We start from the raw sequence: 144,179 nt of genomic DNA, 5'->3' as shown, positions 1-144,179 counted from the left end.
ACACATTTGGGATGTAAGGTACTTGCTGACAAAAAAAGAAGAAAACTCCAGTAAGAATCATTGCAGGGTTTTAATCTGCAGTCTTGGAGTCTGTCAGTGGGAGCAGAAATCATGTGAGAGGTATACTAATTACAGCAAGCTCTGTAGAGAAAAGTGTCTATAGTAAATCTCATTCCAGCTGCTGGACTGTACTATGAATGCAGCTGGACAGGTGCTCCCAATACAGTTCTTACTTCTGTGCCAGCATAGCCACAAACTTTTCTATATCTACCTTGAACTTTATAGTTTACTTCTCGTAACTGAAATATCTAAAATATTTGGAAACAGGCTCTCTTGGGTATCCATGAGAATCTACGAAGAGAGTACAAAACATCTGTAGATTCGCTTATAGGTAAGAATTACTGCTCTTTTGGAGCCTTTCATCTGAGGATAGTCATGTTTTAGCATGAGTTAGCATCTCTGTTTTATGTTTAACAGTGCACAACATACGTAGGAGTCATTTGTTTTTTTTCTATACAATCATATATATCTGCACTGAGATCTACTGGGTGGGATCTGGGGTTTGTAGCTCATTCCTCCCCATTCCAAGCAGTGCTCAGATAAGGGGCATGACCCTGAATTATGTGGTTCTGTCAGAGATTCCTCTCTTTGGTCTCCATGCACATTCAAGTAGGTGGTGATTCCATTTCTAGGACAGTGTGCTGTGTAATTGGCTGGTGTATGGGGACTTCTCTGCAGATATCCTCACCCCCAAAATGCGTTCCTACAAACTGAGTTGCAGAACACTATAGAAGTATGTGGCAAAGAACCACTCTGCTGCACTGAAGAGAAGGATGTGGTGACAAAATATATTTCCAATCTCTAAACTTCTATAATTTTCTTTCTTAAGAAATCTGATCCCCCACATTAAAAACTATTTTATTGCTATGTCTGAGCATCTATTTCAAATCTACATTCTACTTTGAAATATTGAACAGCTGTCAGTTCTTTGTGCCTTGCTTAGAATAAGCATCAAATACAGATTGTCCTGCATTGGTGAATTATATGGCTCTCATGGACTGATATCACAGCAACAAGAGCAGTGTGCACACGAGCTTCATGATAAGTTTTTAAACCAATCTTCTAGTTATTTTGTTCATTTACAACCCCATGCTTTGCCTCACTTGTATTCCTTTGACTGAAGATGCTATTAAGTTTAACACAGGAGACACTAACAGAAGCATGTAGATGATGAAAACATGAGAGATGAAGTGTGTCAGGCTTACTCATAGAGCCTTTGGAGAGATGACAGCTAAGTGAAGCAGCCAGTATGCTCATTTAGTTCACCAGTCTCTTTAAGCGAAGCTTTTCTCCAGAAGGGACTTTGTCTACGTATGAGTTAAGAGCATTTAATGTTATAATATTTTAATTTAAACAATTCTGTCTGATATTTCTATATAGAAAGAGTAAAATAGAGTGATAAATTTCAAATACTATATGTTAGCAATGCCTGCTTATTTATCTTAATAAAAATGAACACACTCAAATATGCTGTAACTGTGTCCTAATCTTCACCAAGATGTATTCTAACCGTATTGTGCCTGTGTGGAAAACAAAGATTTGCACTTGTAAAAGAGGAATTTTTTAAACCACTATTGAACTAGTACAAAAAGGTGATGTGATATTTTTTTCATCTATTCTTTTCATTTATCCTCTGCCATTCATCAGATCCATACTCTGAATGCATGTGCTACATTTCATTCAAGGATTACAAAGTGTTTCACAAACAATGATTCATGAAGATTCACAACCATGGTGAGTTGGGTAAATATTTATGCAAATGTCACCGAGATTGACAAATCGAGTCACAGAGAAGTGGTGTTTGTAAAAAAAATTCAGTAAGTTAGGATGCATCTTTTTTGGTTTTGCCTATTCAGTTGAAAAACTTACTTCTGTTTTTCAGATATGTCAAATGTGCATATAGATTCAGGGAAGTAAATGAAAACCTGATTACAAGAGCAGGAAGCGGGGTGACCCAAGTATCCAACCATGTTTTTGTGTAGAAAATTTTAACTTATAGTTGCACAGCTATTCTTCTCATGAAGAAGGTAAGCCTATTGCACGAGGAGCAGTGAACAAGACCTCCTGAGATGATGCTTGAAAGAAACTGAAAGGTTGGAGTTCAAGTTAAAGGAATACATTACAATAGAAACTGAAAGGTTGGAGTTCCAGTTAAAGGAATACATTACAATAGAAACTGAAAGGTTGGAGTTCCAGTTAAAGGAATACATTACAATATTCTCTCCAGTCTTACTGGAGGCCCCAAGGATCTCACTTATGATGGAAATGAAATATTTAATTCTCTGTATGTAAACAATACAATGTCTTTAAAAAAAAACTTCACAGATTGTGTCCAGACTGCAAGCATACCTCCCAAAAATGCATTGATTGATGAAACAGACAGAATTGGTGCGTGATATTCCATTATTGTCCTTACAATACATATATGCCCTGTAGTTATAACTGTGAGAAACAATGGTTTCCAAGGATATGAAGGAAAGTAGGCTGCCTGCCTAGTGTAGATATCAGGGAGGATCTCTGTGTAAGGTCGCATTGCTTCCTGAGTGCCTACCAAATCCTGATTGCTTGTGACAGAACTGAATTTTACCAGGTTAGTGTAAGATTTTGACTGTAGGGCCAGAAGAATATAATATAATTCCAACAGTAATTTAAAAAAAAAAAAATGTATCTCCTATTTCTTTATGGAAAACAGGCATAAAGAGTGAGACTGTAATGTACATGCAGGCTTTGAAGAAGGGTTGATAATTTTCAGTCTTCAAGTCAGAGAAAACAGAAATATTTTGTTTGAGTCTTTCTAACAACATTGCTTTCAAGGCTAAACTAAACCATGTGTTCACTGATTTGGATTGTTTCTTTCAGTACTTCATATTACTTTTCTGACACCCTGAAAGGTGTACTAGATTGGCAAAAGGTCTTCCCTAGACTTTGCCTGAACTGCAGAGAAAGAATCACATGGGCAGTGAAAGCAACAGTTCCTGTTCAGCAGAGAATTATGATCTCTTCTTCAAAGCCTGTATGGCTTTGGAAAGATTTAAAGCCCCAAGTCTCCAAGATTTTTTATGCCCAGAGAAAAATTAGAAAATTAAAACGGAGGACAAAACAATTTCCTGCAATATATGGTTTGCTTAGGATTGGGGCATGTGGGACTTTGAAGGCTGAAGACTATTCACCGAGAGCCTTTATCTGAGCAGAAAAAGCTGGCAGGAGCTTCACTGGGAACTTTTATCTGAACTTCATGGATATTATGCTTTCCAGTAGTTGTGCCTAGGGAATTTACATCTCTTAAATCCTTCCTTAATCAAATTAAGAAATTATCTACTTTTTGACATATGTGTCTGTGTGTTGCAAGAGCCTCACAAGAGCTGATGCCTTGCACTGGCAGTATGTATAATGAAATATCTTCAGACTTGCAGCATGCACATCATAATTACAGTAATTTCTGTCCTATGCCTGAAAGTTCAGAGGAATTTTCTGAGGACTTACTAGAAAAGGATCAAAGATTTTCTGTTTATTGAAGCCTACAGATGGTGCTCCCAGTCCTAGTGCAATATTAACGGTCAGCAATATAGGCTCCCAGCAACACAGGCACACCTTTGTTGTGTGTCTGACAACAGAAGTTAAAGCTGTTCCTCCCTGGCTCTGATAGACGGGGTTGCATTTCATTATTGCACAGCAGAAGTAGTCAATTTAGCTAACCTCCATCCAATCCTAAACATTCACTGACCATTTTGGTTCTCCAGATGACAAGATCTGTAGCTGTCCCAGCACAGAACTGGAATCTTCCTACCCAGAATAAGTTGTGTTGTCATACTAAAGATACTTGTCCTACAAGAGCATTGTACCTTCTAAAGGAGGCAGAGAACCTGTCAATAATCACGTATTTATGCCACAAACACCGTGTTGCCAAATATTACCATTTTATCATGAGACTTATGCTATTTAATGAATTACTTAAAGTTCCAGTATGCTGAGTCTTGAGATTGCAGGTAAACTGCAGATTTCATTAAAGGAAAGGGGAAAAAAAATGTGCTCCAAAGTCTGGAAAAAAGTTTGGAGGTAGGCACAGAGTATAGCCTAAATCTAGAAATTAGAAAGCATACTGATATTACTTGACATTTTAAGTCTCTTGAGAATACAAGAGGTTTTTTCATTACTGATTTTACCAGGACCTAGATTTTTCTCATCTCTTTTCGTTCTTATGCAATTGCTAAAAAAATTAAGTGTTTTTTTTTTTTTTTGAAAGAAATATGAAATCTAGCATTGAACAGCACAAATGCAGAATCAAAATGACATTTGGCACAGAGTCAGCCTTGCTATCTTCCTGAAAAATACAAGCCTTTGGCATTGCAGAGGTTTGTTATGGAGAGTTTACTATCACAAGCAGCAGCAGTAGCGCATTTTGAATTTAGGTCAACACATATTTGTCTAAGTGCTTAACTATTGCATGAATACTACCCTAAAACAATTCATCCTGTGTCTCATCATTTACTACAGTACTCCTCTGCAGTACTAGTCATGGATGATTTTGAGCTGGATTTTGTGCTAAGAAGTTTCTTCTTCTGTAATAAACTGCTATCCTGAAATATATCCTATTTGTCATGATTCTTAAACTGTAGTTTCTTAAATTGAGAGATTTGATTCAGAAAATCCTACTATCTTCTTGTGATTCTCTTTTAATTCAGTTTGAAAGTGATGGAAATCCAGTATGATCACATTAGGCTAAAGCATGACTTGGCTTAGTTTGCTATAAAAGGGAGTAAAATTGTTTTTCCACATAGGGACCAGTAACTTCCTGTTTGTTGAAGGAAAAAAAAGTGTGTTTACTTGTTATCATAGAAGTCGATTCCCAGGGACTGAAAAATACCTCGACTATGCCTGAGAACATGGCAAAGATAAAATAGCTTACACCACAGCAAATTTGCTCCTGAGAAAAGTGAGCAGTATTTTATTTTTCACCTATGAATAAATGGGAGCATGATATTCTTCTTCAGAAGATGTTTCCTCATTATCAATAAAAAAAAAAAAAACAGAGCCAAAGATTTTCTGCTATAAACTTCTTTATCTTAAGAGAACTATTAAACTTTAATATCAAACTAGAACATTTAAAACCAAAATAGTATTAATCATAAAAACTGGATTTTTAAAAGGAAATATTGAGATTTCTGCCAAAGCACTTTTAATCAGTTATCATATTAACATCAAAGGTAAATGCATTTGACTCCCCACTTCTGTGAGCTATTTCATGGGTTAGTCAGCGTTAATGTTGTTAATCACATGGAGATGTATTTTTACTTGTGGTCAATAAGCACTGTGATATCTGTTGAAGGAGTCTGTACCCACATTATCTAGCATGGGAGGAAACTGCACAGTGCTTCAGGGCCGAAATTATGAAGGGAGTAACAGTTCTGATTTGACCAAAGTAAGCTTGTATTAAAACCCTTCTAACCAGCATTTAACTGTTTTCTCTTTAAAGGGTGGAATTTTCTTATATGAGAATGTTGCTAACAAAAGCAAAATCTTGACGCATTTACAGTGGAAATGTTGTTGCCATATGCATGATAAATTCTTGACCAGTGCTAATCATACAGACATACTTAAAAAAACCCAGTCCCACAGGGAATTTGTTCTCCCCCAGAGAACACACATGGGCATGCAAGTAGAAGAATGGAGAGCCCACACAATTTGGAATGTGGGCACTTAAGAGAAACAACTTTTGGGCAGGTATTTTCCACTTGTCAGAACAAATTGGTAATTAATTACAAACCAATTTCATTAGGATCATCTTTTCAGTAGTTTTCAGGGTTGGGTGGTTTCCAGGGCTGAGAGACTCAGAGAATATTTTAATAGAGACAGCAGCTGTTGATGCAGCCTGGTTGTTCTTTGCCATTCATCTTGGCTCACAAGAAGACCGGATGATGCTAATGCTTAGCATTCACAAAGGTTAACAAGTTCTATGCGATATTCTTACTAAGTAGGAAGTTAATATTCACACTTTACATATAAGAAAACTTAAGCAGATGTGTGTTATCACAAGACCTTGCTACCCTCTGTGTGAGTCAAGGACAGAGACTGATGTAATGTCCATAGACTGTGGAGGAAGGACAGAAGTGGAACCACTCTTCTGACCAAATGCTACCTTCACAGGCTGGTGGATGTGCCCTGTCAGCCTCACATCCTCAGTGCACTTGTACCTCCTGCACACAGAATAGCTGTGTGCCCAGCGCAGGGAACGGTATATGCACCAAGGGAAGCATATGGTTAGTTTCTTTGTTTGTTTGTTTTCTGGGTAAGCACAGCCATGGGTAGATTCCTCCACAGTGCGGATCTGGGACAAACTTGAGGGGCTGGCTTTTGTCTATGGATTTACAGGCTCATCAATCACCTTACATACCACCACCCTGGGAATCCCACACATAATTGATATTGAGAAAGGTTACATACTCACAGGAGACTGAGGGAGAAAAGATAAAAATCAGCTTGGTACTTAAATAGAGAAAGAAAAAAAAATTAGAAAAAAATTAGGCTTTTGGTAATAAGCTACAGTTAGATGTAGAATATTTGCCAGGTAAAGATAGAAAAAGTAGGTAATCCTGAATTTCAGTATTTTGGATAAAGAAGGGGGAAAGGCTATGTTTAAGGCACAGTATGAAGCTCCATTAGTCTATGATGAAGAAAAATGAAGGAAAGGCTTACACACTGAATCTCTGATTTAAGGGACCTCTTTCTCACAGAGTGTGAGATACTTCTTTTCAGTGAGGCAGGTCACTCAATAGCGTGGGTTTACTCTGCAGCCTTACTGGGGTTGCTAGCCAGCTCAAGGATAGAGAAGTGAAATATTTATGTACAGTCAGAGGCTTGTCTTCACATGGCCTTGTCTGGACGGGCACGGTTTTGTCTTCCTCTGCCCCTAGTGCGGCAGCGTGCTAAAGGTAACATGATCAGTGCTGGTGGCTTGTCCAGGTGATGGTCTCTTTGAGGGAGTGCCTCAGCCTGGGGGGAGCTGTCTTTAATGCATCCCAGCCTGGGGGGTGATGCCTTTAGTTCATCTTGGCCTGGGGAAAGCTGCCTTTAACCTGCAGTATGGATGTGCCTCCCACTGACTGGTTTTGGATCCCTTGTGCTAGATGAGGCTGTGCCCCAACCTGCTCTCCATGAAGGAGTGGAGCCAGGTGTGGGGTTGAGGGATGGTGCACCACTGCGCGTGGGGTTAAAGCATTGCACTTGTTCTGTGCAGACTCAGAGAGAGACTTTATTGAAGGAGAGGAGGATGACAAGGAGTTAGTTCTACCTGGAGAAAAGGTACCACAAAGAGGCCCTGCTGGCAAGTGGAACTGGGCAGCACGGAACGAGCAGGAACAGGAAGTGGCACAGTGACAGTAAGCATGTGTCCATGCAAGGCAGTTGTAGGGGACCACTCATGCCCCTTCCCCTTGCCACTCGAGCTGCTCCTCTCAGTGCTGTGAACCCCGGATACCTGGACATTGATGTCCCTTCCCCAAGCAGTAGCCGCATGTGGGTTCTCCTGGGAGAACACTGCCGTGGTTGTCAGGAAATCTTGGTGCAGAACACTGGCTGCTGTCAAAGAATCACAGATTCAATTAGACTGGAAAAGACCACTGAGATCACTGAGTCCAACCTTTGGCCGAACACTATCGTGGCAACTAGAGCATGGCACTTCGTGCCATGTCCAATCTTTCTTTAAACACTTCCAGGGATGGTGACTCCACCACCTCCCTGGGCAGTTCACTCCAATGTCTAGTCACCCTTTCTGTGAAGAAATTCTTACCTAAACCTCCCCTGCCACAGCTTAAGACTGTGTCCTCTTGTCCTGTCACTTTTTACCCAGGAGAAGAGATCAAACCCACCTGGCTACAACCTCCTTTCAGGTAGTTGCAGACAGTGGTAAAATCCTCCCTGAGCCTCCTTACAAGACTTGTCCTCCAGACCCTTCCCCAGCTCCGCTGCCCTTCTCTGATCATACTTTAGCACCTCAATGTCTTTCTTGCACTGAGAGGCCCAGAGCTGGACACAGCACTCGAGGTGTGGCCTCACCAGTGCCGAGTACAGGGGGACAATCACTTCCCTAGTCCTGCTGGCCACACTACTGCTGATACAAGCCACCGTGACACTGGCCTTCTTGGCCACCTGGGCACACTGCTGGCTCATGTTCAGCCCCTGTCAACCAGCAGCCCCAAGTCGTTTTACTGCGGGCAACTTTCCAGATACTTTTCCCGCAGCCCGCAGCGCTGCGTGTGACCCAAGCGCAGGACTCCGCACTTGGTGTTATTAAACCTCAAAGTTCGACTTCCCTGACCTATAACAAGAGGGACGGAAGTTTACAATCGCTAAGTGCCCCCCGCGGCCCCGCCGCCCCACTGCCGGTGCGGACCCGCCCGCCCGGGGCGGTGCCATGACGGCGCTGGGGGCGGTGCTGGCCGGGCCGCCCGCCCCGACATGGCCGCCTCCAGCCAGGTAACGCGCACGCGAGGTCGGGGCCGCCGCGCCCGGCCCCGGCTGGGGACGGCGAGCAGCGAGCACCCCCTCTGCCGCGGGCTCCCCTGCCCTCCCCGCCGTGCCGCCCTGTGAAGGGAGCCGAGCCCGCGGCAGCCCGGCCCCGTCTGGACCAGGTGGTGCAAGGGGGATAAGGCCAAGTCAGCGCCCGCGTCTGCCTTACAGCTTTTACAGCCCCACCCCGTGTTTACTTAGGGGTGCACGGACACTGCTGTGAGGGTGCTGAGGCACTGGAACAGGTTGCCCGGAGAAGCTGTGAGCGCCCCATCCCTGGAAGTGTTCAAGGCCAGGTTGGATAAGGCCTTGAACAGCCTGGTCTAGTGGGAGGTGCCCCTGCCCATGGCAAGGGGGTGTTGGGACTAGATGATCTCTAAGGCCCCTTCCAAGCCCGTAACATTCTGTGAGTCTGTGACACGTTCCTCTGGTTATTCCGGTTATCGTTGTTGTTCGTACGAGTGCCCAGCGCCCGCGGGTTTGCGGGGTGTCGGTGGGAGGTCTGTGTGCCGGCTGTCCCTGGCACAGGCGGGGTGGGAGAAGCCGCGGGGATGTGCTGGCGCCTTTAGGAGCATTTGGCCAATGCTGGGGCTCTTAAATCTCCCCATCAGGACTGCTGAATTTCGTTGTCTTCCCGTCCGTCCCCGCCCCACTAATTTTGATGTCTGTGTGTATGCAGCATCCGTATACGTTTATGTTGACGTCTCCGCGGCACAAAAACAAGCCAAAACTGAGTAATAGAGCCAATCTTATCCCTGATCCTGGCGCTCCCTCTGCCGACGGCTGCCGCTCAGCTCCTCCCAGTCATCTGCGTTTCCATTTTTCAGAAGCGGCCTCTACAGCAGATAAAGTTCCCGCACTACATTAAAGCTTTACGTTAACCTTTGCAGTAGTTTCAGGCCATCTGTGTGACCTTCTGTAACCTGAGCTCTCATTCCAAGGGGAAACTCTTTCAGTGTATTTTTAGGAGCTACTTTTTAAAAATACTTGTGAAAGGTGATGAGTAATACGTCCAGCAGTGCATTATCCCTTTTTCTTTTGTAGTTATATTGGCCTTTGTAAAACGGGTGTGAGATCCTACCAAATGAAGTTTTCCACTTCCATGCAGTGGAGGGTGATTCCTTTACTCGGAAATCAGGGCAGACTGTTGGTTTCTGTGCCTGCAGAATTGAGCCTCGGGTAATGATGCAACAGACAAGGCAGAGAATTTAGACTCAGTTCAGAGACCAAGCTGAAGCTGTCTGAGAAGCTTCTGCTGTCTCAGCCATGCAGGTAGTACTGTTTGAGATGCCTTCAGGGGCTGGAGGCAATACTGGCAAGCATGACACAGCACGTCAAGAAGGTCTTTGGCTTCTTGAGTAGCAGCTGAAAGGTCAGGCATTGTGGAGCAGGGCATCTCTGCCAGTTTTACATGCTGTTTAGACAGCTGAATCACATCTCATCTGTCCCTTGTTCCATTATTTAGTTCAGAGGTTATGAAAGGACAGGAAGTAGTCTTTCAGCTTCAGTTTTTGTGCTAGTTTGTTAAATACTGACTTCTCTCCTTTTGCGTGGAGAATGTGGGAGTTTGAGGACTTGACTAAAGGCCTGACTAAACTCAGAACTGCTTCCCCCAGAGATCAGATAAAGTTTTCTAGTACACAGAGGTGTAGATGTTATGAGAGAGACCTGAGCCTTTCAGTTTGAAATCCTTTTGTTCTGGCTGAGTCTGTTCTGCAGGAGCTGCGTGACAGCTGGTCTGGGTGATGGCTGATATGCGTGCACAGCTGGTATGCATGACTGACTGGAATGGGTGATGTGGATAGTCTCCTCCATGCTTTTCCATCTGAACCAAATTTACCTGGTTCCAAAGCATTAACCTGTACCGTATTTCTTCTTTCTTTCTCTAGCTCCTCCTCACCAAGTCAAAGATGTGTCTCTCCTCTGCTTTCCTGTAAAGTAGTTTGAGACTGCATGACCCCCTCCCCAGAAAACCCTGCACATGGGCAGTCTATAAAGCTGTTCGCCTCTGTGCACCTGTGTATGGCAAGGAAAGTTGGGCAGGCCAAGCCTTTTGGACCAAATTGTGTAGATGGTGGTGCTTACCTATGTGGTTTAGTGGTGGACTTGGCAGTCCTAGTTTAATGGTTGGGCACGATCTTACAGGTCTTTTCCAGCCTAAATGATTCTATGAAATCTTATAATTGGACAGCTTGGTAGGCTTGCTGAATGACCCTGCAGATCAGATGAATCCCAATAAGGGTAACTCATTACATGCACTTAGAGAAATGAACTTGATGTAAACTTTTTGGGCTTCTTTCCATGAAACTTTTATTTTTCCCCTCTCAGGTACCTTGGCTTTTATGTATGTTAATGTTGTGGGGGTTTGTTTGGTTTGGTTTGGTTTGGGTCTGTTTGTTTGTGGTTTTGTTTGTTTATTTTTGGTTTGTGTGTGTGTCTCCCTGTACCTTTTTTGGTGTGAGGAAGTTTGAGATTTCTTGATCATTATTTAACTAATGAAGGTTAAGAGGACCATTTCTCTCTATATCTTTAACCCTGTTTGTCAATTAAGTGAAGAATCCCTCAGAGAACTGTTGTGAGTTACTTGTCTTTAGAAGCAAGCTTGTGTTTTTCAAAAAATGAGCTGTGGCCTATGTGCAGGTCTGCCATCGAGAAGGGAAAATAATTATTTAAGAAAATACTAAGAGATTTGGGAAGGGAAGGGGAAAAAATCAGTATAAAATGAACGAAAAGCCCTTAGTGAGTATTGTTGCTTTGAAGGGAAATGGGAGACATTTGCTATGAAATCTGTAATAAAAATAATTTTACAGAAATGAAGATTGATTCTATAACCATTGATCTTTTCAGCCTCTACACTTCCTATTTCTGAAGTCACATGAAATAATGATTTTGGTAGCTTCCTCCTTTTCCTGAAATCTGCCCTGTGTGAGTTTTGTCACTTGTGAGATTTTTCTTCTCATACATTTTGCCTCCGTTGCATGTTAACATGGCTGTGCTTGAATTCAGTCTGAGTGAGAGAGCCTAGGAACTGTCAAGTGTCTAACAGTGGTAGGATGGATCTTGGTGCTGAGTAGTTTACTAGTTTATTTTTGTCAGACTCTGATGTAAATGTGATCTTTATGTGGTCAAATATGTGCGAAAACTTTAACAATGCCAGGAGGTCAGGGTTCAAACTTGTTATGGCCATGCATGTGCTGTCTCAAACTTGACAGCAGGCCTCTGAAACCATATCAGGATAGAACTGTTGGAGCCTACCATGCCAGTAGCTTGATAGTACTTTAATTCATTCGAGACCACTGTAATATTGGGTTTGGGAGTGGAAGAAGAAGGGTAGGAGGAGGAATCCACAAATGGAAAGGAGTGGCAAAAGACTGAGTCTTCTTTGGCAGCATTTATTCTGCTCCATTTTGGTGGATTAGAATCTGTTATTTCCACAGAGTGCTTTTGTCATTCTGATTCCCTTAAAGATTTCTCTCTTTCAGTGCAGTTAATAGTTGTGCAGGTTGATGATGGTAATGCTGCAGCAATCACAGGGAATACATACTCATAACTCCAATGCAACACTTTAATGTTTTATAACAATTTTACTAGCATATTAGTGTTTGTTTAAAAGAAAAATTTTGCTAACTCGTTCAATACAAAATTGCACCAAATACTAATATGATTTTTTTTTTTTACCTTTGCCACCATTTTATAGTGGTACATCATCATATTATTATGATTATATCTGCAGTTTAGGTATTGGGAAGCAGCTCTGCAGTCTTGAAATCTAGAAGGCATGCAAGTGGATGAGGGACTGTTGGAGCAGTTGACACAGTTAAATAAGTATATATATACAAGTGATTGACCTAGTTTTGTTTTTTTCCTGTAAAATACCATAACAAAAATATTTTTTGAGATGAAGAGGAGACGAGGTGAAAGGATTGTTTTCAGATCAATGGTAATGAAAGAAGGGAAAAGTACAGACAACTGCAGTTGGCTTGTGCAGCTGTACTGTTAGGAGGATTTTTGGTAAAGCAGAGAAGAAACTGCTAAAACATGGGTAAAGGATTATGCTATAGGAAGAGATAGAGGCAAAGTCAAACTACATCAATGTTTGGGAGCTTTGTTATATTACATGAGGACTCTTCCCTTGGATTTGAAAGAAGTAGGAAGGGAGAAAGAGAAAGAATGCAGGCTCAGAGAGATGTAGGATGTATGATCTCAATATAGCAGTAGACCAAAAGTGGCAAAAGATGCAATAAAATCTGGAGAAGGCCAATGACCCTTAAGTAACTCTCTGCTTGGTAAATACTGTGTTGCTGTGAAATGCAATAGCTAACATATATATGTAGACAGTTTTCTGTTCCTTCTCATGACAGGAATGTATTTTGCATTAAGTTTGGCCTTGGGAGATGCACTAAATGAAGTTTGGAACATCCTGGTTGCTTGTTCTTGGACATCTAAGTATTGAACACATTTTTCTCTCAAAAAAAAAAAAAAAAAAAAAGTTTGGCAAAATGTCATACTTGGTTGCAATTAGGAAACAGGACCCAAATGAACAGTTCATCTCCAACTCAAGCATTTAGTGAGGCCTGAGAATAACTTAGAAGCTGTGATGATACAAATGTCATGGCAGTTTCACACATATCTTTTTTCTCACATTATGCTCTGGAGAGACTGTAGAGAGAAGAAAATTAGCTGAAACTACTGTGTGAGAACAGGAGAGGCAGACAGGTTTAAAACCCACAAATGGGTGTAGTGATACTGTGAATAAAGGAGTGAAGAGGAAGAGGAAAATTGGAAAATGAAATCAAGGATCATGAGAATCTTTAATTTTGGGAGAGATCCTCTTAATAAAATAGAGTTTAATAGCAGAACTTCAGAGATGGGGAAAACTCTGCAATTGACTGAGGAAGAACGTACTTTGCAGATTTGGTTTTATCAGCCCCAAATAATTCATAAAATCTGGAATTATCTAAATTTGTAATACTGTCTTAGAGATGACAATAGAGACTCTAGAGCACACTGAAGTACTTAATTTTTCAAGCAGGACACTTACTATGTCTTGTTACTTCTGCTTTCCAGATCACCAGCGTGGAAGCTAAAAGTAATGGAGATCATTTGAAAGTCCATAAAATGAAGAAGAAGGTATTGAGGAAGCAGATCAGAGCTCAGCATACATTGATGAGACATGAAGGCATTGAGTGCATCTCCCGTGCCACACAGGTGACTGGTAGCTGTGATTTTGGTGGTTGTGCAAAAATGCTGCTTATCTGTGTTCTGTTCTTATGTATGCCTTGTTTAAAATGCTGTTCTCCAAAATGCACTTCCTGAGACTGAGGGTTTTCTCTGCATCTTTGATTTCAAAGCAGAACTGTACTTCAGCAGTTCAGTGTCTGTGGAGAGACTTCGATGGCCTTTGGATAAGGGTTTTTTTAACCTGAAACAGTAGTTCCTTGGGTTGAGGAGGAAGCATGGAAATGCTACTGAAGTAGATAAACTTTTCCTCTCTTTCTCTGTGATTTCTTTTTTTCCCGGGCTTTTAACTTGTATATCTTTCTTGTCTCTGTACTTTTTTTTTTTATCAAGTGTAATTTGTCTCATCTAAACTCCCCATTAAAAATATGTCTATTTTGGAAATATTTTCCACTTTGTCTTCTTCACCTAGGTAAATTAAGGCTGTGATTCTGTGAGATTTGAACTGGTTGACTGACTTGCAGCTGTTGAAATGGGGACATCTTTCTCTTTCCTTGCACAAAAGGGAACAAGATAGGAGGCAATTCTGCTTTCTTGTGATGCTTAATGAACTTTATCATAAGCCACTTTATTCTGTAACCTAACAGAAAACTATTCAGCTTTTTGATTTGTAGTTTTCTCCCACAGTAGTTACAGCAGATCAAGTGACCTCACAGATGTAGCAAAAGGTGACGGAAACTCGCAGACAGAGAGGGAAGAAGTTAGAAAGTTTCTAATTTCCCTCTGTTATTTGTGAAGGGATACTAATATCATTTACTCTATCCTAGCTCATCCTGATCCTGCAAATTCTTCCCATTCAAATGTGGAAACATCAGTTAGATCTTTATACAATTTTGTAACAAAGTGTGATTTAGTCTTTACTCGGATTTCACACCACATGAACAGATGTCAAAATGACTCAGCAATCTTGTATGTATTGTAAACTTTTTGGAAGAAAGACTTTGTTTTTCTAGTGTTGCTTGGAAATGGGTCTGTAATTTGGGACTTATTCCCTTTCAAACTGTTCAAGGTACCAAATTATCCATCTAATCTATCAAGAGAGTAGTTTTGTGGTCCAGCAAGATCCTTACTGGTGACAGAACATTTGAATAAGTGATATCTGAAACAATATCATAGTGCTAGTGGTAAATCTGTGTCAAGAATACAGAAAATGCTTTCAGGCTTTGTGCAAAATTCTGATTATCTCCAAATTGCTCACTCAGAAGAACATCATCAGTTGCTGCATGTGCTGCAGCAGTTGCATAGTAGAGGTCTTTGTAGTTGAAGTGAAAGCACTGGTTTGAGCCTCTGCATGTCCTTCACATACATAAGCCTCTCCATTAATAACATTCTAGAAAAGAGCAATAATTAATAATGAGGTAAACTTTGGAAAAGGTAATCAGTAATGGACAGCCTGATGCAGTGCTTGGAACAGATGTTAAGAGAACCACTGCAGTAGGCAATACAGCAGCACTCACTGTATAACTTTTTTTTTTTGCATAATCCTTCTCTTCAGTGCTAAACCTCATTTTCTGTTTTTTTAGAGAAGTGAAATGCTGTCATTTGAAACAATTGAACACTTTCCCGTCTACCTTCAGAAAAGGTCATAGAACATTTATAGACTTTTAAGGAAAAGATTGTTTGAAATCTTTCTGATAAGGTATTACATGGAGTTTAGTCTGAGCAAATTGTTGCTGGCAGTTTGTAGTCACACTTATCCTTGAAAAGGGTCTTGAACTTCTTTCAACCACTATGATTGGGTTGAGGATCCAGTTATATAGCTATTCAGATGTCAAAAGAACTTGTTATTTGTTTTGAAAAGGCCTATGTATTTTCAAAAGATATTTCTTGAATAATAGTGCTATTTTGTTGTTTCTTCTAATATTTGGCAAGCCAGCAACAGTCCTCACAAACTGCGTGCTCCTTGATAGCTTTGGACATAAATTAATATGAAAGCATAGAATTAAGCAATTAGGCAGTATGCATTAAGTAGCCTATGTTAACTAAGGATAGGACATAAATCCCTTTTGTTTATAAAACAAGAGAGAAAATTTTCAGATAGAAGTGCTGGAGCAGAACTAGATGCTGTGTTTTTAGAGGTTGCTGCTTGTTTTTGGTGAACCTGATGTATGGAAGACTTATGGTGGGACTGGGAATATCGACTTCTATGCTTGGAGACACCTCTTGGCAAAGATGAGAAAACCTGTCTTAAAAAAAGGAATCAGTCTTTAAAGGGTTTTCTGTTTGTTTTTGTTAGCAATAACAGATCTCCGGAAAAATTGTGTTTTAAAAACCTCCAAAGTTATGTGTGCCAGCGTTGCTGTTTGCCTGCGGTACTTTGACGCATATGTGCTGATTCAAAGTATATATTAACTGAGGAGGTATTTCTGATAAAACTTGCAAACCTTTCTGCCAGAATGTGTGCTAGGTGAGCAGAGCTTGCCTGAGCCACATACCAAGCGCATGGAAATGTAAATATCCCATGTGGACTACAAAAAAGAGTGATCATGGGCTTAATTTTTCTTTATAATGCTGCTCTCTTTGTAGAGTGTTAGTTTTAAAGGAACCAAGAGTAATCACTAATTCTTATTTTTTAAAAAATTCCTTTTCAATTAGAACCTGGTTATTGCCAATGCTGGTCTTGGTAATGGGATGAGGAGACACCAACTGCTCAGGATACTAGAAGAATATGGAGAAGTGGAAACGCTCTTAATGCCACCAAATAAACCGTATTCTTTTGTGAAATATGAGACAGCAGAAGAAGCCAAGAAAGCCTTTGATGGCCTTAATGGAAAAGAAGTAACATTGGAAGACTGTGGCCAAAACATTGTTCTATATATTAATTTTGTGGAAAAAGGTATAGTTTTTTTTGCTCTCCTATATATCCAGTTTCCTGTGTATTACTTCCTGTTGCATTTACTTCCTGGGTTGTAAGTTTTTGTAAGTGGACACAGAGAACGAAAGCTAGAGTCTAAGATTTAGGACATAAAATTATCTTTGCTCCTTGTATTTCATGATAGGATACTATAATTTCAACTCTTTTACTTGGAGGCAAAAAAAAAAGGTTATTTAATTAGTTTCCTGACCATTCAATACTGCGTGTGAATGTTTTGTGGTTAAGGAGCCTGGAGATCTCTGGACAGCTCATTGGATTTCTTGCATGATCTTAATCTTGCAATCTTTCTCTCAATTCCAGGAAGAAAAATATGCACAATAAATGCGATGGCTTTTTTTTCCCTTTCCCCAAGTTGTGGGGATTTTTTTTTGCTGATTATAAGCTATTTACTATAAGAACTGTTGCACTTTCTATGAGCTTTTATAATGTCTAGGGAAAAGGGTTCCTGGTGGAACATTCTGGCAGCAAATAGCTTTTTTAGCTATTAGGATAGCAAACTGAATGTCCCTACATCATCAGCGCTTGTGCTCGCCTAGGGATTGCAATGTACTACTCAGTATTTGTGCATATTTGATTACAGAGTATTCTCTGTCTAGAGAAGCAATCTGATGATATGCTACATCACTGAAGTTCTACAGAATTAAAATGAAATTCAGGTAGAACCTTGAAGTGACTGGGAAATTCTGTTTACCATTATTTTGACAGGAAAATCACAAGTGGTTTTGTGTTTGAGTAGTGTGGAGTCTTGTTGGTCTTTTGCAGTAAAATTTTTAGGAAGTGCTTTGCATGATGCAAAACTTGAGCCTTATCCTGTTTTATCATGACAGAAAGGGATCATTCATTTACCAAATAAGACCACAATGAGGGCTATGTTGTATCGTTAAAGTAAATGTTTCTACAGCTGTATTATATTCTCATACAAAATAAATATCCCTGTAGGGAACACATGATTTTATTTTCTCTAAACAATGACAGTATTCTCCTTTTTTTTCCTGCACCCTAGTTTCCTTGCAAAATGCTGTTCCTACAAGCTTACCTCCAGGATTAACAGTAATTGAAAAGATTATTTCTCCAGAGGAGGAAAGGAGGATGTTGGAAAGTATTGAGTGGATAGAAGATGAAGATACTCAAAGTGGTGGGTACAACTATAGAAATCCAGACCTTCTGTACTTTTATGCTGTTTTTTCCTGCGGTTTCAGTTTACAAGAAGTCTGCATCTTGGTAAATGTGTTGTCTGAAATGATTGCGTATTTGTTCTTAGTATTTTAGAAACTGGGACTTTAAGTGATAGACTCCTGGGGGCAAGTGGTCTGAATTGATATTTTAGAATGGATTTACTTGATTAACATACCTGTATCCCAAACCAACTAAAGTCTTTTTTATGTGACTTGTGCCAAGCATAAGACAGTTCTGTGGAGGCTCCCCTTGTAATTTGATGTCCAACTGCGGAGCTGTGTCTTCTTTTAAATAAAAAAATAATTCAGTGAGACACATTCTGAATCCCTTTTTTACTTTTACTTGAGTTCTGTGGAGTTAAATCCCTTAATAAATGAATTCTTGGCATTTGCTTCAAAGTTTCTGGCTAAATTTTCTTCCTTGGAGCAATGCAAGGGGTTATGCTGACCTTAGCTAACATGTAAAGTGGTGATTGATGAATATGAAGGGTCTTGATCTTGTATGAATATCCGTAGGATATTGTTTTAACTGCTAATTGAAGAACATTTACGCTTAACAGGTCAAATGGAATAGGGAAGCATAGCAAATTGCCTGTACTGTTTTCTGTGGCCTAATTTTACTTTAAACTTGCTTGTTTTTACAGCCCAGAAGAACTTAAAGCATAGAAGAGTAAAACATTTTGGATATGAGTTTCGCTATGATAACAACAATGTTGATAAAGACAAACCTTTACCTGAAGGTGAGAACTTCCCTAATAAATCATACTTATTTTGCACTGATATTTGAACCATTATGTAAAACCTTTAAACCTCACTGAGATACGTATGTGAGATTCTGGTTGGAGAACTTTCTCTGTATCTTAAATATGCACCAAACAGTGCTTTTGAATGAGATCCATTCCAAATTATTGCGAGTGCTTTAAGCTTGGAGCCAGAGGTTGCTGCCCTTTGTTGAGGTCCAGTCAAGTAAGGCTTTTAGGATTGTAATTGTCATTCTTTTTTGTTTCATAAAACAATTATGTGTTACAAATTGCATATTAATTTGTTTGGGGGATGTGACGTATGTTGCTGAGTATATGTATCTCGATTAGCTTGAAGCTTGCTGCATGCACACCAAAATAAAATTTCCTTTGGACTGAAAGCTGTTTTGAAAAGGTTTTAATAACTCTTGTTTGGAGTTGAAAGCTGTGAGTCAGAGCAAAGCAAGTGAGTCATCTTATAGTCTTAGATTTAAAAATAGTAAAATAGGGGAGTTAAATTCCTGTAAAATTTGAAGGTGTTTAAGGTGATGCATGTGTATTGGGATGGATGCAGCATCCAGCTGAAGGATTCTGATTATGTTGAGGTTTTAACAGTGAAGCTATACCATCATAAAAGCATTGATATTTGAATTGTTTTCTAGTCTCACAGGTGGACCATTTTATGTGTGAGAAAAGCATACACACTTCTTGCAGGAAAACAACTATAATTAAAAATCATTAGATTCATGGAAGGGCTATTAGTAACATTTGTGGGTGTTACCTGCAACAGAATTTTTCAATTAAGTCCTTGGGTAAAATAGTAAACCAAAGGTTCACTGAAGGACTATAGCTTTCCTTCCTGTTTCAAGACCAGCTTATCTTGAGCAGAAGTTTTTGTTCATATTTAATCTAATTCAGGAAGAAATTTTCAGGGAGTAATTTTTTTAGAGCTCTTTGCACAACTTCTGACTCTCTGCATAATAATTTTCCTTCTTGACTGGAAATTCTTTAACTGGTGAAAACTTTACCTCTGATTTGATGCGCTTTTATTTATGTGTAGAGATACTGCAGTTTGCATTTGTAAGGAGTCTTGGAGAAGTGACCTTTCTAATTTTTAGATCTTATAAATATTTTGGACTTGGACATGAGGCCCCCAATTCTGACGTGTGTGTTAGTAATCATTATTCAAGATGGACTTGCATGTATATAAAGGTGTTCTTGTGTACTTTTCCAGTTGTATTTGTTGTAAAAAGAAAGGATAAAAATGTAAAAAGCTGTCCTGTTTTGCTTACAGTTCTGTTTCTATAACCAGGTCTTCCTGAAATTTGCAACCTGTTCTTGGAGAAGTGCTTAAAGCAGGGATACATCAAACATCAACCTGATCAACTGACTGTAAATCAGTATGAACCTGGACAAGGTAAGTTTATTTGTCTTTCAAAAACTTTGACTTCTTTACCAGGTTTAAACCACAATGGAAGGTAGGTAACTAAGCACCACAAAGCCGCTTGCTCACTCCCCCTCTCTGAGATAGAGGAGAAAATTGGAAAGATGAAAGGGAGAATACTCATGGGTTGAGAGCAAGACAGTTTAGTAGGTTAAAAAAAAAAGGAAATAAAAGAAAAACAAATGATGTAAAAAAAGCCCAAAGAGTTACTCACTACTAGCCAATCAATGCCCAGCCAGCCCCTGAGTAGTGACATCCCTGGTAAACTTCACCATGTTTTATTGTTGATCACCATGTCATATGGTCGTACAGAATATTCCTTTGTTCAGTTTGGGTCAGTTGTCCCAGGTGTGTCCCCTCCCGGCCAACTTGCTGGCAGTGAAGTATGAGAACCGTAAAGGACCTTGATGCTGTGTAAGCACTCCTCAGAACTAGCTAGGCTATCCACGTATTTTCTACACTGTTTTCATTACAAATCCAGAGCATAGCACCATACAGGCAACTGTGGAGGAAATTAACTCCATCCCAGCCAAAGCAGTTCAATTTCACTGAAAAACAGAAAGAGTGTAGCATCTAAATGTGACATGGTGTAGGGACAGGATTTAAGCACCTACTTAGTGTGTTTCCTCTGTGACCAGAAATGCTTTGAATCAAAACTAAAGTCTTAATATTGGTTTCTGAACCTGGAGGCTTGTTTTTAGAAGTGAAGTTTTTGATACTACTGTTAAAGAAAAGGATGATGTTTCAACGTCCAGGCCCATGACATAAAATTAACCATAAAATGCCATGGGAGTAGTCATATTTTTTTTTTTAGTCAAGTGCATTTTTTCACTCCAAACTTGTTTTTCTCCCTGTAATGTGCATACACTCTCCAGGAAGTGGCTCTTGCTGTTATTAAGTATGATACAATGTGAGTATATGTGATATATGGGCTCTTAAGTATGATGCAAGCTGTGTTCCTGTACCTTAGAAATAAGGAATTACTCTATTTCTGTAACCTTTTCCAAACTGGAGACATCTGAAGAGAAATATGCTTCTAATCTCACCTCTAGGGAATAAATCACATGCTGTGCTTTTTGCTAAACTCAGTCGTCAAGGCAAAGTATCTGGCATGCTTTCTAGATTGAATATCTCATTTGTCCTTAGGAAGAAAGGACAATGGCTTTACTCTCAGAATTAATGTCTGCCAGCCATTACAGTGTCTGCCTGACAAGGGTCCAAAAAGCTGATCCTATTTGTTTGTGTATCTGACAGTCTGTTAAATTGAAACAGTCAAATACTTGCGCCTGGGACACCAGAGGAAATTATTTAGAATTGTAGATTTCTGTCAGAGATAGAAGCAGTTTTTTTAAAAACAAACAAATAAAAAACCAAGCCCAAAACAAAATACCCTTTCTTAAGTGCAGTTTGTTAGGATATGAATGAGCACAGAGTGCAGTCAGATTAATACTTTCAGTATTTTTGTTCTGAGACATATTTTCACTGGAAATTTTAGAAAGTGACTCATGGCTTTGGATGTTTAAGCTGTAGGGGCCACACATAAGACACATTAAATAAATTCCTTTATGAGGATACTTTTTCCATGCAGGATCCTAATAACATTTCAAGTTGTAGATTTATACTTGGGTGTTACCATATACTTTTGAATGCTTACAGAATTGTCAGCGTAGAAATCATTCAGTCCAACCTCCCTGCTTTGGCAGGGTCACCTGGAGCAGGTGACAAAGGAGTGTGTCCAAGTCGGTTTTGAACGTTTCCAGAGAGGAAGATTCCATGACTTTCCTAGGCTGTTTGTTCCAGTGCTCTGCCACCCTCAGTGTAAAGAAGTTCTTCCTCATGTTGAAGTGAAACTCCTTGTGTTTTAGTTTATGGCCATTGCTCCTCATGCTGTCACTGGGCACCACCAAAAAGAGTCTGGCACCATCCTGTTGGCACCTACCTTTGAGATATTTATATCCATTGATGAGACCCCCTTTCAGTCTTCTGTTCTCTGGACTGAACAGGCCCAGCTCCTGCAGTCTCTCCTCATAAGACAGATGCTCCAGTCCATTAATCATCCTTGTGGTCCTCCATTGGACCCTCTCCAGTAGCTTCTTGTCTTCCTTGTTCTGAGGAGCCCAGAACTGGACACAAAACTCCAGATGTGGCCTCACTAGGGCCAAGCAGAGGGGGAGGATCACCTCCCTCAGTCTGCTGGCCACACTCTTCCCGATGCACCCCAGGATACTACTGGCCCTCCTTGCCGCAGTGACACACTGCTGGCTTAGGAGACTCATTCTATGTGCTGGATGTATGGAGTTTAACCAGCAGGTACGTAAATTAGTGTGTACTTGCTTGAGCTGTGTGAGTGACAATGCAGAGAGCTGTCCATGTTCTGCTGCACAGTGAGGCACACAGACTGCAGCGTGCATCTGAAGGCAGAGCCTCAGTGCTTTATACTGAGGCAAAGTTATGAGCTGTAACAAATGGGTATCTGTCCTTGGTTTTCAAGTCCCACTGATTTTCTGTTGGATTAAATGCTGACCTCATAAAAAATTTGTATGGCTTTCACTGAAACTAATGGAATTCAGAATATTTACATCTGGAAGTAAAATCTGGCATGTAATAAGGATACTTTATAGAGGTGACTGAAAAAACTGTTTTCAACTCAGGAATTCTTTAGTGTCCTAAATGGACATTGGTAGAGTTTTCAATAAACAAAACTGTTTTGGTTTGCAAACAGGAAATCACTCTATGTGTCTGAGCCTGCTATGGAGTCAGAGGAAGGTGTAGTTGCAGTTCTCCCAAGCTGTCTGCTGGCCTTGCGCCACTGCTGAGTGCTGTTCCCCACCATGTGGTTAGATTTTGCTGTGGCACATACACTGCTGTTTCAGTACTTGATGCTAAAATGTGTAGCACAAGCTGCAGGACTTGGCAGTTTCTTTCCAAATAGAAGATTTGAAATTAAACAACAACAACCCCCCCAAAAAAAATTTACTGTACCTTTGGCACTTCTCATCAGTGTGTGTTTACTCATACACACACCAATAGATTTACTACCCAGGGGTTAGCCTAGCAATGATACGTGCTCTGCCAGGAACTGCAAAGCAAAGGTAGGGCTTTACCCTGACAGTGCCTGCCTTTGTGGTAGTAGGTCCTAATTCCGAATCTGAGATGCTTTACCCAATCATTTGCTTAGCAAATAGAGGGATTTGGGATTACTCCTCTTAGAAGAGACTGGGGTAGAAATACATAGTTGTGGATGATCTAAAACCCAAAGTTGCCAAATGTCCCATAAGTGCTACCGCTAAGGGCTAAACTGCCTACAAGGAAATCAAAATCATTTAGCTACTCCCTGCAGCAGGGAACGTGTTTGGAGTCATCAGAAGGTGAGTGAGGCCTTTGAGTGCCCTGAACTGTCTTCTATATATTTCCACTGATTATACAGGACATTTAGGTTAACTATGTCCATCTAATCTGGGTATGTAAATCAGACAGTTATTCTCAATTCTTTTGGAAGGCAATTCCGTTGTTTTATGGTAACTTTTGTTTGTTCAACCAAACGTCTCAGTTTTCCATATGGACATCCGTAGAAATAGAGCTTCCTAGCAGAGATGGCACTCTATTACTGTTGTTGTTGTTATTACTATACTGTTACTTTTGTTTTTTTCTTGTACAGGAATTCCTCCTCATATTGATACACATTCTGCTTTTGAGGATGAAATAATCTCTCTCAGTTTAGGAGCTGAGGTAAACTTAATGTTTGCATGTGGTTTGATGCTTTACTGAGAAGTTTCATTTTTATATTTTTTAATACTAGTTAATTTGATTTTCCATAGTATCTGTTCACATTCACCCAAGTTTAATATCAAGTATGTAAGGTAATTGTGATATGCTATTTAAATAGGTAACTGCAGTTCAGTGTTGTCAGTGGAAGATTTGCCAGTGATATCAGTGACTTTTAAATCACTATTTTTAAATTTTAGCATCCAGTTCTCCATTGACCTTCCTTCATTTTGTTTTCATCTTAGAAAACATATCACTCCTATTTATGTTCTACTTCCATTTTCCGCTGTGTGATCCCCTGTTCTCTCTGGTCTTTGTAAGCCTCTCATTATTATTGTATTCCATACATTTACAGTAGGCTAATGCAGATGTTTGACCTGTACAAGATCCAGTCAAAGTCTGAGCCCTGCTGAGCTGGTCATGATGAGGGCAGAGGTAGGCTCTAATTCCATGAGCGCCAAATATTCGTAGATAATGTAGACAAAGTGTGGAAAGGAAAATGGAAGAACACTGAACTAGCACCTGTACCTGTCTTACAGGTAGTGTTCTCCTGTTACAAACCAACAACTTTGATTATTGCTTTGTATTACTCTTTAGGCAGAGAGAGAAACATGAATGGATATTCTGAGCACTGACACTTTTTGAATCTTTAGTCTGGTCTTTGGCATTGACTTACTAGTTTCTTGCAAGTTGTGTAGTGGATGTGGAGCTCCTGGGACTAGGGGTGAGTCTAAGGAAGGATAGCTTTCTCAGTACCCTGTGTGTCACTGGCACATCTGTGCTGTTGGTCACTTGAAAATGGGGTGTCAGTGTTGCCAGTTCTCTCAGTTTGGCTGGGGGTGTATTTATCCATCATTCACAAAAGCATCCACTCTAGAGTAGGAACATCATGGATTAGTTGTGAGGGTGGTATGCGCAGTGGCAGTAAAGTTCTCAGTACTTTTGTTTTGGAATCTCTCAGTCTGGGGGAACTTCCTCATGTGGCTTCTGTGCCTACCCTTGTCTCAGAGGTAGTACATTCTCCTCAGTTCAACAGTCATGTTGTCTTTAACAGTGCCAACACCTCTGTGCTAGGTGGCACATGTGAACATCCATTTCTTTCATGGAGTTTCTCTAGGAGAAGGGTTGTAATTAATCTTCTGTGCAGTTTATCCATCCTAAGTTTAATTTTTCTAAAGTATGCTGAGCATCCAGAGCAGCACAGCAACAGTAGATGACCCCAATTTACAGCTGTTCCTATTTTGAACTTGTAAATAAAAGTTACTTTATTTACTTTATAAGAGCTATATTAGTATTCTGCCTCAATCCAGAGCCCCAGTCTTTCTGATCCTTTCCATTTCACTTAGAAGGCTGAAGCTGGCACAGATACTCTGTTACTGCATTGATGTAACATCATAGGCAGTGCATTTCTAGATTATTGCATTACAGCATACCTTTGTGATGCTCTCAGAGATGGCCAAAACCAGAGTGATTTTAATCATGGGAAAATACAAACCCTTCCAGGAAGGGGACTGCCTGGAGCATTATGATGCTGTAAAAGGTTGGAATGTGTACATTTCAACCACCGAGACAGCCAAACTTGGGCCATTTCTACATATTTCAGACATAAGCATTGGATTACAGCCTATTAGGTGTCTCCCAAGTTTCAATGCCTTTTCCTAATGGGCCATAAACGCACTTTTCAGGTGCAGACTATCTAAGCACAGATGTAGTAAAACAAGCTAGTGGCCCATGAAATGCTGCATAATTTAATGACTTTCCTTTCTAGTACTTTTACAACTTTTTATGATTTCTTTATGTGTTTTTCTGCACTTAGCTCTTCATCTGATTTTAAAATGAAAATATCAGTTGCAGTAATGTGTGAGTTAGCTATTTTAGGAGTAAAGTTCCCTTCTCTATTCCCATTGAAGCTTCCCATGTACAAAATTTATGCGCTCTGTTAATAAATAATTGGAGCTGTATATACAGCATCAACCTTTGGTGTCTTTTTGTTCTTCTCTCTGTAGGATGACTGGTTTCTTTTCTACCTGAATAAACCAGGCTGTGTTTTAGTGTAAAGCATACATAAAGTCATGTGTCTTTTTCCTTCTTTGTTGTTCTCAACAGTAAATGCATAGGTTTAAATAAAAAGTGCCATAAGGAAATAACCTTGCAACCCAACTCATTTTACATTCTATTTTGGAAGTAGGCTAACCAGACACTTTGGAGGGAAAAAAATGAAGCAGAATGCCTCACTATACTAAGTCATGGAAAAAGCATTTCCGTCAATTGCTTGTATGCTTGTCCCTCCAGCATCTGAGTTAGGCAGATTGTGGTAATTAGTAACTAAAATAAATGCTCTGGCTTATGAAAGAGAAGTCTGTGGTAAAGCAGGGGACTAAACACAAAGACCTTCCTAGCCTGGTGACTTAGTTATCAGCACACATTCTCAGAATTCTTATATCATCTTCACAGGACCACAGAATTGTTTAGGTTGCAAGCGACCTCTTGAGGTCATCTAGTCCAAGTCCCTGCTCAAACAGGGTCAAGTGAAAGAGGTTGTCCAAGACTGTCCATTTGTGTTTTGAATATCTCTGCAGATGGAGACTCCAGAACTTTTGTGGGCAACCCATTCTGGTGTTTGACCTCTATCACAGTGAAAAAACAGACTCTTTCTTTGTGTTCTGAAGGAATGACATGGGTTTTAAATTGTGCCCATCATTTCTTGTCCTGTTGGTGGACACTTCTAGGAAGAATCTGTCTCCCTCTTCTTCATTCCCTCATATCGGTTATTTACACATATTAATAAGAGCTATCTTATCTGAGCCTGAGCCTTCTCTTCTCCAGGTTAATCTGTCCCAGCTCTCTCAGCATCACCTTATATAAAGATACTCCTTAATCATCTTCGTGACCCTGTCCTGGACTTGCTCCAATAGGCCCATAGCTTTCTTGTAATGGGAATCCCAGTCCAATTCCAGTACTGGTCAGAGTACACTAGATACATCCTCACCAGGGCTGCGTAGAGAGGAAGAATCGCATCCTTTGACCTGCTGACAGTGCTTTTATTAATATAACCCTGGAGGCTGTTGGCCTTGTTTTCTGCAAATGTACATTGGTGGCTCATGTTCAACTTCTTGTCCGCCAGGATGCCAGGCAAAGCTGCTTTCTAGCTGATCAGCTGCCAGCATGTAGCAATACAGGGGGTTATTCCTGACCAGGTGCAGGGCTTCACTCTTCCCTTTGTCAAGCTTTCTGAGGTTCCTATTGGCAACAGTTCTCCAGCCTGTCCAGGTCCCTCTGAATGATGACACAACCATCTAGTGTATCAGCCACTCCTCCTGGTTTTATCTCATCTGCACACTTGCTGAGTGTACACTCTGCCCCATCATCCAGGTCATTAATGAAGATGTTGAACAGTGTTAGTCCCAGCGTCGGTCCCTAGGGCACTCCGCCAGTGACATGTCTACAACTGCGCTTTGTGCCACTGCCATCTTCGGTGATACCTTGCAACCTAACTCACATTATTGAGAATCAGTCTTTTCCTCAGTGGTGAATGAGTTTATCCTGTAACAAAGCAGCGTGTGCTATTTTGCTAGAGGAATTACTGTAAGTTTAATTTGTTTTTGCAAGCCTGATTTATGTTGAAAAAGAATAGTTATTGGCATGCATGTTCATTTTAAATACAAACAAAAAGTCTTGAGAAGAAAATAAGGGCATGATTCTTCACAACACTGTATTTTTCTTGCATCAGATAACCTGTAGTAATCTGAGTTCTTACGTGTGAATGAAATGAGGCAGAAATATAGGTGTGAGATTCTCTTTCCTATCTCAGACCCATGAAACAGCTTTGTCAAGAGGCGCAATTTTGTCCTGGTTGATGCAATACATTGTGTTTTGAGTAGTTTACAAGACAGATTAAACTTGATTTGAAGGAGAAAAATCTCATTATTACTTTGTACTTCTGCCTAGCTTATAAAAACTACTAAATAGTTTGAGGGCAAAGCAGTGAGATGTGATTTGTCTTGTCCCATAATACTTCAGGAAAAGTGGGGGGTCTCACTCTAATCACTTCTATTTGTGACCCATTTCTTTGGCATCTCCTAGGAAACTGCAGAATAAAGTGAGACTTCTAGAATGTGCTGCGGGCTTGTAAAGATATTTTATAAATCACCACATTCACCTTTTCTTTATAGGAGCCAATACACTGAAAATATTAATGAATATCAGTTTCAGTACTGTGTTATTGAATGCAACTTTCTTTTATTCAAAAATTGTCATGGCAGAAAAGAAAAGGCAGTAGTGTAAATTTAGTTGAGCAATCTTTTATTAAAATAATGGCAAACCACATCTTGTATCCGTGAATTTGAACAAAGTACTGCAAAACAGGGATCAGTCCTTTCTGTTCAGAATTTATTTCAGGTAGGTGTTATTTTCAGTGCCTCCATTTGGTGTCTCTAAAGATATGTAATTTTACAGTATTTCATCTTAGAAGCCCGGCCAAGTTTGTAGCTGTCTCAAAAAAATCCTAGTTTTAAAACCTGTGTCAAATTTTCTTTTGCAGGTTTACAGCAGGTGCTTGATCAATATTGAGATTTCTGTTTTTCCACTTTTCCTAATTTGCCATGTTGCATGCTGTCATGTAAGCCTTGATACATTAAAATTTTAGAAATACAGAGGCAGTATTTCTATAATGAGCTAAGTAGTGCTATGAACATGTCCAGCCCATGAAAGAATTTTCCCTTTCTTGCTGCACATCTCAACCCCAACCAACAGCAGTCCCTCATCAGTTCTGCTTGTTCTGTCCAAGACTGCCATGGGACTCCCACTGCACCGTGGCAGAGAGCAAAGCACTGTCACAGTTTGCTTGAAGGGCATGACCCTATGGTCTATATTGTTCTGTCCCATTTTCCTCAGATCCAGTCCTGAGGTGGAAGCCCCAGGACTCCTTTGTTTCTGCTTTTCCTTGAGTGCCTTGCTATTCTTCCTATCCCTGAGCCTTGGGCTGTCAGGAGGCTGGTGTAAACACAGAATTGCTGTGATGCTCTGACTAGGCCCCAACCTAATGTCTGCAAAAGGAAAGCTTTAGGGTTCTGAGCCAGATTTGTTGGGTTGGAGTTATTAAACACGGGATCATCCTTGACCTCTACCTAACTTCTGTTCATCTGAACACATTCATCATCTTTTAGCCTGAATATCTCATGTGCCTTGATCTATAAAGAAAATCTGTGACTCTCCTAAGCCTTGAAAGCAGAACAATGCTACAATGAAAAACCTGAGACCTTTTAATCAACCTTTGAATGTGGTTGTTCTAGAACTGAGAGAATGAGGTGTGCTGCTGTTACTCATCTCTGTCTGATTATTGACCCTTTTTCTGGTGCTTTTGCTTCTTACCAGTTGATCTGTTTCCAGTCTGTCTTGGTTAACAAACAGAAACCTGTAGGTAGCATAGCAGCAGCTGTTTCTGTAATAACTGCTTGAGAGATTTTATGAGAAACTTTTAGAAAGTCTAGGCTGTAACCAGCCTTTGATAGTTAGCACTTGTTTTGTGTCTCCTATGAGCTTTTTAACAAGGTAGGCAGACAGTGGATATTGCTGTGCTAATTTTGTGGTCCAGCTCTTATTTTACTTATCCTGGTTAGTTGCTGATTCACTTTAGTTTGCTGTTTATGTATATATTGCTTTATTTTTCTTTTAAGGGAAGGCAGAAAGCATCCTACCTATTTAAGGAATTACTCTGATAGTGGCTATACCAAAGATTTTTCTCTGTCTATGCTAGCAGGATGATTGTGGTGGGTGAAATTGATGGGTATTTAAAAAAGAGATTATATTGGCAGGAGCAAAATGTCTCCTAACCCAGATAGAAGATGCGAATTTCAATCACTGCAACCCAATACTGAGTTTAAAAGTTTGTTCAAGTGAGTCTAGCAGGATTTCTAAAGCTCAATAGTGTGCTTTTCAGATCTGTAAGACATATTTCTTGAGTTGTACCCTTCTTACAGTCATGGATTTCATCAGTTCTTGAAGAATAGTGAGTTGTCCTTTCTGTATCATTTAGCTTAAAATCCAAAGAGACTAAATTTATAATTGTATACCTAGTTGGTTTTTACATTTTAAGTTGTATTTCATTTTTGAAAACTACTGAAGAGCTTCTCCATGTGAAAGACAGCCTGACCACCACAAGTTAAATACGTCAGGCTTCATAAATCTATTTCTCCTGTTTGCATTTGTTCTGTGTAGAGGCATCCTGTCTGTTTGTTTCTGTTTATGTCATACCATGATGTACTGTCACTGAGCTTGGATGAGATACAAAACCCATCAAAATCAAGGTAGAACTTTTTGTTGATGTAATTGAATGTTGAATTATCCCCTCTGAGATAAGTAACAAAGCCTGCAGCCCTTCATGGGAATATTTATAACAGGTCTTACTGCCCCTTTCGGGAAAGGTGAATATTCAACAAACATACTCTGCTGAGTTTTTATTTCTGTGCTGGATATCTCTTTCCCATTTGCATACAGGATTCTGTTTGCAGATATCTACACATCCTGCCGATATATTGCCACCTGGTGAATTATTTTAACCTTTGGAAGGATCCTGAAAGCCCACCTTTCCTAAACGCTATTCAGAGGGAATCTGTCCTGCAATAAAATATAGCCTCCTTCGTTGTTTATAGGCTAACTCCTCTTTTAGCCAAAGGTAACAAGAGCAAGGCACCCATTGTATGCAAGTAATGCTGATAAGCATTTGTTTCTCAAGTGCTGTAGGAATCTGCTAACCAATCTCGATTTGCATTGAGATGCTACAAGAAGAGCATTTGGTCAGAATTGCCTCCAGAACAATGATAGTGGCATTATTTCTCTAGAAGCTGTGTGGCAGTAATTTGTTAAGAAACAAGACAGCACATGGAGTTCTTGCTTTCTCCACTACCTCCTCAGCTACTTGGGAAGAACAAAATCAAAGCTAAGCTATGAAATTGCCTGTATTTCAAAGTTTTGTATGTAAAAATAGGCTTTATTTTCTCCCCTCAGTATTGGTGAGACATTGCAGTTTCCAGGTGTCTCTTTCTCTGAGGTCGGGCATTTACTATCAGACCAATCCTGGGCAAGTAGCTCTGCAAAGATTTGTCTTATCTCATTTCTGTTGGATTTATACCAGCCTTCCTTCCTCTCCACAGAAGGAAGTTATCATCTCCCGTGCCTTTCCATAAAGCTGTTCCCTACTGTGCAAAGCCTAGTAAGTTGTAGATTGGCTAGAGTCCTAGTTCGGCACTGAGGAGGGAAGGTGCCCTGTAGTTTGGTTGCTCTGGGATGTCCAATCTTCAGAATATGCTGTGAGGTATTTCTCTTGGGTCTGCTAGAGTGGGAAGTTGCCTCCAGTCTCTGTAGTGGTTTTGTTTCCTTTACATGGTTGATTATTTTGGCTACTGAGAGGGAAGGCAGAGCTGCAGCTCCTCCTGATTCATACCACTGTGCTTTCTTCCCAGTCGGTTGCTCTCTTTAGCATCCTGCGTTTTATTTGACTCATTAATGTTGAGAAATCATTGTGGGAAGACTGTTTTCTTTGTCTCCTGAACTCCTATGGGCAGTGCATCCAAAATGAATGTGGAAGCAGAGATAAAAAAGCCTACAGTTAGGAGGAATTTGGAGATTAAATCCAGTCAATATCACATGGAAGATACATAGACAGGCTACGAAAAATGTCATATAGTTCCAGTTAGTTTTCTCACAATCGCACAAAAATCCTACTGTGAATGAAATACTTTCAAAAATGTTTGAAGTCTGCAGTAGGGTTTACGATTTTCTGACTGAGGTCCCAACTGCTAAATAATGAAGGAAAACTTCTGCATAATTCCTTTGCCAACTTGATTTGGTTTTAACAGAACCTGTTGTCTCCAGGCTATTTGCTGTTTCTGTAGTGTGCTTATTTTGTATGCTGAGGCAGCATCATTTCATTTCCAATTCTCAGACGTCTGGCTGTTAAGGCTTTACTTTGACACACAAATACAGATATTGAATTTTTCAGTGGAAGCAAACATACTCTCTAAAAAGTGTCTTGCTATTGCACACCTATTGCTACATATTTCTAATTGCTTTTCATGTAGTAGGAAAAAGATGAAAATCTTGGAAAAACATTATATTATGGTATACACTATTGCTTGTTTTAAACGAAAACCTTTTCTTTTTTCTTTTCCACTTCATACGTTCCATGTACCCTTCACTATGATACATGAACTGTTTTTCTATGGTGGTGAGATGAATTAACTGTTTATATATGAAGTTTCTATTTATTTCTGTGAAAAACATACGGTTATTGTAATAAAAGAAAAGAAGCATCAAAGAGAAGACCATCAAAAGCAGCGTGGGCAGCAGGCCTAGGGAGGTGATTCTCCCCCTCTACTCTTCTCTCATGGGACCCCACCTGGGTTGCTGCACCCAGCTCTGGGGCTGCCAACATAAGCAGGTCAAGGATCTGTTGGATTGAGTGTAGAGGAGGGTTGAAATGATCAGAAGGCTGGAGCACCTCTGCTATGAAGACAGGCTGAGAAAGTTGGGATTGTTCAGTCTCGAAGAAGAGGAGAGAGTACTCTGGGGAGTTTTCCAGTACTATAAGGGGGCCTACAAGAAAGCTGGAGGGAGACTGCTGGTTGGGGAGTGTAGTGACAGGATGAGGGTTAATGGTTTGATACTAAAAGAGGGTAGATTTAGATTAGATATTAGGAAGAATGCCTTTAATGGTGAGACACTGGAAGTTGTGAATGCCCCATTCCTAGAAGTGTTCAAGGCCAGTCTGGATGGGGCTTTAAGCAAACTGGTGTAGTGAAAGGTGCCCTTGCCCAAGGCAGGGGGATTAGAACTAGATGCACTTGAAGGTCCCTTTCAAACCAAGCCATTCTATGAAAACTAATAAAGCATTTTAATTTACATTGCAATCGGTATTTTTACAGCTGAAATTATTTTTGAGGCAGGTTTTAGATTGTCATTCTTGAAATTCAGTTCAGTTTTTTTATACAGAGCTCTCTGTTGTTGTTTCAGTAGTTACTAGTTTCTTAATTTTTAAAAGAATTTTTAATTTCTTCAAGAGGTTTATCAATGGAAGTTATTTCTGTTCCCCATGTTATTTTAAGAAGATCAGTACTTGGTGCATGGAATGGAATCCTGGTGTTTGCCACAAATTAACAGCAAACAGGTTGAAGTGGAACATTAAAAAGTTATCTTTAGCTATTGCATTTTAGCTGTACTTCAGTTCTGGAATTCAATAAAGAAATCTAATTTCATTAGCCAGTGATGTCATCACTATTGTCATAGGAGCCTATTTTAAGACTGTGGCAAACTTCATGCATAAATGACAAGTAGTCAGTCAATAATAATCACAAGTAGCTTATAAGCAAAGAAACAAGCTTAACTTGTCAAGCTCCTGCTGTGGTGTATTGTTTCTCTTGGCTTTGAACTGGACTTTCTAATACCAGTAAGTGTAGTAAATGAGGTTTGAAGTCTGTCTGCCTTTATACTGTCTTTACAAATCTGAGTATTTTGCATAATGTGATATTCTGTTTCTGTTTTTCTTACCAGCTGTGTTTTGTCAGGAGTTTCTCCACAGAGCTCTTGTTTCAGTGGAGTTGTCTCTGGAAATTTTCACTGAGGCACTGGCAATTTTGAGCAGTTACAGTGTGCAGTAAAGAGCTGTCAAACCTGTGATGCCGGTACACTTGACAGAAAGGTTCTGGTTCCAGGCAGTGGGAGAGTCGTGCTGTTAGCAGAGAAGCAAGTTGGGAGGGAACCTCTTGGTGCAAGGCAGGGACAATGCAGGTGAAGCTCTAGTCTGCTTGCTGGGGCAGCAAAAGAAGGGTTGGAAGGAACCAAGGCTGATGGTGCCGTGGGAAGCAGGGAAAGCTGGACACTTCACAGTTCCTTGTGAGGTGTTCTTGTTCCTCCTTCTCGTTACTGCCTGCATCTCTCTGCAGTGCATGTTCCTGCAATCCGTTGTAAATTCAGGGCCAGATGTTGAGGCCCTTGTTGAGCCCTTTTGTATAACTTCAGGCTTCATTATGTGAAGACACTCATTGTGCTAATGAAGCAGATGGAGAGAGAATGATAGTTTGTGATGAAAATCAGCATCATTGGAATACTGCCTATCCAAACTTCAGAATGTGCTTTTCCTTTATGATTGTTTTCCATGCTTTAAAATAATATGTATATGTCAGATGTGTGGCAATTCTTTGGGGTGAAGCATAGCAATTGTGTGAATTGGTAAAACTGTTTTCTTCAAATGATTTTAAAAAAGGCTTTTTGTATCATGCAGTGTTTTGAATTATCCTTTATAAGCATTCATTAACTAAGAAGATGGCTTTTGTTAATTTTTTGGGTTTTGTTTAGTTTCGGTGTTGTTTTCTTTCTTTTTTTTTTTAATAGTTATATGCTTTTGACTGCTAAAAAATGAGTTTGCTTAATGTATTTAAGCCATTTCTGTAAATTCATGCCCAGATCTTTGTTCCTTGGTAGATTTCCCTTTTACAGTGAAGATGCAGAGGATTAAGAAACAGGCCATATGGTAGTTTCTATAGCAATAGATTAAAAACCTTGTCTTGTCAGCTCTTATGAGGTATGATGCAAGAATTATTTTGGGAAGGCACAGTTTGCTTGTCTTGTATCCTGGCAGTTTTCTGTTACTGTAATGACCTCTGGGACAGCTGTAAGGTGCAGTTATGAGAAGAGCTTGTTGACCTTTGTTTCAAACTCAGATTGAGTGCTTAAATTCATAATTTCATCCCTTTGAATCACAGGCATTGAGTACCACGCTGTCTCCATACTACTTTCTCATTATGTAGGGGTTGAGATTTTAGGGGTAGTAGTGCAGGAAGAGGTTTAATTAAAGCATAACTGTTTTAAACAGAGTTGAGACATCTGCTGAATCCATACTTGGGTGCCTTATTTAATAATTTTTTGTCAATGGTATTCAGTCCAGGATTAAGACACTGAAATTTTTGTGTTTACAAATGGTGTGTACATGTGTACTGCAAGCCTGAGCCCTCTGTAACCAATGGGGATCGCGTCAATCCATCCTACAGGGTCATTCAGCTCATGCTGAACTACACATCTGTTGTCTTGTTTCACAGGTTTCAGTTCTCTAATGGGTTGTTTTAAAATATGAGTCCAAATTTAGATATCTTAATCTTGGACTGATTTAACTATTCCCACCCTATGACTTAAAGTTAGCTTGAATTCTTGTACTACAGCATTGTGAGCAGAAAGCTGAGACCTGCAAAGGAGAGCAAGTTTTGATGAAAAACCCCAACATTTGTAGAGAGCGAGCGAAGATGGTTTTCCACTGTGTAGGATGATGAACATGCAACATGTTTTACCCATGCCTTGGAATACCCTGAACCTGCAAGGACTTGGGCCATTATTCAACAGCTGCTGTGGCTGTGCCGCACTAGTACTAGTCTACACTCTGAATGTAAATATTTCAGATCCTCTTTCCTGTAAGTTGGTCTCCTGTTTTATTCCATTTTTGGCAATATTAGTCAGGCACAGCCTGGTTCGTGCTGTATCAGTTTTGGTTTTTGTTATGTGGAGGCTCTATTCACAGTTCCTTACACCACTTCTGTTGTAGAAAACTTGCAATTAAAGGCTGTAATGGATGATGACAGGATGATAAATGTACAGGTAGTGTGGTACGGAACTAAAATTAAGGTAGAAGGGAGTCCTGCTTACATGTATTTGCAACCTTGGTAATGTGGAAATTGTGTGTGTTTCCACAGATTTTTGTAAACAGTCGATGGTTTAAAAATGTGAGATGTGCTTTTTGAATGCTGAAGTGTTTTTGAATGCTGAAGTGTTTCCTTTTCTACTTAAACAGAAAATATCTTGAGAACTTGTTTTTAGTGTGTGAAAGCATCGCAGATACGTCACAGCACCACACAGACAGATGTGCATACCAGAATCCTCTAAATATTTGCATATAAAGTTGCACTTATTACAGAACAGCTGTGTCTGTGTTTGTAGGGACTTTTTCAGGGTTTTTTTGGTAGACGTTTGGTACAACACTGAACACGTAAATAAGGATCATTTGCTTTCAGGACATAGAATAATACAATACGTGCAAGTCTGAGGAGATGTATTTGAGGATGCAGAACTCCTTTCTTGTCACTGGGCATTACATCTTGGAAAAGACTGAATTCTCTGGAGGCCACTGGAGTCAGGATGTGTAAGAGTCTTCTGTTCAACTATACTCCATTAGAGAGCAAGTGATAGGAAAAGTTAGAATTTTTTTTTCCTTTGGAAAAGAAGATGGACAATTTGAGGTATTTGGGACATATTCTGCCCTGTTACAGGTGGATGCAATTCCCTATATGTAGTAGCTCTCATGGATGTGGGAGAAGACTGAAAGAATGGAAAATACGGCAGAGGAGGCTAACTCAAGAAAAGAAATTAAATGAAGATTAACAGCATTATCCTCTTGCTTTCTGTGTCCTAAAAGAGTTTAAGCTAAGAGCTAGGGAGACAGATATATTAAAGGATGAAGATGAAACATGAGCAAAATTGAATAAATTGGATCTTGTTGAGAACTTGACTGGGTCTTTGTCTCTGGATTCACAAAAGGACATCAAGGTCCTATGCTTGGGTTGGATAGCATTTTCCAGAAAGGAGAGATTTATACCCTTTGTGGCAGAGAGGGGGAAGCAGTGGTAATGCAACTATTGCCTTTTAGTGTAGGGATTGAAAGTCTTTTATGTGTAAGTCTTATGTTCAACGTTGTGTTTTAACACAGATAGTGACCTAGGAAGATGCAAAGAGCCCACAGGTCTTGTCCTGACATACAAAAGAAACTTGATACTTTTAGAGGTAGTAGGAACTGATATATTTGATTGTTGCTTGTCTTTATGGGATTGTGGGTTGATGTTTTATTATGTGGGTTGTCCTTAATGGATTAGGCTTGTTGCATCCTTTTAGTCTGGCTGTCAAGACTAAACAGTAACCCTGGACTTATGGAGAGGCTTTTGAAACAAGGAGTCAGCTTGAGAAGACATGTAAGTGAAGCGTAAAAATTTGTAGCAGCTGTGAGACATCTTGGAGTGGGAACAGCAGCAATTAAAAGTTGGTGTGACAGTGCCAGAATTACCACCAGCATCCCAACCTTTGCCAAGGCTGGGCAGAGCTCCACCACAAGGAGCTGGCATCCAGCTAGTGACATGACTGGTCACTTGAAGTTGGTGGACCTCAAGAGGTGAATCCCCGGGTACAAAGGGGGAGTGGTATAAAGTGGTATATATTCCAGCTAGCTGTGACAAAGCCTGCAGAGGATTGTAAGCTACTCCATCCAACAGGGGTTAGCTTGAAAATTGCAGTGGTTTTTCTCTTCTTATGCATTACCTGAATCTTGTAAACAGAGGCCAGAGAGTAATGGAATTTGTGTCATGGAGTTGATGGCATATGTAATAGCTAGGAGAGATACTGGCATACTGTTCAGTGGATGCACTCTACTCCTTGGGCTTATCAAGAAAATCGTAACAAGATGAGACCTCAGGTATAAAAGAATGAAGTACTGTCCATATATTGAAATATTTTATAAACTCTCATGTGTTAAACTTTGATTAAGAGGAAAAAAAGCATAGGTAACTTAAAATGACACAAAAAATTCAGGAAGATAGTAATGCATTTCATAGATGGAAAATTGAATACAATTTTTGAAGAAAGAAAACCTAGAATAAGTATATTAAGCATCTGACTAACATCACCATAGTGCCTAAGAAGATAAGCAGGCTTAGCAAGAGATAGTATGCTTTGGCATAAATCTGATATGGGGGAGGCCTGCACATGTGTTGAGAGATTTTTGAGGTAGGCAGCACTGAAATTTCATCGTCATGATTGTCAATGTTGCACTGATTTTCTGAACTACGGCCAGAGAAGGTAAATTTGCTATGATGTAGATTATTCAGGAAAGATAATCCCATTCACTGTCTTTTTGAAATGCAGCATTTTCTGAATTTCAAATTTTGGAATTTAGCATAGTTTTTGCAGTGACAGGCGCTGTGTATTGCCAATTGATTGCCTGTGTAAGCCAGCAGGCTCTTGTCTCTACATAGAGCCTCATAGTGTTGTTCAAGCTCCGTGTGTGGGCTTTAAACTTCTCAGCTGTCTTTGAAGTAGACATTCTTTTTCATCTGTTTTACATGTGGGAAACTGTTATGTAGGCTGATAATCTGTCTCTGCTCTCTGAATATTCAGTAAATAATGTCAGAGACTTGAGAAGCATTCCACTATTTTAGCTTTAGAGTATGTTTTGTCTAAGGTAGTCTATTAACATCAAATACAAATTGCATCAGAGACAAAGCTTAGAAAAACAGTTGTCATTCCTTGCTGTAGCAGTGAAATCCTTATTAACATTGTCCTTATAGCCCTATTGCATTATTTCTGTTTTACCTTTGAATCTTTACTTATTTGATAGGCCAGTCATTCACCTCCATCCTCCTACTCTTTCATGAAGTACAGCACCACTGCACTGAAAGTGGTGTGCACTTCTTATTCCCTAAGGAGTTAAGAAAAAACTACTTTATTCCCTTTTTCTTTTATGCTGGATTATTTTCTGGTTTTTTGCATGGTGCAGTATTTTGTGCCACAGGAACAATGCTTGACATGCGGTGTCCCTTTGCTTTGATGTTTAGCCATCCTTGAAAGCTGTTCACTGCTTTGTGTGCTTCCTTGTTATGAACACTCTCTCTTAAATAACCTGACAGTGTGACAAGTTATTTAAAACCACAAGTAGATATTATTATTATTAGCTGTTTTTTTTTCTCTTAAGTTTTATCGCTATATTTAGAGGCACACTTTTTCAATAGCACAAATAAAAACGGTAAAACTTGTATAAGATCAAAGCATTCACTATTTATATTTTGTGAATGTAATCCTTGGATGATGCACCATGGGCTAGCTGGAAATTTGATCCTTATTGACTCTGCCATCTAAGAGAAAAAAGAAAATAGGTAAAAACTAAAATAGTAATTGGAAATAGCTCCTGTGGAGCAAAGCTGTCATGAAGCAGATTGATTTAGCAGTGGCAGAGTTGCTTTATTGATTGTAAGTCCTTAGTAAATTAAAAAGAGGACCAAATACGTTAATATTCTATGTGCACGTGTGTTTGACCGTGACAATTCAGAATGTTCTGCCAGGATAAAGACACATATAGGACTGTGGGAATGTTACCTACAGCAGTCCATAACAGACTTGTCAGAGATAAGAACAGAGTTCTTCAAAAACCCTTCTGTGTTAAATGTTCTTTCCTCTACTGTAAACAAAGGATAGAGGAAATACTCTTGCTTGTTTTTTTTAAGCATTCAGGTACAGTTCATCTAAATAAAGGAGTGAAGAACAGGAATTGCACTAATTTTCTTCACAAGTTCACAGTGGGTTCCTTAAATTTGATTCTCTGTCTCAATTGCAATGTCAAATTTGTTGATAATAGAAAAAGTACAAAACTAGTATATTCTAGCTGAGGACCTCAATCTGCTTCGTAAGCAAAAGTCAGTTTAGGATTTGGATTTTTGGCTCTTCTAATTACTGCTAATTACTTGATGTTATTTCCCATTTGCAAGTAAATTAGTCCTTTATTTATGTTTTCCCTCCCATGTCCTCACAGCTTTTCATAAGGATAAAATTCATTTAAATGGGGAGCAGCCACACAATGTGAAATCACAGTACAGAAGCTTTCCCTCCCTGGAAAAGTAGGGAGCAGAAACAGATCCTGTGCTGGTGAGGATTAGACTTTCCAGATGTTACAGAGATAATCTCCTGTTTTCAGCCTCAAATTTTGCAGCATCATAAATTTTGTTTCACATATTTCTTGTTGGCTTAGCATAGCTGAAATTTAGCCAGGAGGATGTGCCACTGCTGCCTGAAAATTCAGTTACCAGGGCTAGTTTAGTGGCCTCTCACTCCCAATGTGTTATCTATTATAGAGCACTCTGAACCTCTGTTGTTTTGGATGCACGGTTAACAGGACAGGGTTTGCAGAGCATCTTTTTTGAAGAGGCTCTGGAGCCATGCAGTTGGTGGGGGTAAAGGAAGTGGAGATGCATGAGGTGAAGCAGCACAGAAGTAGGGAGCTGGAGATGCTGTTTCCCACTGCTTCATATAGAGCCTGGCATGTGCAAGTGAAAGGGAACAAGGACCTCTTTTGGGCCCTGAAGGGAGATGGGAACTGGAAGTGGGGGGGGGGACCCAGCAGAGGTCTCTTCATTGACTCATGGGTAAAATGCAGTTCTTGAGTATCATCTGCAAAAACCAAACTTTGTAGCTACTACTGACGCAGAATGATGGACAGTGGGTTAGTGGAGCCTCCAGGAAGGAACCTGGACATACTTGTGTTCAGTTTATTTTGCCATACTATCTTGTCCCCTCACATCTGTCCCAGCAACAGTGAGCCAGAGAGGCAAAAGACAGACTGAGATATCATCTCACCCATTTCATCCCACCACTTCACTCCCCATTTCTTTTCTTTCCATGCTTTTCCTTTCCTTGCCTGTTGGTCCTGATTAGTTATCTTCTGGTTTATTTGCCTTGCCAAACAGCTACATCTTTTTACAGAAAGTTGCTGCTCCTTGTGCTTTATGGGACAACCTCCCCATCAGATTTGTAAAACCACTGTGTTTTCTCCTTTTTCACCCCATGCTTTTTTGAGGTTACCTAGAAATTGCGAAGTGCAAGGGAAGGAGTACAGTAGCAAGTGGCTGCCATTCATCTATTTTGTAGCTATTGAAGTGTTTCATAATCAGAGCTTATAGTTGTGCTTTATTCCTCTTCCCCCATATCTCTCCACCCCTTTCAAACCTGCTGTTTACCACCCTTGCCACTTCTTGCCTTTAATTTCGATAGCCCAACAGGAGAAGCTGTGTCACTCTTTGTGAGCGGTACTACAGCATAAATAATTTTTTTTCCTAAAAATGTAAATGCCCTTGTGGTTTGCTTGAATGTGCACAACATTAAATAGTAATTGTTGTAAGTGGCAATTTGTAGTGTTTAAAAGTCTTGCTTATTCAGTCTCTGTCTTGCTGTGTTTTTGTGCTGAATGACTGATCATTGCACCACTGTTTTCTCTTTGTTAAACGCATCTGTATGCAGAAGCAGAACTGCTCAATTTGTTTCAATCTGACATACTGTAGTAAGTCTGCTTTTAAATTGCATACTTAGAAGGTTACAAATCAGGTGGCAGCACTTTCATGGTGCTAATTCTCCAGTGCACCAGGAACTGCTGACTTGAATCGTTTTTGACCACTTTTCTTTCTCAGTAAGTCTTCTGTGACTTGTTTGGCTTGCTTAAATGACCTGCTCCTTATTTTCCACAGCAAGAGTTTCTCTCATTTGGGAAATGTAAAAGGATAACATTCCTAGCCCAAGCAAAAGCAAAATGTACCACTGCCATCTGGGCTGTGAAATTAGAATAAAGCTGAAAGCGTTACCTCCATATATTGCCATGGCTAGAAGCCAGATGGCAAATAATAAAAGGATGGTCTGGTAGTTGGCATGTTAGCCAGGATCTTTAGGGACTACATGTGCTTGTTGTGCTGCAAACCTCCAAGAATGTGTGCAAGTTGGAAATTATTTCTCTCACCTAATACTGCTTATATAAGTGTTATGTATCTACAGAGTTAATTGTCTCAGCTCAGTCTGCTGGGAATGGATAAGCATTTCCAGAGGGCATAGGGTCGTTCCACATCACTTAGCTCTACATTTTACACTAGGATGAACAGCCCTGCGGAGGATCTTGTCTCTCTGCATAGACATCACAAAAACACAGTAGCTGATGGTCTTAGATACAGCAAATGAGCCCCCTCTTCCTCTTATGCAGTTGCCTTAAGTTGCGGGGTAGTAATCCTTTCCTCACTCTCAGATACTCTAGAGATTAAACTGTGCTACTGTGTTCCCAGAAAAAATGTTTTTACTGTGAAAAGAAATTTTTTTATATATATAAAATGTTAATTATATGTGCATATCTTTGGACTGCCTGAGATACCTGACATGGTGCTGAATGGGAGAGATCTTTAGGCCAGGAAACCTGGAGACTTTTGCATCCCTAGGAAATATGCAGCTGTTCTGTAGCGGTATTCAGTTGAACACGTTAGAGAGGCAAACGAAGCTTGGACTTGAGAATACCTGACACGTATATGAAGCTCTATAAGTCACGCTTATTCACAGGGACTGATTTTGTTTCTTTTTAGATTGTGATGGATTTCAAACACCCTGATGGCCATACAGTGGCAATTTTGCTGCCCCGATGCAGTTTATTGGTGATGACTGGAGAATCCAGATACCTGTGGACACATGGGTAAAAGTCCCTGCATTGCTGATAATAGAAGAATAATAAATGTTGTTTGTTTGCTTTGTTAATGACATTCTTTGTTTGCTTTGTTAATGACATTCTTTATTTAAAATTGCTCTGAAAGAAATCAAGTCAAGTTTTATAATTAATATACATATTGACTCCACTGCTCACTTGCTGCTCAGGTTAAACTGTAAAACTTGGGGATTTAGGCAGCTGATTGCCAGTCCCAGAGGTGCAGTTTACTGCTGCTGTCACAAGTGAAGTTTCACTGGGAAATCTCTCTCTCTCTTATGTCAGCAGTGTGTAAGTTCTTAATAACTCTGAGCTGGCAAAGAATTGATTTTGGTGCAATTACCTTCATCTTTTCCTTTCTCTCTTTTCAGCTCACAGCTTTTCCCATTGGGTCACATATGCCAAAGGCTTCAGAGAGGGGCTGGTTTAGGAGAGTGACTTCTCTTACACAGAGAGCATGAGGGAGGGTGGTCATCCTGAGCTTTTCCCAGCTACTCTAGGGACACTTTAGCTGCTGCTAAGATTGCATTGTACTGAGCAGGTCTGGGGTCCTGGAAAGAGATCTCTTGAAATATGTCTTGATGTTTTGCCTATTATAGAATTTAAATACATGCTTTTTAAATTGTGCACCGCTGGGAGATACTTAAAATAGGAGTGCTGAAATTGGCAAAAAGGCTAAAACCTTGGCAAGATTTAAGAGTGACAGTAATGCACTTCGGGAGAATATGGAAACCCTCATATTGGACAGAAATGCCCATGGTAAACATTTCTTCCTTTGTTTGACCCAAGCTGTCACTGGTTCAGCAGTCAATTGGAGACACTAATTACATCCTGTGTAAATTAAACATCACATCCTTTTATTGGCAGAAAATTTTCTGCCTTTTAATTTTACTGGTTAATTGGTATCATGAAGAAGGATGAGTATGAACTCCCTGATAACCTTTACATTGTTCATTTTTATAGAGCTCCCAGGGGAAGGAGGGCTTGCATTTGCTGAGGCCTCAGCTTTTTCCAAGGCTACCAGCTCTGCTCCTTCCAAGCTGGTCCTGGGCAGCCACACTCCCAGGAGGCAGAAGGATGCATGCCTAGCCCTTGCAGTACTTGCCAGCAGGCATTCAAGTTGGGATAGTGTACCTACCTATTAAGAATTGGAATGAGATTATTGCTTAACTCACTTGTACCTTCAAGTGATGGTTGTCTTTTGAGAACCAACGACAAACTACATTTGAAATGAAGATCCCAGATATTTCTACTTACATATAAGTGACTCCTGTCCCACTGCTTGCCCACTTTTCCTTAGAATACTTTTTCTGTCTATTTTTAAAAGCAGTAGTGGGTCAAGATACTCAGTAGGAATAACCTTTCCATCAAGCTAGTGGAACATAGTATTGCAATCAATAAGATTAATCATCCAGCAAGAAAGTGTAGTTATTTCACTTGCACGCATAATGTCAAAAGGTGTTCAAGATCAGTTGTGATGCCTTTTATCTATACCACAGAAATCAAATTAGAGAGCAAAAGAGTCAGTTTTGAAATTATTCTGGAAATGTTTTCAATGTGTATACATATATAGCAAGGAATTAGAGACTTTAGTTTTGATCCTGTTAACAAAGTGCACAGAAAAAGGATTTTTAGTCAGTTCTCCCTGAAAGAGAAACATATGATTTAGAAATGAGCTATACAGTGTCATCAAAGAGGACAAAAGATGTATGCTCTTTTTGTCTCATAGGTGAAAGTAAAATTCTGACGACATTCATTTGTGATGTTTTTTGTTTTTTTTCCAGTGAGTTTTGGTTTTAGTTGGGTAACCTGGTAACACTCCATTCCTGACACTGCAATAGTAAAACCACTCTGTGCCAAGCAAGAGGGTGTGGAGCATTTTATTTTTGACATTGGGAATCCTATTTTTAGCCTAGTGTTTATCCAGAGTTCTTGCTTGTAGTATAGGTAGAAGGAAATTATTTTGGTTGAAACCAGAATCTTGAAAAATAAGACTTAATTTCTGTAAATATTATGCTTATCTTATTGATGCAGGTACAAAAGAAAACCAAAAAGAAAATCTGCTAACTCAGGATTTGAAGTTCTACTATCGAGGGAGTCTTGGGCATCCTCAGCTGATTAATTCATCATAGCTTCATTATCTGCTGATATTAGATCCCATTCTTTCCGTGGCTACCTTGGGAGATTTCCATTCTTTGAGCTGTTCAATGTCTCCTTTTTACAACATCTGTATGGAGCATCAATATGCTGCTTCCTGACTTCCAGACAGAAAGGACCTGCACTCTTTTTCCCTGGTACTGCTTGAGAGATCAGCTTTCCTGCAACAGGATAGCTGGCATACAGCAAAATACAGGAATTCTGATCAGGCTGCAGGCTGTCTTCTTGGCATTTGGGTAGTTCTTGGTTAAGTACAGGCACTGGTTGACAGTTTCATGTGACCTGCGAAAAAGATCCGGTAGAAATTTGAGATGAAATTGAGTGCTCACCTTTATAAAAATGTCAGACACCTTTTTGTTCAACCTAAGAGGGTTTAACTCAGCTAACTAATATGGAAGTCAGTTTTATGCTGAGAGTTTGTCCTGCTGAGAGTCAGTTACTTGGAAGTCAGCAGTTTTGAAGGGGCTTCACTGGGAGGCCAATTCCTTAGAGATGATTTGCTTGGTTGTTTTTTTTTTCTTCCATGAAATTTCTGCAGTAATCTCCTTGATAACTAAGTTCAGGAAGCGTTTCAGTGTGATAGTAACAGCTTTGAAGTGCTGAGCTATTTCCCTGAAGAGTTTCCATTTTGTTCCAAGAGTATCCTCTTTTTCTCATCTGCAAGTGATGGGAAGTTACATGTAAATGCAGCCATTTCTCTTCTCTTCACATGTTGTGTTTCTCATTTTACTTTCTCATTTTCCACTTCTCAACTTTGAGAGAGATCCATTTGGAGAGCTATTAAAAATTCTTGGCTTTGGTACTTTTTCATAATGTAAACCTCTTCATAAAATTAGAGAGTTCCAAATCACTTTAATTTTATTAATTTTATATGTGAAAAAATATTTTTGTGTTCCTTCAAGATCCATGCCAAACGCAGAAGTAGCTTAAGAAGCTCTGTTTCCAGTTTGCTCGCTTGCTAGGTAGATTTTGCTCAAGAAAGATCTACAACAGAAATTCTCCCTTTAAGCAGTTTAATAGATCTCCCAAGAGCTTAATTCTTTGCATTTTGTGCTGTCAATAAATGGAAAAGCAATTCTGTTATAAAGCAGAATTCATTTGAGAGGCCCATTTGCAATAAGAAACTTCAATCTGCTAATGTACACCTCAGCCAATTCTATGCTTTTTTACCCATAGCCACCATTTTAGTAGTGTATTCTGTCTTTACCATACATATTTTTATGTCACATTGTCATGGTTTAACCTCAGCTGGCAACTAATTACCACTCAGTTGCTTGCTTACTCCCCCCACCCTGATGGGGAGAATTGGAGGGAAAAAGTAAATTCTGTGGGTTGAGATAAGAACAGTTTAATAATTGAAACAAAGTAAAATACAATAATGACACTCACAATGATAATAATAAAAATGCTGGTAATGGTAATGAAAGGGAGAGAGAGAGAGGAATGAAAACCGAGTGAAACAAGTGATGCCCAGTGCAGTTGCTCACCACCCACTGACTAATGCCCAGCGTGTCCCATGCAGCAATGGGTGCCTCCCAGCCAACTCCCCCCAGTTTGTATACAAAGCAGGACACTCTGTGGTTATGGAATATCCCCAGTTTGGGTCAGCTGTCCTGGATAGGCTCCCTCCCAGCTTCTTGGTCCTGTGCTCTCTGGCTGAGCATGGGAAACGGAGATGTCCTTACTTAGAGTAAGCACTACTGAGAAACAGCTACACCATCGGTGTTTTTTCAACATTATTCTCATACTAAGTCCAAAAGACAACACTGCTACTGTTAGCACAGATATTAGGAAGGAAATTAGCTCTATCCCAGACAACACCAGGACAAAAGTAAATATATAAAAAAAATTAAGTCCTAGACAAATAAACAATCAAATTTGATGGAAGAAAAGGGAGGGAGGAAAAGGAAATGTAATTACTTACAATTAAACAACGCTTTAATTAATGTCATTAGTTTGTGTTAGCTCTTTTATGTCTAAAATTGAATAAGTAGAAAACTGAGAAGCAGCAGTATGTTAAATAGCATGTTGTAATCACATTTGTCCTAATGTGCAAGAATTGCCTTCTTACAAGGATGGATTGGGTTTTTTTCTGATGCAAATTGAATTATTCCTTTATTTTGTATTACTTTATTTTAGGATCACACCCCGAAAATATGATATCATTCAAGCATCTGAGCTTGGGCAAAAAGTTGGAACAATCACTGCTGATGTTGGAGATATAACATTAAATCGAAGGGAAACAAGGACATCATTTACATTCAGGAAAGTGAGGAGAAGCCCTTGCAATTGCAGTAAGTGTCTTGAGGCAGTCCTCAAGTCAAAATTGTTATTTATCACCAATACATAAGCTTTTTCTGGTTTGAGCAAATCTGTTTATTCCTTTGGGTAGTTTTGGCAGTCTTTGTAAGCCATTCCTGGATGGCTCAGGGTTAGGCATGCTGTATGGCTTGAGTTGGTTGCATTCATGTGGTTGCTGGAATTTGTCTATACAGGAAGGCAGTTGGCTTGCTCCAGAACCAGGCAAGTAATCTGGAATCTTGCATTTCATTGACACTTCAAATGTTTAAATAATGTAACAGAATAGAAGTAACTACTGTTCTTCAGGTTTACCTCAGTTTGATTGTTTTTTTGAGTGGGTCTGTAATTTTCTGAAAGTAAGTACATTAGAGAAGGAGAAGCAGACAGATCTGCAGTGATAGAGCCATGTAAGTGCCTTAGGGCAGTACAGATAATAATAGACAGGTGGCTCAATGATTACATAGAACTGAAGTCCATTTGTGCCCTCAGAACAGAATTTCACAGGCTGAGTTGCAATGATGTCATGATCTTTGGCATTGGGGACACAGTCTCAGTTCTGAAAACATTAACATAGCAGGATTAATGATCACTGCAGACAGCATCTGGTACATGTGGGCTTGTTTTCAGGTCATCAAACACTTGTGCAGTTTGACCTGCATTTCCGTTTTTAAAAGGTAAAAGGAGGAATGAAGCATTTTTTTGCATTTTAATATTTCACTTTTCATTTTATTTTGCTAAGTACGCTAAACCCATAAGGAAGCACTTAAAAAAATTAATATTCTTTAACTGTTGCTATATCTAGTTTACCCATCTGTCTGTGACAGCCAGAAAGGACAGCAAAGACTGGTACAACCTTCATTTCCCCACAATGAGATGGAGGCCTCGAAGCTGGAGCAAGAATATGTACACAAGGTGTATGAAGAGATTGCCACACACTTCAGCAGTACCAGGCATAGCCCATGGCCCCGAATTGTAGAGTTTCTCACGTCCCTGCCAACAGGATCAATAGTTGCTGATATTGGTTGTGGTAATGGGAAATATCTAGGCATCAGTGAGGATTTGTACATGGTAAGTAGTAGCTACTATCAGTTCCTTTCATTAGTTCTAGTGTTTATTCTGTCATGCAGTTGTAGCATGTTGGAGGTTCAGTTGTGGGAAGAATGCCAAGAACAGAAAGCTGTTTCCTGGTCCAAGATCAATTACTAGTTGTGTTAGGTTTCCACATGCATTCATTATGTGCATTACCCTTTTCTTTTTTTCAAAGCCACTTTTGCTTTGCAATTCAAAATGTGTTAATAAAAAAATAGTAATGGATGCAGTGGATTGAAAAATTGTAACAGATGGTTTAGCCTTTTGTTGTTGAATAAACGTGTTAAAAGGGAAAATGGTTGGGCAATTTGAATGCTTCCAACATTTTCACTTGGTTGATGCGCAGGTAACGCAATCTACATGTCCCTGAAATCTCCATAGGCAGCACTATTTTTCATGTATCCTCTTCAGTTCCCTTTGGCCTGGTGGCATGTCTCATTTGTGAATGACGCCTCTGTCTCTGTGCATAGGCCCAGTCAATATGCCAACATAAAATTCACTGGGAAGTCTAAACTTCGGTACAGAGTTGTGGTCTTTCTCTCACTCCCTTTTCTTCATTCTTAGGCAGTTCTGACATTGTTCTTGTTCATGTTCTCTCTTTCCCTGTCTCACAGTATGTACTTAGTCCAGTTTTACTCTTCTCCGTTCCTGTCAGGGAGAGATGAAGCACATAGAAATATGAGCCAAGAGATAGTTTTTATTGCAAATATTTCGAAGACTTTTTGGAAGAAATAAAGTCAAACTTCCTGTTGTTTTAACCCAAAAAAAATCTCAGAGGAGTGTGCATCATGGTATCTGCTCTCCCCTGTTCCAGAACTGTCTGATTTTTTTCACTTGCTTGTACTGGGAAACACTTTGAAATCCATCAGTCTTGAAAACTTCTATGTAGAGCAAAGCATTCATTATTGATAATAAAACTTGGAGTTGTTTGTCTGTTTCAGGAATTTATCTCCTGCTATTTATATTCACCTAAAAATGTAAGTTGTTATTTACAACCCTGTCTGTATTAGTAATGGATTTATTTCCCTTACCATTCTTATAGGCTAGAATAACATCAACCAATTTATAAGTAGGTATGTTTATGCCTGACTGCTGTAGCCTGCATATAATTATTAATGTTCAGTACCTTTCAGTCTTTCACTCCTGACTCCTATAAAAAATAATCAGCAAACCTAACTAGAGAAGAACAACTTTTATCAGGGTACCATGAAGATCAGCTGGTCCTAGAATGAATTTGGTAAATTGCACTTGTGGAGGTTTGTGGTAGACTTTTAAGGTGAAATCATTGCAAGGTGCTGTGTTCCAAAACTGCCAGCACCAGTCTGTTTTTTGGAGCCCACAGTTAACCAGCTAAGGGAAAGAAAGATCACATCAGCTGGCAGTCAAAGGAAATCCAGCCCCTTTCCTCTATTGCTTTCAGATTTACCTCATTCCTTATGTGTCTGCAGGAGAAAGACAAAACATGAAAAATAATAGTGAAAGGGAGGAAACTTTTAAAGAAGCAGTTCAGACAGCTGAAAAACAGAATCTGGGAACTGCTTCATTCAGTTGGCCTCCCTCAACATTATATTTTCCACTGGTGACAAGTAGTTGTTCTTGGTGGAGACAGACTTTAGACTTCACGTTTGCTTATTTTCATCTGCAAGTCAGCACAGTCTCAGGAGGATGGATGTAACTCCTTCTTTCTACTAGATTTATTCTTCTGTGGCAGCTAAAGTGTGGTTAAGGAAAACCCAGTGTATATTGTGTTTACAGATTTTTTTAAACTTTTGGCAAGATATCTCAAATACTGTTACTTCCATTTACCATGGGTTAGGCGTGGAGCTGAGGATGAGAGATTACAGAATATGTTTTATGTATCAGATGCATCATTGGGATAAAGGGAATGCTCTCTAGATGTAGAACATCAGTTTTCTCCCTCATTTACTCCTTTTTACTTGGAAGCATAAAATCCAGGCATAAACATAATCAGTTCTGCATCTCTTTTTTGTGCACAGTGTACTGGAGCTCTTAGCCTAGATCCTACTGGGAAAGAAGCAATAAAGCCGTGCTGTGAAATTAGGAATTATTTAGGAGTTGGGTAGAGCACTTTCGGCACAGCTCTGTAGCTTGGGGTGTTTGACTCAGAAATACTGAAAACCTGAGGCGAGCACTTCCTGAAGGCAAGCAATATGCTTTAAAGGTTACTTTATGCTTTTATGCTTTAAGTAGCAGTGCTAATGGTAGATCAAAGCTAAGGTAGCTCTCTTGATGGTTTTAAAATCAGGCACTGTCTGAAAATATCTCCGCTGTGGCCTGTGCTATTGTATTTGCTTCAGTTTCTTTGGATGATTACATGCAGCCTTATCTATTTGAGTATCCTTGTGTGACAATGAAATGCACGAGTCCAGCTAGGCTCAACAAAAGTGACAGTGCCGTAATGGCACAGTGAGAGAGCAGCAATAAAGAGCAGCAATTTCATGACAAATAAATTCAGATTAAGAATGTTTGAGTTAGAGATGGAATCCATGTCTGATGTAGCTAAGACAAAGACTGGAGAAAGGTTGAATTTAATATAGTTTCAGAGATAGCTTTAGGGTTGTTTTTCCACAATTCTCTCCCCAACCAGCCTCATTTGGGAGAATTACTTTAACAGATTTTATTTAAGTGCTTTCAAGCTTAATATTCATATCTGTAAGCAGGGCTTTTATGGAATGTTATGTCTCAGCCTTAACCATTCCCCCGTTACCGCAAAGGTTTCATTCCAGACCCAGTTGACATTATTATAAGGATCTCATCAATTTTTATGAGCTTTAGCTTTGTCTCTCAGTTTCCAGTGTTCAGGTAGGTGTGGTGATGTGTAAATCCCTGAAAAAATGTTCAGCATCCTCACAGGGCTCGGGTGTGAGTGAAAGACACTGAAACCTTTCAAATTTGTGGTTTGCCTTTTTAATTGAACAGATAAACTGGTGGGAAATCCAGTTGCAAACAACTGAAAATGCCATTGGGTAGATATTCTTTCTTTATATGTAAAGAGATTGCTCTCCTTGACAGAACAATGATGCTAGGAAAAAAATTATGGCTATGCAGGAGCCAAAATCATTTGTTTTAATACAGATGTTCCTATTTCTGAAGTGTGTGCCATTGAAAGGTAATTGGTAATATAGTTTATATTTCACAGGACCTTGTAAGACAGCCTTTTTCTGCGAGGTGTGCATCTCTGTTTTCTGCATTATTGTCCCAAACTGGGATCCACTGGAAATATATAAGAATTTGATTTTTCCAGAGTGTGGGGAAGAGAGAGGATTAATATTTGCTGTGGTATGGTTGCATAATGTTGGGTGGGTTTTAGCTGCACTGGGTTCATACTAATTAAGAACAGATTTCTCTCCCAAGGTCTTGTTAGAAGATAGTACTTTCTTAGTAGAAAGTAAAAGCAGGAAGGACAGAACTAATTGGTAAAGGTATACCTGGAGCAAGTTAACCATATCTTAGCAACTGAAGGGCAAGACAGAGGAACCTTTCCTGCCCTTTTCTCTCAATGGATAGCAGTCATTAAATTGATGAGAGATCTGGGAAGAGAGCTCAGAAGGAACTGGGCAGCAGCAACATAAACCCAGAATGAAAGCTGAGTCGCTCAGCTTGGTTCTGTTGCTTTGTCATTGAGAAATGAACTGCGTGTCTTAGACATAGCGCTTTGTTTCCAGAGACACCCTGGCTATATGCAATGGAAAACCAAAACACTACGTGAAAGGAATGCTAAAAGCCTGACTCAGACCAATTGGAGCAAGGAGATTTGTCTGTCTTGCTGTGGTTGTGCTGGCGTCTCTTTTTCTACGTGTGTGTGTGTGTGTGTGTTTGCTGGAATGTAATTTGGTTCCTTGAGGTTCTCATGCTATTAGTTATAGCTGAGGTATTTCTCTGGGGAGCCACATAATTCCATTCGGTCGCTGGATTTCAGAATTGGATGTTGTTTTCTTCATCACTTTCTAACGTGCTGAATAAATCAGGTTTCCAGATACTTAAATGAACTAATTCTACCAGGTTGAGTTAGTTATAATGAGATAATGTAGAAAGAAAAAATATAATGGTGGGCAACTTTGACCTGTCTTTACCTGTGTTTAAGTTTCCAAGAGGATTTATCTTTTGCAGATTTGCAGCACCATTACAAAGCAAGCTATTTATTTAGTGTGTTTTTCTCCCTAATGATCTATTTCAAACCATTGTGTTAAATAGATTTTATAAAATTTACTTTAGCTACTCCTGGATGAAACAGTGAAGGTGCCTGGAAACATGAAAGAGCAGATAACACAGCATCCACCTGTGTTATCCATTCCCAGGAAGGCAGTACAGGGCTGCTGCAAACTCAAACAGCTCACAGGTGTTACATTTGTGTCTCACTCCTTTCTCCTCTTTTCTCTTGAGCTTTTTCGATATTTTTATTGTCTCAAGGTTTGTGTTACCCAGCATGCTCAGAGTGGGTGTGGTATGCCAGAATGATGACATGCCTTTGCCTCTTTCCTAGGTTTTGTGTTTGCTGGGCTTCTACTTACAGTTACAGGCCTCTATACTAATATTTCCTGCCTTAATATAAGTGCTGGATGAAGATACAATGAAAATCAGTGCCTGAAATCCAAGTGGATTTCAGCCACAGTAAACAGGTTTCAGTGGCCATTCTCGTGCTCCTGTGTGCTGTTGTCCATATCACTGAAAGCAGTGAAGACAGGGGTGGTGATACTTCCCAAAAAAGCAGGAATGTGGGAATGGATGCATGGAGAAAAATCAGAGAAGCCTGAGAAACCAGCTTCCTTTGGGGAAATACTAAAAAGTGCAGAGCAACTTGCTGAGAGGTGGACTCTCTAAGAGTTAGATTCAGATGAATAGTCAGCCATGCTATTTGAGATATATATGAGAAATTGGTGGGACTCAGCAGGAATTTGATTTGGAAAACTGGGAAAACAGGTATAAGAAATGACTGAGAAGACTCATAGATAATAAGAAATAGAGAACTGTAGAAATGTGTACAACTTGGCTCACCAAGAGAGGTACTAGATTTGGTTGGGTTTGGACACTGAACTAATAGTAATTCATCTAGCTTTCTCCACTCTTCTGGAGAAGATATCAGCAGGGACAATAAATATCCTGTGCTGAGCATCAAAATTAGAGATATGAACTGGCAAAAATTAAAGCTTTCCAGTTATATTTTGAGATTTTTTTTTAAATGTTTGAACACATATTTAATTAGAGAGAGAAAAATAAACCTGTTGTTAATTAAAACAGTCTTTTGAACTCTTTTCTGTAAATGAAGCTTCATCACATCAAACATTCTGCGTGCTTTAGAATGTAGAAATCAGTTAGTAACGGAATTGGGAAAAGCTGAGCTTGGGATCTCTGACCCTGGCTGTAAATGTTTTCTGTACTCATAAAAACCACAGATAGGCTCATTTTCCAGCTGTAAGCTGGCATTGCACCACTAAAGTTATCTGTTTTTTGATAGCTTATTGTTTTCTAAGTTACTGAAACCAATGTATTTTGGGTTTTAGTGAATGCATGTCCCTTGTAAGCCAGAAAATGCAGGAATGTGGTGATTATAACTATTTTAAAACATTATGCAGAGATAATACTAGTAAAACAATTCTAAATTTGCCTAGCTTCTGCACCAGGCTTCTGTGGTGACTCCCTGTGTTCACCATTTATACACCTATGCATAGCACCTATTATCATGTTTACATTTAAAAGCACATAAAGTTTTAGCCTAATATACCTCTTTTAGAGCAGCTGTGCATTCAAAGGCATCTATTTCAAGGTCTCCATTTTCATTGCGAAACAGCATCTTTTGGCTGTGGATGTACATTGGCTTTAGTAAGTATGACAATACAAGTAAGCCTGACTTCATAATATTTGATATAATTTAGATGCAAATGAGGACTTTGCATTTTGGCAGTCATGCCTTTGTTCTCATTCTGATTTCATTGGATTTCATCAACATACGTGGTAGTCCTTTTCAAGGTCATTTTGGGAACAGGGGATTGCGTTCCATTATCCAACCTGTTTTCATTATAGATGCGGAGGGCCAAAGCAATTCTTCCTGGGAAAGCTTGCTGTCAGTGGAAGCTGCAAGTATTCTTCTCCCTCTTTCTACCAGCAGTGAATTCAGTCCTTTGAGTTTTATTATTAAGTACTACAAGCTAATGTTTTAATTGCAGAAGTAGTTAAAGGCACCAGTAATGAGGTGTGCAATCGCTAACATGCAGGTTGCCAGAGTAATTTAAAGGCACTTAGTTGGCTTCCAGTGTGAAGTGATGGGGATTTATGTTTACTTTCAAGTAAACAGGAGTCTCTTTTTTTTTTTATTCATGAGCAACTCTATTCACTCAATGCTTCAGTAAATGTGAGAGGCCAAAAAATACATGGGAAGAAAGCAATGCTAGGACTGATCTTTTCAGGTCTTTTTATTGCTAATTGGCAGGACAGTGTGTACATACTCATAGGGCTATTTTTGCAGAGGATTATCTTGTGTTGTCAGGTTGGCATTTTCACAACTGTTTCATTTATTTTGGATCAAAAGTCAGGGACCTGACTAGAAAGTAGCTCACGTGGAAGCCTTCAGGACATAAGACTGGAACAGAATTCTAGTTTTCTTCAAAACTGTGAGGGTAGGCTGAAAGAAAATTATTTGAACTAATAAAATGAAAAATTATGATGGAAAATAAATATATTTTAATCACTTGAAAAGAGGTTTTTAGTTTTAGCAGTACTGTTGTCTCTGCTGGGTTGATTAAGCAGAACAAGTTGTTTGTTATTCTTCTTGCATCAAAGGTGGTTTAGTATTCTTTCAATATTGAATGCAATAAACACTGTCAGCAGTAATTATTTAGGATTCTGAACCTGTTCACTGCTATTTACTTGTTGCTGGTCATTGAAAACAAAAATAAATGTAATATTATACAAGCAGAGTTTGATATACAACCTGGTAGCAGGGCTTTGGTTAGAGTATTCAGTGTGCATGGCAGATGGGAAAATGAGTATAGTGCATGCCTCACTCTATTTCTTTCTATTAGAAGGAGTATTGATCAGTTTGAATTTATTGGGTTTTTGCAAGCATGTAAAAAAACCTCTTCTATATGCTGATTTTTCAAAGATGATAAGTTTTACTGTCTTTGACATGGACACTGGGCAAAGTTTAAAGGGCCAAAACCCAGATGTTTTATGAGGTGTTTTGAAATGGTTTCTAGGGGTCATTTTATCTGAACTGTACAGAACCTTGGAAAATCATGTGTTTAAAATTTTTATGGATCATGATACTAGGGGGTAAGAAGCCTGTGTCTGAGCACTTCCTTACTTACACTGAAGCAAGAAAACCTGGTTGTGATCAGTGACACTGTATGACATACTTTAGTGATGCCTCCAATGTCACCAGATGGTCATTTGCACTTGTAGATTGGCTTTTGTCAGTGCAGTACTTTAGTGCTTCAAATGTTGTCAAGTTAACAAATGGCAATTGAAATGGAAAGAAAATACTGAGGTTAGGTCACCTCTCATTTTGCTGATTTCAAGATACCTTGAATTAGTTTTGAAGAAAAGTTAGGTTGAAACCTGGGACATCTTACGCTGGTTCAAAATCAGGGTGGTATAATGAGCTGTCTGCTATCCAGCCTCTTAAGGCTATTTTCTCACTCTTGCTCTTGTTTTGATTTCAAACTAAAATGTGTTCCCTCAGTAGGAGACTGTGATGACTCTACATCAAGTAAAAATCATTTTCCAGTCTTGTAATTATCCTCTTACAAAAAGCTTAATGAAACACTTTCTGTTCTAGGTTGGCTGTGATCGCAGCAGAAACCTGGTGGATATTTGTGGAGAAAAGCACTTCCAGGCTTTTGTCTGTGATGCCCTGTCGGTGCCAATGCGCAGTGGCTCCTGTGACGCCTGCATCTCTATTGCTGTAATACACCATTTCTCAACAGCAGTAAGTCACCCCTCCCTGTGCTCCACTGTGCTGCTGTACTGCTGTGCAGAGCTGCTAATACTACAATGTAAGCAAAAGGGAAGACCAAAATGGGAAGAAGTTGAAGGTTTGCATTCAGTGTAAGCAGCTGTCAGAGCAGAGTTAAGCTGCTATGCTACTGCTTCTTCTTAGACTTTTCTGTTCCCATTCTCTCTCTCCTTATCAGGTGTCCTTGCTCCTCCTGGTGCTTTGGTCTAAATGGTTGTGTTTCATTTTGGTCTGCTTACAATTAATGACATAGGAGAAGGGGGCTCTGCTTTGGGAGTCAGGAGCTGTATTTCTTCCTGGCTCAGATCTTTGGCTCTTGGGCAGATCTTGTAGTTTTGGTTTTTTTGCCTCTGTGCATTCATTTTCAATCTCTGAATGAAAGGGACACTACTCACTAGTCTGCCTTATCTCTGGGCTATGCAAAGTTCTCCTGGCAGGAACTGCATGATGGTAACAAGCTTCTAGACCATGAAGCCACCTTAGGGGGCCCCACAGATCTCTCAATACCAGAAATGCAGCAAATGTTTCCAAATCCAGTATAAAAAAGTCAAAAGAAGTCTGTTTTGGAGAATGCTGACGTATGTTTGTTTGGGTGGTCAGAGGACCTGTGTTTAAGCTGTAAATCTGACTTCTTCAGCTGCAAACTTAGGGTGTGCATCATCAGGCTTGGTAGATTTGAATCTGGGATTTTAAATAATGAATAACTTTATTGAAGAGGAATGTGTCATTTTCAGATGGACTGTGATGCTTTGCACAGGACTATTTTCAAATGAAAAGAGAATAATAAAATCCTTTAAGTTGAAAAAGACCTTTAGATCATCTAATCCAGCGCTGCCAAGTCCAGCACTAGACCGTGTCACTAACTGCCACATCTACATACACGTCTTTTAAATACCTCCAGGGATGATGACTCCACCACTGCCCTGGGCACCTTGTTCCAATGCTTGACCACCCTTTCAGTGAAGAAGTTGTGTTTCAGTGAGAACTGTCTTTAGAAAAATGTCTTGGCTTGCACATAATGATGGACTGTATAATGAATGAAAATGAGCAGGGGAAAATATCCATTACTTTTAATTTTGATTGTATCTTGGGGGAACAGTAAGGATGAGTTGATGCCATTCTCCTTACTTTTTGTTTATGTACTAGCTTCACATTTCTGCTTTTCCTTTCCAGGAGAGGAGACTGGCTACTATCCGTGAACTAGCCCGGCTTCTTAGACCTGGTGGAATGGCACTCATTTATGTCTGGGCAATGGAACAAGAATACAAAAACCAGAAGTCTAAATACCTTAAGGAAAAGAATGGTAGTAAAGGCAAAGAAAAGGAAATCAATACTGGCACAACCCAGAGACTGCTTACTGATCAAGTGCCTGGAAGCAGCAACCAAGACTCAGCATGTTTTGACCAACTCATTAATGACTTGAAGGACGAAGGCTGCAATGCAAGGCCAGTGGGAGCAGACTCCAGACTGCCTGTTCATACTAACCGAACCTCCTTTCAGTCTCAAGATTTGCTGGTTCCCTGGCACCTGAAAGGTGGTACTAAAAAGAAAGAGGAAGGTGTTAATACAATTTTGGTTCCAGCTGACTCCAAGGAATCCCAAGAACTCAGTCCTGTTTTCCACCGCTATTACCATGTGTTCTGTGAAGGGGAGCTGGAAACAGTGTGCAGATCCCTGGATTGTGTGAGGGTTCAAAAGAGTTACTATGATCAGGGAAACTGGTGTGTGATTCTAGAAAAGTTGTAGTCTGTGGTGTTGCCTCCACTATCTGTAGTGTTTTCTTTGTTTTTTACAGTGTGAAAGGTATTTTTAATGCAGGCTGCAGCTATTGCCTCTTTAAAAATATCAGAATAAAGACTGCGTTTGAATTAATAATGGTGACTGTATGCATATTTTAAAAAAATAGTGGCCAAATTTAGATACTACATCTGCAGAGTATTTACTTCTGTGAATTACAGTGGAGAGGATTAAGTGGGAAGATACTGGCCATGCAAATGAGTAAGGCCAGTGCTGAGCTTTTAAAGACAAAGGGTCTGGTTCTCCCTTCCCTTACACCAGTTTATGGTGGTGTAGCTGTAGTGGTCTCCCTGTAGCCCACAGCTAATTAGAATGGAGCTCTGAGCAGGAAAAGCAGAGCTGTTTGCTGTGTGAATCTGTGGGCCAGGGAGGAGGAAATGAATTGCATGTGAAGTAGTTTAGCTGAAGAGTCAAAACATTGCCTCAAATTTGATCCTGCCTGTTTACGTGTCCATGAGGGGTCACAGGTCTCTTTCAATTTAAAATTTATTCTCTTGGTTGTGGTAATAATGGTTTCCTCAAAGGGAACTGCAAAGTCAGTGGGGATACCAGAACCATTTTTCTCTTCTTTGACTCTCAAACACCTGCGATTCATGCTGTCGCTCCCCAGATTTCCATAGCTCTTCATTGTAGTGTTGTTTGAGAGCTCCTCTAAGGGGTGAGTTGCCCAGCTGGAATACCCTGACCAGCTCTGCTAAATGCCTGTGTTCCTGTGAGCACAGATCTCTGTGGTGTGGAGTGACCCTCAGATCCCCCTGGGGAAAAAACAGGAAATATATTAAAGTGAAAGCAATATTGGTGCAGATTTTCTGCAGAGTACTTTCAACCTCTGAAAGCTGGCAGTGGAACAGGTTTTATTTACTGCATTTCAGAAGGGCAAAGAGTAGAGAGGAACTGATGCTGGGTTGGCTGACTCAGCAGCCCCTTTGGCTGTGGCCTGCGATGACTAGCACAATTTATTTAACACAACTCTTGTGCTATCCAAGGGGAGTGCCACCTGCAATGCATTTCTAGAATTAAAATACACTGGGCTGGCTTTTGCAGGGTTAGTGGCTATTGGTGCCTCTGGAAACAAGGGCTGCTAAGCTGCCTGTTATGTTGCTTTATCACCTGTAGTTGTAGCAAGACCTATGGTATAGGCAGATCATGTTGCTGCAAACTGATGGCATCTAAACCAAGGTGCCCATCCTAAATCATGTGGGAACTTGGAGATCAGCCATGTGCCCTTGGCCTACTCCTGCCTGCCTCACTTGTGCAGGTTAAGGGCTGCTGTGCTGGCAGTTTGCTCACAGTCACCATTTCTCCTGGGCTCCCATCTTATAATGGAGAAAGCCTGATGGGAATGACAGTGGTAAGAGGGGAGTTTGCTGCTACCACAGTTCACCTGGTGTGTGTCTTGCTCACTATCTTGCTTCCAAAGAGCATTTGGGGAAGATCTCATTCCTGAGCTGCACACATTGTCCATGTAGCCCTGTCCTAACTGATTTCTTTCCTTTGGGCTACATGGAAGCATCTGTGGCTATGAGCCTGCTTGGGCATGTTCAGTTGATTTGCATGCAGTCAAGGAACATGACACAGCTGGAAGCATGTATTTGCATCAGGGTCTCTGAGCTGGCTTCAGTACTGGGACACCATGTCTGAGTGCAGCAAAGCACCCAGTTCCCAGCTGGACTGTGGGACCAGAGCTAGGACGCAGTGCCACACAGTGTCAGTGTGTCCCTGGTGAGAGAGGGCAGGGACAGCCTCTGCGGGGTGTCTGAGCAGCGACTGACTCACTAAATTGAGCTGCCTATTACTTCTGATTATGTGAATTGCATTCGTGTAGAATAAAGTAGGAGGGCCACGGACCACATCTCTCAAGCTCTGTGTCTGCACGGCCCTGTGTTTGCTGGTGCCTGGACTCCTGCTGAGCACACAACAGCTGCTGTTTGTACATTTGCCTGTAGGTCCATTTTCTGTAAGAATATACAATGTACAGGCAAGGAACACAAGCATTGCTTGAAACAGTCTGAAGTGTTGCCGTATCTTGACCTTGTGTGACAAATTAGGAATCAGGTCTGCAGCTGTGCTCGATTACTCCATGTACTCCTGTTGTGACTGGGGATAGCTCAGAGGTGCCGCCTCCAAATTCACAGCTGGCTCTGAGCTGGGCACAGAGTTAAGCAGTGTTCTAACCTGGGGCTTGAATGCATCAAGTAGACATAAACCTTGAACAGTCGAATGTGGACTTTATGTAACAGAGTGATCTATTTTTCACAGTCCTGTGGCTCCTCCAGAACTCTGCTGCTTCCCTCTGCTTCCCTGGCAGAGGCAGCATTAGGCAATATCCAGGGTGGCATTCAGCATTTCTTGACTGCCAGGCTGATTAGCATCATTTGTTGACTGCCACTTATATGAAGAGGTCAGATTCCCTCTTTCACCAGTTCTGCAGTGAAGCACCTGGAGTGTCTGAGAGAAGAGTCAGATTTTGCTATCAGCCTTTGAATATCACCTGTCTTTCTGTGAGGTATTACTTTTAGCTATGTCACAGCAGCATTTCTAATCCATTTCACCCCAGCTCAGAGCAGAAAGTGTTACTCTCCCTGTCCCAGGCAGCCTGATGGTGATGGGTCTCAGCAGATGTTGGTTCTGGAAGGAGGTTCTGGCATGGAGAACACCAGCTTGGGCAACCCTGGTTGAACAGGCACACTGGGTTGAACATGCAATACATAACTCCTTACCAAAGAGAGCTTTCCTGGCTTTTCTGAGGGCTGTGAGCTGGAGGATGGTCACAGCAGCACGTCAGCTCTTGAAAGACACTAAAGGAGTTAAGAGTACTCTGACATCCTCTGGAAATGTTATGAAACATTTCTTTGATTAAAGTCAGGCAGCCTCTTCAGATGCTCGAAGAGGAATCAAGTGGTGAAGGAGAAAATTACAAGGGAGGATGGCATGTAGGTGTTAACAAAATGTATTGCAGGGGTTACTGAGGAGTTCTTCTAGCACAGAATTATGTGCCACCACAGCTGCCTTCTGCAGTACTCACTTCCCCCTTTTTAACTCCTGGAAGAATAATGAGATGAAACTCTTTAAGGTGAATAGCTGGATTTAAATGTTAGAGGTTTCACAGTGCAGTGGTTTTCATAGTAATTATGTTCCCTTTTTGGCCTTACTTAAATAACAAATGTGCTTAAATGCTTATTCATTTGCAGTCTAGAAGATAAAAGGAAAGCAAAGCTCCATGTGCGTATGACCTGTGCTGTGAATGCAAATGCTCCTCCTTTGGCAGTCCTCCCTGACGTCCCAGACATCCTCAAAGTGCCTCAGTGCACTCAGAAGTAGGGAGGTGGGAGTTTCTGCTCTGGCCCAAAGATGACCCTTGGTTTGGCTCCGGGCACATGCAGAAAAATATGGCTGTTTTGGGGTTCCCTGTTCCCTTTATTCCCAGCCTCTTGTTCCAGAGACCACCGAGGCTACCCCAGGTCAGGTACCCCTGATGCTTCATTGAACCACGTATTGCACTGTCCTGCCCTGACAAAGCAAGTGCTTCAGAGCATCCCTGGGGCTTAAAACTACTGAAACAATGATGTGATTTGTTGTCCCAGGGGCAGACAGAAAATGAAACCTGCAAAGCACAGAGGACTTCTTTTAACTTCACAGAGTTAAAAGAGTGATGTCCTGGTGCAGCCACACCAGTGACAAAAACTCCTTCAGACCTCAGAGAAGCTGGATTTCCCTTGAAGTGCTCAACTTTAGCATGGAGTAGGGTTTAGAGCAGCAGATGGCACAGGACAACATGCTGGCTGCATATCTTTGCTCACTGAGAACCACAAAAAGCCGCACAGGGACCGCAGCTTCTCTTCAGAGATCTTGAAGGACTGGCCTTGGCACAGTGAGCAGAAGATGAGCTTTTGTACTGCTCCCCAAGGCTATATGAAGGCAGCATAGAGGAAAATGCAGTGGGAAAGGCAATTTGCCCTGGTTTTGAACTTCTCCAAAAGTTTTAATATGATGGAAGAATTCTTGGTAGGCTTATATGTCAGTCTTTGATCAAAACATCAAAATCTACTTGAGAATGTATTTCTGGTGAAGCTTCCAAATGATCATTCTGAGAGAATATTTAGGTCTTATCTGAGCAACAGGAGTCTTAAGTTTGCTATTTGCCTGTTTTGGTGGTGTGTTTGTTTTGTTTTGTTTTTTTTCTGTTTAGTGTATGTTAGTATTTCAGAACTGTTTCTCTATTTTTAGCGAAGTTTGTCAAGATCTTTATTTTTCTGTTAACAACAATTTCCAGCATGATTTTATGGAAATCTGTGGTGAAGAAATTGTGGATGTCTGTAGTGAAGTTCTGCGTGTGGAATAAAAAAACATTTCCTTGTGCACAGAACAATGCAAAAAAGCTTTATACTTTAGGTAAAACATTTAAAAAAAGCCAATATGGAAAAATTTCACGTGCTCTTCCCTATCACAAGCCATGCTTTAGCCATTGGACTGACTGATTAAGTCTGTTTTTACCTGTCTTATGTCAGTCTGGAAGGGGCTTCAATGTGCAGCCCACAAATTTCCTTTGTCACTGGGTCCATATTTCTGCAAATTTCACAACTGGGATTACATTAACTTTTCTGCCTTGCCTTCTGTACGGTTAATAGTGCGTACTGTCTTAGCCCCTTATGTCTCTGCTTTGCAGTGGTGCCTAGAAAATACTGGAGCAGCGTGCTACCAATAACCTGTCCCACAGCTGTGTGATCCTTGCTCCCCTTGTCTGTATCCTTATTTCTTTCTACCTTATTTTGTACATTTTCTGAGACGTGTGCTGTTTGTGTTTGCACAGTGCGAGTGCAGCTGGCTGCTCCTCTGCTGCTCTGTTTCACACAGGGTTTGGTTCCATAGGCTTGTTCCTCAGCAGCAAAGGCAGATTGACACTTGTCTTAAACTGCACATCCCATCTCTTGGCTGTGCTGAAAATTCTGTTTGAGATGGCTTCAAGAAGAAAAATTATATTAGACACATTTCGTAGGAGGAAAGAGGCCTGAGACAGGTAAGATCGCCCCAGCTCAGGGTTATTCCATGGACACATGCAGATATGTACTGAGGGTCCAGGTGGCAGGAGATGGTATTTGATCCCCTCCTAAGCTTTTGCTTTGCCTAGTCTCTCCTAATTTTTGCTGAGTACATTGAAATGTTTATAATAAGCTTTTTTAAGAAGCAACAGCTGAATTACAAACCATCAAGACAGAGAATTCACACGTTGCTGTGCTAGCAAACAGCATTCCAATTTCCTCCTTCTGGAAAAGCTATTGCATGGTAGGAAATGTTGAAGAAGGATGAAGACTTAGAACAATGTGCTGTTTAGAAGAATCTGCCAGGTATTCAGCCTTTAATCCTGCAGTACATCAGTCTGTTCTTAGCAGACAAAATCATTAATCTGAAAAAGAGATACAGATGTTTAGAGAGATACAGATCTTTTCTACCAATTTATGTATTCAGAGTAGTTGAGAGGTACAGGAAAAAATGTCTGGAGCTGAGGATAATTCACCCTTGTCTCAGGTATACCGCAGACTTCTTCAAAGGGGCAATGTTTAAGTGAGGGTTTGAAGAACACACGGGTAGTCTGACAGACCTGCAGTAAAAATACCACTCCAAATCAGGCCTGGCTGCTGATACGGTGTGCTTCTCTCTAGCCGAAACAGAGCAAGGTCTCTCACCTGTTCATGTTATGACTGAGTTATGATTTGATGCCGAAAAGCTCAAGACAATCTCAGAGCTTCAAGGAGGCTGAAGATAGCAGCTTTGGTGCTGGGTTATTTGCCCTTAGCAGGACAGCCATGCCCTCAGCTCTCTGCATCTCAGGCAAATGACAGAAAGTCAGATTCTCCTAAAATTCTTCTGTGCCAAACTGAGCTCAAGAGCTGAATTTACAGTCCTGCATATTCTTCTCTGCACCCTCAGACTCAGAGGCATGATTTCAACATAAGGGGCAGAGCATACTTTTAAATAAAAACCAGTGTTTGAGTCCAAAAGCTCTGAGAAACTCTTGACATGTGAGCGTGGTCTCCGGTCTCCTGGTATATATTTCTACAGCATCACAGGTGGTGAAAACAGAAGTGGACCACGCTTCACAGGAGGAGCTTAGTTCTGTGAAGCTGTGATGAGGATGCCTTGAGAAAGGGCTGTCTTCTGAGGCTTGGACACAGCTTTGAAATTTGAGTAGGAGGTAGGTGAAGAGCTGCTTAGTGATAGCCATACACAAAGCAGGACTCCAAGGCTATTGCTCACTGCAAGTTTAGATGTGTGTTATTTTTGTATTTCCATCTTCCCTATTTCTGTGGTGCTAAGAATCAAGGTGCAGCACGTACTTGCTAACAGGACAGCCTGTTCCTTTCAGGGTCAAGTCCCCTTCCCTAGGACCAGCTTTTGTTTTATTTCAGAGTCAGAGGTGGTAAAATACAAGGCCCCAGGCTCTGGAGGAGCTGGGAAGTAAAGGTTTTGGAAGAAAGAGAACATCATATTCAAAATTATCAGCAGGGAAGGGTATGAGTATGAGGGCTCTGTGGAGTTGCTTTGCTTTGATGTTTTCTGTTTAATCAGTGACACAAAGAAGGACTCACAGGAATGTGCATGGAGAGCTGAGCTCTTCTGAGCTCACCAGGGAGTTGCCCGGTCTGCGTGGTGCTATGAGGAAAATCACTCTGCCAGTGCATGCACAGACAGGGATTTAGATATATCACTGTTATTCTTGCAGTGCTTCTGTTTCTGTTTGGATATGGGTGACTGAGAGAGACATTTGCTCTCTCAGCTGTGCAGGGTTGCAATATGACAGTGTGGTGGGTTGACTCTGGCTGGATGCCCAGTGCCCTCCAAAGCTGTTCCATCATGCCCCTCCTCAGCTGGACAGGGGAGAGAAAATACAGTTAGAGGCTCGTGAGTTAAGATAACACCAGGGAGAGGTCACTCACCAATTACCATAATGGGCAAAACAGGATAGAAAAATGAAAAGTAAAGCTAAATCTTAAAAACACCTTCCTGCCACCACTCCCTTCTTTCTGGGTTTAACTTTATTCCTGATCCTCTGCCTCCTCTCCACAGTGGCACAGGGGGACAGGGAATGAAGGTAATGGTCGGTTTATCACATGTTGTTTCTGCTGCTTCTTCCTGCTTAGGGGAGGACTCCTCAGCGTCTTTTCATGTCCCAACATGGGGGCCCTCCCACAAGAGACAGTCCTGCACAGACTTCTCTCACTGTGAGTCCTTCCCACAGGCTACAGTTCTTCACAAACTGGTCTAGTGTGGGTCCCCTGCAGGGTCACAAGTCCTGTCAAAAAACCTGCTCCTCACTCCGTGGAGCCACAGTTCCTGCCAGGAGCCTGCTCCAGAGTGAACTTCCCATGGGGGTAACCTCCTCCTTTGGACATCTACGTGCTCCAGCATGGGGTCCTCCAGAGACTGCAGGTGGGTGTCTGCTCCCCTGTGGACCTCTGTGGGCTGCAGGGGCACAGCTGCTGCTCCATGGTCTGCACATGGGCTGCAGGGGAACCTCAGCTCCGGTGCCTGGAGCACCTTCTTCTCCTCCTGCTTCACTGACTTCGGTGTTTGTAGGGCTGTTTCTTACACATATTTTCACTCCTCTCTTCTCTACCTGTAATTTGCTTCTGTGCAATAACTTTTTTCCTTCTTGACTGTTATCCCAGAGGCCCTGCCACAATTGCTGAGGGTTCTTCTTGTAGCCAGATGGCGTTGGTTCTGTTGGTCATGGGGGGAGCTTCTGACATCTTCTAACAGAAGTCGCCCCTGTAGCCCCCTGCTACCAAAACCTTGCCAGGCAAAACCAATACAGACAGAAAGGGCAGGACTTGCAGAATTCCTTGTAAATGAAACGGTTTGTAGACAGGGGCTCCATACACAGTCTGTTAGCTCAGTGGTCTGAGAGAGAGACTCTGAGTCAGAAGGACTTGCTTGCAGATTTGATTTTCCTAGAATATATTCCTGTCCTGTGGCAGGAAATGCTTGCAAGGTTTTCTGCTCTATAGAGACATGTATGTTACTGTGCCGACAGAACCAGCCTACTGTGCTGGACAAACACATCACTGTAATGGTAATGGCCAGTCTCTTCGCGAACGAAGAACCGGGGAAGGTTTTTACACCTTCCAGCCTGCGCATTGGATTTTTTAGGTGAGACACAGTGTGCGCGGAACTGAGCCCACCCTTTAATCCTGAGGTTCATCTGCCGGGGCCAAGCACGCTTGGACGGTGGCAGCGAGGTCCTCAGGACGTAGATGGATTGCCTTACAGGGCTAACGAGCTCCATCTGCCCGGGGAGGGGCCCTGACCAGGACTCGAACCTGGGTCTCAGCGTTCACAGTGCTGTGATTTAATCACTTCACCACCAGGGGCTCCCATACATCACTGTTTAATGGCCAGTCTCTTCGCGAACGAAGAACCGGGGAAGGTCTTTACACCTTCCAGCCTGCGCATTGGATTTTTTAGGTGAGACACAGTGTGCGCGGAACTGAGCCCACCCTTTAATCCTGAGGTTCATCTGCCGGGGCCAAGCGAGCTTGGACGGTGGCAGCGAGGTCCTCAGGACGTAGATGGATTGCCTTACGGGGCTAGCGAGCTCCATCTGCCCGGGGAGTGTCCTAACCGGGAACTGAACCCAGATCTCAGCGTTGACAACACTGTGGTTTAGCCACTGCACCACCAGGGACACTCACATCACTGTAATCACTCAAGGTTTGGACACAAACACACTCTGAAAGCTTACTTTTACCATAGCCTGCAAACTAGTCTGTATTAGGCAAGGTAAATGCTGAGTTCTCTGTTGTCTTCTCATTTATTCTGGTAATAGAAGGGAGGGTCTGGGGAACTTTATACCATATGAATTCTCATCTCTTTACAAACTGGTTGCATTGTCCTGGCAGCACTACTCTTTATGCAAACAGAACCACTATCTCTGTTTAAGGGAGGCATTAACTGATGGCCATCGGCTGGCACACAGAGCCAGACCCAGGCAAATGGGATAAAACAGAGGGAAAGAAATTTTGTTTCGGCTTTTTAGCATCTGGACAGGAAGGAATACCAGAGTTGCTTTGGGAGCAAAATCCAGTCGTAATTGGAGAAACTGTAATCACAGAAAGGTTTGGGTTGGAAGGGACCTTCAAAGACCATCTAGTCCAAACCCCTGTCATAAGCAGGGACATCCTTCACTAGATCGGGTTGCTCAAAGCCCCATCCTATCTGATACTGAGCACAACTCAGTCTCAGAGCAGGAACCAGAGTTTGGTGTACTGTCCCAAACTCAAACCTGAAAGATTTATTCACTCTTAGAAGTATTTACCTCACCCACGTAGCTACAGACCACTTGAGTACTCAGTTTTCCTTCTGAGGAAAGAACAGTGCTAACTTTTATGCCCCAAATCTTATTTGGGACTTGCTTTGAAATAATCTCCTCTTTCTGAAATAATCTCACTCCCATTACTTGGTGCACTTTTATCCTTTTTATTTTCCTGACTTTTAATACTTGTCCCTCTGTATTCATGCTTGGGGAAACAGTGATGTCCTGTTCTTATGCCAGGATTAGGCCTCTTCTGCCCCTCAGAAGCATTATGAATAAGACACTTCTAGTCTGTATAAATACAAATACAGATGTGCTTCATATGCACTAGTAAGATTAAAGTGTGTGTCTTGCTACTGCTGGCTTTTGATTGAGAGATTTGATTTCCATCACACTCATGTTGATACTGGATATAAGGTAACTAAATCATATATCAGTCTCTAAGAGTTATAAAGCAGTGTAGGAGGTCAGGAAGTTGCTTTAATGTACTAATAGATGAAAAGCAGGGAGATTATAAAAGAGGTTATAGGGAAGAGCATGGTGAATAGAAACTACAACTTAATATCAATAGAGCACGACAGCAGAAAGTGGAGACTAATAGTGCTCAGTTAAATGCTATGATCCTATTGGAACAATTAAATGTCTATCAGAAATATTAAATATAGGCTAGATAAACAGCAATCAATCTGAGTGATAGTGAGCTGCTGGTGTGCATACAGGATGAAGAGAACTTCTGAAAATTACATGGCAAGTCAGCTGTGTAGGTAAGTCCCTCCTGAGCAGAGCTGAGACATTTTCCATATAAAGTGAATGGCAACGAGCATGTTTGGGAAACCGTGTGCCAGAAATAAATGTCACGCAGCTGTCACTGCATACAGCAAATGTTCTGAATTTTACAAACTATTCCCCTGACAGTATTGGGTGGATGGAGAGCCATCCCAAACAGTTAGATTATGAGAGATTTAGAGTAATAACATTTTCCATACATTACAAAATCTTCAGGTTTACCAGAATATAAAAATTTTAGTTTCAGAACTCCAGTTCTGTTATGCCTGTAAATATCACAGAAACAGTTTCTGTTTGCAAAGTGAAAATGATAAAGATTTGTTTAGGAATACTAAAGAAGATTAATAACTACTGTCTCCAGTTTGCTTTGTTTTGTGTATTCTTCTCGCTGCTACAATTAAGGATTTCTTGTCATTATCACTTTCTGTGTGTCACTGTGGTTTTGTATAATTTATTGGGAAGAAAAGAGGGAAAGACATTTCATTCATCATTGCAAATCTCTTTTATGTGTGTTAATGTGCTGTATATGAAGTGATTACACTGATAACATCAGTATTGCATATTTCTTATGCAAATAACTTGCTCTGCCTTAACTAATATGTGTCCTCTTGGGGTTGAATCAGAATTGCACTGCTTTGTCCAAACTCTCTGAAAGGCCATACCTGACATCTCAAGTGGCCCCAAATGAATAATTTTGCTTTTCTTGCCTGCCTCCTCACCAGATATTTGCTACAGAGATGCTTGCTGAATGCAGACAGCTTGTTCCTGTGCCTGATGGTGCTCTTGTCCACAAGATATAAATTTCTAGGCTGAGCCACCTCACCTAACTGTAAAAGATATCTCTGTTGATGCCTATATCTCAGGTCAAAAGCAAAACTTTGGATATTTTTTATCTGGCTGACTTCATTTTGCATAGTATCCCTTCTGCATTTGCATCAAGCCATCACTGGTATGCAAATACTGTAATATTCTTAGAAACTTTGCAATGATTTTAAGCTATTTTAAAGGTGGCCTTGTTTAAATTAGTCTAACCTGTGACTTTGCCAATAATATCAAATATGTGATATTGTGGATTTGAAGGATAACCTAAGAGGATTGCCAGAGGCAATCCTGTGGGATTCCTTGTCCTGCCTATGTCTTCTTCCCTTCATTTCCAGTAAATGAGGTGGTCTAAGCATTTTACTTTAGGACTTTACTTAAAGCCTCCTGGGAACTGATGGACAGTAGCCCCTCTGCCTCTTGTGAGCTCTGGACCAGGCTCTGAGGTAGGTGGCTTAGCCAGCAGGCTGGATACACCAGGCCTGATGTACCATGAGAGAGAGTGGAGGTGCTTGTAGATCTGCGGGCATGAGGACCTCCCCATCGGCAGCCCCTCCATATAGGCAGCTCTGTGGAGGTACATCTGGGCACTGACTTGATCAGGGACACAGAGCAAGTGCTCTGATGTGAAAATTGTGTCTCCCCCTTAAGCCGGCTATGCCTGTGCTTTACCATTACAAAACAGCAACCTCAACGAGAGCAGTACTTTTTCCTTTGATTTTACAAAAGCAAAGGCAGGAAATATACAACTCACAACTGAATAAGTTGGAGAGATGTGTCATTGCAGTATCAGTAATTGATTTTCTCCTTTCAATTCAGAAATGCTCTGTATTATCACTTCAACATGATGACAAGCTTACTTCTGTTGTAAAATTAATGCCCTTTATCTGAAAAAGAAAATCAATCCTCTATCACAATAACCAACAATATAGATGTATTTATTTTTGGCTATGTCTTTGTTTTATATTCCTACTGAAATTTAAAATAAAAGGAAAACTATAGAAAAAAAGTAGAATAAATTAATGTGAAATATGTATTTTTGTAAATGATTTTGTGCTTCCTCATGTGATGTCTTATTCAGACTCTAAATCAAAATCGAAACTGTGGTTCCAAGGCCTAGAGAGAATTTAGAAATTACCAATAAAAATAGTTCATAGTCTGTTGCTGAGCCATCCTGTCTCCTCAGATAGTTCGTCTTTGATGCTTTGTGCAGAGTAGGAGATGAAGCAACACATTTCTCATCATATTTGACTGCTAAAACACACACTGGTCCCTTATGGTAGGCTTCTCATACACTTGGATGAGTTCGAAGTATAAATTTGTGACCAAGGAACTGCTAAAGCATCCTTCTCAGGGAGGCTGAGTCCTTTACAATATGCTGCAGCTCTCTTTGGCAATCATTCGACTTACAGTCTGGCAGTATCTAAAGCTCTGTTAGAACAATGACAGAGAATCCCGCACTCCTGCTATTGGAAAGCAAATCTTGCCTTTAGTTCCAGTTTCAAAGCTCCCCAGTCTTTCACACTGCCTTATTCTTCTAGTTAAAGATGTCAAGGATAAGAAACAGAGAAGAGGTTCTTAATTCGTTTTTTCCACTTGTTTCTTTCTTAGTTTCCAAAAGTGATTTGCACAGTATAATCTTGATACATTCTTCTGTTCTCTCTAATCTAGCAACACAAATCTGCTTGGTTTTTGCCCTTCTTCTTCCTTTCCAAATCAATGTTCTGTGCACAACATCCCTTTCTGAGGACATATTTTTGTGCGCCATCCAGCCTTTCACCTTTATTTATGTACATACACCCTCTCTCTGTTCTCATGACCTCAAAATTCTCACCCACATCAGATTTCCTAATAAACTGATACAGAAAGAATCCCTTGACTCACAAGTAAGTCCATGTTTGAGTCCCTCGAAAATTCTAACATCTTATACTTCTCATTCAAATAATTTCCTCAGATTATTTGCCTCTGGACCTCTACAGGTATCTCAAACTAGGAAATTTTAACATAAAGGTCTTTAGTTAACAGCCAATCTGGTAACTAGCCTGATGCTGGTTTTAATTTATCATAAGAACTAGATTCTGGCATGACCCTTTTATTGAGGGGTTATGCCCTTCAAGGGAGAACAGTTTCTTTGAGGAATGCTTCCTATATTATTTTTTTTATTTATTTTTTTTATTGCCACTGTAATGATTTCTGCTGCATCTGATTTCTCACTTCACATCTCACTCTCCTCAATTTTCATCCCGTATTCTGAGGAAGGCTCAGAGTATGTTTTATTTAGAATTCATCATTGCCTCTCACCACGCTACCAGAATGCAAGGATATATTTCATCTGACCCAACCGTTGAGTTCCCCATTTTCCTTCAGATTGCTTCCTCTTAAATTGTCTTGCAGTTAAATTACTGCAAAGACATTGGAAACTAGCATCCATATTCAGAGAATAAGAAATATTTTTGAGTCCTCCAGACAGTTCAGTATCTTTTTTAATCAATGACAAATAAATTGGGCTCTCCTCTAGCATCAGCACTCTCTACTCTGCCCTTTGCGAGCTGGGATTTGCAGAGAGGGCCTCAGACAGAACTTTTAATAGAGGCATCTGTTTCTGGGAGGTTGTTTGGTTTAAGCCCTTCTGTGCAATTAGCAAGAGAGGCCTCTCACTTGTGGCTGGTAACACCGTGTGTAGGCCTAAGGGCAAGTGTCTATTGCAAGCCTCCATGGTGGAGGCTAGAGGAAGCTGGTCATCCTATGAGGTTCCTGTCTGTCTAAACAAGCACTTCTCATGGTTCCTAAGATGACAGAGGGATGCAGGAGTCCTGCCTTTGGACTCGACCTCGTTTCACAGTTATGCAGACCAGAGGTACACTGTTACAATACTTTCCTCTCTGCTGCCTCACAAAGTAACATAGTCTCCTTATTGAGACTAACTTAAGCCTCAGACAAAGAAACTTCCAGTGTATCCCATTATCTGTATTCCCTTAAAAGAAAAGCAACTGAAATGCCTGCTGAGATATCACCTTATTCAGTATTGCAAACATTCGGTGAAAGCAGTGGTTTACCACACCATTCACTAAAGCTGAACCTTTCCTCACCTGAACAGTTTGTAGGTCAGTGTATTAGAAGAACATTTTTGAACATGGGTTCGAGTTTTGTTTATTCTTTTTTATCAGAAATTATCTCTAACCCCTCTTTCTAAGGCACTGGTATTAAGAATACACTACCCTCCCTCTCACCCCTCCAGGTTTATTTATCATGCACTTTTCTTGGGTCTCTGGCTGTATGTGGCAAGGATGTAAATTAGAATGTATTCTGCAGTGAAAAACATTTGCATCAATTCCTTTTAATGAAGCAATGCTAATCATGGAAATAGCTTATCTGTATGGTTTGAGTTAGAGGAATTACTGAGATTGATCTGACTCTTTTTGTTGATACCGGACGGATTAAATAAATCCAATTCTGCAATTTTTGGCCCTGTTCCTGTTCTTTCTGATTTCTGTTACAAAACCTGAAAGACATGGAGCCAGCTTGCAGATCACAGTTAGATTTATTAGATTAAATAAATCCAATTCTGCAATTTTTGGCCCTGTTCCTGTTCTTTCTGATTTCTGTTACAAAACCTGAAAGACATGGAGCCAGCTTGCAGATCACAGTTAGATTTATTGCTCCAAGATCCCTAGCAGGAGATTTGTTAGGCTGGCCAGAGCTTTTGCCTCGCCTTTGCTCTTCCCAAATAATCTTCTCAGTTGAGTCAATCCACTTGTTCAGGCTGACATGCCAAGTAGTCTCCCGGCAGAATAGACAGAAGGAAATATAGGGTCACAAATCACTTGTCATACATCTATCCTATCTAAAAAGTGCTAGGCTTTATAAGGCATAAAGACCTTATAATAAGACATTATTACTGTGTGACCAATTGCTTTCTGAATCCACCATCTTTGCAGGACACCCAGCAGGATGTGTGTATATCTTGCCTGTATCAGCAACTCCCTAAGATACCTCGGACAGGCAAGGTGAGGGCTCGAAACCACATATGCTAAGTGGATCTTGACTATGAAATATACTATGCTTGATCTCTCCCATTCTGAAATGACTCAGGCAGAAGATCCCAAAGAACACACCAAAAGCAATCCAATGCCCTCCCACTGTATGGTCTGTTTTCTGACTTGGTGGTATCTAGCATGTTGACATAAGCTTGAAGATAATCTTGCTTGGTGTTGCCTGTGTGTTAGCAACAACAAGGGCCCAGAGGGCCATTAATGCTTCAAAATGGGTGAGCAGCAAGACAAGTTGGTAGTGCCACACTCCTGAGAGGGTTTGCTGTCAAGAACAGTGACAAAGATGGTGACTTGGGATGTCAGGTGTATTACTCAGTATTTACAGCTATTTCTGGGTCAAGGGCTGAGACAAGAATTGGATATGAAGTCATCCTTCCCTCTAAACACAGTAGTACAATATAAAGAAAAATGAAAAGCAATTTTGGGAATTGTGGGGTGAAAATTGGAGAGGAGTAGATTGTTCAAGTTGCTGCCAAAAGAGACAACTATGAACGCTCTCAGTGGCAGTCAAGTTCTCTGTACAATTATTGTTACAGCACCGTAGTGCTTTGGAGCCCTTTCCGTGGAGCAAAACCTCATTGGTTTCAACAATTTTTTTCTGTGACTGTTTACCCTTTCATTAGAGAAAGACATACCACACACTCAGTGTGGTTTTGGTTTGGTTTTGGCTTTGTTTTGTTTTGTTTGTTTGTTTGGGGTTTTTTTATATTTTTTTTTTATTCTCTATTGCACTGAAAGGAGGATACTCTCCTACAATACATGTGGAGAGATGTAGCGTCCAGCTGGGAGCGTTAGTGCAACTCCCTTTAGTTAGCTTGGTGCTGCCCATGTGAGTGTGCACTGGACTGAGCTATGGCACTGCAGGGAAAAAGGGCAAAGAGAGCCCCAAGGTCTTTGGAGCCAAAGGCTGTGGTTACTCTGTACAGTGTCTGCAAAATCAGCTTAAGATATTTCTGCTCTTACAACGAATAGGCTGAAACAACTGTCTGTGGGACTACCCTACAACCTGGCTTCTGGAGCTAACCTACCTTTAAAAGGCAAAATTATGCTTTAATCTCACTTAAACCCAAACCCAATCCCTTTGCACTGCATTGAAACTCTAAGAATATTTTAGTTACTATTGCACTGGTCTGATGCACAGGGATTGATAAACTAAAGCCCCAGGGTTTTAATTCCTGCCCCAGCTGGGTGATCTGAGTCAGTATTTTTTCAAATATTTTTCAAAGCAGCTGATCTGAAGCTCCGTGACATGTGCAGCTCTGGACCTCTCCAAGATGAGCAGGCACCAGAAAAAGACTTAGCCATTTCTCTCTAAAGGTGTGTTACCAGACTCGGCAAATCCCTGCTTTGAGCTTCCCGTCTGAGAAAAGGATTTTCAACTTCTCAAAGGAAAAAAACCCCAACCCCAAACACATAATAGCCCCAAAAGTAATTAACTGAATGAGTTATCATTTCACATATACAATAGCTTCCTCACAAAACATTTATTAGTAGAATAATAGAAACATTTAGGTTGGAAAAGACCTCTAAAATCATCAAGTCCAACCACTAACCCAGAACTGTCAAGTTGTCACTAGAGAATTTCCCAGATGAAGGATTCACTTTATTACAGTCATGAAACTTGGGTGGGGGGAGGGTAAATGGATGTTTCTAAATCCCATTCTCCTGGTCTGCTGAACTACAGCTGAAGTTATCGTCTATTTTCAACGAAATTAACAAAATAACTATTGCTCAGGGGCAGACAACATGCAATTTGCCATTGAATATGGAACAACGGGTGAATCATTCTTCGATCCACCACAACCTCCTCATTTGTTTTCATTGCAAGCTGAGCTCTTCTTTCCAAGGCAGGCTGTCAGGATCCTCAATGTCACCGGGGCTCTTTTGTAGCTGCCAGGAGCACTTCTTTTGATGGATAGTAGAAAATGTTCTAGTTTTTCAATTCAGGTGCTCACTGCACAATTCAGGCAAGAGCAACCAATAACCCAGGCATTGCTGCTGCATTGATTTTTGGGCAAGGTGTTCTATCATTTTATGGCACTGAATTTAGACACAGTTGCTTTAATTTTCTCCCAAGGAAACATAATGAAATTTCTATGAAAGAGATACACTTTTCCCCATAATTGCATCATTCTCTGTTGTTTTTTTTCCCCCTGCAATTTCTTCAAGTACTGACATTTTACTTCTTAGACAAGACAATGAAAATTCCCATCACACTCTATGTAATCCCTCAGGATTGAATGTAAATGACTGCTCAGCAGTTTCAATGGCAACTGAAAACCAGGTGGTTTTAAAAACGGACAGAATGAGGATTAACTGGAACTAAATACATTTTGACTGGGGTATCCTCTCACCAGCATCCTACTGGATACTTTTCTTCTTAGTATGAGGACTTCAGAATGTGTTGTTATAACTGAGTTAAGAAGCTCTCTCCAGTGGCACTGTGGAAAAACATTTCATATTCTCAAAGTAAAAGAATCCCTTTTTTCCTAGTGAAACATTGGCTCTTGCTTAAAGAAAACTGCCCAGGATCACACTGAGTGGAGAGATTTTTTCCTAACCTTTCTCATATAAAAATAAAACATCAAGCTGAGAGCTGAAGGCAAACAGTGAAGGTTAGCAGCGTGGAGGTTTATAACACAGATCAGTTGGGGAGTCACCAACTTCTTTCAGAGAAAGTGTAAAATGTGCCATGGAATGGAAAATAATAATTCACTCAGCAAAGTCAGTGCCTCCCTGTAGGGGTTCAGCAAAGATCACTATCTCCAAGGCTTTATAATTTTATTAACATGTTTAATTTTGGCCCTGAGAATGAGAAGACTGAACAGAGGTGCCCAGACAACCATTAAAAGTCGTATACCAAGGACTTCTTCCCTAGGCTTATTGGAGCATGTAAGGAGCTCTCAGACATACTAATGTCTCTAAAGAAATAAGACTAAATTTTCATTTTACCTGCTTCCTCTGAAAAAATGCTTTTCTTTGGATGAGGAGAGGAAACAAGACTAAATTATATCATCCTTTCCTAAAAAAAGGAGTATGAAAGTGTTTCTAAATTAAAATTTACAGTACCGGCTTATTAATGATGTGTGGGGTTACAGATATAAAGAATAACACGAAATACTGCAAGAGCTCACCCCACCCCGTGCTTTGTGTTCTCTTCTTTGCCTCTAACTTTCTGTTGTTGAAAACCCATTCCCTTGTCTCACTCCCATACTGGAGAAAAAAAACTGTCCACAGCTGTCACTATCCATGCCTTGCCACAGTTTCCAGGCTTTGTGTTCTTATTTCCAAATACTCCCTAAACTGATTCAGTCACAAGTAGTCGGCTCAGCTCATGGACTATCAATTTGCTGTTTAGATTGAATATAAATCTATTAAGCCCATATGCCTGCTGTGTGCTGAGTGAATTAGGGAGTACCCGCTTGAGATACTCTGCTGGCTGCCTGGAACAAGTGGTAATGGAAAGAAACCAGTTTGTTGCTGAGAAGAGCACATCACACTCAAAGAAGAGGCTTTCCTTCCTGAGCTGAACGTGTGCTTTTCTTGCTTCTCCTCTCTCAACTAGTGTACTTTGCTGCATCTAGCTAAAGAATGAGAGCAGCATCAGTCAATCCTGCTGGAACGTCTTCTGTATCCATCTGTTTGCTTTGTAAATGGCTCCCCAAAGGGGTTCACATGCTGCTTTTCCAAATGGTGTCTATGAAACTCTATCAGTTATCATTCTACACCTAGTGGTGATCTACAACAGGTTTTTCTTGAGATGTTGTTAACTGTCAGCATAAATTGAACAAATATGCAAATGCAATTTACACATTTAATACCACTGCGGAGATGATGATTAAATTACCGTTATCACTTTGAAAACATACTGTCCCATGCAAATAGCTAACAAATTACCCAAGCACTTTGCTCAGACCTTTGCCTAAATAATGTTATTACTTGGCAACTGTGAACACATTTGGTGTCAGACACATTAATAATGCTCTGATCTCATCCCAAAGAAATTATGTCTCAGTTAAACATTTGCTTCACCAGAGGTATAGCAGCCTTGTCGAACTCTGTTGGCAAACTGCAACTTGTAAGTGCTTGAACGTGCCTACTTTACAATTTCCCTGTGCTCACGCAGGCATATCCCGAGCAGTATCACCCTGACATTACAGAGGCCACACGCCAGCACGGATGCACCGAACTGGCAGCAAACAGGACAGAAAGGGGCTGAGAGGCTGCCTGAAGGTGGGTCTGCAGGTGGGTCATGGCAACGGGGAACACTGGGTGCTGCACAGCATTGGAGTGCTGAGCGTTGCTTGGGCCACGTTTCCCTTGTTCACCCTCATTAATGCTGGTCCAGGTGAGCAGGCTGGGGTCTGCATGAGGTAATTTTGGCCCAGTGTGAGGGGTGAACCTGGAGGTCAGTATCCTCGTGGTAGAGGAACACATTCAGTGCAGATGGCTCTTGCGTTCAGCTGCAGTGTGAGCTGCAGGTTGAGCTCCTGGGGGGTATGAGCTTGAGCCCAAAGCAAGAGGCTGTGAACTATCAAAGGGTACTGGGACCTGCGGTGGCAGCCACGTGACCGGACACTCAGGAACATGACAGGAGCCAAGGACTCCAGATTTTATTGTGCTTGAATTGTGATGGTGTAAAAGCCCAGGGGCTCCTTTCTTTGGGGTCCCTCCTTGGATGCACCAGCTCAAGCTGTTTTTGTACCATGATTAAATTACTATAAGGATTGAGATGTCTGAGGTTCTGCTATGGGAAACCTGCTGGATTGGCTCCTGAATGGGCAGGCAGGGAAGTTTCCTTAACACCCATCCTGAGAATGCGTGGTCCTGTTGGTCAAGCAGCACAGAGTTCTGCTAAGGTGCTGTGCCACAACACGGTGCTTGCTGAGACCTTCGCCTGAGAGGCTGTGGGAAGCCTTTGGTGAGCTCTGAGTGAAGTGGGGGGAATTCACCCGGGCACTTGGGACAGAGTGACCCTGGATGTCCTTACAGATTGGGGAATGAGATGCTGGAAAGAAATGCCACGAAAAGCGACCAGGGGGTCCTGGTTGATGGCAAGTTGAACATAAGTCAGCAGTGCCCTGGTAGCCAGGAGGGCCAACGGTGTCCTGGGGGCATCAGGCAAAGCATTGACAGCTGGTCGAGGGAGGGGATTGTCCCGCTCTGCTCTGCACTCTACACAAGGTGCGGCCTCGCCTTGAATACTGTGTGCAGTTTTGGGTGCCACAACATACAAAAGATATTAAGCTCTGAAAGAGTGTCCAAAGGAGGGCAACAAAGATGGTGAAGGGGCTTGAGGAGTGGCTGAGGTCACTTGGTCTGTTCAGCCTGGAGAAGAGTTTGAGGAGAGACCTCATCATTGTCTACAAAGGGTAGACAGGGGAAGAGGAAGGGCGGGCACTGATTTTTTCTCTGTAGTGACCAGTGACAGGATCCGAGGGAATGGCCTGAAGTTGTCTCAGGGGCGGTTTAGGTTGGATATTAGAGAAAGGTTCTTCACCCAGAGGGTGGTTGGGCACTGGAACAGGCTCCCCAAGAAAGTGGTCACAGCATCAAGCCTGACAGGGTTCAGGTGTTTGGACAGTGCTCTCAGACACATGGTGTGACTCCTGGGGATGGTCCTGTGCGGGGCCGGGAGCTGGACTTGATGATCCTGGTGGGTCCCTTCCAACTCAGAATATTCTGCAACCCCGTCATGAGGTGAGAGCGTCCCGGCAGGCGCTGCCGAGCGCGGCGGGGCTGCGGCCCGGCGGAACCGGAGCTCAGCCCCGGGCAGGCCGGCGGGGCAGGGCAGGCGCCGCTGTCCCTCTGTCCCCGCTGTCCCTCTGTCTCCGCTGTTCCTCTGTCCCCGCTGTCCCCGCCCGCCGTTGCCCGGGACGCCGTTCACGACAGTGTCGCGGCGGTGCTGCCGTACGGCTGCCGCACGATTTCCGGCGGTCCGTGCCGATGGCGTCGGGGCTGGAGAGGGAGCGGAGCCGGGAGCAGCGGGAACAGCGGGAGCAGCGGGAACAGCGGGAGGCGCTGCTGGCCCAGGTGGGGGGCCCGGCCCGGCCCGGCCGTGCCCCGGTGCTGCTCAGTCCCCTCCGTCCCCCAGGCTGGGCGCTGGGTGCTGCGCGGGGCCAGTGCGCTCCCGGGGGCCGCCCTGGGGGGACGTGCCCTGGGAGAGCCCCATGTGCACCGAGGGGAGCCGGGATGCGGCACCGGGAGCGGCAGGACGCAGCCGGGAAACTGAGTTCGCGTGTGGTATTGATTCGTGTGGTGATTCACTTCCTGCGTGTTTCTGGGCTTACACCTTCGAAAAGAGCCAGGGCTGGTCGTCGATAAAAATCTCTCTTCGGATTTTTATATACACTGACGACACCAGCCCCACTCCCCGGCCTTCTCTAGGCTGAACAGCCCCAGGTCTCAGCCTTTCCTTAAATGAGACATAAGAGGCAACTCCTACTTGTCTTGCTGGCCTATATTTTCTAAGAAGTCCATACCTGTCCATTACAACACTATGGTCATTGAAGTGAAGTGGTGTGTGTGTGTGTGTGTGTGTTAAGAAGTGTCACAGCCTGTTTTCATGGAGTCATTGTGTTACTTGCTTGGCTCTGTGTTGCTGTAGTGAGAGGCAAGAATTAGGAGGCTCCCACTCACAGGTGCTTGACAGGAGTTGCTGTGACTTGGAGACCTGTGCTGATCCTGATCCATTCCGTTCAAAACCTGTCTGTGTGCCACGTTTGGCACTTGTGCTGATTCTTATTTTAACTTGTAGGTAGAGTGAGTGCTGGTGTCACAAATGGCACATCAGTTGGGTGACATGATTTATTTTGAAGTTTGAGGAGCAGGGGATAGAAAACTACATAGGTAGAAACTACATAGAAAGAAAAGTGTATGAGGAAGACAGGTTTTGGAAAAAGTATGAGGTTGTGAGGATGGCCTTTTGCAGAAGGAAGGCCAGAGTAAGCAGCAACTAAATCTTACTGGGCAAAGATATTTTCACAAAAAAAAAAAGTAGTGGGAAAATAGAAAAGGCATCACTGACATGTAAGTTTCAAGTTATTCAGTGGCCTGAATACTTTGAGAAAGACATTTGGGAAGCTGTGTAGGTCTTTGCTTCTGATAATCTGAGATGTTTGCAGTCATAACTGTACTTCAGCAGCTCTGTTTCTGCAAAGATGAGATATTGAACTAGCTCACCTCAAAGAGCTTTTTGTCATGAAATATTGAACTCGCGCTTCTTTTGAAGAACCAGCATGTCACTGAATTCATTGATTAAGATTTGTGTAGTCTGTCCTCCCAACTGCATTGGTGAAACCCAGCAGCTGGTAATGTTTATGGTAATGATCAGTAATCAAATAATTAAATGTTGACATGCAAATTGTTATTAAGCTTCAGAAATAGCATCTTGTTTTGATGAGCCTGATAGTTCATGACACTACTGTTTTGGTTTACAAGTTTACAGTAAGAAAATAATCTGATGGGTGTTTTGGTAAGTATAGGGATGTGTACTTTTCCTAGACATCATCTGTGCTATCATATTTCTGTATTTTAGGGTTGCTCTTCTGTTATTTGATTTTTTTTTTCCATAGGCTTTGAGTCTTTCACTCTTTGGCCTCTGAGGGTGGTGTGATCTGACCATTCCTTGTGCAGAAAAAACTGCCTTTTATTTGTTAAGGATTACTGACAGATTGCAAGACTCTCTTGATAATAATACATATTCATTTTTTTTAAAAAATGGAGTGTAGTATTTGCTGAGGTGATGGAATGCTTTGGCAGTAATTTGCAGTTCAGTTTTCAGTGGAAGAGTACAGAATTTTCTCCTTAGATAGAAATTAATAGCCACACTACTATCATTATATCATTATAAGAGGTTATAGAACTGTTATTTGTTGGAGGTTGCTTCTGTGCTGTAATACTAAGCACCTCCTTTTCGTTCTTTCCCTTTTAAATCCTTTATGAAGTGTTACGTCCCTGACTCTGTTGACAGAAATAAACACGTCAGCATTAATATACTCACTTAAATCTGTGATATTAGCAGACCCGAGAAACTAATGCTGCCTTTTGACAAAAAGTTTTCAGACTTTTGACAAAGCATCTCTCTCTGCATTTTTCCAAGCAAAAAAATCTTTCACAGACAGATCATTTTAGAAGGTGAGCAATGAAAACAGATGTCTTCATTGTTAAAATCTGTAAGGCCTTCCTCTAGAGCTTGCTTTGCCACAGGAGTGGAAAGGTCCTACATTAACATGAAATACACATCTACAGTTTCCTAGCAGTAGTAGCTGCCATAGTGCATCTGCTTATCTGTTGTGTCTGTACCAGCAGAAACAGTTACTGCCTCCCAGATGTTTCTGACTGAAGGCTGACATCTCCTACAGTCAGCTTTTTAAGTCACATCTGACTTTTCTCTAATGATTATTGATCACAAGAAGCTTAAATGATTGAAGTGATGGTTCTCTCAGTGACCTCTCTTCTGTACCTTTTGGCACAGAAAATGACAAAGAGTGGTGACGTTTCCAGCTGGCACACCTGTGTCTGGAGGTGGTGGTGGTACAGGCAACACTCTGACTCAGTTGCGATTTGGCAAGTTGGGTTGGAAGTTAAGTTCTTTCTTGTGTCTCCACTGCTGTCCTCCTTGGGAAAGCTTTGTGGATGTAACAATAATTGGAATATTGCGAGTAGAAAAATAGTCTTAAGTATTCGCAAAAATAAGTGTGTTTTTCACACAGAGAATTGGTATAAGAGCGTCAGAACTGCAAGGAAGGTATGTTCAGGTTCCTTCAACGTAAGCACTCACGTAACCAGGGCTCTCTGGCTCTGAGCTTTGGGGTGATGGAAGCTGGGAGGGTAATACATGCCACAGCAACCTTTCTGATAGCTGCTTATCAAAACAATTAACTGAGTGGAGAGATTTGTATGATAAGGTGGGAGGTAATCCTGGAATTAGAAAGAAAAGCTCATTGTATGTTTTTTGGGTGCGTTATGTTGATGTCTGAAGGACTGGGGATTTTTTTAACTTTTTTAACAGAAAGCTGTTGCTGAAAGGAGGTTTTTATCCACACTTCTCCCCAAAGCGCACATTTTTGCCTTCATTCCTTGTCCTTAAATTAGTAGCCTTGATGACCTTGCCAGAGTGGCAGCTTGTAAACTTGATCTGCAGGAAGCTGCACCCTGCTTTTGGTGGGATTTGAAGTGGCTTCTCCTGAGGCTACAGTGCAAGGGTAGGCCTGGGTGGGTAAGGTGGTGGGAACATGTGAGTGGGAGTCCAGAGAGCCCTGCCCTTCACTGGCACATAGGCAGTAGAGCAGCTTAGCTGTTGCTCTTTGTGTTGAATGTTTTTGTCATGCTGTATTGATCTGATGTTGTGCTGTAGAGTTTCTCCTGGTTGCTGGTGGAGAAAAGGTGACTTTTCTTCTTTTGGATAGAGAAATTGACTATTGAATGGTGGTGATTATTGTCTGAAGAACTAGAAATTGACCAGAGTTAAAGATGGAAAAGTGCATGGTCTTTGTAGTGATATTGAACACTTTCTCTGGCCTTGGTGAGAACTGGAAAGGTAAAAAGAATTGGGGTCAGGAAAGAGTGTTGGTCAAGGTTTCTGTGAGCTGGAGAGGGAGTTTTTTATTCCTAAGTGACATCCCATCATCCCTTCTGGACATCCTTGGGGACTGTTATGTAACAACCTCCATTTATTGTGTGACCTAAATCTTGGCTGTTGGCAGTGTCTTTGATCTTTTCTGCTTCTTCCTGGCGTGGCATGGTGTAATTTTTACAGGTTTTGTTGTTTGTGTCTGCAGTGTATTACAGGCTGTTTTGGAGCAAGCTTTATTCTTTGTTTAGCAGATACTGTTGTCAGCAATCGTGCAGGCTGGCTTTAATGACCTGCTTAATGAAAACTGGAAATCACTTTCTTTGAGCTTGGTTTCCTCCCACATCCAGATGGACCTGTGAAATCCAAAACCCTTTTGCCTGCTTGTGGTAAAAACTATATAGCTTGGCTTTGTTCACCATGGCAAACATCTGAAACATAGTGCTGTAGAGTAATTATTGTTTTAAAAGCACCTTTTCAACTGACCTTTCAGAGTGCTTTGCCAGCCTTAGACTTCACCCTGTGCTTGTTGCAAAGGAGACTATGAGCACCTTTATTAGGGTGTCACAGAAGTCCGTGGTGTAGCTTGATGCTTGCACTTCCTGACATGTTGTTGATTATAATGATCTTCTCTGTTCATGCGTATCGTGCACAGTCATTTGCATAATTGTTGCATTACTCTTGAAGTAGAGATATTTCAGAAATGTGGCATCCTGTATTTATGGAGAAAAAACATAAAAATATTGCAGTGATGACCTAAAATGTACCTCGTGTCAAGTACTCGTTTGTAAAGGGGAAAGGATAAGTTATCAGATATTTTTGTGGTATCATAAGTATAAATGAACCTTAATGTGAATTAAATGCTTGAATTCCTGTGGGTTGACAGATGTGCAACCATTAAAGGTGGCTTTCACAGATAGAGCAGTAAATATGACAGGATATTTAATTAGTTTTTCCTGCTTTTCTACATTTTGTGAGATGCTAGTAAGCCCTGCATGTTTATAAAAGACAAGTAGCGTATTAAGTTAAGTTTTGAAGCTAATGGAGTAATGTAAACAGATTTCCCTCCTCATCCTCACTTGAAAAAATTGTGTGTGTGTGTGTGTGTGTGTGTGAGGGGAAAGCATCACCAACAATAAAAATTGAATATTGTAATTTGAGGGAGCTAGATAGTTTTTAGAGATAGAAAGATTCAGATAGAAAGATTCACTGCTAACTCTCTAGTCTTGGGTTAAAATGATAATTGAGGTGAAAATATAACTTCTTTTATATTTTTAAATTTCTAGGCAACTTTCTTTCTTTAATATTATTTTACATATATATATTGTTAAGAATTTTCTATATTTTGTATCTTCTTCTAAGAAAAACTTTCACCTGATGCTTTTGTTTCTGTCTTTCTTTTTAACAGCATGGTGGTTGATCTGCCACTACAGATTCACTGCATCTTGCCCAATCCTGTTTCATTTAGTATTCAGGAGACAACAATCTGTAGTCTGATGATGATCTCCAGTTAATCTGTGTTCTAAATATGCATTCTTCAGCCAAAATGATGATCCACCTCTTTCATTAGGATCATGTATCTCAGTTACCTAAATGCTTGACTTTTTCTTTTTCTGTTTATTTTAAATATAATAAAAACTATAAAATTTTTTTTTACCTTATCTGTAACATTAACTTCATTTTATGCAATGCTCATTTGCAACTAACTTTGGTAGTATGAAGGAAACAGTAATTTTATTTAAAATATGCTAATTATTATAGGGAAGGATGAGGCTAAATCTCCCGTGACAGACAGAGAGCATACTCAGTGAAGACACGTTGACAAGATGATCCTGACTGGCCTTTATTTGAGGGCTATGTAGATTTATATGCCTGAGAATTGCTCAAGGGGTTGAAGGGAGCTGGTGCCTCCAGCTCCAGTTCTTTCTCAACCGAAAGTGAAATGGAGTGTGCAGAAAACCTGTCCTTTTCTCAGTCTATATCCTGGCAACATGTTTCTGCTTACTTTGGAGCAAATGAGCTTGGAGTCTGTTTTTATTTTTACTTTTTCCCATCTAGAACACTATTCAGGTTCCCTTTATCTCCCCTGTTTCATCTCTGTCCAGTCATAAATTTTGGGTTGGAGTCTGTGTTGCTTGTAGACATTTTGGGAGTTGCACAGCTGAGGTTATTATCCTTCTCTTGTCCATGGATGTGCCATGTTTAGTTATTGTTTTTTTAGTCAGATGAATGTATTTTTAAGACAAAAGGGTCAGCATCATCTGTATGGACTAGAACAGAAGATACCAGTCAGTGATTTCTGCATGAATTTTTAAGGGTGTTGTCCCAGATGCCTTAAAGTGGCCAGGGTTAGCCAGTGCGCTTTCTGGATCATGGAGGGATAGCAGGAAGCACACCTGCATTTTTTTGAGTCCTGTGTGGTTTTGGTGACTCTGTGTTATGCTTAATGACTGTTTCATTCTCACTGAATTATAGTCCTGCTTATTCTTTTGTTGTTTTGTTTATTTATAAACTGGAAAATCATTTTGATATTGAAATAAATTACTCAGTGTGCTCTTGACTCATTCTTTCTGTATCTTTACCTTCTATGTTTTAAAAGGTAGCATTCACTCTTGTAGACTGTCAGCTTCATTCTAGAGATAGAAGTCCGAGACTTGGCCTCTTTATTCAAACAGATTTATACTATTTTTTATTTTGCAGTATTCCTTTGTTTAAAGTCAAGAAGTGTGGGTAGCAGCCTTGCTGTGCTTGCATTTAAGTGCATTAGAAAGTTTATCACCTGGAGTTTGTAAGAAAGTAGACAAGGAAGATTTAAGAGGGTGCTTTGTTTGGGCACAGATGTGTAGTATTTTGATATTTTTTTGATTTGTTTAGTTTTTTGTTCTTTGTGTTGTGCCACTTTCAGTAGTGTTAGCGACAATGTTAAAAAATGCAACAGCAGTCCTACCTTGTGAATCAGTGCTTTTTTGAAAAATACTCTCTTAATTTTATTTTTTTGGCACTTATTTCTGTTCCTTGAACCCTTACAGTATATTGGTCATACCCCTGCAAGCACTGTTTGCTGTCAGGACAAAAACTGCAGATTTCCTTCTTGGCTGTATCAGAAAGGGAGAAAATGGCCTGTGGTAGGGAGGTTGCTGTTTTGTGCAGTGCACAGGCATATATAGAGAGAGCTAATAGCTGACCAGGAGGAACAACTTCAACTAGCTGTGTAATCTCCTGAGATTTTTTTGTTTGTTTGTTTTAAATGTTGGTCTTTTAAAAACTTGTATGTGTTCTTTTGGCTTATGTTTGACCACACTTTCTGGTGGAACTTGTTGTTTCAGGATAAAAATTCTGAACTCAACCTTCTGGTTTTGTAGTGATTTTAGTTATTTTAAAAGAAAATTCTAAAACAAACAAAAAACAGAAAGCACGCTCAAACTGGCAAAACTTATCTAACACAAAATTAGGGGTGTAACAATGTAAAGTAACTTTTCTCCGATTTAATTAGGGTATGCTGTATAGCACTTTGGGGTGCAAAGTTCCTAACAACAAGTTGTATTAATTATCTTGCTTCTGAAAGTTTCTTCTGAAAGTAATAGAGGGACATCAGAAGCTGAAAAAAATTATTCTTTTATTTATGTGGCTTATAAAAATCCTTTCCAGGAATTGAAACTGTCTGCAGTGATGGTTATTTTTTTCAGAAGCAGTAGTGAAAGTATTTCTAGTTTTATCTCCATAAGCAGAAAGGGAGGAACATTTTGCAGCCCAAAATGCTAATCCTTTTATACTTGTATACTCCGTTAGAATATTTGTGTGGATTTCTGCAGTTCCAAGTTTTTCATCTGGCTGAGATATTTTCAGAGTTGAATGTGCACAGAGATAGGCTTGCTAACAGATGGTGAGCTGTGCTTTGCAGTGGAGTTATTATACAGAGAATTTTTTGAACTAGAAATTCAGAAGTCCACTGTATCATATCATGTATTCAGTTCATGAAGGTTGAAATAAGAGAAGACTTCTCTGAATGAAGAATGGAAGCTGAATGTCTTTGTGTCACTCTTATTTAGGATGATGGGATGAAATCAGTGATAGAGGACCTGCAAGGCTGTAGCTTGAGAAGATGGGTGTGTAATATGTTCTAGCTGGATGTCCCCTTTGACATGTAATACAAAAGTATTTTTATTGCTGTCCTCTAAAAGGAAAAGTTCTCAAGCAGTTTTCAACACTGTATATGGTTGTGCCAGTGTGGGTTGCAGAGGTGTGTTTGTAAGGAAATGCTACTGAACTCCCACTGGTTATTTTTCTTCTCTGTTCATCTTTGGCCAAAATTAATTATGAAAAGGAGAGGTGCAAGCTGCTAAAGCATCCACAAGGTGAAGATACATGGATGCTTGCTGATGTGAATGAAGGTGTGGAACAACTGGAAAAGGTGATGGAACTGTAAATCATTGGATTGGATTGTTAGCTTTACAGCGTGTTTGTGTGAACAGAAGGCTTTGAGGGCTTTAAGATGATCTTTAAAAGCTTTTCAATTTCTGATTTCTTTATGCTTTGATATTAGCTTTTTTTTAACGTCGAAATAACCTTTTACTCGCAAAGATGAAAAATTTCTGTCATTCAATTTTGGCTTTAATTTCTACCAAATGCAGAAGAGCAAGTGCTGCCAGGCAAGCATAGTCCCATGGGAAGAAACCTAGAGGATCCAAGGCGTCATAGCAGTATTGTTTGTGGTCATTCACAGGAGATATCTTAATGGAGCCTCTGAATATCACATCCTTTTAGTGTAGCAATCTGTGCAGATATTTCAGCAAAGGAAAGATGTGTCTTAATGATGTAGTGATACCCAAAAAAATAGAAATAGATTTGACCAAAATTAATGTTGTGTAGCAGATATTCTATGTATAGTTATAGTGCCTTAGTTCCAGTGAAAAACATATTGAGAGGGGGAAGAAAAACCAATTATAGATATGAGGCATGCCCTCTCTGCCTCTACCATCCCATCCCAGCCCATCCCTCCCACCACAGAAGGAAGGTTAGTAAAAATAAAAGATAGCTACGTGTGCTTTACCTTTCTTCTATGTGTGTTTTGGTAAGTGGGTTGTGATTATTTCTGTGTGTGTGATTTGGTTTACTGGATCTCATTTACAAACATTTCCTTGTAGGAACATTCTGTGCAGAAAAAAAAGAAAAAGGAAAAGCATTCAAAAAAAGCTAAGAAAGAAAAGAAGAAAAGTAAGAAACAAAAATCTGAAAAGAAGGATGACTTACCTGATAGTTCTTCGGTAAGTGAGGAATTTTAAAATACTTCAAATTACAGTCTTAAAACTTGAACCATTTTAGTCACTGTGGGTAGACATGGTTAGTAAAATGTAGACTCATTCTTACCATTTTCTGTTGGAAAAAACTGTGGCAAAATTTGTCAATTTTAATATACTGAGTATTTAATCAATGTAACATAGGCAGTTTTGTGAATACTTTTGAATTTTATAACATTGAATTCACTCATTAGGAACTAAGGGATTTATAAAAAATCCTTATTCTGGGATAGAGAGGAAAAATTCTTAGGTACCCTCTTGTCCCTGGATGTGTCTGAATGTGTCTGAAATTGAAAGTATACTTTGATTTTAAGCGTGAGTTACTTCTGCCTTTTTCCATGGATGTTCAACCATGGACACCCCTAGCAACATGGGAATTGTGCGTGAGTCACGTGCATTTGAGTCTGTAAGCAGATGCCTTCACATTGAGGAGCGCTCTGGCAAAACAGCACAGAGACTGCGTTAGAAATCTGGTGCTGCTTTCAGTGTGTTTTTCCATATTGTGGAAAACATCCTCCCAGCATTTTGGTGTGAGTCAGCTGGAACTGTGATTTTTAATTTTCAGAGAGTCAGGGAGTCTCTTTAGTTGAGTGAAGGAATGTGCAATATGATGAGATTTATTTTTTACGGACTGATACCAGAGACAAACTATGATATCAGTGTGAGAAGTAACCTAGGGCACAAATGTCCTGCGTTTCACGTGGGAGTCACCCAAACCCTTCAGACCACAACAGTGATTCCTAGGATGCAACACAGTCCTGGCTGTAACTTCTATCCAAAGTCTGTTATTCCTATGACAGGCTCATGTAAATAGCAGAGCAATGGAGTCCTATGTACTTCATGTGCAAAAGCGCAAGTGTAGGAAGCTGGATGTGAAAAGAGGAGGCAATAGCCTGTGCAGTGCTTTATATTGTACTGTGCAACTGATTTTATATTTTTTTTTTAATGTAAAACATACTTAATAATGAAATAATGCATTTTTATTTTGCTTTTGTAATGTCATAATCCCAGCTGATTTTGGTTTTGGTTTTATTTTGACGGTTTTAGCTTAAGCAGTGTTATGCAAATACCACTATGAAGTAGTGCTACATAATGTGATGTGCTCATGAAGTATGGTGGAGTCTTTTGCTAATGAAGGAACCATCTTCTATGGAAATATCAATATTCTGTTTTTATTACCAATATTTTAAAATATTAAACAGTATTATCTTAGTAATGCTAATGACAATTAATTTTTGATTATCAATTCAGGATTTTTTATTATCAGTATACTTGGTTAGTATTGCATTTTATCAACTAATGTGTTAAGGTGTTATTATTATTCTTTACATTAAACTCTCTTTTTAGGATTCTTCAGTTGAATGGGTTGAGTCAAATGTGTCACAGTCAGATGACACAGAAAAGGCTTGGAAGGTCAACAAGCAACTAGATGCTGTGAAAGAACCCTCACTGCGGGTGAGCAGGCTGATAACTAGCCCAGAGATAAACTCAGCATGAGTAACTGTGAAACATGCTTAGGTTTCTTGACAGCTCTTTTGCAGTGTGTTGAATAAAACCTATTTTACAGACAAAGGTCTTTGCTAAAGCTGGGTGAATGCTACTTTTCATTCATCGGAAGACTTCTCTACCTAATAGTTCTTAGTGTTTAAGAAAGGACTGCTCTTAATGTTGCCCAGCACCAATTCCTTTCATCATCATTTGTTTTCATCATCTAACAACTTGATATTGTTGAAAGTGTCAGCTTAATGGCCTTGACTAGATATACTATTTTTTCTTCATAATTTGGGTGGGTGTTCTACAATTGAATGAATTTTTACTTCTGTGGTGCTTAAACAGATATAAGGAAGAGAGGTGTAGAACTTTTCAGCAATAATATTTATGGCATCAAGGTCTCTTCTGATTTTCCTGAGTGAATTCTGTGCCCAGCATTCTGGAAAATGGAGTAATACTGAAATGGACTGCAGTGATTTTAGTAGCAAGTGTACTCACATACCACAACATCCTCAGTTGTGTAAAAATGATTTTTAATTTAGTGTCTAAATTTTTTTCTCCTGAAAAAGGTCCTTGTTTCTCAGTCTGAATTGGTGCATCTTGTTGAGAGAAATAAAAAGGGACTCTGGATTATATGTATCTTCTTGGAAAAGTATGAAGTAATGCAATGTGTGTGTCTTGATAATTTATACTGCAACTCCCTTTTATTAAAAGGATTTTTTTGTATAGTGTATGGCCTAGGCTTGTCTGGTTTTGGATGAAGAGTGTGCTTTTGACAGGAATTTCCTAGGCATCCCTACTTTTTTGTTTTAGCCTATGTTATGAAGATGTCTTGAAACACATATGGATTAAACAAAATTAAGAAATGTGTTCTCAAAGTGCACCTAAGGTGCTTGATGTGACCAGTCTTGGGCTAGTCCAGAGTGCTTGCTTAAAAAAAAAAAAAAGAAAAGACAGAAACAAAAATGAAAATAAAAATCCCCAAACCACAGATCTGAAGCCTCTATAGAGTCAGAGTCAGAGTCAGGCATTTTTCAGTGGTGGCCAGAGGCAGGACCAGAAGCAGTGAGCACAAACTGAAACATAGGGGGTTCCTTCTGAACATCAGAAAACTTTGTTTTACTGTGAGGGTGTCCAGGCACTGGCACAGATTATCTGGAGAGGTTGTGGAATCTCCATCCCTGGATATATTTACAGTTCATCTGGACATGGTCCTGGGCAGCTGTCCCTGGATGTCCCTGCTTGAGCAAGGGTTTAGACCAGATGACCTCCGGAGGTCCTATGCACATCTGTGTTTGTTGATGCATGTTGCTGGCTAACGTGGGCATAGGTATTTTTGAATCACTTGAAGATAGATTACTTTTCAGTTTTCTCCCTTAGAGGAAATCTGAGAAGTGGAATGTTGGGTTTCACCCCTGAAACTCCCTGGTGTGTTGCCTAATATAATTTTTGAATAAGAGTGATACTGTGACATATAGCATCTGTTCAGATTGACAGCTCAGACTTGAACCCTGTTGAAGATACCCAGACTCTTCTGCAAGGAGATGTTTCAAAATAGATATAATCTTGTAATTTTGGATTCTGTGCTAGTATCATAGAATTGCTCCAAATGCCTCTTTTTATAGAGTAATTGCTTATAATGTATATGTCACTGCCTTCTTTTGAGGCTTCAGGTTTTGTGTGTATAAATGTAGTAGTAATGTCTAGACTTTTTAATATGCCACTTTTCTGTAGAGTAGTCCTCGTTTTTAAAATCTTCTTAGTCTGGCTCAGGTTTTGTAAATGCAATTTTCTACCTGATATCTTGGGTACAGTTTACAGGCTGTAGATGTATAATTGTTGAATTTGAGGGTTCAGTTAGTGCCTAGATATCCCAGCTATAAACTATGCTTAGTTACTGATTGCAGATTTTGTATGCACTAGAAGAGATATAAAAGATCAGGAGGTCAGAATTAACAAGATGAGATGTACAGTGTTTCTTGAAGCAAATAATTAGCAGTATGTAGAATCTACATGTTTACTACTGTGTTAAAAATTTGTGAAGGTATATTTCAAATTACAGAAAGACATTTATGCAATTTACTTGCGTATTAAAAAAATTGAAAGATTAGGGTTTTTAAAATTGTATTTCCTTTTCGTTAAAGTATTTTATATGTGTTCGTAAAGCCTATACTGTTTATTGTCAGAAACATTTGTCAGTAGTTGTACTAGTTTGGTTTGTACATGAGCCATCTTTTTGTTGGAATTACAAATGCTCTTTCTCTGGTTTTATTTTAAAGAGAGAAGAATGGATGAATTTAGACTTCATGTCATTGAAAACAACGTCAGTCGCAGCTGTCAAAGGTGAAAGACACAAAGATAAAGTACTGGAACGACAGAAAGCTCAAGAACTTGAGCAGGTAGGAGGAATTAATATAATAAATTTTTTCTGCATTTTACATTTGGTTCAAATATATGTCTTTTTTGTTATTTAAACTAATGCCTGATGCATGAAGTGATAGTTATTTTAATTAAATTGGTCTTTTTGGGATGAAAAGGCTTCATACATCCAAGTTTATCTTGTGGAGAAAGGCCTTTAAACTATATTCTAGGTGAGGAGAACGTCAGCTTTGTTAATTCTGAGTTCTGTAATATTTGAAGGGCTCCTGAGATGTTTTACTTAATGACAGTGACAGATTGTTGGTCTGGCCACCTTCTCCGTGGTGTGTGTGACAGGAGCACCACTGGTTTGTGTGATAAAAACCTACTCAAATTGTTGTCTTAAAGTCTAGAGTGCTAAGGCTTGTTTTTTCCTGACGAAAGAGTTCAGAGCAGTTGTTGTACCGCCTTTCATGTCCCTGTTGTTGGTGAATACAAGGCTGGATCAGGGTCTTGCTGTGGAAGGCGTTTTGGTCATTAAATTCATTCTCTTTACATACAGTTGATGGCTGTTTCATTCACAACCTTAAATGCAATTTAGTCTGATCTGAAAACACAGTTACTGATCACCATCTAATATTTACTTGTCCTCACATTTTACAGTAAGTCGTTTGTTGCTGTTAGGTTTTCCAGTTAGTTGTGTCTGAGAACCAGACTGACCTGGAGTTCTGTTCTTGTGTAGTAGTTGGTGCTTTGATTATTGTCTTTTGAGAAGGGATTAATCTTTTTTGGTTTTTTTCTCCACATAATTTTTTTACTGAACATTATTTCTGAGCTGTTGAAGGACCATTTAATGTGGAGAACTTAAATCATCAGAATGTCAGCAAGTATTTTATATGGTTAATGACAATTTATATGTATGCTTAATCCTGGAAGAGTATGATTCTTACAGACTCTCCCACCCAACCCCTTGCTGTCCATGCAGGTTTATACTCTTTTGTTTTCTGCACCAGAGTGTCTGTTCTTTGTTTGATACCCAAAACAGTGTGTATAACAGATGCATATATGCTACGCACGTATTAAAATTATTTCTGTTTTAGGCCATGCTGTCTGAGAGAGAACTTAATCCCTATTGGAAAGATGGTGGTACAGGTTTGCCACCAGAGAAGGATGAAGAAGCTTCAGTTAAGAAAGGTAAACAGCAACTTTTGGTAATATTCTTAAATTTCTGCTGCAGTTTCTGGTCTCTATTTGTTGCTAACAAATTACTGCTAATGTTTTTGTAAATGCATTATGAATAATATATATATTATTATTAATAACATGAATAATGTAATAAAGTAAAATTTTAATGGAAATTCAGTAGTGAATATTGGGTTCATATCATAGTATGTTGTTTTGTAGAATTTCTCTTCACTGGTTTTTAATCTTGAGTGGTTTGACCTTCAGTATTTTTACAGAAATTCTCCATTTTGAACTAATTAAAAGAAAGCATGATTTAACCAAGACAAGATAAATTATTGTCGACTCATTTGGTTCTTTTCATTCCATTACACAAATTACTGTTTTAAAATATTCACCCACGGAAGACTGAGTCACATTAAAATGAAATACATTACAGATGCTGTTTGTGAAAAATACGACTTCTGTAACCTTTTCACTTCTTTCCTTACCCCAGGGTTATCCTGCCTATTTCCAGCAAGCGCAGTTAGAAAAACTCTTTTTGTGATGTCATTAAGCATTTATTAGGTGATAAGAAGGGGTCCTTGTGTGCTGTCAACAAGGAAGAGTGGGGTCTGTGGCTTTTTGAGAGCCTTTCCCTGTAGACAGTCTGTCCTGCAAACCATTAGCCTCATGCCCACTTTAGGAGTCACAGAGATCAGCGACCTGTAAGAGGTGACAGGCATCAGTGAGGGTGTGTTCAGAATGTTAAGACCTGTGCTAGCTTCTCACATGGAAAGCAATTGGTTACTCATTCCTTTTCTGAGAAGGGGAATCCACTTGTTTATGTGTAAGGGGTATGCCAAAGAATGGACACAGAAAGTGGAAACAATGAGAAGGCTCCTTAATGTCATTAAAAAAACCCAGAACTTCTCATATACTAGTCCTGTCTTGGAAACTGCATGTTGTGTTCTGTGATAAAGTAGAGAAGCTTAAATTAAATCTGTAGTATTGCTGAGGTATAACCAGCGTTAACTTATGAAAACATGTAGCTGTGTTATTATATTAATTCTGTTTTTCATTTGCGCCGCCCCCTTGAATTTTTACATTAAGTTTAGTTGAAGGTTTGATGTCACATACAGAGCAAGATTAAATAGGAATAATTACTTAAGATTTAAAAGTATGACCTCTCATTGTTTTCTACTTTAGTTACAGTGGTAGAAGATGCTGGATTAAGTTGGCTGCGAAAATCATACCAAAGGATGAAAGAGCAGGCTGAGAGAGAGAAACGAAATTTTGAGGATATTGTAGCTGAGAGATATGGGGTGAGGATCTTCAATTAAATTTTCTTCATACTAATAGATGTACTTAATGTGTAGTGTAAGACCTAAGGAAAAAAGCAGGAAAAAACAGCCTCTGAAGCTTCTCTCTAGTGATGAAGAGTTTAAAGCTATGCAGCCTTTTATGTATTTTGTTTTGTTAAATTTTTTTTTTTAATTTATAGGATTCTACAGCAGATTTAAATTACTTACACAATACCTCATGGTCTTAAAAGTGGCATGACTTTTTTTATTCTTTTTTATAGTCAGTGGAGGTATTTCAGTCGCGATTAGAAGAAGCTGAAAAAGCTGCATCCAGAAAGGAAAACTATCATGGAAGTGGAAGATGGCGGAAAACTGACTATTCAGAAAGCGAGAGAGGGAAGAAAGAACACCCTATTGAAAAGGTGACACGAGATGAAGATGATAGAAGCAGAAACACATTTGGGGGCCATACTAGGGAGAGACATGACAAGGGATGGGCACAAGAGGATAAAGATTACAAAAGAGGTATGTCAAGAAGAGACCAAGAATGTGGACACAGTAGCATGGACTCCCTATTAAGGGGCTACAGCTCCAAAGGAGAAAAATGCTCCAGTGAAAAACGAAATCAGGAAAAGAGTTCATCTTCAAGCAATATGAAACACAGATTTTTGAAACCCTCTGAAGATGATTCATCATCTTACAGTGCACCTAGAGACTGCCAGTCAGAGCTGTCCTCTTCCAAACTGCCTGTTCATAGCTCTTTGAGCAGCCGTTTCCAGAAACCTGGAGAGGATACTGCCCTGTGGACCAAAACACACAGAGAAGATAACAATGAGAAATTACTATCTGATAAAAAATCATCAGGTACTAGGGAACAAACTGATGGCAATAGTTGGGAAAGAACTCCAAGTGATGAAAAAGAGAAGTTGCGACAGGAGTACCCAGTCAATATCTCTGAGAAGAAACAGCCATTATCTGATAGTAAAACTTCAGGCTCTAGGTATTTTATGAACTTCTTGTCTTTTATTTGCTGTATTTTTCATGGTAAATTATACCAGAAACTCTTATCTCCTTTGTGGCAGTATCAGAACTGATCCTATCAGATCTCTTTAGTTTGGAGGAGTCTAGCCCCCAGCTAAGGGCAGCTACAATAGACCACTGCAGAAGTAAAAAACACCCCTTACTTGTCCTGTCTCCTCAGCATATTTGAGAATTGCTAATGCTAGATTATTTTCTGCTTGTTTCTAATGTTAGTTCTCACTGCAGTAAAATTGTCCTCTTAGGCAAAAAACCTGCAAAACAATATCTTAACTGTCATTGAATTTATAAAAGACACACTTGAAATCTTATAAAATGCTGACTAAAACCTGAAATAATTAATACAGCGGGGACAGGTTTTCCACCTGTGAGATAAGTTTATATGCTTAAGTAGGGAAAAACAGTAGAAAGTATTGATTAGAACATGCATTTTGTGTGGAGAAGAGGAAGAATTAATAGTGGGAAGGGAAACATAAACTAATAGGCAGCAGGAATTCAATTTTTCCTGACTTGCTGTAGTGAAAGACAGCAGAGAGTAATAAGAAGTGGTCAGAAAAGTAAGTTGTAGAGAACTGACCTTTTACTCTGCTGAAGACCTCCTGTTCTCCAGTATTAGCAGCCTCCTGGTTCTCCCAGTGATTTGTCTAGTGTGGTTATTACTGTGAATGCTTTCCTTCGGATCTTTCCAATAATACGTAGGCACATGCAAAAATATTTTAGTGTCAGGGTGGTTTAATTTAATTTTTTGGGAAAGCTGGACAAGTAAATAGTCTTGGTTGGAGTGTGTAAGAAGAATGGTATGATTTGGTTCAAAACAGCATTTGATGAAATATGATCAAATGTAATTCCTTCTTTCTTGTATGCTTATATCAGTTATGTGCAGAAAACTGCTTATATCAGGGTTATGAATTTACTTTTAATTAATTGTTGGATTCTAATAAGATACCTTAAGATTATTTATTTTATTTGTAATTGTTCCTATATGTAGTACTTGCAAATACCTCACTGTGTATTTCCAAAGAAAAAATGTACGTGAATGAGTTACTGCATGACTTACCAGCAGCTGGCATCCTAGTCTACACAGTTCTTTATTTATATATATTGAGTATTTTTTCAAGATTTAGCTTGCTATACTTTGATAGAAGCAAATGAAATTTAAATTTTCATTAATAGCAAAAATATAAATTACTTGCATGATGTTCACTTAATGTAATTTTTGTTTAAAGCATGAGCTTGAATATATCATGGCAGGAGTAGTTCCAAATTCTGGCATGAACAGTTTTTGCACACTGTGGGAAATCCCATTCATAAATGTTTGTCATCTCTTGTTTTACTTTTTATTTTAGTGTTTGCCTAGGTGCTATTTTGCTGGAAAATGAGAAAAAAAAATTTATACCTGTTTTAATTACTCTGAAAGAGTAATTAATTTAAATTTCTGAAAGAAAGGTCTTGTAGCATTAAACCTGTGATGTATGAGACATTATGAGACATTCAAATTTAGTGATCCTTGTTTTCCTGTGTATTGCCCAAATAGTTACTGCCCTGAAATGTCTGGGTTTTACCGGTTAGATATACTTTGTAAACTTCTCATTAGAATGATTCATGCTGCATCTGAGCTGCAGCCTATGCAACCTCCTCTACTCTTGAGTCTGGTTTGTGTATGACTTTGTTCAGGTACAAGGTCTCCACAGTCCACAGTTGTTTTCTTGAGGGATAGGGACAGGGATGGGGGGTGAAGGGGAACGTGTGGAGCTTGGTGTTGCTTTGGGTGTGTGGTGTGTTGACCCTCAGCAAGCAGCTAAGCACATACCCAGCTGCTTGCTTGTTCTCCATCCTGCAGAGGGAATCAGAAGAGCAAAAGGGAGAAAAACTCCTTATTGGATAAAGGCAGTGTAACAAGTGAAGGGTAGGGGCAGCAACGTGATGCAAAGGCAGTCAGTCACTCACCCAGCACCTCCCATGAGCAGAGTGATGCCCAGCCAGTCTTTGAACAGCAGCTATTTTTTAAAGACCGCACTCTTCAGCCTTTTTTTCCTGAGTGTGATGGTACATGGCATGGAGTAGCCCTTTGACCGATTTGGGTTGGCTGTCCTGGCTGTGACCCTCCCAAGCTTTTGCTCACCCCCTCCTTGCTGGGGGTGCACAGTGAGACCCAGAGGAAGCCTAAAAGCTGAGTAAGCACTGTTCAGCAACAGCCAAAAGAGCAGTGTGTTATCAACATTGTCACCAGTTAAGTCCAGACCACAGCACCATATGGGCTACTGGTCCTGAATGAGTGGTTTAGGGTTGCTCAAAGAATGACCATCAAAGGTGTTAGCAAAAGTGAATTTAATATGAATCTACAAAAACGTGACTTAAAGTTTGGTGATAAGGTTCACTCTGTTATGTACTACATGAGTGAAACATACAAAAGAAAATTGAGAGAAAATTGATTTAGAATGATTTATACAGAGACTGAAGACACAAAAGGGTAAGGGAGACCCTCCCATTTTGTCATGAGGTTTGAGTGAACTCCCCCTTGCCTTCTAAACTCCTAATGGAGATAAGGTGTGGCTAGGTCCAGTCTTAATCTCAGACTTGATGAACGGTTTGTATCTAAAGGATTACATTTGTAATCAGTTGGATCACCTAAAGAACCACTGTCCGAGATTTTAGCAAAAGGTGATCTTAGTACGATGATGTAGAAGTATCAGTTCACCACCGATGAAATTTTTACATGGCTTCTGATACAGCAGCAATTTGAGCTTTGTTCACAGATTTAAGATGGATCAGAAGATTTTAGCAGTACTTAATCATTGGCTGATTTAGCATTTATGAAGTGAGTCAATATGATTTGCTACAATCACAACAGTGACTTAGTTACAGATCCGAGATGATAACATTCATATTATACGTTCTGTAGGGTATTTAAATCAGTTCATACACACACACACACAGACACATTTTATAGGGATACATGTGTATAAATGTATAAAGATATATGTATATAAATGTATGAAAGTATGTCTTTTAAGAGTTCCTCGAGTTCTGTGAAATACTTCAAATGTCTTGGAATTTCTCAATGGGCAAGAGTTGAGCCTCAAGGAGGGGAGGATTTTGGCCCAGGCCCCCTTGTCAGCTTTCCACCATGGTCCTCTAAGCTCTGCAAATTGGAGAGTTGGCAAGTTTACCACCACAGTGCTATGGAAAATGTAAATTCCATCCCAGCCAGACCTAGTAGAACATGTAATTATTAATACCATTGCCTCAGTATTGTTTTCTTCAAAGAAGCATCTGCATTGTTAGTCTTTTTTTTTTTTCCCCTTGTGTTCAGTAATGGCGATTCACTTTTTTTTTAATTACAAATACAGAAAACTGTACCTTTTAGCTTTTGGCTGCCACATGTAGTAAGTGCAATGCTAATTGTAACTGGACAGAGCAGGAGATTTTGGGAAATGAAATTGTGTACGGAAGTGGTTTGCTTATTCAAGTTCAAAAAATTCAATTATTAAGATAGAAGTGATAATTCTTTTCCTCACAAAAGAGAAATAAGCATAGGAACCGTTTAGCTGATATTTTCTTTTGCCTGTGTTTTCTGGTTTAGTACTATTAAACCTAATTGCACATCTTCTTTGATATTTTAATTGTATTTCTCAGCCAATACAATTACTGAGCTGATTATTAGTAAAGTGGAGATTACTTAGGCTTGGAAAACCATATAGCCCTTGCTAATTGACCTACTTTCAGGTTCCTTTAAGCTGACTCTTAACTTCACAGGTTTTGTGTGTTTGAAATACCAAATGACCTGTCTTCCTATTCCATTCAGTGAGATTTTTTTTTTTTAGTTTTTTTTGTTTTGTTTTGTTTTTTTGCAGAATTTTGTAGAAAATTCTGGCTTTTGGAACGTTTCAGGTTTCAATTAGTGTAGTAGTTATCTGTTGGGAATAATTTATAAGCTGCTGCTTTCTTTTTCTTTCTATAGTTTCAAGACTTGTAATAAATGTCCTCTTTCAGTGGTGGTGTCACTCAGTTACAAGAAGCAAATCTTCTTTCAGGTGAAAGCTTGAATTAAAAGGTGTTGCTCTTTGGTTCTTTATCTCTCATGCTGAAAATATAGCTCTTAAGTTTTATCCCTTCTAAAGCACAGAGGAAGTTTCTGCAGCCTATAAATCAAAGTGTTTTGGACAACAGTATGACACAGGTTAATTAAAAGTGCTGATTGGATGTCGAAGGGATCTCCCCAGAGGAAAAGCCCATCAGCTAGTGTTTGCTGGAAGTCACACTTAATAATGGGACTACTTCAAAGTTTAATTTGAGACAAGATAAAAAGCAAATCAAAACAATTTCAGAAGTCTCAAAAAGTTCAGATGATGATTCAAGCACTAGCACCACTTTAAAAAAGCATATATGAAGTAATAAACACCTGTTCTTCCCTTTGTTTAAATACTCTCCCTTGTTTTGAAAAATATAGGTTAAGGAAAAGTGAGAAGGTAATCTTTGAGGGTTTTGTTTCTGAGGAAGTTAAGGTAAATTTTTCTGAGTTTTGGGGATTTGCATTAGGCATCTTGAAAACAAACAAAAGCAACTTTTGTAATTTTCTCAGGACTGGGGAGACCTGGCAGTTAAAGATGACACCATCTTCAAGTTTTCCTATTCTTCAAATCTGATGGGGCTTAATCATATCAAGTAGGGGATGAATTCTCTCTGTAATAGCAGGAACAAATATCATAACTATATTATTATGTCTCTTTTGTGTTAGATATTTTTCTTTTAGAATAAGTTGCCTTTAGTCTTTCCTAGGCTTAGAGAACAAGATCCAAACTTATCTGTTGCCTCTTTGCAATATTTCTTAGAGACCTTATTTATTATCATAAGAACTCCTATGCTGACCTTTTAATATTAAAATTAAGATACAATACCGTTTATTACTAGCTGTGGCTTCCCTAGAGAGACTTCATATTTTTAAAATGCTACTGGTTAATTTTCCATGTAAACTCTGCTGTATCAGCCGTAACACGTTCAGAAGCAGAGATTGTACTGAGAGCAGACAAATATGGGAAAATAAGTAGTTTTCAAGAGATGGAAAGCCATTTTGGCTAACAGGAGAATAACTCAGAAAAGGGTGATTTTGCTGAGAAATAAAAGCATGGCCAAAGCCAGAAAACAGAATTAGAATGGGTTGAAATAACTTTCTGTTCCTCTTTTCCTTGCTTTTTGCCTGCTTATACCTGTTACTGTCTCTTGACTGTTTTTTCATGCTGGGAAAATGGTCATAGATAGTTCTTTTCATTTTAATTGATCCCAAAAGTAAAAGGAAACAAGCTTCATAAAAATTTTATTCAAGCTCTTTGGCTTCAGAGTCCTCGGCAACTTCTGACTGCAAATACATTTTTATATGTCATTTTCAATTATTTTGACATTAGGAGCATATGTACCAGTATAGCAGGCAAATAATACTTAATTACACAGGTGAATACTGCAGTGTTTTTCCATGGGTTTAACGCAACTGGTGTTTTACAGATCATCAAAGGATGAGCCGCCTCAGGTCCTCAGTGAAGAGGAGATGAACAGACTGGGAGCGAGGATTGTAAAAGCAGAACTCATGGGAGACATGGTAATGTCTTTGAAAAACTATCATGATTTACTGCATTTTTTCTTTAGAGTTCACAGCGCTTTAATAGTTTTAGTTTCTTTCTTTTTTTAAAGGTTATTGATTCAAGCAAAAAAGACCTACAGAATTTGCTAGGGTTTGAAGATACTGCTTTTACAGTAACTTCTGCATTAAGTGCAATGGTTCATAGACTAGAGTAGAGGATTCAGATCCCCAGGCTTTGTAGGAAAAGCAGCATACCCAAAACCAGTTGTTCTCTGCCTTTTTTTATAGTATTTAATATATTTTTGTTAAAAAGGGAGCAGGTGAAAACTACAGAGCTCCCTGTCTGTGTTACAAGGTTGGCAGTGTTTGGAGCTTTTCTTGTTTCATCAGCTTTGTCACAGGTAGGCGCATGTGGTCCATGGCTCTGCTGTATAAGCATGCTTAATTATTATGGTATGGAGATATAAAACTGAAAGGAATTGCATAGGCCATTGCATCCAGCTCAGCACTGAGAACAACTGTGGTTGTTCAAACAGTGCTTCATGGTCAGCTCCACAAAATGCCTGCCCTGAATGAGACTGAGTCCATGAAGCTTCGAGAAACATCTCCATGTTTAATGTTGCTTTAGGAGACTTGTTTCATTCAGCAAGCTGATCCTGAAGGATTAAGAATTTCACTCTTTTGGAACACTCTAAACTCTGGAAGTGTATATTTTTTATTACACTAAGCATGGCTATAATGACTTAATTCCATTCAGTAGTACTGTCTGGAATTCCGTTATAAAAAGGTCGTAGTCTTTTAGTTTTTTAAGCTGTGTTTTTAAGTGTTGCTCTGAATAGCTGCTCTTAAGGAACTTTTTTCTGGGTTTTTAGAAGTGAATCCTATCACTGTGGGTTTTTGTATCTTTTTTTTAAGATTAATTTTTACTACACTTGTTTAGTTGTAACACAGTATTTGCACCAAAATCTGCATCACGAAGTAATAAATAAGCATGAGTTCAACTGCTAAATTAGACTCTTTGATTTGTGGGAAGTTTTAGGATGTTTTGCATTATTGCTGGATTAGGGCATGGTGTACATATTTTATAAAAATTTTCTTTTCAAACATGTTTTATATTATGAATTCTTTTCCCACGTCTTTAGACATAGATGTATGTATGTAGCTTTACAATATTTCAACAGCTATACCTTTTCTAGAAATCCTGTCCATTTGAAATCTTACTAACTTCAAATATGAATTAAAAGTAACTTTAAGCAATGTATTTCCTACTAAGATGAGTGTTAATGATTTAAATAGATGTCTCCATGTTTTAATCTGTAGTTTTCCTAGTTAATACGCTGCTGAAGAAAAATATATTTATGAATGTTATTATATGATAGGTTTGTGAGGGACTGGTGTAGTCACTTAAGATATTACTTTATTGTTTAAGACATTTTCCTACCAGGGAAAATGTTTGAAGCTATCTATACATTAGTTGCAAAAGTGCTGGGGAGGGGAAAGTTTTCTAAAGACCCTCATAGAGATCAGCAAAATTTATAGACTTTTTTTCTTCTCCTTTTTTTCTTCTCCTTCTGCTTAACTTCAGTAGCATTGCCCAAACAGAAGTTTGGGTGCAAAAGTTTTTTTTTTTTTCTTTGTTTTTGTTTTTTTGTTTGTTTTGTTTTTTTTCCCCACCTGACAGTAACTGATATGAGTAATTTGACAAAAAATATACAGGTGTTTTTCGGGGAGAGTATAACAACAATATAAATAATAAAAAAAAATTGTCCTTGTCTTGTTTTGTTTTAAATATTGTTCCTGATCTTCCTCTGATCAGATTGAACATGCAACTTGTTTAAACAAGTTCATCCCCACACGCCAGAACAGATGGTTATGTAACAGCGTGGCTGGAGTTCAAGGTTGGCCATGTGGGACAAATGAACTCTGAATCTATTTTTGTACTGACTTGCTGCTTGGTGTTGACCAAATTACTTAATTTTGGGGCGGCAAGTATGGGCATGCTTGTTGGAGTCCAATCAGTGAAACTGGTAAAGGGGTCTCAGAGTATAAGTGGTTCTATTTCATGTAGGTTGATAGGTTGCCACCTGGCAATTCTCAGCAGTCTGAGATATTCTAAAATACTTCTATTTGTTTAATAAACAGATGGTTGAGAGAGCAGGACCATCAGAAATTCACACAAGACTGTAAACAGTTCTCATTTTCCACCTTTTTACATTTTAATACTCAAAATAAGGTCTAAAGTACAAAAGTTGGACATTCAATGTGGGGAGAAACTGCATAGCAAAATGTCTGAGAGATACTTCCCTAGACCCACTGCTTGCATGTATGTGTGTAAATGTGTATGTGTGTATATATAAAAAAAATGAAAGGACATGTAGGATAACCTGGAAAGTTCATACACCTGATGTGTTTGGGCTTCCATATTTAGCTTCCTATACATAAAGTAGTATTTATGCTTAGCATTTATTAGTAAAAAAAAGCATTTATTAGTATAAGGTAATAATGTTTAAGGATACTTTTTCTGCTCTTTTTATGGCAGTTCATGTTTCTATACTTCAGATGCTTCTATTCTGAAAATCTTTTTCAATGTTATATCCAGTAAAGAAGTGTGTAAATTCTATTGACATGTCTTGTTTAGTCTTTTGTGTCATTAGAGTTTAAAAAATTATTTCAAAACACACAAAAAATGGAATGAATAGTTAATTCCGATATAAAGGTAATTCTGATATAAAGGTCTCTTAAAAGTTTGAAATGGTTAAACTAAAGAAGTCTAATCACTTTCTTTGAAGGAATTGGCTTCAGAACTTCAAGCAGAACTTGACAATGCTCGCAAGTTGAGAGAGATTCAAGGACCAATTCCAGCAAAGGCTGGCAAAGAGGTGAGGGGGAAAATATTTTTGGTTTTTTTGCACTAACACAATGGTATGATACAGGGAGCAATTGAATTAGAGAACATCAGATGTACTTAGGAAAATTAAAAAGTGTGACTTCAGGTGAGTTACTGTTCAATGGGAATTGTGGTTTTTGTAGGTAAACAAAACTGTCTCCATTGTACCTTAGCCACTTCCATAGGACCTTTTTACTGGTAATAATTTTCTCAGCAAGGACATGTATCTTCCATTAAAAATTAAACTGCTATGTGTTGTGTTGTTGAGTGTACTGCCTGTTAAATAACTCTAATGTTAAATAACTCTCCTTTTGAAGGGCGATGTTCAAGAAAATGATAGTAAGCATCTTCCATACCTTGTAGCTGATACAGCTACAAGGAAATATGGTTGATATCTCAAGTTATGAGTTTTGTGTTCATGATGGAGAGGAAACTTTAGGCAAGAACTAATGTTCTTGTTTAATTTGACTCCAATCCCACAGTGAAAATTTGTCTGCAAGTGAGCTGAGTTTGAAAAGCCACTGACTTTTTTCTTTTCTAAAAGGCTTCATGTCAGACGTCATACATTGACCAGTATTTCCCCAGTCTTTAGAAGTTAATTTGTGGCCTCTTGCTGACTAACTTGTGGCAATAGTAGTAAAGTCTCAGACTTTGAATTCACAAGAATTTAAAGTTACAAAAGCTCTGTGTAGGTAGACTACTTCATTGCAGTGCAATTCTTCGGCATGTTTTTCATGTATTTATATATAGAAACCCCGAATAAAGCAGATTGGAGTTGTGTAATTACACAGAAAAAATCCATTCAGATTTTAAAATTGGAAAGTCGAGAGGGTGTTACGGGTGGTCCTCAAAAATGTTGGTGGACACCTGTTTCTCAGAAGCTGAGTCAAGAATAACAATTTTGGTCAGCCTTGGTCTTAACCATGGTCTGATTTTTATCTTAATTAAATTAAAGCATATTTAAAACTAATAGTATGTAGTTGTTGCAAAAATACCAAATATTTATGAATATGCCTTGCCTGTGCCTGTTTCCTGGCTTCTTCTTGCCTATATTACATGGCTTTTGAGGATGAGCAGTCCAACAGAGCTGACAGTTACTCTGTCCTGTCTTTGTGATAGTGCCAGGGTAATCTTACTGGTTTTACAGCTTCCAACTCTTGGACTTAGTGGATCACAAGCAGAATGTGCTTGGTACTCCTGTGTATCAAGGGCCAGCTACATCACCCTGTGTGTCTAAACAGCCCAGATGTTCAGAAATCATCTCATAACAGAAGAGAAGCTGATTTGTGAAGGGGTGTTTGATTCTGTATGAATCAGCCTTTCCATAGCATTGACCACCCAGTTCAGACAGATGTATTATAAGTGGGGTACTGAAGCAGTTTTCACAGAAATGGTTTTCCAAATGGATGTCCCATTAATTGCAAAGTCTGATAGCTTTGCCTCCACTACCAATAACAAACGTGTTTCAGGCAGGTCTCTTTCTGCTTCCTTGGAGCTGCTTGTCCAGTGTCATGCTGGGAGGTCCTGAAATGTGGCTTTGCCTTATTTTAATTTCTGTTGAGACAACTGGGAAGATAAATCAGGAAGCAGCGAAGGCAATTTCGAATGCGTCTCCCTAGGAAGGTTTTTTCTTTTTGATTAATTGGACATGGATCAATTTCCCAATTCAGTTCACTGTGTGACTGAGTGAAGACTCATGTAGGGGGGTGTATGAATGGCTGGGGTTGGTACAGGATCAATTCTTTTGGCAGTGATGCTGGTTTATTCTGCCTCAAAGGGATCAAGAAACTACAGATTTAAGAGACTGTAAAGTGTTAGCTTAAACCTTTTTTTTTTTTTTTTTTTTGGGGGGGGGGAGGGTTTGTTTGTTTGGTTTTTTTTTTTTTAGTTTTTGGGGTTTTGTTTGTTTGTAAGTGAAACTAAAGGCAAATCTAGCTTTTACAGTGTGACTTAGTGACTACTTTTGTAGTTTTTTTGACTTAGGCAGGAATTTTACCCCAAGCAACCCCAAAAATATGATTTTGAAGGACAGTTTTCAAAAACGATTAAAGTATCTACTAATGAAATTTGGGTCTTAATGGGTATTGTACTTAAATACTTCAGTCACATGTATACAACTACGATGAATGCACATGCAAAGATCCTTCTAAAATGATTCATTAAAATGTAGATTGTGTTGGTTTTGTCTTTAAGTTGGAACAGGAGGTAACCTGCAGAGTTTATGGAAATGAAAAAAATTTGACTTTATTTGTCGTAGAATGATGCTTATTTTCAGATGTTTATGTCTATTTTATCATGGACATTTTGAGAAAAGCAAGGCTGCAGTTTGAGCCCTAGTGAAATTGTGTAAAGAGAAGGCTGCTGTGTTTCTGAGTTAGGGTAGAAGATGAGAATGAGTACTTATTGAATGTAAGGATGCAGCAGAAAATTGTAGAGACTTCAGCATTTAAAAAATAACTTTCACGTGTTCACAGTTTAACTCTCAAGTGCAGTTTATATTTCTGTTACCTGAGAGTGCTACACAACTCCAAATTTGAGTACATTAGTTAAAAGGATACCACCTCTGCCATGTGTCAGTACCAGTCACAACTGATGTAATTTTTGCTTTTATTAATTTATATATTTTATTCATTTGTATATTTTTTTGTCTTTTTATTTAACAAAATATATATGAAAGATTAACACTCCTTCAAGACACATAATTTGCAGTGGTTTTTGGTAGTACAAAAATTGGGAGGTAAAAATTTAAATGAGGAACAATATATCAGTTGGAAGGGACTTAAAATGATCACCTAGTCCAACAACATGATAGTGAATGAATATAGTACATAAGAGTATGTGTCTTTTAAAACTGTTTTCAGTCTCAAATGAAGTATGGTTTAGAAAAAAGCTTCTAAAGCCAAAGTCTGTTTCTGTATTCCATTGCACTTCATTAGTATTCCGGGAACAGAAAGCAGTCTCAGCTGAGCAAATGCTTGAGACAGCTCTCAGTAATGATGAATTACATTCAAAATTCAAAACACAAAATCAATACAAAATTGAATGAGAGCTAGAAGGTGGTACTTTAGGCAAAATAGCATGGTAGAGGATATACTATCATGTAGTATTTAAAAGAAGAGAATTCTGAAAAATAGAAACAAATACTGGCTTTTCTGTCATGCTTTTGAGAATGTGTAGGGAAAATATGAATTATTTCAGCAAATCTTCGTTTGAATAACTGAGTTTTCTGTAGAAGTCTGTCAGCCCTTGGTCTAATATGATTGATTTAATAAATATATTTAAAACATAGGGAATAAACCAGTGATTGATACATATATCATCATCATCTTCATCATCATCATCATCATCATCATCATGGCTAGGCTTCGTGAACGAAGATTTGAGATGGGCTCTACCCGCGCTTGCTGCAAGGGCACTGATGGCTAAAAAGGCCAATGCGAGATAGACAAGTCTGGTTGCAGAAGGCACAGCAGAAAGACTCCCTCTCTCTCTCAAATGTATTCCTCAGGATAGAGAAAAAAATCAGAAAAAAATTCAAAGTTTTTCAACTGAAGAGTATGTAGTGCTTCTGTTATGCCTCCTGGGCATAGAAAAGATCTGTAGGGCAATAGTCTTGAATTTCGGCAGGCACAGCATTTCACTTTACAGTAGGCATCTAACTGATATGATGCTTCTTTAAAAGAGAAAACCTTTTCTAGGCTACCTGTTGCATCTGTAAGAGTAACGGTCTCCAGTCTATTGCTTATGCATCTCGAGTGGAGAAGGTTTATAGTGCATGAAAAAGTTAATTTAGCAAGTTTTATGGCATAAGTTGGGCTTGTCTTTTAATGAAAGCCTTCATAGTATTAAGAGCTTCATGTACTTCTAATGCTTCTGCTATTTTTATTTAATTATACTTTTTGAGTATAAAGTTGATTAGGTTTCCAACACATCCTGTCTGAACACAAATTTTGATGTATCGAAGGTTTGACATTTAATTTGGATCCCTGAGATGCATTAGAGTCCAGACTGAGGGAGAATTTTTAGGGGAGCTAGCTCAGTATAAATGATTTTTTAAAAATTCTTTTTGAAGAGCTAACATTATTTTTCAAAAAGGAAACTGAATACAACAGTTTGACTTATATCTCAAATCCTATTTATGATAAAAATTGCGTCTCTTGCATACCATTACTTATAGTTCTTCATTAGGAGACACAGGATAGAACATGCTGGATCTTTATCCAGAGAAGGTATTTGCAGCACAGTTAATGTCCTTGTTTTCAAGAATGACCTTTTCACAAATAGCTTAAAGATGACAATGATTCCTTGGAAAAAAGAGAGTTATCTATAAGTACAGTGGGGTGTGTGTGTACATGTGTGTTTGAATATATGTGTGTATACATGTAAAATTTAAATAGTGATGAATACTTTGGAATAGGAGATGAAAGAAAGAAGGAAACTAATCAGTGCTTTTCAGTGAGGTTTTTTTTAATTTTAAAAAATCCCAAACCAATGCTAAACAAACACCAAAAAAACCCAAAACCAAATCACTCTGAAAATTAACATTCAAAATTGCAGGTGTGCCAGGATTAATTTTAGGTTTGGGAATTGTGACTATAAACACAGATGTTTTTCTGCAATAAAGATATTTGGTTGTCAAAATTTACCTGTAACATATTTTAGTATCACATGGTTGAGTGGCCTTTTATTCTGACTTAATGCAAAACTGAAATACAGTTGAAGTAATGCTTATAGTCTTACCATATATAAAGAATCCTTTAAAAACTGTTTAAAACTGCTTTGCAGGAAAGTATAATTAGACTGTTGTATAAAACCTAGAAAGATGGGGATTAATGATCCCCACTAAATGCACAATAAAAATCTTTGATTTTGTTTGGAACTTCAGATGGTGGGGAGATACAGCAACAGATGGCCTGTGTCCTGTTTACTCTCAGATGTTTTCAGCTCATCGTAATTTCTGATTCCTGGTGTTCCATCACACTTGAATCGTGTGTGCAAGATGGTTGTGCCATTCTTTCTTCAGCAAAAGTTTGTGTTTTCCACGCAGAGTTGACTGTGTCTAACTGGAACAGGGAATAATGAAGTGGGTATACTGCTGCAGAACAGCTTTAATATCATTAGTACATACTTTTTAAAAATAGTAGGTATATGCAGTTATTGGTGAGTGTGTTTCCTGGACACTCTTGTTGATGTCAGTAAGAGAGGATTACACAATTATTCATAAGACAAAAACATATTAAGACAAAGTGGTTTAGCTTCCTGAATGTAATTTATAGGAAATTGACTTTTGCAATTAAAAAGTATTGGAGAAATTGTATCAGTAAATGATGTAAAACGGCTTATGGTCTCAGTATATGTAAAAAGTATGAAAGGGGAGAGTGGATAAAACTTTGTAAGGGAGTTCAAACTGACAATACAAGAGCTTGGAAGTATGCTTTGACACCAGAGGCAGCAGCCTTATCCAAGTGCCATGCATCACTTGTAGCTGATGGTGTCATTTTTTTTCTGGCTCTGTTTTTCTCCTAACACTGTGTTAAATTTCTGCATATTTTTACTGCTGTCTAGAGCCATCTAGTCGTTACTTTTTTTTTTTTCCCAAGTTTTCCTACATCTCATGCCTACAGTGGCTCATTGACAGTATGGCTAAGTGACTAACCATTTCAAAGTGTAACTAACAATTTAAAATATCAAACTTCATATTTAGATTTTTTTTTAAGTTGTATTTGCAAGATTATGTTGCTTCCTCATATCCAGTATTACTGTTAAGTTAAACTTAATCGCTTTAGTTTTCCCCATTACTGGAGGCATCACTGGACAGACTCATTACAAGCTGCATATTATTAGTTACATTTTTTTATTTATTACAAGTTACAAATTACTAGTTCCAGCCTTACTTCCTCAGGCTGGCAGGATGAGTCTTACTGAATTTGATTTGAGGTTTTTTGTGTGTGTCCATTCTACTCACAAGATATTCTGATCACCCTATCATAGAGGTGTTCTAGGAAAATAAATACTGAGTGTAAATAGAAAGATTTTTGAATGTGGGGATGATTGGAGACATTTTATAAAGAGGAGATTAATAAGAAGGTCAGGTTGGTTATTTTGAGTAATACACAATTTTGCTGAAATACCCTTTTTATAATATAAGAACAAGGAATTGATGGGCAACTGATTTTATATCAATAAGAACAAGTTAAGTTTTTTGCATAATACATTAATAACATGTGTCACTCACTCACTGGGGGAGAGAAAGGATAGAGACCTAATCCTTTTCCATGGCTTGGAGTTTTTGGAGCTTTTTAGTCGTATGTTTTATACACAAACCAAAGAACTACCTGATAAAGATAGTCTTCTGTAGGCAAGTTCACTTCTGTATTACAGCCTGCATTAGATTTTCTAATGCTTCTCTCCACTGTATTAAGCACAAGATCCTGAATATGGCAGATGGACTTCCTGATCTTGTAAAACCTTTTTAAAATCCCATTTCTGTATTAGCTTAATACCTTTTGAAGTTGTAATAGTGATTCTTATTAATATGTTCACGGAGTCTTTCTTGAAATGCTAAATTTTTAACCTAGTTAGAAGTTTGCTCTTGCTTTCCTTCCTCTTATAGCTTTTTTCTGCTGTAAGAAACTCAGATGAAAGACACAACTTTTATACAATGGACTGCTGTAAAGACTTCTGACCGTTTTCATTTCATCTTGCTGTGAGATTCAAACCTCCATCTTGCTATGGATAACGGTCTACCTACTGGTTTTGTTAGCATTACCTTGAAGGTTACAGTGCCATTGTGCACAACAAATGTCACAACCTGAGGGATAGCTTAAATGCTTTGAAACCTGATACACGGGGATTCCAGGTAGTGACTACATCAACTCCTCAGTGATGAGACATGGTGCCCTTACCAATAACCAGCACTGAAGGAGGCAGACTGCTCCTTCTGGATGGGATGACTCATCCTTCTGATAACTGTGGTGGTCATGTGTGAACGCAACCCGAGAACCTAACAGAGGGGTATCTGAAATGGTAGAGGAGAGCAATGGAAAGGAACAGGAGACAGTGGATGGAAGAAATAGCTGTGTCCATTACTCTGAGAAGTGCTGGATGTCTTCTAGACAGTTAATATTATAACATAAGGACAGACTTTTCCAAAGAGAAATAAGACAATATTCAAACCATTTCCAATGGCCATAGACTGTAAGAGAAAGGAGACAGGTGGTGTACTTAGTGCAGCATCTGATTTGTCCATGTAAGGTATTTGGTTGTGGAGGTTTGTTCCTTGCTGAAGATTATTGCTGAGCTTTGTTATTCCTTCATTACACTGTGCTTGTACCACTTGAGTGCAGCACTTGGTAAACATTTGCAGACAGCTCTCAGTTCATGCAGTATCCAGCTGTTGGCTCAGTTATTAAAAAAAAAAGTTTATTTTTTTCTGACTCTGGTTCTTTCCTACCGCACAATATACTGACTCTTAAAATGTCTTTTGTTCCCTTTAGCTAATAAGCAGATCTAATTGAGTAGATCCTATCTGAGATGTTTGGTCTGATTACTCCCTTCATTCATATACTCCAGTGTCTCAAATTAAGCTGTGCACCTGGTGTGGCAGAGCTTTTCCTCTTCCTCCTGCTGGATTATGGAACAGGAAACATCTCTGGAGAGTTCAAAAATCTTTTTCACTACTGAATTTTATTTATTTATGTATTTAATTTAAAGCTTTTATCTTTCAAAACCAGACTTGCCGTCTTTGTTTTGTTCAGTTGGGTGTTAATCGTTCTATAGTGGTTTGTACATTTGGTGAGAACAACTGTGTACTTTGCATATTTAATTGGCCTGAAGTAAAAATTCGTGTTCCTTAATTAATGGCAACAAGCAATTCCTCACTCACTCTGGAAATATGCACCATTTTAGTTAATTTCAGGCTGTAAATTGTATTGTTAGTTTAGCAGTCATCACAAGATTCAGGGATCGTGACTGAGCCTCTTCTCCAGTTTTAACTTTAACAATATGAATTATATTTCAAGTACTCTAATATATATTTTTAAACTTATGTTGCATTTGTATTAATAGAGGTATTCTCTATCAGATGATAATTATTAATGAGTAATTGTATCACAATCACCATATAGGTGTTAGTTACCATATGCCATGTCATATACTCTTAGGAATGCAAATATATAAATGTGTAAAGAAAATACCAACAGGTAAAATGAGAGCATTAAGTAACTTTTGTAGTTAGATTGGGATCAACACTCCTTTAAATCCTTCAGAAAAGTCTATTGCTTCTGTGAGTCATGGCTTTTTCCTGCAAAGGCTGTGTCACAATATGCCATATTTGTTCAAGTGTAGAGGAATTTGGATTTTTATTATACTTGTGTGAGCTTGTCCATTACAAATGTTAGATACATTGCCCTGGAATTCCCAGAATCAGTCCTTGGCACATTTTTAAGGGTTTGTATCGTATTTGCCACTTTCCATTATTTTGGTACTGAGATCTATTTAAAGGATATAATGCATGTGGAAGGATCTGGACATTATATATTGGAATTCATTTATGGGAGCCCTAGTGAAAATCATTACTTCATAGCAGCTTGCTTGAAAACCTCTTTTTGCTGATACTTCAGTTTAAAGACGATTTATAAAGTTTATTCTGTTTTTTCTTTTTTTCTTTTTTAAAGGTTGTTGAATAGAAAAACTTATATTTAGAATGCAAACAATGAATTTATTATTCAAATTTAATCTGATAATGCTATAGTTATTGGACCGTCTTTTTTTTCTACCGGAAAGCTTTCTGCTTCTGATGTGTTTAGAAATGGCTTTAGTCGTTATTGTCAGTAAGATCCTCCTAAAAATCAACTTTTGCCTTACCTCTTTATGTTAATATAATTAATTTCTGTTGTTATGTTGTGGTTCTAATTCAGTTCTGTTTAGACAGGGTTCTGACTTCTGATGGATGTCTTTACCTCTAATAACATCTTTAATTTTCTGAATAATCGTGTCTGTCATGAATCCATTGGATTCATCAGTATGCATTTACTATTAGTCTCTAATAAGACTGCACATTAGTTTTCATTCTGTCCATAATTAGTTTATCCTTTTGCCTGCTCCTTTTAATTTCTCTTTGATGGGCAACTTCTATTTTTTGTACTCTGTATTTTAAAACTAAATATTAATTTTTTGCCTTTTCCTTTTCTCTGGAAAATTTAAATATGTTATGGTCAGTGTTACATGCCTTGTGTCAGGACTCAGGAGTCTTTGAAGTTAGAGGGAAAAACCCCTAAGCCCCCATAAAACACAAAATACCTTGCCAGCTATAGAGTTCTGACACAAAGAATTCAGTGTATTATATATACTGCCCCCCACCACACCCCTGTCTCTGTCCCCACTCATTCTGTGGTTCAGATCTAGGAAATACTCTTCTAGTGCCTTTATGTTAGTGTGGTGGCATGTAGAAATGAGAGGAATAAAAGAATATCAGATATTGTCAGGATCTAGCATTTTGGAGCCCATCTTCAAAGGCAGATGACATGTAGAACACCTTGTGAATTCCATTGATTTTTGGAAAATAACAGCCTGCACATTCCGTTTTGAAATGTCTTTATTTTAAGAATTTTAGTGAAGACAAATCTTGGGGTGGATGTCTTTAAAAGGAATTGGATGGTTTTAGATTGACTTAAGAATCTGATATTTTCTATTCTTTGCGGTTGTTGAAGCACTGCTGTTGTAATGTCTGTTGGTGAATAATCTAACAAGTAACCATTTCTGAGGTGTCCTGTTTATGTGAAATCCTCACTCAGGCATGTCTTTCCACTCATTCAAGTCCTGTTACCTGCTGCCCCTGTGTGGGGATTTGACCAGTCCTCTTGGGAGAGCTGCTGGATCCCTGTTTGGCCACATGGGCATAGTAGGTTTGGGACAAGGTGGTGTTTTTCCTTTTCAAAGATCTGTTTTATTTCAAAGTAATTAGCAATGATCTGCATTTTTGAGTTTTCGCTGCAGTATCTGTGGTTATATCTTCAGCTTCCAAGCTGAAGAGAGAACTTTGGCTTAACTAGACAGCTTTTTGGTCTTTAACTTCTACCTTCTTCAGCTTGGCAAGGTAGATTTTTCTTGGAAAATGTAATTAAGCCATTGAAGCTAGCATACTTCAGTATCTACAGATTTTTCAGACTTTCTTTGGGTTTCTGGGACAAGTTTTGCTTAGTCAAAGATGGCAAGTTAAAGCAGTCTGGTAGAAAATAGCTTCAAATTGAGATTAATAAAGTTGTTGATAAGATTTGACAAAGGCTGTCTTAATATCATCAGATTTAGTAGTGACCCCATTATGTGCTCTAATTTGATCATCTGATTTACCTAAACATCTTTGGAGAGTAGTCAGGAAGTTCTCGGGCTTTAAAATTATTTTTTTAATTATTCTTAATATTTTAGAAAATTAAATACTTTTCTGGTGCAGCATTGCTGCCTTTTTTTCATATGTGTGTGCGTGTATATATATCTTTAGGTAAGTTTGAGAACATCCCTGTGAAGTGGGGGCCCTATGAAGGGCCTTCCATGAGAACTGGTTCTGTAATTTTTTGTGGGACTGGGGTGAAGGTGGTCATTCTGTTCCCCAGGTGTCTCTTCTTTACCTTTTTTAAGGTGACTGTATACTGTATATTTCCAAGAGCATCCACTGCTACTCCTGAAATGTGACTGGGAGAGACCTCTTTTCCCATGTGATATATGCATCCCATCTAGCTCCATAAGCTGGCATATTTCAAGTTGCTTAACAAGGCCTCACGTTGATCCTTCTATCAGGTATACTTCTGTTCTCCAAGCTCTGCTGGTAGGCACTGGGGCCTGAGAAGCCCAAGGGCAGACTTTGCTGGTAAGGACCGGCAAAGACATTGAGTGTCTCAGCATCTTTCATGGCCTTTCCTCTCTTTCGACAGCACAACCCTGTTGCCCTTGCTTGTAGGCGAATATCCAATATGCTCATAGAGTCCCTTTTTAGCTTTTTGCATCTCTTGCTAGTTTCATCTTCAGCTGTGGTTTTCCTAATTCTATGCCTGTATGCCTGGAAAGTGCTTCTGGGGCCCTCCCGGGTAACTTCTCAGATTTCACCTTCTATAAGCTTCCTGATTGCCTTCTGAGCTTTGTTTGGAGTTCCCCATTTAGCTAAGTGGGGATAGCAGATCAAATGGTCCCTTCTCATCCTCTGTGGGGGTTTTTTTTGAAGATCAACCAGCTTTCTTTGGCACCTTGTCATTCATGACCATCGCTCATGAAATCTAGCCAAGCAGATCCCTGAATAAGCTGAAGTCCATTTTTCTGTAATCCAGGATTTTTCCTTTGTTCTGTTTCTTGCCTTCATCACTTCCTGTAGAATCTTAAGCTCCACTGTCTTGTTGCTGTAGCCAAGGGAGTACCTGACTTCCACATCCCTGATTAGGCTATTTTTTTTTAATTTATGAGGACAAATGCCGAACAAAGTAACTGCCAGGTGAATGCTTGTTATTGTGTCCATATATTTTGGCACAAAACCAGATGATTTAAATGTGGTCATTTCTGCCTCAGTCTACAATTTAACTTCACCTAAATAATAAATGTACATCTATTTATCTGTTTCTTCATCACCACAGAGACAGACACTTGTGTTGAGCGCTTTGTGTTTCCTATTTTGCATATCCTACAATCAAAATTTAAAAAATTTTAGTATTTTAGTATGTTAAAAATGACAGGAAACAAAAGTCTGATCTGATGGAATGTGTTGAAAAACAATACCTAATGTTTTGGCTAGTTTGTTAGCCAAGTTTTGAAATGAAAAAAATCCAATAAACACAGAAAAACTCCTTTTCAGATGGTTTTCAGGAATACACTGTTATAAAGATGGTGTGGTATATTAATTCAGTATTATCTGTTTCAGTCTTCATATGCATTGTATTTCTTCTGGGGATGAGGTTTAAGAGAAAAAACCAAAGAATATAAACTCGTTTCTTTGGAGAGTATTTATTAGCTCTGCACTTAACTAACTGAATATATTTTTAATATTCTGTACTTTTTGAATGTGAAAAAGAGTACCTTGTTAAGGTCATGCTGTCTTCTTTGAATTACAGTGAACACACAGAATGTGAAGAATTTGTTATTTAATATTTAGTATTTTAAACATTTATTTAATGTGGTCTGTCTGTGCCATCTGTTTTAAAATATGCCTTAAAACCTGACACAGGCTTCAAGGCGTCAAGAAGATGAACAAGTGGTCCTTGTCAGAACAGATGAAAGTGGAATGGCATGGCCTGTGACCGGACCAGCTGAACCACAAGAGGCAAAAGGAGGACGGAGAAAGCGACAGATGGTAAGTTTTACAAATGGAAGTATTAAAGTGTAATTATTAAATGATTTTGTAGTTTTACTTTGATGATGCCATAATTAATGAATGTCTTATCAGAATGTCAGTAGGTAACTAAAATGTTCCCTTCAGAAGATGATTGTAATTAAGTGCTAGAGTACATATTTATTAAGCATATATTAAGTTTATTTTCAGATTATATTTCCCTAGGGATCACTTTACAGCTTATTTAAATGCACACTCATGGAAAAGTAGGTTTTTCAAGTTATCACAGTCTCTTAGCCAAGTAGTTTATATTCCATAAAGTTATGTAAATAATGAAGATTAGCGGAGCTGAATATTTCCAAAATAAGAAAGATTTAACCAAGATACTCAGGTCTCAGGGGTTAATTTTACTTTTCTTCTAATAAAAAATATGGCTACTGTTGTTTATAATAATTATGACCTATCTTTGTAACAAAGTGCTTTGGGGAACAAGAAGCTTGGAGGCTGGAGCAGTGTTTTTATTCTTAGGATAATTGCTTCCAACAGTAAATGAAGTACTATTTTGATTTGTTTGAGATAAGAGGAGATGACAGTACCTCATGTTTCTAGCAAGCGTGTTCTTGATTAGCAGGACAGATCATTTTGCAGCACTGCTGTGGAGGAGCGAAAAGCATAAGAGAGTGAAGAATTTGTTGTCATCCTCCTGTTGTTTCCATTTTAGAAAATGCCATCTTGCTGTATGTTAATGACCATTCCCTGTGCTCCTTCAGGATTTAGTTAAGTCCTGACCTAAAGGACATCTGTTCTCTAGCGCAATCTGTCTAAGATGGCAACATTTCCCAGCAGAATTCATGCAAGTTTTCAGTACATGCTGTGATTACTGTGTTTCAGTAGTGACCGTGACTATACAAAAACTTTTGAATTGTCAATAATGAAAAACTACTTTTTAGAATATTTCATTTTTGTGAGCTTATTAACTGTTTCAGTGAATTACTTTGCGTCTTCCCTGAGTGATAATGTTGTAGCTCTGATACCTTAGGGATGCCAAGGGTATAGCGATTGTGGAAAGAGGCTACATTTTTATTTAGGCATACTGATGCAGTTGAAGAAGGGGGAAGATATTATTTTCCTTAGATAAAGTGAAGTAGTCAGCCCAGTTGTTTCAGATGTGCTGAGTTGATTCGTGATTCTTTAAACTTGTTGAAATTATTGGGATCTGAATTTTATAGCTGATCTTTCTCATTAGGTAAATATTTATTTTTAATATGTTTGTTTCCAGGTCCCTACCCATGTAGATAAAGAGAGAGTACGGTATTTTCAGGATGATGATAATATGGACCTGAAGGATTTAGTCAAAAATGAGAAGATGAAGACAGCAGAGGATCAAAACTCACTGTTCATGCGTATGGCATCAAAGGTAATGTGTCGTGTGTGTGTATTTCTAATTAAAGATGTCATTATTAGAAATATCAAGGAGGATATGAGGCTTGAGTGCTCTAGGTGTGTTGCTTTTGGTTGAGAATTCTTACTGTCTTGGGTAGTAATCAAGTCTTTCGTGATATGGTCTTCGTAGATGTCATCAAAGTGATGGAAACCTGCACACAATCAGGAAATGTGGTGTGTTCAGTTCCTTTATAGATGTGTTTGTGCTGTTCCTTTGCCTGTAGAATTTGACATGGTTGAGGTGAACACTTTTAAAGTGCATCATATATTAACAGGTTACTTATGCCCAACAAAGCAGGTTTTCCCCAAATTAGTGATGGAGAAAAGCACCATTTTCTTTGTGTTTAGAATGTCACTTTCATCTAGAAGTTACAAGAGTCAATGAGATTTGAAGCAAATTACCTGAATTTCCATCAGGATGTCTTGGATAATGAGATAATTCATGCTTACAGGCCACACAGATTTATACAATATGGTTCCATGAGTGATTCCACTTTTAAGAGGAGCCAGCTTACAGACAGACACTGCAGCCCAAATGGAATGATTATTTTCTGTCATCCAAGTTGAGTAATAAGGCATACTTTTTGCACTTGATATGGAAGTGTTTGACAGAGAGGATTTCCAGTAGCTATGACACATGATTTCTCTAGCTTGCTTCAAGTTTTACGAGGTTACTGCCGCAGTATTTTATGCAGCACTGAGCAGGTTCTGAAAAAGTTTGTTTGCATGGAATTAAGTATCATCACAGACAAAATTTTACTTTTTCCATTTATGTAGAGGCAGACAAGATCCCGGAGAGTAGGTTTTGGTTAGTGTTTTTTTTTTTTTTTTTTTTTTTTTTTTTTTTTTTTTTTTTTTTTTTTTTTTTTTTTTTTTTTTTTTTTTTTTTTTTTTTTTTTTTTTTTTTGTTTGTTTGTTTGTTTGTAAAAGACATGATAGTGCCCAGTAGAAAATATTTAGACTGATGCCATAAGCCTTCTGGCAGGAAGTTCTTCTTGAGAGATTATCTGAACTCAGTGTGGTTTGTGCATCTTGTCATTCAGCTGCCTCTGGTAGAATTCCTCATTCGCTCCCACTGACATACTCAAAACAAATGAAACCCTTGGGGTCCAGTTAAACAAACAAACAAACATGTTGCCAGTATTTAATTTCTTTCTTTACCTTCTTGTCCAGAAAAGACCCAAATACAACACAAATTTTCTTCAGGACTTGTGCAGTGGTGCAAACTGTTAGCGTTAATTAACCAGCATATCTGTCATGCAAACACTTAAAAGTAAATGAAACTTTAAGGACACAATCAATCAAACATTGGACTGTCCACATCATATGATAAAAAGCATAACAGAGGGAAATGCCATTTTCTCAAAGACCCTATTCATCCCATGTTGTTTTGTCTTCATTAATTATTCTTGTTATGAGAGAGAACTTTCATGATAAATGGTGCTTGGGGGGTATGTGTATGAACGTCTATAATAAAACATAAGCGGAATGGATTTAAAAAAAATTCTTTAACTCACGAATGGGCATTGAAGGTGAGTTTGTAAATCCATATCAGCATGTTGTTCTGAAATTACTATTAATGTGCTCAATTTGTTCTTTATTTAGTGCTTTCATGTAGCTGCTTCCACTGAACAGTTTAGAGGGTTGCTTTTTGTGCTCTTGACTCTTTTTGGGGATGTATAAATAAAATGAGGCTAATTTGAGCTTCCTGAGTTTTGGTAATAGCAAATGTTTGCAGTGACCCTATGAAAACATAGTAGGAAGTGCTTTTAAAAAGAGAATTTTTTTTTTTTGCTTGCATTTTTCCAAATGCAAATAAAAGACAATGCAGAGTCTTTTTTCTGAGAAATGTGTGCATTTACACAGTAATTTGCTTGTCTTGCCTCTGGACTTTCTAAATCTTGTGAAAAATATTGTTTGTCTATTGGTGTATTTATTGATTCCAAGTTTCTTCACTTCAAACTGGAAAATAACTTTTGACTCTTAGAGCCCTGAACTGTTGTTCATCTGCCTTTGATTTAGTTTTTGTAATTTTGACATTAATAATGCAAGAAAGACTAGCAAAATTGAAGGGAGATCAGAGATTTCTATATTATTTAGTTTTGTAAGTCTTCAAAGGCAAAAGCTCTAATAATTTTTCTTTGTAATTTTTTGTTCTGTTCTTTTTTTTTTTCTATTCAATTTTGAAATGCTGATCATTTTCCAAGTTCTTGATGACTGAGACATGTAATGCAAGGGCAGCTATATGAGATATTCACTCAGCCCAGTATTCTCTGTCCAGCAGTGACTGCATAGGAGAAAGAGAATAAGAACAGGTCACATTTCCAGTGATGCAACTTTTACTTTCCTAGCGTTTAGCAATTTGGAAGTTTTAATGCTACCTCCTTACCTGGTATCTCTATCTAGTTTATGGATAGCTATGTGATTTGGGGATTAGACTGAATATCCCCTGTTATTTCCTTTCTGTGGCTCCTCATCTTCCAATTTATCATCTGTATCTGTTGTTAAAAGGCATGAGCTATAATTATTGAATCTGAAGAAAACAGAAAACCAAATCCTGTATGTGTAACATCTTGGGTTAGCATTCTTGTACCTGTAGCCAGTTCCTTGAGGATCCTACTTACTTGCCACGTAAGGATTTCTGGGGCAGTGGTAAAACTTGATCAGTCTGTGAGTGGTACAGAAATGGCCTGGTACAGTATGTAGCTGTTTTGAAAATACAAATTCTGTACAAATGAGGGTGAACTTTGGGAACTGAATTTTTGTGTCCACGTAGTAGAATAAAATGAAATGTAGCATTTAACTTCTATAAAGGAATAATTATGAAGAAAAGTGGGACTGTAAAATGACTACATAAAGGGAAAATGCTTGCAGATGTATGTCACTGGTAAAAACATTCTAAGGGGGTGAACACCCTCCCAAAACAGGATAAAACTTTGTTTGATTGTTTTTATTTAAAAATAAATTCAGGGATGAGAGAAGAGCAGAAGAAAGAGCTTCTGGAGGTTGAAAGAAAAGTCAAAATCAGAACCCAACCATTATTGAAAAAGTACTTCTCATGTCTGAGTAAGGAGAATGAAAAAGAGAGTGAGCCTAGCAGGCTTAGAAGGCAGCTTTGATGAGAATGAGCAAAAAATTATCTTGAGGGAATTCCAGTAATTATTTTGAGTTTGCTAAAAGGTAAAAAACTAGGAGTTAGATTCATTGAAAGCAAGAAACCAGCAGGAATGTGGTGTTGAAAAACCTGATCAAGGGATAATTAGAGCATTTAGGAAAGATAAGTGCATGCCAGAAAGATTAATGAACTATTTGCATTAATACCCTCTGTAACTGAGGTCAGAGCGATTGTTTTGTGTGAACCATTATTTACGTGGAAAAAGAGGAAGAACTGTTTCAAGTTAACAGTGTCAGTAAAACAAATTTTTGTTCAAATTTATAGAAATCCATTATTTTAAAATTGAAAGTTGAATTTGAGATGAGTAATAACCAATAACTAAAACTGAATAATCCTCACATAAGTGAGGAATTGAGAGAAGTCAGGTGTGTCATGCTCAGCTGTAAACTTATGAGTGTAATCTTTATTCATCCTGAGGAACAGAAGATTGCAAGTATAATGGCAGTCTTTGAAAAGAAAACAGAGGGCAGGAGTAAATGGTAAACTTTTTTTATAAAAGGAAGTTACCAGTGGATTCATCATGAATTTCTTCTGTTCAACACATACATAAACCACCTAGAGGAAGAGATAGTTTATGCTCTGAGAATTGGTTATGGTTAGGTAAATATGCACGACTGTCAAAAACAGAGGTAGAATTTCAAACTACAAAGCTGGAATTTTTCTACCATTGTGAAACATACCTGAATTGATTCTTAAGATTCACTTCAGAGAGTTTCTTGAGAGATGTATGTATTTTAGTAATGTGAGTTACCTGTTCTATTTTAAATGTTATCTGAAAGACATTATGAGTATAAAAGGAATTAAAATGTCTAGTTCAGACGCAAGAGATTATGCTATAGACCTGTCAAATAAACAGAAAGAGATCCCATCGTACGTATTGAGGCAATAAATTCAGATGAAAGTCAGGGTTGATGAATGCAAAATTATGGTAATTGCTGAAGCTGCGTGAAGCCAGGACTGTGCATATACCACAAGAGGCTGTTGATGTTTGATTTGAGAGTTATTGTGAGTCTGCAAACATCATCTCTGTGCTGGTGTGATTAAAATGAGAAACAGAATTTTGGAGGTTGTGAAAAGGGGGAATTTAGGACTGATTTAAAATGAATAAGGCTAATGTAGCACACCTATGCTGCACCCATGTCTTGAATGCTACCCACTCTGGTAAGCATAGGCTGTGGTCAGAGGCACAGAATGGGGCCATTTGAAGAAAACCTAAGTAAGCAACATTTCTTCAGCCTGGGGTGCAGGGGGGTGGGTAGGGGAAGGCAGTTGCTAGGCTAGAACAATTGGCCTAAAGGTTTAGTAAAAACAACAATTTTTGTTTGTCATATGGGAAGTGGTAAGAGTGGAGTTTGATGTGAATTGGGGTTTTTTTTCAGCGAAGAAAGCCTTAATTGTGAGTGGAAGCAAAAAAATGTATAGTAACTTTGTGAAATACAGTTACGTTGGTAAATATTAAACAGGGAGATCTAGATAGGCTTTTGGCTCAGGATTTCCACAGTGATAAGCTGCAAATGTGTATCAGAAGAGTCAGCTCTCTGAGCTTCATTTATGCTTTCTGCCATGTGTTTTAGCCATTGCTGGAGATTGATTTTGCAACATAAAGCAATCACACTGGGTGAGCGAGCAACTGAGTTTAGTATGTTCCATTCTAAAGGCTTTTTTCTTTTTTTTTTTTTGTTTTGTTTGCTTTTTAAGGATAAAATTTCTTAATAATGCTACATGAATGTATTATGTTTCCTGGCTTAAGCAACTGCTTTATTTTAGTTTTAGAAGGCTCTTAATTTCCTACAGACTTCAGTGAGCTTTGGGTCAGATGCCATGTAATGTGGGGTTTTTTTCAGTTACTAGGCAAAGATGTACTATATCACATTATTTTATTATAACAAGCTTCTTTAATGGATACCTAGCTCTGGAATAATCTTTTAAGATTGAGCTGTATTACTTATTTACTAGCTAAGTGTACTGGAGAATGTGGTCAAAGTAGATGTGTTGTCAATTACTGTTGTAATGTCCAAATGTTAATTCATAGTACTGTAGTCCTTCAGTCCCATGCAATGTCACATTTAGGTTTTGAGGGTATTTTTGTATGGCTTTCATAAAAAGCATCATAGATGCCAGTTGTTCTTCTCTGTTAAGATCTGAAATGCTTTTGGTAGTTTCTGTACAGGTGATTCCCAGCTTTTGTTACCACAAAATATGATGGTCTTCCCCAGATGGTGATTGTTTCTTGATCCTGAATTAAGAAACAGACTCCTAGGCATCCTTAGGTTTCCATGTCTTTCCATGTCTGTAGAATGCATTCTTACTCACGGTGTAACAAGATCAATTGAAGTGTTGGCAGCATTCTGAAAAATTTGAGTGTGATCACAGGTATTCTAGATGTAGATTTATGTACTTTATAAGCCTTTACTACATAGAGTATCTGCATTAAGATCCGGGGCTCAGTGAGGTAGTCTTCAAAATTCTCCCATCTCTACTCAGTGGATTCAGCAAGGTGTTTTATGTCCAGCAGGAAGTCTAGCAACTAAACCTCTTCTGTCAGTTTTAGTTTGATAACATAGTACACAAATTTGACATGAATTAATTGTGTCAATTGTGCCTTCATCTGAGAAATGGAAAAATCCACAAAAATTAATCTGTCATGTTTCAGAAGAGCGCAAGAGCTGCAAGTCTATAGATGAGATCCTATCTAGGATGGGAGAAGGGAGATCCTGTCCCTTAAATTCTGTTCAGTAATTTCATTCATCTTCTATAGGGAGCTACAGCTGCTTTTTACCTTAAAATTCTGAATCTCTCTAGGTTTAACTCTATCCCACAGGCCCAGAGCTTTAATTTTCAGTGGCGAAAAAAACTTTCTTTAAACAAAAATTTAAAACCCAAGACTAATCTTTTTGACATATGGAAAAAACCCCAGGCCTTAAATTTTGATTCTTTCATGTTTCACTGTTATAGCTAAAGGAAAAAAAAAAACACGTGTTTGAAGTTACTGTGTTTTTACTTTTAACTTTATTCAGCTTGGAAAGTGGTTTGGGTTCTCACTGTTACAGAAACATGACTATAGGATTAAAAAAAGTCAGCAAAACATTTGAGAACTGTTGTGTTTGTGGTTTGTTTTGTTTTTTTGTTGTTGTTGGTTTTTTGTGGGTTTTTTGCATTACAGTTTCAGAGTGCAGAATATGTGTGAAGTCTAAGGTTTTCAATACTGATAGCTTTAAGTACCCTGTAGTTCCTTCAGCTCTCGACTGTAGTAAGTAGTTCAATTTTCCCAAATTCATGCTGTTAAGACTTATATAATTCTTTCACTTATGTCAGTAGATGCTTGTGGGTGTATAGAGACCGATTTCCAGAACATTACCTCAATAGAAATTACCTTCTATTTGTATGTATAAATTCTACTAAGGCATTTCTGTTCTTTTTGATTACGTTTTACTAAAAGAAAGTGAGAATGATTATTTTGTGCTGCTCATCAGGCCATTTTAATTTTGCCCATAAACTCCTTTTATTTAAAAGTCTCTACAGTAATTCCTAACATGAATTTCAGCAGTGAAAAATACAAAACTTTATTAGTAATGCTGACCTTCCTTTATGGATTTAGCCAAGAGATATGCTGGTATTACAGGTTTGCAAAAAGGGTTTGCCTGTTGCCTTTCATTGGTTCTGTAAAATGGAAAATTGCTTTCAACCTTATCATTTTTACTTGCTGTGCAAACCTACCTGTTGCACAGCTTTGCATTTCCATCACCATAAACCAAAATAATAGTCTAGAAAAAAATTTAGAAGCTAAAGTGAAAAATGCAGAACGCTTACTGCTACTACTGTTATGTAATAAACCTTTTTCTCCTCTTTCTTCACATGGTTAAGCCATTCTAGTACAGTATTTAATAGACATGATAGAACTCTAACAGAGCTCAGTTGTTTTTTACATTTACTTAGAGATCATGTTCATGCTTTGCTGTAAAAAAATTAATATGAAAACCCAAGAGAAAATAATTTCAAACACCTTGTTCTTTGATCTGCTACATTTCAGTTCAATGCAGTAAACAGTTTTCTGTGAATATTAAGTGGACACAAAGTTAAAGCTGTTCCTGCATTTGGAAACAAATCAGCAGCAGTCACAGCTGGATTAGGAAAGAAAACCTGAGAACAGTAAGAACTATGTAGATGCAGCCCATATTAAGTGAGTACATAAGCATTTAGCCTTCTTCTGGAATTATATTAAAATTACAAGATGTGTTGCAAATGAAGACTTGTGCAGAACAGTCTCTTCTAGGCATTACAATTACGGCCAGGGTTAACTGTAAAGTTAAATGCTAATCATGCTTCTAATAGCAGAATTTTATGTCTGAAGGTATTCTATTTGGTTGACACTTCATTTCGTTTACTTGCATATAAGGTTTTATCTGTCCTATTAGCTAATTATAGCAAAATCAAGCAACAAAAACAAACCATTGGGCAGTACTCTGTTGTCTCTTTATTGCTGGACCTCCGCTGCTCAGAGGTACTCCTGAGCTACCTTGCTCATGGGCGTCACTGATAACCTTTTCCTGTCAGTGACACAGGCCTTGAAAAGCACTCTGTGCATTGGTATGTTAAAACCTTTTGATACTATGTATTTAAAATATTGTTTATTTCCCTGGGGTGATAGGTGTTGGAGGTGCCTGTTTATTATATGTTGAATTAAACCTACAAGTTCAGATGTCTGTGCTTGTAGGAAGATCAGAGTTATAATAACGTTTACATTATAATATTCTGCCTTGATATGCCTTAAGCAAATGCTATTTGAGATCAGAAAGACTTTTCGGAGGTGATTTTGTTGTTAACAATAGGTGCCAAATGCTGAATAAATTTAAATGTGATGAGATGTATTCTTATGTCACTGAGGTTTGTATTCTAAAATAATAGTTTATTCTCCTTTATTGCAGCTTCCCAAAATATATTATGATACAACATTCCACAAATATTAACTCTGTCATTTAAAGTTGAAGACGTCAGTGTTGCCATGACAATTTAAACCCAAACTGATACATTTTATACAATCTATAGACTTTTTTTCCCCACAAATTTTCCAAGCAGATGCACTTTTATTAGCTTATATGGAAGTAACTCCAGCTATGATTGCATTAGCAAGAAGACAGGAAAAGCAGAAGTTCAATAGTTGCTTACAAAATGGAACAAGTAAATAAGCAGAAAAATAACTGTACAAAAAAAAGCTGAAAATAGCCAACACTGGAACCATGCAAGTGTCTTTTGTTACCACGCTAATTGTGTTTAATAGAATTTCCTGTTTTATCCACAAATTTGCTGAGGGGGGAAAAATTGTACTTGAAGTATTATATAGGTATAATCCCTGATGATTAGGAGTTCTGTCTCTTAGCATTTCCTTTCAGTATCACAATGATAATAAATTCATAATTATGGCCTTTTTTTTTTTCCAAAGGGCCACCCAAAGAGCAAGTGAAAGCAGCAGAGGGAGCCATAAGAGACACAATGCCCAGCACACTTCAAATGTAGTGTGTAGGCAGCCAGCAGTGTATAAGACTCCAGGGGTTTTACTGTGGAATAAGAAAAGTAGAATTGGTTTGAAATTAAACTGTGAGATCCAGTTCCAGTGATCTGAACACAGGTTGGCAAAAAAACGAGGCTGACCCTGCAGTGTACTGTGTGCAGGTCTGCAAGAGTTGCTTTAGGAAGTAGCCTCATGCCAAGGTGCCTGATGGCTTCACTAACGTAACAAATTAAAAAGGACATCAATTATTTTATAAACAGAATATTATATAATGAAATTATTCATGTAATATAATCATATTGTTCATGGTAATTATCATGTAAAGGATTTAATCAGCAAATACAACATTGTAATTTTTCCCTCTCTCAAATCATTCTCATGTATATGAAGTAAGATGCTGATTTCTTTCTAAAGCCCTATGCTGAATGATTAGAGATCTCTCTTCTTTTCTTGGGTTTTGGCCACATTTGCACTGTGTTTGAGCTTTCCAAATGAGATCCCAGAGGGCTCCTGAGAGAAGTTTGGATGCCTTCCCTGACTGCTGTTTAAATGTTTGTGTATTACAGGCCTTTCTTGGCCAGGGCAAGCAAAATTGTGATGCTGTTCTGTTAAACCAAAAGTGCATCCTGGTTATGGAAAATGGACCATTCTTTATTGGACACAGAGGGAATATAGTTAGTTACCAAAGATAAGGAAAAGGCTGAGGTACTTAACACCTTCTTTGCCCCAGTTTTCAATAATAAGGCAGGTCATCCTCAGGATAACTGGCCTCCTGGTAGACAGAGATGGGGAGCAGAATAGCCCCCCTGTATTCCAGCAGGAAGCAATCAGTGACCTGCTGAGCCACTTGGATCCTGACAAGTCTATGGGACTAGATGAGATCCACCCTCCTGGTGAGGGAGCTGGGGAAAAAGTTTGCCAAGCCGTTCTCCATCATTTATCATCAGTCCTGGCTCACTGGGAAGGTCGCAGATGACTGGAAATGGGCAAATGTGATGACCATCCATAAGAAAGGCTGGAAAGAGGATCTGGGAAACTACAGGCCTGTCAGTCTGACCTCGGTGTCCAGCAAGGTTATGCAGCAGATCATCCTAAGTGCAATCACGTGGCACCTACAGGACAAACAGGGGATCAGACCCAGCCAGCACGGGTTTAGGAGGGGCAGATCCTGCCTGACCAACCTGATCTCCTTTTATGGCCAGATGACCTGCCTAGTGGATGAGGGGAAGGCTGTCGATGGGTCTACCTGGACTTCAGCAAAACCTTTGACACCACCTCCCATACCATACTCCTGAAAAAGCTGGCTTTGACAGGGGCACTCTGTGCTGGGTTAAGAACTGGCTGGAGGGCCGGGCCCAGAGAGTGCTGGTGAACGGGGCTGCATCCAGCTGGCGGCTGGTCACCAGTGGTGTTCCCCAGGGATCAGTGCTGGGACCAGTCCTGTTTAACATCTTTATTGATGATCTGGATGAGGGGATTGGGTCCACCATTAGCAAATTTGCAGATGACACCAAGTTGGAGGGGAGTGTCGATCTGTTAGAGGATAGGAGGGCTTTGCAAAGGGACCTGGACAAGCTGGATAAATGGGCTGAATCCAGTGGCATGATGTTTAACAAGAGCAAGTGCTGGGTCCTGCACTTTGGCCACAACAGCCCCCTGCAGCGCTACAGGCTGGGCACAGAGTGGCTGGAGAGCAGCCAGGCAGAAAGAGACCTGGGGGTGCTGATTGACAGGAGGCTGAACATGAGCCAGCAGTGTGCCCAGGTGGCCAAGAAGGCCAATGGCATCCTGGCCTGCATCAAGAACAGTGTGGCCAGCAGGAGCAGGGAAGTGATCCTTCCCGTGTACTTGGCACTGCTGAGGCTGCACCTTGAGTATGGTGTTCAGTGTTGGGCCTCTCAGTTTAGGAAAGACATTGAGGTGCTGGAGAGTGTCCAAAGAAAGGCAATGAGGCTGGTGAAAGGATGGGAGCACAGGTCCTATGAAGAGCGACTGAGGGAGCTGGGGTTGTTTAGCCTAGAGAAGAGGACGCTCAGGGGAGACCTCATCACTCTCTAAAACTACCTGAAAGGAGGTTGTAGCCAGGTGGATACCAGTCTCTTCTCCCAGGCAAAGTAGGACAAGACGGCACGGTCTTAAGCTGCGTCGGGGAGGTTTATGTTAGACATCTTCTTCACAGAAAGAATGATTTGGCATTGAAATGGGCTGCCCAAGGAGGTGGTGGATTCACCGTCCCTGGAGGTGTTTAAGAAAAGACTGGATGCAGCCAATCTGAGTGTAATGGTGTAGTTGAGAACGTGGTATTCGGTCATAGGTTGGATCCATGATCTCAGAGGTGTTTTCCAACCTAGTTGATTCTGTGATTCTGTCAGATAGTAGAAAGGACACAGTTGCACAATTATGCTGTGAGTTGAGGGAGGCAGTGTCATTTCGCCTGGTACTAAGAGTCCCAAAGCTGCCTGTGTGTTAATTGGTGCTTGACAAAAGAGAAGGCAAAGTTGGAAAAAGAGGGTACATACAAAGGAAGAACACGACAGATAAGCCCAGAGCAAAGTAAGTGAAATAGGAAAAAGAAGAATGGGGACTGTAGAGGTGATCTGTCTTATGAGCATGTCAGCTTAGCTCAGCTCTTGGCTTTGGCTGGTGTCTGATAGAAAGAAGGACTTCAGGTGTATTGCCTTTATAGATATCTGAATTTCCTATTTTAGGAATTTTAGACAATTCAGTGATGTTTTGTAGGATAACCCAACTGTAAACTGATATATCAAAGCAACTTCCTGCTTCTTTCTGATCTCTGTACAGCACCTGAGCAGGAAGGACAATTCTAAGCAATATAAGAACAGTGAGGGAACTAAATGCCCAGCTTCCAGAATGCATTGACTTTCACGTTTACAGGTGTGGTGCTGCATCTGTGATGCAGGACAGCAGCTTTCCAGCAACTCTTAATACATCAGCATAATTCCTTCTTTGGATGTGTACTAACTCTGTCTTTTGAATCGAAGAAGATATGTGTAAAAGAAATCAATTTTTAAATGATTACTTGCTTTCCTAATGGCATTTTGGAGAGCACTTTCTTCTTGTTCTTTCAATTCTCCTTTAACTTTTTTGGAGAGATTTAGTTATAGCCCAGTAATGCAATTGGCAGAACACACTGGGTGCCTTATTGTTCAAATAGGAGTATAAATGTTTTAAAAGAGAATTTTCATTTTCTTCCTGAATAACTTTATTAAAAAGGCCAGTATTTAAAGTAGCAGTTGAAGAGTACTCTGTAATCTGCCATGGTAGCAGCTACATTGTATTTTATTTCATTTTTGACACTGATATTTGGCATTTGTAGGACTTGAGGGTTAATCATATTTAAGGAATTCTGGCCTTCAAAATTTTAATTTTTTTTTATTGTTACTGACCAGGAATATGTTAGTCATGTTCATTGCTACTGTTCCAGTATTGCAGAGTTAAGTGTCATTAGTGTTTATTTGCTTGTTTGTTTGTAAGACAGAAAACATTTCTGAATGGATTTTCCCACTTATATATCTTATTTCAGTAGAGGAACAGAATTCTTGCTGCATGATATTTTTGCCTGGTTTTCATTTTCTGTGCTTCCTGTTTTGAGGTGTGTTGGAAGGACACTGTGGTAATAGGGAAGTTGCAAAAAAATTCTTATTCCTTTCATGGCTGCTGTTAAGAGTGAAAATATATCTTAACACTCTTTTAAAGTAATCTAAAGCATGTGATACAACAAATCAAGAAATGAAGATTCAGGAGTAGGATGACCATCTGTAACTTGGTCTCTTTGTCTCAGAACTGCAGTATAATGGCACTGTGAATTAATGTGCTGGACTTACAACCTGAATAAAAGTCTTGTAAACATCTCTTTAAAGGTATGAAAAAGGGAAAAAAAGTAACTTGTTGTTTTTACACTTTGTCCTTGTTTTTTTCACCAAGGGAGGGGGATAGCGCTTTAAGAGCATCCAATTGGGCCTGAATTATTAATGACTAGGCTTTTTTTATTGCACAAGTAGGTTGAACTTTTTTCTAAGACCCTGCTTACTTCAAACACTTACTTAATGTCTTTGAAGCTGGGGTGTTGGTTTCTTGAACTGCATTGCATTCCTTATTATTTTCTGTTATTCATTAATATTGCATATTCAATAATTTTGTTCCTGGTAGAGACTGTGGTAGAGGTAATCTGAACCTAATCTGTGAATATTCCTTCTCTGAATATCCCTTTACCATGTCTTCTCTCCCCAAAATCCTACATTTCTGCCTAGTTTTTCTTGTTGTTTTACTTCTGCAAAGTAAACTTAGGTTTATTTTATTTCCTTCCCCAATGTGCTTCATCTAGCTCTGTTGATCAACATATATTACATCTTAAACCAGAAGTGCAGTGTTGCCTGGATCCCATGGCCTCTAGCTCTATGAAGAACACTTCTACACATCTTATTATTTCCAGGAAAAAGCCAAAATTTTTTTAAGACTCTCCACTGATTTGCTCTAGCCTGATATGTATACCTTGGGTGGGATCCAGGCTGCACTAGGAGCTTACATTGAATTTGTTGTGGAGACACTTGTACCATTTCTTTAGCAATTCTTGGAGCAAACGTACTCATACATAAATGTGCCAAGACTGAAGAACCAGCACCTCCAATATCAAGAAATCTGTATAGCATAGTGGTTTTTTTTCTCCCTGTCATTTTCATAAGTAGATGACTGAAAATATCCAAGGTAAAAAATCAAATGTATCATAAAAGTATTGCAGCACTGGGATTTCATTTAAAGAGAAAAACTTGAAAAAATTCTTCTGAATATTCTTTACATTTGCTTTAGCTGTAAGTTTTGAGTGTTTAGGGTATTAATGGTACATAATTTTAAAGCTATGTAGAGTGGTCAAGGCAGAAAATTGAAAAGTACTTTTCCAAGTAATTTAAAAAGGTAATCTTTGCAATCAAGACTTGCTAAGTCTTGATTTAGGCAAGATGTCATGGGATTTGTTTGTCATCCCCCCAAAATATTTATAAAACCTAATTTTATACATATATATGTAGGAGTATTTTGTGAGTTATGAAGCTTAGTGAATCTACTGCCATTTGGGTTTGAGTCCCATGATCCCCAGAATTTCCTTTTCATTCATTGTGTTGCTTCTTACTATGTCCTCTGTCTCCTTGCATCTCCTTCAGTTCCTCCAGTTTATGTCTACAGACTCCATCCCTTTCAAATATCATTTAGGTGAGCGGTGAGACATACTCAGTATGTGTGCGTTTCCGCTATTAGGATCCTGTAAGATAACTCCTCGTCCTGAAGACTGTCTTCACGTCAGATTTGGTATTTTCAGAGTTTCCTTTGACATGTGGCACATTTAACTAAAATACAGCAATGAATGAGCAAACACAAAACCTGCAAATCATTCAGCCTTGTTTCTGGTAATGTGCTAGTTGTGTTTGTTATTCATATTTAGAAACAGGTGCACTCAGAAAAACTTAGTATTGAAGGGAGAGACTGTTTCCTTCACACAGTGACTTAGTACTGTTCAATTGATAAGAAAAACTGTTGGCATATTTTCACAGAATGTGAATATGAGGTGCAGAGTCATGGTCTAGTTATTTCACAAAAGATGATTTAATGGTAGTTGTAATAGGAGAGGAGGAGCAGAAAGGAGAGGGAAAGATATATGATAATATATGATATAAAAAATTGGGCATATATTTAAAGATAGCTGAAGTTATGTAAAGATAATATTGAAATGCCTAGCCCTTAACTTGAAATGGAATATAGTAATATAGTATTCTCATTGCTGTCACTCATCTGCATTTTAAGATCTGTGCTGCCTGAGATTGTGTATGACTGCTCTCAGGAGATGCACCTGATGATTGCATCTGCTGCAGATGCCATATGAGGGGAAGAATTGCTGCTGCTTACATACTTTATGCTTTTCTCAGCAGAGGATGCTACAAAGAGCTAAGTATTTTTCCTTGCTTGTTTATATATATTTGCAATTTTTCTTTGTATCCTTTCAGCTCATGGAAAAAACTGACAGGGACTACTACACTCTGGATGACATGTTTGTTTCCAAAGCAGCCAAAAGAGCGCGTAGTGGGGAAGAGGAAGAAATACAAAGAAGAAAAGCAATACAGGAGCACCAGCAGCTTGCTGCACGCATGGAAAAGTGCCCATACTGCTTTGATAGCAGTGCACTTTCTAAACATCTTATTATTGCAATTGGCACCAAGGTAAGAAAATAGCAATCTAACAAAATGTAGAAATAAAAAAGGAATTATCTTAGAGGGCTTGAAATTAAGAATGAAATGGCTTCTATGGAATTATTTGTGATTCTGTATCTTATTTTCCTTGCCCTTCCAGTTGCTTCCACAAATTTGTCAAGGGTGAGGGAGAAAAAGATATAAATCTGTCATGAATTTTGAAGCTAATCTTTGATATCAGAACTTGTGGAAGACAGGAACCTTAATGAAAGATCTCAGTGCAGAGATTAGACTGTAGTTGGATTTGTGGAAGACTAAATCACACTTCACTGGAGGAAATTTGAACTGGTCAAGAATTGTATCTTGTTATCAAAGAAAATTAAATGCAGAATTCCATTTTTAAGCTTAAAATCCTTTGAAATAGACAGAAGCTTGGTTTGGAAACCTTCCTGTTTCTGTAAGTTCTTTTAAAAGTTGCATAAATATTTGTATTTATAACATCTGAAATGCCTTAGTATAGCCTTTTCTGTAATTTTTTTCTCCAAAGTTTCCATTTATTATTGATGTTTTTATTTGATTAGCAACTCTTTATAGGCCAAGAAATTAAATGCATAGATATGTATTGTGGTACATTGTGGGTTTTGTCTTTAATAGAGATTATAAATTCATACAAATCTTTGTGCATATGTATGTATATAATCTGTGTTTATATATGTGTTTATATATCTAATAGGTTGGTAACTATACAGAGTGTCCTGGTTTTAGCTGGGATGGTTAATTTTCTTTCTAATAGCTGGTACAGCGCTATGTTTTGGAGTGACTATAATGTTGGTAACAAACTAATGTTTTGAGATGTTGTTAAGTAGTGGTCAGGGACTCTTCAACTTCTCATACTGTCCTGCCATCGAGAAGGCTGGAGAGGCACAAGAAGTTGAGAGGGGACACAGCTGGAGACAGGTGCCCAAAACTGACCAAAGGAATATTCTTTACCATATGACACCATATTCAGTGTATAAACTAGAGGGACAGCTGGCCAGGGGCCACTGCTTGGAAAATGGCTGGGAATCGGTTGGTAGGTGGTGAGCAATTACATTGTGCATCACTTGCTTTCTAAGTTATTGTTATTGTTATTACTATTATGTAATTTTCTGTCCTTTTAAACTGTCTTTATCTCAACCCACAAATTTTTCTGATTCTCTTCCCTGTCGTACTGTGGGGCAGGGAGTGACTGAACAGTTAGGTGGTGCTGCCAGGATAAACCGTGACACAGAGTATGCATTTTACATATATATATATATGCCCTGCCCCACAGTATGTATTTTCAATAAAGTATTTAATCTACAGTAGATTAAATACTTTATTGAAAATACATGGTGATACTTACCTTTATTGAAAAAATATTGGAATGTACTAAACAGTATGATTTCATAACAGTTATGATACCAGTTGGTTTATAAGGCTGATATTACTGCCTTGTTGGTGGAACTACTCTTTAGATAATACTAGTTCATTTGAGCTACTGGTGGACAATGGGATCTTTCCAAAGCACTAGAATTACTAATACCTCGCTGTAATTAGTGGATAATGGCCTCTATTGGTTTGAATTTAGCAAAGGTTTTTAACACTTGAAAAATGGGCACTGCAGTTTTTGTTTGCTTTTCGTAGGTGTACTTGTCTCTACCAAGCAACCAGTCCCTTACTGAAGGTCACTGCCTGATAGCCCCTCTACAGCACCATACTGCAGCCACTCTTTTGGATGAAGACATCTGGGAAGAAATCCAGGTCAGCTGAGAAACTGTCTCCTGTCTTCTGACAGTTCTGTAGAACAATTTTGTTTTGAATAATAATATACTTGTCATAAGTACCTGTTTTCATAATTTGCAGTCTAGCAGCTCTTCTCTCATTCCACTAAGGGGCAGAACATTCTCACATTATGGATGAAAATTAGCAGTCAAATATGAACAGAGAAGAGAGGCAGGGTAAATACTGAAGAAACTTTACGATTCATAAGCTCTAGAAGAAGTTTCTTGGAATGTTGCAAAACGTGCATTGTTGGAGGTCTTTGAAACCATGTTAGAGGAACATCTCTTGGGGATAAAGTAGGTACAGCTGATCCCTTACAGAAAGTGGAATAACTGGCTTCACATGATTTTATTGGGAGTGCCAAGGAAAAGAAAAGGACTGTCAGAACAAGCAGATAACTTAAGATTAAATGCAAGCTGAAAATATATTGTTCATTTATCCTCAGTTTTTTAAGGTAATCTGGGGTTTGGGTGGATATCGATTGAAAGAGAACAGTCTTACTCTTAAAATCAGTGTTAGAACGCAGTTTTTTACCTTCCTTGAAAGAAATTATTAGAATAAAGTACCAAGCATGATGTGTTGTGCTTTCCAACTGTCTTATGAAGACATTTTGAAGATTTGGAGTTCTGTTTGCTTTGGAGATGGAAAATCAAGGAAGGGATATAACAAGCTTCTGCCTAAGAGATTCACTGTGATTGTGAATCCTCCACTCCCTGCCATCAGGATTATTACAAGGGGAAAACAATTTGCAACCTCTTATATTGAAATATTGGAGACTATTTCAGACTATAGATTAGCTTCACTGTTGCAGTTGCTGTAATTTAAAACTGGCATAATTCATAAGTTTGGAAAAGTTTAAGTGACGTTGGTCTTACCTCAAGCCTGGCAGGTAGATTCTCTGACTTTCCAAATTTGCTCCCTGCATTGATTCTTGTGGCTGATTGTAATTTTTATACGGTGTTTCCTAGTAAATTATACTCCCCTCCAACCCCCTCTTCAAGCCAGAGCAAGGAAAAGGAGTTCTCTTGTGTATGACAGAAATGCCTAAAAAAGTTGGATAAGAAGCAAATAAGTGCAAAAAATACGATCAGGAGGAACAAAAGAGCATGGTGGAAAGTGATAAACATGTTTATCCTAGAATTTCTCTTTATCCTAACCTCTTAATAATTATAATAATTATAATATATTATTATTATTATTAATTATATATTTTTATATTATTATATTATTATTAATTATAAATAATTATTTTTCTGAATTTGTATGAGAAGGAAAAAAGGATAAAGGAAAGATAAGCAAATGCAGTTCCTGTATTTAACACTAGTCTTTTACTTGCTAGTAAAGGCAACTAGTTGCTAAATCATTATCCTTTGACCCTGTGAATGTATTCATAGACAGCTTAAACATTTCTTTGCAGTAAAGTACTCTGGAAGGTGATGGACACAGATGAATTATTTTTTTCCCCAACTTCTATGTAATTCAGTAGAAGGAGTCTGTAAGGCTTTAGCAAAACTATGAGCACACAGTCAGTGATAAGCTTTCTGATGCCAGAGATGTATTTCATATTGCTGTTGAAGGGAAAAAAATTATCACACATCAAATATTCAAAAAATGTTGAATGGAGAACATGTTTCAGCTAACTGTTTTTACTGAGTTTTTTTTAGGATATGTTGGAGTAAAGAAAAAAAGGGTTCCTTTTATACTGTATGCCTTCAAGCACTTGAATTTAACATACTGTGTAGTTTAGACTGATGTACTCACTTGCCAAAGTAAATATGCATGTAATACTTTTAATATGAAAAGATATAAATCTTTACACGTTCTGCATTGACTGAGCTGTTGCATGTATTAATGGCATGTGCATCCGAGCATAAGCCAAGCCTTCTTATTTGCCCTTACGAATGGTTTTCTCCTTTCCAGTCCAAATTATCCTTGATGGTTTGGCCTGCTCAGAATTTGGAGGAAAAGTGCAATGTATTTAAAAACAAGAAAATGCAGTAAGGGAAATGTTAGCTAACATCTGCTGATATTCTAGGCTTTTTGGTGGATTCGTATTTCAGTTGATATTGCAGGGTAGCAACAGTAAGTGATAGTCTTTCTCAGCCTTTGGTTTAGTGTTTCCCTTACCTCACCACAGTTGCTTGTTTCACTGTATTTCAGAAGGTCTGTGGGCTGGAGCTGAGAGGAGAAGGCCACAAGCTATTAATTCAGAGTAGCCTGTTGCTCTGTGCTGTAAATTTCCCTATCAGTCGTGGAACACTGGGCAGTATCTTCTAGCTGTGTTAGGGGAATGATGGTAGTGTTTTTCTGTTATGGTATGGAGCAGCTCATTAGTGAGGAAAAATTCAGGGCACTAGACCTGCTTTGAAGAGCTTAAATACCTAGTTAAGATACATATTTGGTCAAGTTTCTTAGCCTTTTAGTTTGATTCATAATGGCAAGGGGGTAGGGAGAAGAGAGCTCAATTTCTAGATCTGATTCACTGAAAAACTGATAGTGATTTGTTTTCACTCTGTTTTACTTCAGTACTTGCTGATGTTGGTGAATATATGTTTTTGCTTATGCTAGTTTGATTAATCAGCTCTCCATTTATATTAAGATAGGGAACATTAAACTTTTAGATGGGATTAACCTTTTAATGGTGCTGTTTGTATTTCTGAGCATTGTTAATTGAAAAAGAAAACAATGCAAAAAGGACAACCTGTGAGTTATGTGAGTTGTAGAGCTATGGTATCTCTGATCTATGAGGCTCTTACAGTTTCTGTGGTTTCTTGACTTACACCGTGGAAAGGGTATAGGCAGTATGTATAATACAAAAATCATCATGTTTAAAAAGCATTTTTCAAGATCTCGAGAAACTTGCAGAAACATTCACCGTGTCAGAAAGTCACATCTTTTGTGCATTTGAAAATAAGTCTAGGACAAGCCAAGACATCACCTTTTTAGAAATTGCAAGCTTGGGACCTCCTGTTAAAGCTGTGTTGTTTTATGGAGCACTACAGTTATGAAGGTTAACGTAGTTTTAATTTTGGCTGTAAAAATATGTGATATTTATTAAAACTAAGTTTTTAGTGTTAATTATATTTTGTATTTCACAGTAGTTTTCTAGACTGCCTATATTTGTGTCATAGGAAATATAGTTCATATTAAATTGCTGAATAATACAGAATTTTCCTAGTATGATTGTTACAGTTTTCCATTTTATTGTGAGGTTTTTTACAAATATAGTACATTAGTTAAATAATGTGTCTGAAAGCTTTGAAAAGTTAATTTAAATTACACATTTTTTTTCTTTAAACAGATGTTCCGAAATGCATTGGTGAAAATGTTTGAAGCAAAAGACTTGGACTGTGTGTTCCTAGAAACAAACATGAGTATGAAGAAACGGTATCATATGGTATATGAATGCATTCCTCTTCCAAAAGAAGTAGGGGATATGGCTCCAATTTACTTTAAGGTACATGAAAATGTTTTTTTTCTGAAGTCATTTGAATGTTTGTATCATAATTCACCGATTTATGGAAAACATTTTGATATTCCAGTGCTATTTTTGAAAAGATGTGTTCTTTGATCCTACTTCTTGATCCATTCTTTGATCATATTCTTTGATCTTAAAACAAGCCCTGTGAGGTAATTCAGTTTTTCAAGTAGTCAGTGGAAGACCTGTATGTGACTGAGCACTTGTCGAAGTCTGACTGACTGCACTAACAAATACTGGAAGAAGATGAGAGAATTGTAGTCTCTTGAATTGCTTTAAGGATTGCAATACTTCTCACTTAAGTCCTGTGGTGTAAACCTAAAACACCATGCATGTGCCTTGGCAAGCATAAAATAGGAAAATGACATCAACTGTTTTAAGAAATACCAATGTATATATTGTCTCATCCCCATTTTATTTCAGTAAGTCCAAATTTTACACGTATCTTGGGTCTTTGATGAATGTTAAGACAGCATGATAGATACTTCTATCACCAGCTTTTCTGGTTTCTTTCCCCTGGCCCTGTAAGAAAAGGTTCATTGAAACTTTTGTCTGGAATTGAGGCCTTTCAGCAACTGGATCATGATTCAGCTTTTATAAGTAAATTTTTTTTTATTTGTTCTTTGAAATACTAGTTTTGCTTTCTGGAAATAATGTGAGTGTTTTTTGATGAAGTGGAGCAGCAGTGTGATGAACCACGATGCAGTAACTTTTACCACATCTGAAACTTTCCACCTGTTAGATAGGACTACTATGCATCAGGTTCTGGTAAACCTTGTATTTTGTCTGAATACTCAAGGAGAAAGAACAAGATTTAATGCAATGTCGTTTGCTTAAAACTTTTCTTTCAGAAGTTTCTGCCATTAAAATACACCGCAAATGAAATTTAGAAGACACCTACACTATACTATTCCCAATTCCATACTATAGAAAATACAGAGTCAGCCTGAAAGGTTTTTAAGGGCAGTCAGCCTTCTGAGATGGATTCTCCTCTTAGTGTTTAAAAAACCCAAACAGGTTAATAAAATGTAATGAATTCATAAGAGCGTTTGTATGGGACAAGTAAAAAGAGAATGTGACCTTGTGCTTGAAACTTGTTAGAGATGGTTTGTGTAAAGCAAAAGTTAAATCTCAAACAAAAAGAAACAGAGGGAGTGAATTGAGTGAATCTGAAGATTTATGATGTCTTTGTAAAGTAAGTAAGTTGTGGAAATCAGAAAAGTTATCAAAAATAAAGTTACCTTTTAAAGAAGTAATTGTTACTTGCAGTACAATGTACTTCACTACAGTTAGTTCTTCTCTTGCTGCATGTAGGACCATTTTCACATTTAGATAAAATGATTTTACAGAAAGCTATAATGGAGTCTGATGAAGAGTGGTCCATGAATAAGAAGTTAATTGATCTTTCTTCAAAAGACGTTCGGAAATCTGTAAGTAATGAAATGTACTGAACACTGAATTTCTCAGCAAATTCTTCTCATTTTTTTTCATTACTAACTGTTTCAAAGAGAGAAGAAAGGGAGCACAATTAGATTAGTGCATCGGAAGATGGCATAGGTATGATGAGAATTAACAGTCTGACTGAACTCCTAACTGACATTAGGGCAAAGATTCTCATTTTTTTCAACAATTGGTGGACTGAGCTGCAAGCATTTGTTGAGAACAAAGCTGACACTTTGAGGACATGTACCAGTGTAATTTTCTAGATTAAGAATTAAGGTAGATCAAAGATTTGCAAATTACTTTCCTGGAGAAATTATGGTATTTCTTTTTTGTTGCCCTACAACAGCCATTTGCGTTGCTAAGTTGTGAAGTGAAAATATAAATAGCATTATGATTCTTTCTTTCTAAAACAAGGGAACAGTGCTCTTTCCATGTCCTGGATACTGAGCTGAAACATCTTTGTATAAACAAATCTTAAAGGAACAATGCTGGATCTGTTAGGTTCAAAGATTGTTCCATCCTTTTAATACCGAAGTGGAAGATGTGTGTTATATAGACTTTACCACGAGTAGTTTACTACTATGTAGTAATAACACTCAATTTTTAATAGTGTCTTTTAGTAAATATAGCACCTTTTCACTAAAAAAAGAGCATAGTTTAGGAGAAAGAGGAGATGAGTTTTAATAATAAGACATGAAGCCAGATACTACAAAAAGGGAAATGGAATGCAGAAGAGTAAGGGATGCAATTAATTTGCAGCAAAGGTTTAGGGAAGACTGTAAAGTTAAGGTGGATGTAACCAGAAGACAAAATAAGTATATTTGGGATATCTTCTGCTCACTGTTGTATCAAAACAGGAAAAAACAACATCTGTCACCTATAAGTGAAGTGTCATTTTCTTGACACATGGTAAGGCATTAGGACATCAGGGTTCTTGAAGAATCTTCCTAGCCATACATTTTTGTGACTATTCTATACTCATTTGAAAGTAAGCCAGTTTTCAGATTAAGCCAGGACAGTTCTTTAAATTAGTACAATGTATCTGAGTGTAAATTGTTACACAGTTGTGTGATTTTAGTATTATTTTAGAGTAATAGAAATTCAGAAAGATCAGAGAGTATACTTTAGAGACAGAGCTGAGGTTTGGGAAGTTGGAGAGTTGTATTGGGAGAGGGTGGTATCTGGAAGGAGGGTCAGACATGGCTGAGACATCACCTAATGGGTGGACTGTGTGCCAAACTTGTGTCCAGAGGTAGAGCTGGAGCATCCAGCCCTTACACAGCATCAAGGCTTTCTCTGCTTCTCCTGCTCCTTGCTGCAAGGGTGATGGGGGTGGGCAGTGGCCTGGGAGGGGACACAGCCAGGAGAGTTGACCCAGCAATCAGCACTGTTCAGCAATAGCCAAAACACTGGCATGCTGTCAACACTGGTTTAGGCACCAGTCTGAAACTCAGCACTATATGGGCTGCTGTGATGCAAATCCACTCCATCCCAGTCAGACACGATGCTTTGCTAGACACAAATAAGATAAAGTTGACCTTTTTCTACAGGTGTCACCTGCCAACCCATTTTTCCTTATTTAATGATTTTTTTAAAGTCCATTTAAAATGTTTTATGTTTCTTGTGATGCTACATTGCTCCTCTGTATTAAATCTTAATTATTTTTAGAGTCAATTTTCAAGCAATATATGGAACATGGCTCATGAAAATTGTGTAGCTATTTGGATTGTAGAAGAGAAAATGCTTATGAATTGGAGGCTTTGTAAATCTTATCAGTACAGGAACATCCTCGACAATTAAAAGAGTGGAAAATAAGTTATTGCAATGAAACAGCAAAAATTACTTGCAATACTGTAGCAATAAATGGATCCACTTCTCTCAGTCAGACTGAAAGGTCTTTGTTGGGGGAGGATATCCACCTTCTTCTCTGTAGTCTGACTGAATTATTAACTTACCTGATTTGGCAAGTTAATGATAACTTCCAGTCATTTAGAGGGGGTTTCTCCTAATGTGTTTTCCATAAAGGTGTTTCCCCTTCTCCCTGAGTGTCATTGTTTTCACTGGGTAAATATTTGCTGTTACCACTCAACACCTTACCCTTTGATAAGTGCAACTTGCTAGTGGTTTGTCTTAAAGTTTCTGCTAAACCCACATAGTTCAGAGGTGTGGAGTCAGGAAGGCTCAGTGTGCCCACTGCTGCCTGGTCCGTCCCTAGTGTCTTTTACCTGGTGCTGCACTGTGGCTTCTGGAGCTTCTGCCACCCAGTAGTCATCTCTTTTGTGTCTTTTATCTGGTTGCTGTGTGCTCTTCTTTCCCCTTACTCTTAAGTTTGCTTTACTGTTTCTCTCTTGCAATTTTATGCTGCATGTGGTTGGTTTGAGAGGTGGTTTGAAATAAAACGTTATAATATCAACTGTAAAACCGTGTTGAAATTTGTGCAGTTGTGGGGAGGTTGACTAAATGCCAACGCTTTGTTAAACATCTGAAAATGCGGTTTTGCGCATACAGGTTCCTAAAGGATTACCATACTTTTCTGTGGACTTTGGCCTTCAAGGAGGATTTGCTCATGTGATTGAAGATCAACACAGTTTCCCTCATTACTTTGGGAAGGTATTGTTATGTAAAAGATTAATTTACCAATTATACTTTGTTTTGGAAAATTTAAGTAATTAAAACAGACGCTACCTGAACAGTTACTTTGATGTACCGTATCTCAGTTTATTATCTGTCTTTTCTTGATGAGTCGTTGTAACTTGGCTTGCTGAATAAAGGAGCAGTTGATTTTTTCATTAGCTGATACTCAGATTGTGATTCTAGATTTGTGTTTCTTTTGAATTAATAGGAACTGTTGATATTTGACACTGTAGATATATGATCTTACAGATGGAAAATACTTGCATCTACTTAAGAGTTTTCTTGGCCGTAGTATTGACATATAGGTGCACTGAATTCATGCTTGTATAAAGTAGGGTGCATACACCTATAAATTAGGGTGCATACACATACAGACTCACAGATGGTATACAGTGTACCATTTATACAGGAAGAGCTGTAATGTGGAAAGAGTCAGTGTGACGAAAACACTAAGAGTGACTGGGGAGAAACATAACACCAGAAAGAGCAAAGTGGGCAGCTTTCTTTTTCTGATGTACTGATACATTAGCAATCTTGCAGTCTTAGGATGTTTAAGCAGTACATCAATATGCTGTGCTTAAAAGAATTTTGCTGAGGCAACCATCTACCAGCTACAGTTTTATTTTTTAAATGGTCTTATTTTTTAGATTGTTATATTTTTCAGAATTTTGAAAATACAGATTTCTTTATTTTATTGTAAAATAGTGTTAGGTAATATGGTAATTTTGCATTTACTATTATCTATCTTTCTTCTACTTGCAAAGGAAATTATTGGTGGCATGCTGGACTTGGAACCTCGGCTTTGGAGAAAAGGAATCAGACAGAACTTTGAAGAACAGAGGAAGAAGGTGTTGCAGTTTGCACAGTGGTGGAAACCATATGACTTTACCAAAAAGAAAGAATGAGAACAACCCTGCAGTCAAGGACTATATAAGCCATAAATTACCTTAAAGGATACTTCGTATTTTAAGAATAACACCAATGTGTTATGTATTGCTAATATATTTTAAAACATAGGATAATGTTTAATTGCTGATTATCTGTTTCTGGTTTGGACACTATGGATCCCATGAACCTGCAAGCCTGACAAACCAGAAGTGTACAGTGGATTTAGTTTTTCCTTTTTCAGCTGAGACTAAAGAACAGAATCAATGTGGCCACTGGAGTTCTTAAAAACGTAACTTTTGCTTTTGGAGTTTTTACAATCTTTGAGACAACCAATATTTTTTTATATTATATTTAGCCAGTGCTGAATTATCCTGGTGACCTTCTGTAGAAAATGGTGTACATTTTAAGAACATTTTGATTAAAACAAATACATTGTTGCAGAGGAAAGCTGTACAGAAAATGATTTTCTGATTCTGAGTCCTTGTGGTCTTTAAGTCATTGCAGTTACATAAACATTCACAAAGGATGGGATTGATAAACCTACTGCTGCCCCCCTGCACAAGAATTTTTCGTACTTCAAGCACAAAGGGTGATGAGACAGTCCACAGCTGGTGCTAAATGACAGCTTTAATGGTAACAGTTACTTTTGATAACAATTAAAACTAAAAAAAGAATGAAAAGGGTGGAAGAATCTTAAGGGAAAACACTTTGCACTGACCAGCAAAGAAAACCATCACAGGGATCTTGCCAGGCAACTCTTCTCTCCCTGGGCATCCCATCTAGTGCCACAGGTGGTTTGCAATAATACTTTGCCGTAATAGTTTTCATCAGGACCTGCTCGAACTCCCTGCTGGTTTTCCTGCTTGTGGTGCTGTTAGTGCTGATTGGAGCACACTCTGATAAGAGGCAAGAGTTGCATAGTAATTGATTGTTAAGCATGGATGGCACTAGGAAATGCCTGTCTACTAGTTAAAGGACCACTCTCTACTGTTTTATTCGCTGGGTTTTGTTTTTTCTTTTGTGTAAATGTTAGAAGCGGGGGTAGGGAAGTGTGAGGGGGAAAAAGGATGATTCTTGCATCAGTGTCCACCTTTTTCTGTGGAAACCCTGACATGGCTTGGGCTTTGCAGGTGCAGAGTTGGGAGAACAAGGAGAACAGGAGGCAAGGACAGAAGGTCATGGACAGAAACATTGCCAAAGTGTCCTCCCAGTGCTCAAGGGAAAGGGAGCAGACTTGTGAACGAAAGGCTGCGGTGCTACAGGGAAAGCCTTCAACCAGCAGATGGAAGGCCCTTGGCAACAGGAGAGGTTAAAGCATTGTGCAAGTGTCTCAATGTGCTTCCTATTCTTTTCCTGCAGAAATATTGCTCTCTGCAGCTCTCTTAACTATTGTGAGATTGTGAGCTGCTCAGATTATAAAGGAATCACTAAATGTTAGAGGGATGAATAAGTGTTCATTTCTAGTCCCTTGGTGGTCTTTTGCAACTTTCCTGAAGAGCTTGTACTTGCCCTGCTCCCTCACCTGCCACCGCATTTTTGAAAATAAGTCTTGTGGAGATAGATTTCTGCTGTGTTCTGAATTATTTTCTGGAGGATCTTTGTAAATTGGTGTCAACTGCAAGAAAAATAACTTGAAAATATGCTTTCATGATAATTTCAGTGATTTAATGTTTGTTTATACTGTGTTCACCAGTAAGCCATGGACAAAAGGGACAGTTTAACTGTTCTCCAGTAAGTCTTGGTCTTCATTAGGCTACTGGGGAGACTGCATAGTAAATAGGATATGAAATAGCAGCTGCTGGTGGTTGCTTAGAATATGATAATGCCAAACCAAATTTAGGTAAAATGTAGTTTTTGGTTGTGTAAAGCATGATTAAAAATTGCCTCCAGTCCTATCTGCCCCCTGGGAGGATAGCTGGAAAAAAGCAGCGAAGACTGTTTTTAAGGCCATGGAAAAGTCTTTATCCAACGCTGTGCTGGAAATGCAATTTTTCTAACTGATATCACTTCTCTGAGAATTTGTGTTCCTCAAGGGAAGCACTGTGTTTCACAAAGGGTATCTGACTCGTATGTATGAAAGTCCTCTGACTCACGATCTCTGCATATTTTATTATTCTGGTTTCAGCAAAAGCACAGATTTTCTTTGGACAGAATGGACTCTGAAATACAGAATAAGGGTAACTCAAGCTAGTGATACAGGAAAATGTTTTTTACCCTATTAGAAG

The 144,179-nt window shown here is 39.1% G+C and overlaps 2 protein-coding genes and 1 long non-coding RNA gene across 6 annotated transcripts in view; all 3 read left to right on the top strand.

Moving 5' to 3' along the window:
• Positions 1 to 3,163, top strand: part of LOC114066062 — a 7,399-nt gene extending 4,236 nt beyond the window's left edge. Inside the window, exons 2-3 of the long non-coding RNA XR_003573110.1 lie at positions 1,943 to 2,153; positions 2,244 to 3,163. This is a non-coding gene — a long non-coding RNA (uncharacterized LOC114066062). The remainder of the gene's footprint in view (positions 1 to 1,942; positions 2,154 to 2,243) is intronic.
• Positions 3,164 to 8,464: 5,301 nt separating this feature from the next.
• ALKBH8 (alkB homolog 8, tRNA methyltransferase) lies at positions 8,465 to 57,502 on the top strand. Of its 4 annotated transcripts, none has more exons than XM_027900421.1 (13): positions 8,468 to 8,532; positions 10,711 to 10,806; positions 13,633 to 13,773; positions 16,399 to 16,639; positions 17,682 to 17,813; positions 18,498 to 18,593; positions 19,906 to 20,010; positions 23,696 to 23,766; positions 41,991 to 42,097; positions 46,403 to 46,557; positions 47,367 to 47,632; positions 55,449 to 55,598; positions 56,799 to 57,502. In XM_027900421.1, the coding sequence occupies exons 3-13, from the start codon at positions 13,684 to 13,686 to the stop codon at positions 57,369 to 57,371; spliced, it is 1,986 nt and encodes a 661-aa protein (XP_027756222.1). In that variant the 5' UTR covers positions 8,468 to 8,532; positions 10,711 to 10,806; positions 13,633 to 13,683; the 3' UTR covers positions 57,372 to 57,502. The 4 variants fall into 4 exon arrangements, with proteins under 4 accessions (XP_027756216.1, XP_027756222.1, XP_027756201.1 ...); XM_027900400.1 differs by lacking the exon at positions 10,711 to 10,806 and adding an exon at positions 9,245 to 9,415 and having other exon boundaries at positions 8,502 to 8,532; XM_027900415.1 differs by lacking the exon at positions 10,711 to 10,806 and having other exon boundaries at positions 8,465 to 8,532.
• A 20,807-nt stretch (positions 57,503 to 78,309) lies between these two features.
• On the top strand, positions 78,310 to 143,391 carry CWF19L2 (CWF19 like cell cycle control factor 2). Its single transcript, XM_027900389.1, has 18 exons — positions 78,310 to 78,424; positions 86,269 to 86,374; positions 87,108 to 87,227; positions 88,608 to 88,715; positions 91,031 to 91,150; positions 92,210 to 92,303; positions 93,480 to 93,595; positions 93,856 to 94,574; positions 100,112 to 100,205; positions 102,977 to 103,066; positions 115,280 to 115,405; positions 116,664 to 116,801; positions 131,526 to 131,738; positions 133,374 to 133,490; positions 136,813 to 136,968; positions 138,339 to 138,419; positions 140,941 to 141,042; positions 141,831 to 143,391. The coding sequence occupies exons 1-18, from the start codon at positions 78,336 to 78,338 to the stop codon at positions 141,969 to 141,971; spliced, it is 2,730 nt and encodes a 909-aa protein (XP_027756190.1). The 5' UTR covers positions 78,310 to 78,335; the 3' UTR covers positions 141,972 to 143,391.
• The last annotated feature ends 788 nt before the right edge of the window (positions 143,392 to 144,179 follow it).

This window comes from Empidonax traillii, unplaced genomic scaffold (assembly GCF_003031625.1).
Source record: "Empidonax traillii isolate 1590-97213 ecotype Southwest subspecies unplaced genomic scaffold, ASM303162v1 scaffold21:size2437335, whole genome shotgun sequence".
NCBI lineage: Eukaryota > Metazoa > Chordata > Aves > Passeriformes > Tyrannidae > Empidonax > Empidonax traillii.
Note: the sequence above shows the minus strand (reverse complement) of the source record. Positions and strands in the feature narration are given on the sequence as shown.

Bases quoted from the DNA above. Each gene is read 5' to 3' on its own strand.
- ALKBH8 (XM_027900400.1), top strand. The intron at 42,098-46,402 runs GTAAAAGTCCCT...ACTTTATTTTAG, and splicing joins AGATACCTGTGGACACATGG to GATCACACCCCGAAAATATG. The intron at 46,558-47,366 runs GTAAGTGTCTTG...TGCTATATCTAG, and splicing joins GAGAAGCCCTTGCAATTGCA to TTTACCCATCTGTCTGTGAC.
- CWF19L2 (XM_027900389.1), top strand. From the start codon at position 78,336: ATGGCGTCGGGGCTGGAGAGGGAGCGGAGCCGGGAGCAGCGGGAACAG. The intron at 100,206-102,976 runs GTAATGTCTTTG...CTTTCTTTGAAG, and splicing joins CAGAACTCATGGGAGACATG to GAATTGGCTTCAGAACTTCA. The intron at 115,406-116,663 runs GTAAGTTTTACA...GTTTGTTTCCAG, and splicing joins GACGGAGAAAGCGACAGATG to GTCCCTACCCATGTAGATAA.